The 125,651-nt window shown below is 40.0% G+C and overlaps 4 protein-coding genes, 3 non-coding genes and 1 pseudogene across 9 annotated transcripts; 4 read left to right on the top strand and 4 right to left on the bottom strand.

Moving 5' to 3' along the window:
* The first annotated feature begins 11,834 nt into the window (after positions 1 to 11,834).
* On the top strand, positions 11,835 to 15,675 carry LOC116327418 (annotated as a pseudogene).
* Positions 15,676 to 20,318: 4,643 nt separating this feature from the next.
* Positions 20,319 to 23,295, bottom strand: LOC116327416 (E3 ubiquitin/ISG15 ligase TRIM25-like). Its single transcript, XM_031749001.2, has one exon. The coding sequence runs from the start codon at positions 23,110 to 23,112 to the stop codon at positions 21,394 to 21,396; it is 1,719 nt and encodes a 572-aa protein (XP_031604861.2). The 5' UTR covers positions 23,113 to 23,295; the 3' UTR covers positions 20,319 to 21,393.
* Positions 23,296 to 45,319: 22,024 nt separating this feature from the next.
* trnal-aag lies at positions 45,320 to 45,401 on the top strand. The gene has a single exon. It is a non-coding gene; the product is annotated as a tRNA-Leu (tRNA).
* Positions 45,402 to 53,462: 8,061 nt separating this feature from the next.
* trnas-uga lies at positions 53,463 to 53,544 on the bottom strand. Its single transcript has one exon. It is a non-coding gene; the product is annotated as a tRNA-Ser (tRNA).
* An 8,845-nt stretch (positions 53,545 to 62,389) lies between these two features.
* trnas-uga lies at positions 62,390 to 62,471 on the top strand. The gene has a single exon. It is a non-coding gene; the product is annotated as a tRNA-Ser (tRNA).
* A 1,319-nt stretch (positions 62,472 to 63,790) lies between these two features.
* On the top strand, positions 63,791 to 82,127 carry LOC116327401 (double-stranded RNA-specific editase B2). The gene is made up of 10 exons (XM_039601857.1): positions 63,791 to 63,846; positions 64,811 to 64,897; positions 66,587 to 67,536; positions 72,088 to 72,205; positions 74,082 to 74,250; positions 74,874 to 75,031; positions 75,626 to 75,779; positions 75,879 to 76,060; positions 77,022 to 77,203; positions 79,881 to 82,127. Exons 1-10 carry the CDS (start codon positions 63,840 to 63,842, stop codon positions 80,070 to 80,072), a joined length of 2,199 nt encoding a protein of 732 aa, XP_039457791.1. The 5' UTR covers positions 63,791 to 63,839; the 3' UTR covers positions 80,073 to 82,127.
* On the bottom strand, positions 81,142 to 110,066 carry LOC116327408 (WD repeat-containing protein 37). Of its 3 annotated transcripts, none has more exons than XM_031748992.2 (14): positions 109,890 to 110,066; positions 106,838 to 107,005; positions 100,947 to 101,043; positions 100,555 to 100,650; positions 100,351 to 100,415; positions 90,991 to 91,126; positions 90,630 to 90,701; positions 90,363 to 90,407; positions 89,969 to 90,045; positions 89,618 to 89,858; positions 88,432 to 88,573; positions 87,397 to 87,531; positions 86,990 to 87,104; positions 81,142 to 85,979 (listed from the first exon to the last, which is right to left on the bottom strand). In XM_031748992.2, the coding sequence occupies exons 2-14, from the start codon at positions 106,973 to 106,975 to the stop codon at positions 85,848 to 85,850; spliced, it is 1,491 nt and encodes a 496-aa protein (XP_031604852.1). In that variant the 5' UTR covers positions 106,976 to 107,005; positions 109,890 to 110,066; the 3' UTR covers positions 81,142 to 85,847. The 3 variants fall into 3 exon arrangements, with proteins under 3 accessions (XP_031604852.1, XP_031604853.1, XP_039457792.1); XM_031748993.2 differs by having other exon boundaries at positions 89,618 to 89,855; XM_039601858.1 differs by lacking the exons at positions 100,351 to 100,415; positions 100,555 to 100,650; positions 100,947 to 101,043; positions 106,838 to 107,005; positions 109,890 to 110,066 and adding an exon at positions 94,537 to 94,767.
* Positions 110,067 to 111,039: 973 nt separating this feature from the next.
* On the bottom strand, positions 111,040 to 123,105 carry gtpbp4 (GTP binding protein 4). The gene is made up of 17 exons (XM_031748997.2): positions 122,958 to 123,105; positions 121,887 to 122,057; positions 121,687 to 121,790; positions 120,337 to 120,473; positions 120,097 to 120,197; positions 119,697 to 119,789; positions 118,618 to 118,809; positions 117,518 to 117,583; positions 117,316 to 117,405; positions 117,121 to 117,231; positions 116,934 to 117,011; positions 116,534 to 116,585; positions 116,342 to 116,442; positions 115,385 to 115,582; positions 113,814 to 113,879; positions 112,943 to 113,086; positions 111,040 to 111,588 (listed from the first exon to the last, which is right to left on the bottom strand). The coding sequence occupies exons 1-17, from the start codon at positions 123,003 to 123,005 to the stop codon at positions 111,436 to 111,438; spliced, it is 1,905 nt and encodes a 634-aa protein (XP_031604857.1). The 5' UTR covers positions 123,006 to 123,105; the 3' UTR covers positions 111,040 to 111,435.
* Positions 123,106 to 125,651: the final 2,546 nt, after the last annotated feature.

The following is a 125,651-nucleotide window of genomic DNA, read 5'->3' as shown; positions in this document are numbered from 1 at the left end:
TATCTGTTGTCACTGCTTCAATATTTCTTGCACAATTTTGTTTAAAAGTTTGTACATTTATTTATAAGTTTATATATTTGTGTAATTAAAAATCTTAACAGTGTTCATAAAGAGAACAATGCTGAAGAGTTGTTCCGACTTAGTACTTAAAGGCGGTTATTAGTAAAATTAGAGATCAGAGAACAAATTCTCTGATCAAATGCTGATTATCAACTTTATACATCTGAGGAAGAAGTACCTATCATAAACCCTATACTTATATAAAAGTAGTAATACTACAGTATATGTACATACTGTAAACCTTTATGGACTAATGTTCTGCATTAAAATATATTTCAAACTCTATATAACTGTTGAATCTTTAAAGTGTTCACCACAGCTGGAGCTAAGTCACTCCTTCATTTGTTGATTTATATTTTATATCAATCTAACTTGCTAAATATGATTAGAGTTTTAAATTGAGTTCATTATGAAGTATTTCATCATTCATGAGCTGTTACTTCTACTGTGCACCAGTGGATGTAATCATCCATCATGACAGAAAAATAATTCCATACTCAACAATGCTATCTGCAAACATCAGTCTATTCAATTCAATTTCATTGCCAAATCACAAAAAACATCACCTCAAGCGGCTTTATATTATAAGGTAAAGACTCTACAATAATAAAAAGGAAAACAATCATATGGCGACAGTGGGAAGGAAAAACTCCCTTTTAACAGGAAGAAACCTCCAGGCTCATGTGCCGCGACTGCTTGGGAGTGAGGAAAGGAAGACAGGACATGCTGTGGAAAAGAGTCAGAGATTATGAATAACTAATGATTAAATGCAGAGAGGTGTGTAAACACATGGTGAGTGAAGAAGAAACAAACACATGGGAAGCCTCCAGCACCATGTAGAGTATAGGGATATTTTGCTGCTATTATTTGCTGCTATTTTTTATAATCATCATTACCATTCCATTAATAACAGTTTTGATATTGCATTCAGATGTTCGAACATATTGGTATCATATTAGCCTTTATTACAGGTCCAGTGAGAACCACTTTAAACTGTTGAGTTGAATCTATAATCCTAAATGCTTTTGAATTCTTTTTATAATCTTAAATGTTTATAGGCAGATTACATTGCATTATATGAAAGGCTCACCTCTGAATATAATCTGGGCCTAAAAGTCTTGACAGGAAACTGCAGGTTTGCAGAGTGTGCTTTTGCAGGAAGTGAAACCGAAAGCAGAGTTTGAGTGCAAGCAGTTGTTTGGATGATGTTATTTGAACAACCAGGTTATTCTTTATTATCTTTATTCATTTATATCTTTTGATTAAGCTTTTAGTAGAAGTTCTTGATTAAAATATTTATTCAACATATTACATATATAGTTCCAGTTAGGTTATTACATGTAAGGATGAGCCTCTGTTCTGGTGAAAGGTCAGAAGTGCAACGGGTGAGATGAGAGAGCATTTAAGGACGAGACACACATACAGTTAGTGGGTTCATTTATAGGTGAAAGTTTAATCATGTTTTGCTTGCAACTGCAAAATTGTGCCTGCGTACGTGACAGTTTGTTCCAGAGATAAGCGACAGCGAAGGTGAGTTGTGGGGAAGCACCTGCCATGGAGATGGAGACGATGTTCTTTTTAAACTATGTTAAAAGTCATTGTGGTTTTGAAACTGATGCATGTACTGACGTAGAGAGGGCGTCATTAAAAATACCTCAATGATATAAAAGCATTGCTGTGTCATTGTTAGACGGAGATCTGATGCTGTTTGCATACATCTCCTCACGCTGCGTGTGTTCATTAAAAATCATCGTTTGACTCCACCTGGCAGGATCAGTGTGTTATTTGGATTTCCTCCAGTATTCCTCCTTAACTTTGAATCATAACATTTGGGGGCTCGTCCGGTGGTTAAGGAGGGAGAGTGTGTTTGGAGGTGTAGACGGAGTCAGACGGGCAGTCATGGTCCAGCAACGAAACTGAGTGGACAGGCGCCTTTAACAAAGAGGTAGGCACATGCCTATTGATCTTATTCGAAGTGTGCTGAATTGGATGATAAAATTAAATGTCTACTCAGTAAAAATTGCCGGTAAATGTCTGTTTTGATTTTGGTGAAGGTCTCATGAGGTTTGTCAGTTGAAATAATGATAATGGAAGTTTGTAAATGGGTTCGAGTCCCAAGTACTGAGTGAAGAGAATAAGGAAAAGGAAAACAGTGAAATTGGGATTGAGTCCCAAGCAGGAAAGTTAGGGAATTTGGTCATTTTGTGGGTTAAAGTCCCCATTGTCCATCAGGGTACATCTGCCTCAGTCATACACTTGTTTTGGGTGTTGATTGTTGTTTCAAAGTATTATAAATTTTTGTAGAATGGCAGTTGGACACTGCTAAGAAGCGCATTGTCCAGAGGTAACGCTTGCCAATGGGGAGGACGCGCTTCATTGTCCTCTAGGAGGGATAGTCAGTTGGTCACTGTGGAGCTTGGGACACTCCAAAATAACTAGTGGTTGGACCACTTTGCCGTTTGGAACGGTATCTGCGCTTTTTTGGGTAACAGAGGTGTATCCTCAGGCCTTGGAAGCATTTAAATTAAGTTAGGGATCTTAGAAATTAGACAGAAACAGTTCGAGGCTGATACTGGTGAATTGAACGCAAAAAACCTGGGGTTTGCCCGTTTGAGGCGGTTATAGTAAATTTGTCAAAATTATGTAGGTGTTAAAAGGCCTAAGATCTGTGCAGTTGTAATTATAAAGACGTCTGTGTAATATAAAATAAGAGATCTTTGTGTGAAAGGAGTTTCTGGGTCAACAGTGCACTGCCTGCTGACTTCTATTTTTAGACGGTGTGTGTGTGTGAATGCAAATGTTGAGCAGTGACACGCATGGAGATTGTTGCTTTCGGTTTAGAGTGTTATTGAGCTTTATAACTATTGTTTGCAAATATTGCTAAATGCCTGTGACTGAGATGCTGGTTTTGCTCACTACAATTGTATAAATAGAGTTTGAATTCATTACTGTGGATGTATAGTAATTGACTGAGTTTTGATATATATATATTGAGTGCATTGTACAGTACCTAAGACCAACATATTATGTTAAGTAGTAACCTATCTTGAGCCATAAATGCTGGTGTGTTTTATTTTTTTTTTCTCATTTTATGGGTGTGCTGTGAGAATCAGTAGAGGTTTCAATTGTTTTTCTTGGACTTGCTCTTTCTGATTATGAGAAGCATGTCTAAAATACTTTTAGGAAAGCGTATTTTGAGTTATATTCCTCGACTCCTGTCACAGTTTAAGTGTGTGAATGCTGTGAGTAGAAATGCAAAGAATTTAGTATATTTAAAAGGTAGTGCGTGTGAGACGTTTATGAAATTATTGTGTGAATGATGCTACATTTTAGATCAAGAGTTAGTAGAATTACAGAGGGTTTGTAGACTGTAAATACAAAACTGAAAGAGTTTGAGTAGCCTGTAGAAACAGGAAAGAGAGAAACAGAAAATATGGCTCTGAGCTGCTGTGTGAGTGACAGGAAGTGTGTGTGTGAGAGGAACTTTGCATGCCCATAAAAGGAACTGAGTGTGTCAAGGGAGCACCCAGAGAAGAGAGAGAGACGAGTTAAACTCTAGGTGGATGAAGCGAATGAATGTTTTAAGAAAAGTAATGAAAATGATATTAATTGTATGCTTTAGTGTGTCAATACAGGTGGATTTATCTCAACCTGAAACCTTGAGTACAGCGGCAAAAGCATAGATTAATTGGGAAAATAAGCCAGTCTTTGGCTAAAATTTTATAGCTTGACCTCCCACTTTGTCCTCGACCCTGAGAAGAAGCTCAAAGGACAGTTAATCTCATGATGAAGACCGACAGAACATCGTGGACTTGAAGACTTAACAGCAGGCAAAAGGCAGTGGAACTGAACCATTAACACTGACGACGACTGACGACACCAACAGCAGCATGTAAGAAAAGCAAGTGATGCAACATGTACTGTGAATTACAGGCTGGGCAGTTGAACAGTGGGATAAAGAAGTGTGGAAAAACACTGGACACTGAGTTTCATATTTGCCATGCTTGAAGTAATCTTGAAAGAGAAGACTGAAAAGATGAATGGAGAAGAAAAACAGAGAAGAAACAGACTGGGTTTGCTGGAGATTTGAAGGCCACACAGGACACTGTGAAGAGAGGGACCAGTGGGAGGTGAGCCAGGACAAGTTCGAGTGCGAGAATACAGGATATGATTGGATTGAAATTGAAGCCTGGACTCATGATGGTTTAGAGATGTCCACCACATCACAACAAAGAGGTAAACAAAAAGAAAAGGTAAAAATAATGAAAGAAAATAACTGCCATTACCTTAATGAATAGAAAACACACATACACAAATTGTTACATGTGAAATTATTTTTGGAAAGAATCAGAAGTGAGATAGTCTGAATTCAGAACTCAGTGAAAAGATGCATGAATTAAACCTGATTATAACATACATATGCAATGAAGAAGCATGCTTACACCGAACATTAATATGAACACATAATAAATGCAAGGAAGAACACGCTTACACTATCAATGTGAATACATGAGATAAATTGGTGTTTCTGGCCGGAAAAAGAGAAGTGGGTCGTTTAAGCACTCAGGATAATAATGAAAATGTCTCAGTTTTGTTGTCTGTAGGGGCAAGCAGACCTGGACCAATTTTCCACATGCAGCGGTCGGAAGAAAGTTATAAGTTAATATCATTAGAAACGCTCAGGCAAGTTTCTGGTTGAATTGTTTACAGCCATGTGGTCCTGAATGTCACAAGCAAGCTCTGACTCCTGGCTGAAGACAAGGAATGCTGTTATTTAAGGTGGGAAATCAAAATTTGGGTTAGCAAATTTGGGAAAGACAAAACTGACTGTTTAAGTGGAGAATTGTGAAGGAGTTTGAAACACTGCAGAAAGAAACATATACAAAATCACACACACAAACAGAAAATGTACTAACCTTACAAAGACAAGCTCATGAAGATTAATGCATAGACATTTATTTAACCTGGCTAAGAAAACAAACATACGCAATGAAGATCAGCTTGCTACTTGTATGAGTGTTAAAATGGTGTGAATGTTGAATAAAATACACTTGAGTTTGAAGTTGAGGAATAACTCAAAAGAAGCTATATGACAAGGGAGTGAGTTATGGAAAAGAAAAGTGATTAAAGTAGTTTTAAAAGAGTGACTTAGGAGTGCTCTCGTACTGAGTGATCAAAACCAGTAATTATTATAGAAAGAAAATGAAAATAATTCAATAATGTGTTAAGGTTTAAACAGGCATTTCTTTTGTCACAGCAACTTGTTGAGATATGACTCAGTATGCAAATTAGCTGAAAGGAGTGGTGACAAAGATGCTTCCTGTGTCTGTGTGGTTGAGGCCTTAAGGAAAGGAAGCAACGTAGACTGTTTAGAGGTGCAGATTTGGACAAGAAAGTTATAATTTAGTGATGACAAATTGTTATAACGGGTTTATATGTTATGCTGAATCTAAGTATGGTAAAGTGCTTAAAGGTCGACATTGTTGTGTGCAAAGCGGTGCAGCTTTTGACAAGGTGTTCGGTGTATTGAACGGGTGAAATTTAAGATTGGTTAAGGTTGTTGTAGTGATGGGTTGATTCTGTCAGTTAGCTTTGGGTTGTTTTTTATTTAATAGAGGGAGTTTTAATAAACATGGACATGTCTAAGGGGGCCCATTAGTTTTGTAACAGTGCACTTCGAAAAAACCTGTCAGGTGATTTTGTTTTGTGTTTTGATGAGCTAATAATCAGCTCTCTTTTTCTCATTTTTGTTCTGAAGCAGGCCTGGAAGAGAGTGAACTAACAGCGCTGACAAAATTTTTGGGAAAACAAACATAAGGTGGGCTTTCCAGATTATAATTGGCTGAGGAGACCTGATTGGTTGTGAGTCTCTGTTTAAAAGGATTGTAGCGATTCAATCCAGTCAAAAGCATAAAGAACTATTTTCTAAAAAACAAAATAAAACAAGTGAATGAGCTCATTTTGCTGAGAGGGGAGTATCTGTTTATTCGCGTGGGAGCCTCCACTATCAGCAATACCTGGTGTGAATGCATGTGAGTGAATGTGTGTGACTGGACCAAGGTGGGGATGAATAAATGTGGACAAACAATTTGCCATGCCAGCAAGAGAAAGGGGATGTTTGCTTTGAGAGAATCTGTTTTATTGACTGGGGTTAGATTATGGTATTACATTATATTGTTGGGTGAAGGCCAAATGCTAAAGGGGAAACATTTTTTGATATAACTCATGTTACCATTAACTGAAGAAACACATGATTGATGACTGTTCTGTTTTAAGCTTTCTTTGTTATAACACAGATTGGATCATAAAGGGGGAGATTCAAGTATGAAATGTAAAGTACAGGTTTTGTTTTCAGGAAGTTCCAAGGATGCAGGTTCTGGATGGAGCGAGGAGTTCGGGAAGATGTGACATGATGATAAAATTGATTTCATTCCTTAAACACAGGTTTGCAGGGCCGGAGCAGCTATACCTGAGAGGAGGATGGCTGAGCTGTTTTGAGAAATGATATGACTAACCTTTTTCTTTTGGGTTTCTAAGCTTGGGTGAAGCATTTTGAGTTATTTTTTGACACATGCGATGTGTCAAAAAAGAGAGGGATTTAAGGTTTAATTTGAAATGGGTTTTAGGATGATTTTATAACTATCGGGTTTTTTTGATAATTTAGATATGGTAAAACTGAGGCAGGAATTGTCATTATCATGTTTAAGTTAAAGGATTAAAATGAACTGAATCCTGTTTAGAAGATAAAAGGCCAGTGTTCATAAGAAGCTGTACACCAAACTTAAAGGGAATTGCGGGACACTTTGAATAAAGGGGTAGAAAATGTTTGATTTCTTTTTGATTTTTAGAATAAGTTGTTATAATGTAGGCTTTAAGAAACAGATATTAAATAGATTTATTTCTAGGGTAGAGGAGAGCTTGTTATGAGAATGTTAAAAGTGTCGCTGACCCAAATGAAGATTACACACATAGAAATGATTTCATACACATTGCATTTTGTGCCTATTAATGAAATGTTGCTCAAGTCAATAATTGAAGGTCAGAAGCTTTGTTTGGCGTTATGTCCAGGCAATTTATTGTGCAAGATGACTGAGAGCTATAGAAGGCCGCACACGCTTACAGACATATAGAGTCCATAAACACACATGACAGTATTGATTCCAGGCCAAAGGCCTCAAACTCACTTAGCTTCTAACTGAAGTTGAGCCTGTCTAGTAACAAGTGACAGAAAAGAGGAACTGAATAGGAGTTTCGCTTGTAATGAAACTGTGTGACATGTAAAATACAGAAATAACACATGCAGCTCCGCATGAGTCTTATCATATAAAATGCAGTTACAGAATAACGAACGCTTGTCGAAGTGACGAAGGTTTCTTGATTTAAAGCAGGAGCAAAGGGAGGAAAGCATATATATTTTGGTTAAGTCTGATAAAGTATAATTAGAATGTACCATTACATTAAGAGGAGCAAAATGAAAAATGCTAAACCAAAAACAGGTTATAACACAGGAAATGTGAGTTCTAAAATGAAGTTAGTGTTAACACACAGGAGTTGTTTCTAGGCAGCGTTTAGCTATGATAAAATTTGTTCATGAGTGATTGATCATATGCTTAAACTTAGTTGAATAAAATGGTTGTTTTCTGTTTGATCCTTTAGTAGAATAGGCGCTTATAATGATTTGCTTGTGATCTATTGTGAAAGGTGACTTTTAGGTCAGAGTGGAGGCACTTGCAGCAGCGACAGCATAGGATGTTGATGATAGTGATGCGCGAATCATGAACGAATCGTTCAATACTCGAGAATCACTTTACTGACTCGTGAATCATGATTCACAAGCCCAACTGACTCACTGACTCATCCCTGTTGCTGTTAGCAGCAACATATCTAGCTTATAATTAAAATTGTGGAGAAAACACAACATCCAGTATCTTAACAAAACATTTCTGCTCTGAACTGGAAGAAAAACCCTGAGTAGAAGCTCACATCAAGACAATAGCTCCTCGGTTCACAGTAGCATCGCTCTGCTAACATGCTAACAGCACATTTGAGCTACTCACCCCCTCCTTTCCTGTGCTGAATCGTAGGGTAAGCAAATCACTCAGGACTCGCTCACCCCCTCCCTCCTGTGCTGAATCATAGAGCCAGCGAATCACTCAGGACTCACTAACCCCCTCCCTCCTGTGCTGAATCGTAGAGTGAACGAATCACTCACTGACTCACTAACCCCCTCCCTCCTGTGCTGAATCATAGAGCCAGCGAATCACTCATGACTCGCTAACCCCCTCCCTCCTGTGCTGAATCATAGAGCGAACGAATCACTCACTCACTCACTCACCCCCTCCCTCCTGGCTCACAGCTTCTTCTTCTTCTTGGTTGGCAACCAATGTTAAGGCGCATTACGCCCCCCTGCTCACAGCTCAGTGGACATTTAGATGAGAAAATATATATTTGACACATTTAAGGAAAATACTAATAAAATAAAAATAAGCAAAATAAATGTTCCCTTTAGAAATTTTTTTGCTCTATAAAATAGTTGTTTTCTTTTAGAATCACTCATCTTAGCAGTAGGATATACATGAAAAGAGAAAAGAAATTAAGTTTGAGTGAAAATGTACATTTTTTGCACTCTCTGGTCAACTGACTCAGTGAATCAAATGACTCAAAAAACCCGATTCACTTTGGTGAGTGACTCATTAAAACTCGATTCAGTAAAAAGAATCAAATTTACCATCACTAGTTGATGATCAGATAAGGGAGAACAGAGCGGGTGACAGGAAACATGTGCAGGGGTGTGAAAGCAGCGCTTTAAGACTGTTAAAATGATGTGTACTGAGATGAGTAACGTTGAAATATATATATATATATATATATAAATAAAAGTCAGAAAGTCAAAAACATAATTAGGTTCATGCTTGTGAGTAGAGAGTTCTAAAAATGATAGCTTGACCCAAGTTTGAATAAAGAGAAAATTGATGAACATAAGTCAGGGAAAAGCGTAGTAGGGAGAAAGTGCTTTTATCCTTTACAGGAGAAGATTTCCACAAGAGAGGGACACCAGAAGCGGAGTGACACAACACACTGTATGGCGACCTCTGGTTTGCCAGAGGTCGAGAGAGGGAATGTAGAGTATAGGGATATTTTGCTGCTATTATTTGCTGCTATTTTTTATAATCATCATTACCATTCCATTAATAACAGTTTTGATATTGCATTCAGATGTTCGAACATATTGGTATCATATTAGCCTTTATTACAGGTCCAGTGAGAACCACTTTAAACTGTTGAGTTGAATCTATAATCCTAAATGCTTTTGAATGCTTTTTATAATCTTAAATGTTTATAGGCAGATTACATTGCATTATATGAAAGGCTCACCTCTGAATATAATCTGGGCCTAAAAGTCTTGACAGGAAACTGCAGGTTTGCAGAGTGTGCTTTTGCAGGAAGTGAAACCGAAAGCAGAGTTTGAGTGCAAGCAGTTGTTTGGATGATGTTATTTGAACAACCAGGTTATTCTTTATTATCTTTATTCATTTATATCTTTTGATTAAGCTTTTAGTAGAAGTTCTTGATTAAAACATTTATTCAACATATTACATATATAGTTCCAGTTAGGTTATTACATGTAAGGATGAGCCTCTGTTCTGCTGAAAGGTCAGAAGTGCAACGGGTGAGATGAGAGAGCATTTAAGGACGAGACACACATACAGTTAGTGGGTTCATTTATAGGTGAAAGTTTAATCATGTTTTGCTTGCAACTGCAAAATTGTGCCTGCGTACGTGACAGTTTGTTCCAGAGATAAGCGACAGCGAAGGCGAGTTGTGGGGAATGGTAAATGGTAAATGGCCTGTATTTGTATAGCGCTTTTCTAGTCCCTAAGGACCCCAAAGCGCTTTACACAACCTGTCATCCACCCATTCACACACACATTCACATGTGGGGAAGCACCTGCTGTGGAGATGGAGACGATGTTCTTTTTAAACTATGTTAAAAGTCATTGTGGTTTTGAAACTGATGCATGTACTGACGTAGAGAGGGCATCATTAAAAATACCTCAATGATATAAAAGCATTTCTGTGTCATTGTTAGACGGAGATCTGATGCTGTTTGCATACATCTCCCCACGCTGCGTGTGTTCATTAAAAATCATCGTTTGACTCCACCTGGCAGGATCAGTGTGTTATTTGGATTTCCTCCAGTATTCCTCCTTAACTTTGAATCATAACAACCACCAGTGGTAAAAGGAAAAGAATGGGGACCGCTATTCTTGTTAACAACTGCTGGTGTAATCCTGCTCACATCAACACTGAAGAGCATCTTTTTAGCCCAGATTTGGAACTATATGTTTTTGGTACTCTGACCATAGTATTTATCATATTATTTACCCTGTGAGTTCTCACACAGTGGCTGTATATATTCCTCCCTCTGCGTCTAACATCATCACTGTGTTATAGTCCAGGTATAGACACAACACCCAAGTGCCCAAGACTGGAGGGTTTTCCCAGCATACACAGCCTGTCTAAGGTCATACCAAAGGATCTTAATCAAAGTACAGACTTTGAGTAGATCACTCCAAAGCTTTGATTCTGTTTTTTTTAATCATTGAGACTTGCTAATGGGCTTTCAAGTATGTTTCAGATCATTGTCCTATTGCATAGCCAGGGTGCTCTTGAGTTTCAGGGTACAAACTAATGGCCGGACATTATTCTTCTGGATATTCTGGAGGAGAGCAGACTCCATGGTTCTAGCCTTTTAAAAAAAATTAGTTAATCACAGTTAATTTGTGATTTAACAGAGACATTACTTATTCATTTACTCTGTTTTTTTTAGCTGCTCCCAATAAAGTGGTCGTCACAAAAGATCATCTGCCTCCATCTCCCCCTATCCCTAGCATCCTCCTCTGTCACACCAACCCTCTGCATGTCCTTCTTAACTACATTCTTGAACGTCCTCAGTGAGCTTTCTCTTTTCTTCCTGTCTGTCACCTCCGTCTACAATATCCTTTGTCTAATATAGCCACTATCTTTCCTCTGCCCATGTCCTTACACATCTTAACCTCTGTTCTAATGTACTCATTTCTAAACTTGTCCATCCTGGTTTCACCCGGTGAAAATCTTAACACCTTCTGCTGCCTCTTGTCTTTTTGTCAGTGCCACCATCTCCACACAATACATTGTATCAGGTCTCTCTACCATTTTGTAAGCTTTTCCTTTCAATCTTGCTGCTGTCACTACTCATGCCTGACTCTCATCTCCACCCACTCCCTGCACTCACTTCTTCACTTCTCTTGTGTATTGTATAGCTGACCCTAGATATTTGACCTCATCCACCTTCACTACATCTACTCCTGGCATATTCATCTTCCCACTTATCTCCCTCTCATTCACACACATGCATTCTGTCTTCCTTCTGCTGACTTTCATTCCCCTTCTCTCCCCTGCATACCTCCACCTGTCCTGGTACTCTTCCATCTGTTCCTGATTCTCACTTCCAATCCTGCTGTTTGATTTGGCCTTATGATTCATTACATACTGTCTCTCTCACACAGGTACTCGCATGCCTGGTGCTCAGATACCCCTCCCGCTTCAGCCAGTTTGCCTTCCTCTGCTACAACCAAGCTCCCTCCATATTTGGTTCCACCTACTGGAGCTACTTTTACATTTAAAACAGTAAGAGCTGTGCTCCACTGTGCTGTAATTTGGTGGTGAAGACTGTATTTCTTTACATACTGGGAGTACCACATCTTGCTGGTTGTTGATTCAAATGCTGATCCAGCAAAAGTCTACCAGAAAAGGTGAGGTGGCTACAATAAATAATGATAACTGTGAAAATTGTTTTGAGGGAAATATTGCTAAAAGATTGGAATGAATAGTAGGGCACTAGACCATGACACTTTACTTTCTCCTGTTTTGTCTTACAATTTTGTTGTGTTTTGATTAAGAAGCTATATTGTTAGATTAGCCTGTTTAGCAAGTTACAGAGTTTGCTAGCAAGTTCGGTTACCTGGTTGCAGATTTGGCCGATTATTTTGCAGGGTTGTATACTACTATTATTTCACAAATGTTGTTTGTAATAATTCATGTACGGAAGAGGATTAGGGCCACTGGAAAGAAAAAAAAAAAGAATTCTGACTTTAATCTCAGAATTCTGAGAAAAAAGTCAGAATTTTGAGAAAAAAGTCAGAATTCTGACTTTTTTCTTTCCAGTGGCCCTAATCCTCTTCCGTACGTACTAATCCTCTTCCGTATTCATGTTTTTAAAAAGTATGTACAATATATTTTGTGAACAGTACCCCCCACCACAAATAAAAGAAAACCCTCTCTGAAACTTTGACATCTCATTTTAGCATTAGCATCTTATTTTAGCATTAGCATTAGCAAATTTAGCATAAATCCTTTTTCTGATATGCACATCTTCTGTAGCAACTAAGAACCAAGTTAGTGGGTTTAAATATTACTATTTTAATTTTAATTCTTTTGTTTAATGAAAAACAGTTTTGTTTTCTTGCAAGGCAAGGCACAGTTATAGGAGCTAAAAACATAAACATGGATATGTGAAAATATTTTTTAAAATCACTACAAACCTGTCAGCTTTCCTTTAACTGGCTTTTTAAATGAATCTGATCCTGTGCTCTAAGGCTGTTTAAATTACTCCACCAAGATAAATACCACAATCCTAGTTTCTGCTTTGGGTAATGTGAGGGCTGAGTGATGTGAAATAAAAATCATTCATAAGTCGAAGCAAACATGTGAGACACTAGAAGCTGTTTTATTTTGTTTTTTTTAAAACTGACTGATCTAAATGTTCCAAGTGGTTTCTCAGCTTAGAGGCATTTTAGTTTTTAAGAAACTAAAAAATACATTTTAGAGTTGTTGATTTGTTTTTTGTTTAACTTTTAAAAGCATGCATCCCATGCTCCCTACCTGGACTCAAACCAGGCATTATCTTAAATGTAACTAACAACCCCTTGCCCTGGCATGTAGATAGAAGAACAGGAAATGCTTCCACACTGTGTCCTAGAGACAATAAGTCAACAACAAACAGGAATTCATAAGATCAAAGAAGCAAGAGGCAGGTTTGTCAGGGCAATACATGAACTGAAATGAGGATGGAATAAAAAAGAAGGAAACAGTGATAAGAAAAACACGTCTGAGCTAACTTACATGAATAAATAATGAATACGTAGCTGTCCCAAAGAAAAACAACTGCAGTGTAGTTAAACTAAATTAAACCCTCAGCATTTCTTATCTCTGTACCTTGCATTTAAGACGCAAAGCACACAGGGTATTTCAGGGTCACTTTATGAGCCATCCACTCAAAGATGTCAAAACATTCACTATGACGCAACATGAGGCGCACAGTTTGATGTGGGCACGAACCTCTAGCTTAAAGAATTAGTTTGCCTATTGGAAAAAGTCAAGACAGGTACACTATGGTTATATAAATATATATAAAGAGAATTTAGATGCTACTTCAAAATAACTGCCCAAAGAAGTGCCTAGAAGCATTTGCTGACTGGCAAGACTTGTGTCCGTCTTAGGAACATCACAAGCTGAACAAAACCAAGGCTTATGAACAGTAGTTACTAGACTACAGGTTACTTTTTATTTTATTTTTAACTAGCTGTATAAACTTACAGTGAAGATCATAGCATATGTTTCTCTATGAAAATTGACCCCACTGTTAAGGAGGAGACAATCTGAATGAAACTTTGCATGAACAGATAAAGGCTGATGGGAAGGTATCGTTAAATCTTTCAGACGTGAGAAGACAGTGTGCCACCACTCCCTAAACCGTGTTTGATAGAAGTAGAAGTAATGATGTTCCTTCTTAGTTCAGGTCATAGAAAAGAGGGAAAAGAATTTAAAAGGGAGCAAAAGTGACAAACTGGAGCACAGGCCAGCTTGGGAGTGGGGGCATCCATACTCCGCCATGGTAGAAGCAGCCATTCCTAGGAGTAAACATTTAGTTTCTTCTTTTGTCTCTGACTTCATTTGTTACACTTAGCAGGTCGAATAGAGATGACATAACCACCTCAGTGTTCAATGTATCAATGTAGATATTTGCCTTTTAAGTTGCATGCATGACCCAAAGCTTTCTGTTCTCTCCACAGGGAGTAAGAGGACGTGTATGTTGCCTCTTGCTGTAGTTTCTCCACCACTACCATGAGCTGGAGTTTTCTGACTCACCTGCTGGAAGAAATCCACAACCATTCTACATTTGTGAGCAAGATCTGGCTCACTGTCTTCATTGTTTTACGCATTGTGCTAACAGCTGTAGGAGGAGAGTCAGTCTACAGTGATGAACAAAGCAATTTTGTCTGCAACACACTCCAGCCAGGCTGTGAGAACGTATGCTACGACGCCTTCGCTCCACTCTCACACATCCGCTTCTGGGTCTTTCAAATTATCCTCATGGCCACCCCTTCACTCATGTACCTGGGCTACGCTGTCAACAAAATTACTCGGGCAGAGGAGAAGGCAGAAAGTGGGGGAGTGAATGGATTTTCCCAAAAGAAACCCAAGGAGCACGATCTTGCATGCAGAAAGCAGCACAGGGACATTGAAGAGGCTGAGGATGACCACGAGGAAGATCCAATGATGTATGAAGTGGCAGAGGTGGAGAGTAACGATGGTGAAGCAGAGAAGGGAGGCAGCTGTAATAGAAAAGTAAAAGCCAAAGTGCGCCATGATGGGCGTCATCGTATCAAAGAGGATGGATTGATGTACTTTTATGTCTTCCAACTCCTGCTGCGCTCCTTGCTGGAGGTTGCTTTCCTCTATGGTCAGTACGTCCTCTATGGCTTTTCTGTTCCTGCCACCTACACCTACGACGCCTGCCCTGTCCTGATACCGTGGACTCCTTTGTGTCACGGCCAACTGAGAAGACAATCTTTCTCCTCATCATGTACACAGTTTCTCTGCTCTGTCTAGCACTCAATATATGGGAGATACTTCACCTGGGCATAGGTACCATGTATGAGATAATACACTCCCGTAAGACGCAGCTCCCCAATGAAGACCTGTATGGGCTGGCAAGAGGACAAGGAGCACTTAACGAGGCAAGATTGAGTGAGAAAGACTACAGCTCTTACCCATTTTCTTGGAATGCACCAGCACCTCCACCTTGGTACAAAATCGCCATCAAACCTCTTCTAGTAGGTACAGGGAACCACAACCAACCACCACCCATCACTGCTCTCACTTATGCCAAGCTGGCATGTCGGCAGAACCAAGAGGAGCATCAACAGTACAGTATTAATGATGAAAACCAGTGCAGAGCTAGGAAGGGAGATGCACCCAGGGCTGTTCATAAGGACAGTGGTAGACCACAGAAAATCCTGGAGGGTGAAAATCAGACCTACATCCAGCTGCAGAGCCACACTAACAACTGCAGCAAGCCCCACCGTGAACGTGAACACCGGCAGACCAACAGACACGCCTCCAGCAGGGCAGACACAGACGGAGGCAGCAGTGGCACCAGCAGTAGCAGCAAATATGTAGTCATAAAGGGTTCAGAGTGGGTTTGAAACACAGACAGCAAAATTATTTAGCTCAGTTCAGTTCAGAAATAGTATCAGAAATAGTATCCTGAATATCTTTTGTTCTAAGATTTTGGAGCCATGTTTTTATTTACCTTGATTAAGCAGAGACTTTAATGCTCCAATTGAAAGTTCCTTACTTAAACCGTCTTAAAGCAGTTTCATTCAAACTGAGCAACCCTTTATGTTACACAATTAAAGTTTTTATTTTCATTGCCATCCACGGCTAAAGATTTGAATAATTTTGTTCATGCTTAATTCTGCTTAATTCATTTGTTGTTACTGTGTTTATTTTTGTTAAAAAATATTTTTAGGAACAAAAAGGCAAGGCAAGGCAAGTTAATTTATATAGCACAATTCAACAACAAGGTGATTCAAAGTGCTTTACAGAGACATTAAAAACAAAAACAAATAAAAAGCATGATTTAAATTAGATTAAAACAAGCAAACAAACAAACAAAACAGTATATAAAATCAAATATCAAAACAGTAGATAAAATCAGAACAGTAGATAAAATCAGTAATTAAAAAGTAGGTTTTGAAATTTAAACTTAAGTGTGGATTTGGTGCTTTATTCAAATGCAGCTGAGAATAGGTGAGTCTTCAACCTGGATTTAAATAAACTGAGTGTTTCAGCTGATCTGAGGCTTTCTGGGAGTTTGTTCCAGATATAAGGAGCATAAAAGCTGAATGCAGCTTCTCCGTGTCTGGTTCTGACTCTGGGGACTGATAACAGACTGGATCCAGATGACCTGAGGGATCTGGAAGGTTCATACTGGGTCAGGAGTTCATCTTTTGAATAAAGATTTGTTATTTGTTTCATTATCTTTGCCTTGTTTTCAAATATTTTATTGCCAGACTAGAATGAAAACTATATCATTAATTTAGTGCTGAATATTTGAGCATGTGGGTAATTTACAGTGGTAGTCAGCTTATGCTTACATTGCCCTCTGCTGGGCACAAAGAGAGAATAATATAATAGTTCTAAAAGTGAGGCATAAATATCCTTTTTTGGTTGATTACAGTAAGATTCATTTATGCATTTGCCACATAAATTTATCATAACAGAATGCCTCTTGCTCTCAGTAAACCTAAGAGCATTTGAAGGCAGACATCTGTTTTTGACTTTATCAGCGGCTGATATCCAATCACCGGCACACAGCTTTAAAACCTTCGCTCATGAATGAGACTAAAGGCAGGAAGGTGTCATTTAAAACTAAAAATGTTAATAGCACCTCCACATTTACATCATAGTTTATGATATAGCACGTGTATTTCAGTAATAGCCTATTTATTTCAGTGTAGTGGTGTACAGTCACACAGATAATTATCTAATTAGCTATCATTTATCCAAGTTAACTTCAGTTAACCATTCAGACAGTTCTTTTGCAATGAAAAACATAAACACTCGATTATGTCGCCGGTAAGTTTCCGCTGTGCCAGCTGTTTAAATTACATTCCCTTATGCAGTAACCATGGTAACCACGGACTGAGCGGCTGGACCACCGCAGATCAGACAACAATTTTACATATATGATTTTAAAACAGGACACACTAAGTGCTGACCTCATATCAAACGTCTACGTAGACCGAGTCTGTGTTTGACGTTTCTATCTAATCTTCACTCTCAAACATTTAAACAGCAGCGAGTCTGAAGCTGAGGGAATACAAACTCAAATTGTACAGGTTTGTGCGTTTCTTCTGTATTAATTTGGTGATTTATTAAATGTTATTATTGTATAAATAATCTGCTGCTGAGTCTCTTATGCTGACGAAAATGCAGATAACACAGCTCACGAACACCTGTTCAACCAATCACATTCATTCCACTTTGATCTGCGACAAACTGAAGCGTTCATCTCTGTTACAACAGTGTTGCGTTAGACTGCTATATTTGTGTGTTCTTCAAGCTGGTCTAGTCATTATTGAACAAAAACACAAAGATCAGATGTTAATCGGATTTATTTGCTCTCTCTCCTCCTTAAACATGTTTTTATTGTTACAATTACAGTTGCATACACTCTAAAAACTAAAACTGACATTTACTTAAAATTTTTGAGGCAACACTTTTACACTTAAAAATATTGAGTAGATTGGAAACCAGTCAAATCTGTTCAATATACTTGATCAATTGAATAACTAAAGCTTAAAGAAATTAAGTTGAAATGAATAATTGTAGTTGTTACACAAACATGAAAAAATTGAGTAAATAACACTGACATGCTTGGTCAATGTAACTGAAATATAGATGGTCAGTTAATCCAAAATTTTGTTCCATTTACTCTAATATTGTAAACTGAACATAATCAAAATTGTACTTAATATTAAATAGCCTGTATTTGTATAGCGCTTTACTTAGTCCCTATGGACCCCAAAGCGCTTTACACTACATTCAGTCATCCTGAATGTGTGTGTGAATCATTCAGTCAGTCACACACACAGGTGATGGCAAGCTACATTGCAGCCACAGCCACCCTGGGGCGCACTGACAGACGCAAGGCTGCTGGACACTGGTGCCACCGGGCCCTCTGACCACCACCAGTAGGCAGTAGGCAACCAGTAGGCGACCGAGACTGTTGGTGCCAGGGCTCGAACCGGCAACCTTCCAATTACAAGACGAACTCCCAACTCTTGAGCCACAATCGCCCCCTAACACTCAAATATGAATGTTATTGTATTTCACTGGTAGTCTAAGTCTGAAAAAACCAAACAAACTAAAATATAGTTGTGTGTTTCATGATACATGTATGAAAAATGACCACATGTTAAACATTTTTCCAAATGAAAATTTAATTTTCATAAACATGGCAATAACTCGAAATAAACAAGCACTACAAAGAGTAGAGCCTTTTCCCTTTTAGCTCAAAGCCTTACATACTTGAAGGATAAATGGCAAACCAGGAGAGCAAACACAAAAGCTCAGAGTATTTAAAAAACAAAATGAACAAAACAATGAAAAAGGCTCATTGTACTCAATTACTCTACGTTATTGTGTTTTACTTACACTTTTCAGTTCTAGTTAATGACAATAAATGATATTGATTTGAATAATTAATGGTTTTAGTTAGGGATGGGTATCGAAAACCGGTTCTTGTTGAGAACTGGTTCCCACTTTTTCAATTCCTTGGAATCGTTTGCCATTTTTGCAAACGATTCCCTTATCGATTCCAGTCGCCCCGAATGACATCACCACGTTGCGGAGCGTCGGAGCGTACCTGGCAGGAAACACGGCGCCTAAGCGGCTCAAACGCTCAAAAGTTTGGTTATACTTTACCAGAACGGATGACAACAGGGCAACTTGCAATACTTGCAAAGTAGATATTTCATTTAAGGGAGGAAACACTATGAATATGCAAAAGCATTTGCTCACAAAACACGCGATGAACTTAAATGAATGTCTTTAATTCCGCTCCGGACTCGTGAATCTCAACCCAGCAGCAGCGGTAACGTTTGCACGTCATCTCCCGTTAATGCGGCAGGTAAATAATCATCTAACAGTGCATATTATGTTAGCGCGATCTGCCTTATTACAAAACCTGCCATTACTGTGCATTTAGGTGACCATGATGAGAGAGACAGACAGTCTGGCTGGCGCTCGCTGGCAGTTGTCGCTGCAGTCTACCGGTAGCGTCTCTTTTCAGGCCCGAATGTCACCGAGCAGTGACTAAGTTTGTGGTAAAAACCTTGCAGCCATTTGCCACAGCAGATGGTAAGTGAATGTGTTTAATTGTAGGCAGGGACATTACTGGATATTCTTGTGTAATTGCTACAGAATAATTTATGTTATACTTTGTTATTGCCACAGAAGAATATTTATTTTATTATTTTACATTTACAATTTTCCCTGGGGACCCTGTGACACCCCATTGAAGAGCCGTAGGCTGGATCTCTTAAGATCTCACTGTTGGGTTTGTAAGGCCATTACTCCCAAATTTCTATCTTGTTCAAAGAGAAGATATAAAACAAAATTCTAAGCTAATCGACCTTAGTGTTCTCCTTTTTAAAAATAAGAATCGATAAGAGAATCGATAAAGAATCGAATCGTTAAACAGAATCGAAAATGGAATCGGAATCGTTAAAATCTTATCAATACCCATCCCTAGTTTTAGTACAAGATACTGATGAGTATAGATACCTATTTCTCAAATGTTTTGATTCAATTTTAAACAAAAATATTAAGTACATGCAAAGAAGGTATTCTGTGAACCACATACTGAATTTTTTGTCTGAGATAAATGTAAATATCCATCCATCCATCCATCCATTCACTTCCGCTTATCCTTTCCAGGGTCGCGGGGGGGCGCTGCAGCCTATCCCAGCTGTCATAGGGCTGTGAAACTCAAATAATTACTAAAAGGATATTCATAGATTTTATCAGGCTCATCTAACTTATATTTATAGTGATATTTACTAAGCCTCTGAATTACTTTTTAGAGTGAGCTGGACTGGCCAAATGCCCGGTATGCCCGATGGTCATTTTTGTTTTTATGAGCCGATGTTTTGTTTTGTTTTGTTTTGTTTATTTGTTTCTTTTGAATTTGAATTGAATTTTGAATTTGAAATTTAATTAATTAATTAATTACAGTAAAATACATTTATTGGCAGTTAAAAAATAAATGAAATCTACTTTTAATGATAAGTATTTATTTATTTATTTATTTAAAACATCATACAGCATAATAAGTATAATGTGATTTCTAACTTCTCTGAGGACTAAATGAAGAGCTGCAATGCTTTGCCTAAAGTATGCAGATACAACCACAAATATACTTACCAGGCACCCAAATTCAAACACAACCAAATAAATGAGATGCAGATGCTGAGCATGGAGGCAGGAATTTATAACCATTTATCCATACAAGACCTTAGAAAAGTCCAACACTGATGTTGTGCAACAACACATCCACAATCATTGTTTCAGTTCATCACAAAGATGAAAGATTAAGTTACAGTTATCATGCAGATTGTCTTTATGGACCCAGCTTTGTTGGCAGAAACCCTATCAAGTAAACACTGGAGAGTGTCTTCCCCAAGATTTTGTCAAAGACAAGGTTATGAAAGTTCAGTAAAATGAAGAAACATTTGAAAACAAAAAATATAACAACTTACAAAAAATACAAAAAAGTAAAATCTTTAATTTTTTATTAAATTTCTCAAAGCATCAACCAAAATGAGGAATTTGTACATGTGTTTATTGAGCCTGTGATGTCTACATCTCACAAACAGTCAAGTGTAGTTTGAAAATTAAACATTCTCAAACAATAGAAACTCAACTGAAACAAATAGCCATAAAACTTAAGTCTGGAAACTAAGTGAATCAAAATCAAGCTAAAATAAAACAAAATAATAACAATTAATTTAAAACAAACTGTAAAAACAGACACAATTTAAAAATTTACAAAGCAAGAAGTAAATAGAACATATCATATTAATGTGAAGCAATAAACATAACATAAAAACATCAGAAGTGAAAAGTAGAAAAACTCAATACCTAGAGTACTTTATAATCTGGGTGTTGTTAATCCTTTTACTTCATTATTTCTACTCTATATTTTTTTTTTCTGTAGCAGACATTGTGACTTGTTTAATATTTTAAAGGGTACCTGTTATTCTTCTTTCCATCTCCATATTTTAATTCTTAGAACAACTCCTTCGTTAGCAGAAGGATTAAAAAGCAGGTGGGTGGTGCTTCTGTACAGGCAGGGCCAATCCCTATTTCTTTATCTAAATTGGCCTTAGTTCAACCAGGGGCACAGCAGGGTGCACTCATGAAAAGCATAATATATCGCTTTTACCCCTCAGTGCTGAGAAACCTGGGGACTTTCTGTTTCTGTTCAGTAACTCTTCCCTGTTTAAGCATACAGAACTCTACGGTGTTTCCTGTGGGACTATTAAGCTGAAGTCCAGCATAGAGCGGCTGAGTGAAAGTGGTCTGGACTCTGTGGAGGAGAGTCATGGTTTCAGAGACGCTGTAGAAGGACAAAATACCTGCTCTGTGATCCAGGTACACTCCTACTCTGGAGGAACGAGGACCTGAGACAGGAGTGGTGATATTATTATGTTTGAAATCATAACGATGTTTGTAAAAACCCAAAGCCCACGACTTGTCATTTTCTCCAAATCTTTTTTCAGTGTTATTATCTTTGTATGCCACCACCACTAAAGCACCTCCTGAACCTTTCTCCACCTCCCAGTAACAACGTCCCGTCAGACTCTCTCTACTCAGAATCTGACCTCTTGCAGTACATCTGTCAGGATGATTAGGATAACATTGTATTACCGTCATGAATGTTGCTTTTCTGTTTTTTTCTGATAGTAACACGTATCTGTTTGCTGTGTTTGGATCCAGTGTGATTTCATATGAATATTTCAAGAATTCATCTCTGGTCTTTGGCTCAGATTCTGGTAGTGAACCATCCACATTAGTGATTTTCAGTAAGATGTTTGTCCATTTCTCTCTTAGAATTGATTGCAGTATATCTCTGGTCTCTGATAGTGCCCTTTGCACTCTGTCAAAATGCTGCAGACAAAAGGAGTGGATTGTAATAAAGCATATAGACTCACTGAGTGCTGACAGTGAGGGGTAGTTGTGTAGAAACTGGATGTGATCCTCTGTGTGTGAGAGCTGCTTCAGCTCAGCATCTTTCCTCTTCAGCTCAGTGATTTCCTGCTCCAGCTTCTCCTCAAGCTCTTTGACTCGACTCACTTCAGTTTCCTGCTGGGATCTGATCTGCTGCTTCACATCAGAGCTTCTTTTCTGGATGAGATGGATCAGCTCAGTGAAGATCTTCTCACTGTGCTCCACTGTTTGATCAGCAGACTGATTGATGGCCTCCACCTCCTGTTGAAGCAGCTTCACATCTTTCTCTCTGTCCTGGATTCTCTGCTGGATGTTTTGTCGACTCACCTCCAGCTCTCTCTGCCTCTCAGTCCTTTCTGCTGCAGCTGAGACTGTGTCGTGGCCTTTATGTTCATCCACAGAGCAGAGATAACAGATACTCTGCTGATCAGTACGGCAGAACATCTTCATCACCTCATCATGACGAGAGCAGATGTTCTCCTGGAGCTTCTTGGAGGGCTCCACCAGCTTGTGTTTGTCAAATGCAGGACATTCATAATGAAGCTTAACATGTTTCTCACAGTAAGAGACCAAACACACCAGACAGGAGTTCACTGCTTTCATTTTTCTTCCAGTGCAGACATCACAGGCCACATCTTCAGGTCCAGCATAGCAGTGATCAGCAGGAGCAGCTTGGAGTCCAGTCTTCTTCAGCTCCTCCACGAAATCTGCTACTATGATGTTTTTCACCAGGACAGGCCTCGCTGTGAAAGTCTGTCTGCACTGAGGGCAGCTGTAGATTTTCTTCTTTTCCTCTCCATCCCAAAAGCCATTAATACAGTTCATGCAGTAGCTGTGTCCACAGGGAATAGTCCCCGGATCCTTAAATAGATCCAAACAGATCGAACAAGAGAATGTGTCCTGATCCAGATCAACTCTTTTTATCGCCATTTCTCTTCTCAGTCCCAGGGTACTCAAGATTGCTTCAGTTTCCTTCAGCAGAGTTTGTACTGTAAGCTAAAAGCTCGCCATGCTTGTTTATTAAAGAGCCTGCAGTAAATGAAGCTTATCAACTCTGACACTCAGCTGCTTGCCAGTTACACCAATCTAAAACCTGGCAGGTCTGTGAAGGGGCGGGACACTTAAAATGTCTGGACAGACTGAAATGTGCCAGTTTGCATGTTTTGTTTTGTTTTTTTAATCAAAGTCCTCTCAGCAGCACTTCTACCGACCTCAACCAATCAGATATTTGGTTTCATTAGATTTGCATTCCTTGAGTTCTTTTTCAGTACGAACATTCTTCATCATTTCTCTGCAGAGTGCATCAGTTCTGTTGTCTGAGTAAGTGGAGTCAAGGCAGCAGATTCAGACACACATACAATCTACTGTATAGATTTATCACAGTAAATATGTCAACAAAGGATCCAAAGTGATCTCCTGCTCTTGCATCCAGGTGGCCAAAAAAAAAAAAGAAAATTGTCACAAACTGTGAAGAAAGTATTGGTTAGTCCAGAGGACCCCTCATCAGTAAACTGGTATTGGCTGGGATGTTTCATGTAAAAAACCATCTGTTCATCATTTGCGACCATTACAGACATGTATGTGTCAGGGGTCGTGTGCGGAGGCGAGGAAGAGATGACCCACACGCAGGACTCTTGGTGCAGAATGAGGAGGTTTTTTGGAAACGGAGACAAGAGATGACAGGATGGCTGGCTGAACTTAATGGACTGGTAAACTAACTGGCTGACTGAACCGAACACGTGACAAGAACAACATCAACATCAATGACACGACAAGGGCTGAAGGGAACAGAGGGCTTAAATACATGACTAACAATGACAACGATTGGAGACAGGTGAGAGCACAGCTGAACTTAGTCTAACTAATGATGCATGGAAGGAACTGGAACATGATACACTAGTAACACTAACACAAAACAGGAAGTGGAACATACAGAGGATAAACAGTGAACATGAACTGAAAATACTGGGTCAATGATCCAGGAATCCTGACAGTATGTACATTGCTGTACACAATACTAGTAGCTAAAGTTGTTTTTTTATTATCAGGAACAAAACAGGTTCCATTATCTTTGTAGTTGTTGTAGAGCAGCAAAGTCAATAAAAAGAGGAGGTTGGGGCGGATGGACGAGCCAACGATGCACCTTTACAATCAAACTTTAACCTCTTATGATTTCAGAAACAATAAACGAGATGCTTTTTCCCTTCCATGAGAAGTTAAAATAATGATAGTGATGGCATTTTAAGTCAAAATTTCCACTGAGGGGGTACTTTTGAATTCTTTTCCTTTTTTTCTTCCAGCAGAGTAACTTTGTACAGAAAAAAGACAAAAAAGCCACAAATGAATACTCAGATGAGAGAGCTTCATTCAGCTGTTTAATAAACAAACAAACCGTCAAGTCTAATTGTCAGATATTGTTAGAGCCTGTGGAATTACAGGGATTATTTTACATAACCATCATCTTTGTCATTGCATTAATTATCATTTCATCCAAGTGTTTATTGAAGCTGCTGGCATTATGTTATAATTGATATTATAGGGGTTATCATAATCAAATATTAACATGTTTATTACAGGTGCAGTTATAACTACTTTAAAATGATTGAGTTAATATATATATATCATAACTCATATGCTGAGTATATTGTTACAGTAAAATAGTACCTGAGCAAAGGCCTGAATGTATTCAGCTTCTTGTGGCATTTGAGTTTGCTTAGTTACAGGTGACGGAAGGATGTCCAGTCCATGGTGACCTCAAAGGCCTTAGGTCATCACCATATTCGGAAGAGTATGCCACAAGGAGGAACCTCTATGTTGCATTTAATTCTTAAAATACATGAATGTTCTGTACATGCAAATTATGTGCTTGTAAACGCAAGAAGGGGCGTTACAATACCCTGATGTTATAAAAGCAATCTAGAGTGTATTTTGGGTAGAGATGTACAACTGTTTTGCAGTTTACACCTCTCCACGCGGCGTGAATTCATTAAAATCAATGGTTTGAACCACCTCTTCTGGACTATCATTGTTTTACTCTCATCCTCAATTTCGAACCCGTAACATTTGGTGCATTGGCCGAGGTTGAGGGAGAAAAGTTGGAGAGTGAGACTGAGAGGGTCCAAGGTGCTCAAACAGGCAGACACGAGTCAGTGGTCGAAGTGAGTGGACATAAGCCGGCTTATTCAAAGGTAAGGCACTACCTGTTGAATTATTTCCAAACAGTGCTGAATTGGTTCTGACAAAATTAAAAGTCTACTCACTGAAAATTACTGGTAAAGGTCTGTTTTGATTTTGGTGAAAATCTCATGAGAATTGAAGTTGAAGTAATGATAATGTAAGGTTAAGTGACAGTACTGATTAAAGGAAATGCAGTTGGACTGCTAAGGAAAGAGAATTTAAAGTAGTTGGACTACTGAATTTAGGATTATAGGTAATTTGGAAACTGTGTATGGTGATACAGTCATAATTGAATATAAAGCTGGGCTTGGACATCAATAAAGTCGGTTTGGTGGTTTCATAGGATGTCTTTAAAAACATAATTAAATTTCTGTAGAACGGAACTGTGGGAAGTTCTAAGAAAGTGCATTGTTCGGAGGTGACGCTCCAAATTTCCTGGGGACGCTCAGGATTTTCCGTTGGACGGGATAGTCCGATTGGCAATCGTGGACAACTGGGGACGGTCCAAAATAGCTACTGATTGGATCAGTTGACCGTTTGGAACGGTGTTTGCACTTTTTTTGGGTAGTAAAGGTTGGACCTTGGGCGTTGGACGCTTTTAAATTTACTTAGGAACTTTAGCAATTAGACCAGACACAGGTTGGACCTGATACTGGGTCATTGATTATCAAAAACTTGGAGTTTGTCCCTTGGAGGGTTAATTCAAATTTTGTCTAAATTATGTAGGTTGTGCAATTTAAGGCCTTGTAAATATTATTTAATTTATCAGACGCTCTGTGTTATAATTTCTATGTTTGTATATAGGCTCTGTCTGCCACGGGCACTGCAGCAGGCTGGTTATTTTGAGAGTGTGTCTGTGTCTATGTAAATGAGATGCCTGTGACTTATTTAGAGTGACATTTCCTGCTTACTAATGAGTGGCTAATGACTGACTGCAGAGCCTGGGTTAAGGACGACTTCAATCTGTGTTTTAAGGGAAGAAATGCAGTTTATGTTTATTATATTTGTGTGACTGTTGTTGATTATGATAAGTATTTCATGATAACTGTAGAATATGAGTATGGGGTTTGCTTGACACGTGTCTGTACTAGGTAAAACTGTGTAAGACTGATAGGAAGTTTATAGAGACTGCTAAACATGGCTGATGCCTGTATTTAATACGCTGGTTTTGTTTATTACAAGACTGTAAGTAAAGTTTTTATTTCTTGCCATGACTGTATGAATTTTTGCTGGGTTTTGAGATAGGATACATAAACTGTTGATACTTAAGACCGTTACCTGGGTTCTAAGAACTGAAATTGAATTTGAGATAATTTAATTAAAAAAGATGTCTGTAAGCGATGTGTGTTTTGGGGTGTCGAAGTAAGATGTTTTAGGATTTTTAGATGGGTTCTGTTTCAGTTTGAGATAATATATACAGTTACATTTTCTGTGTGTGTGTTGTTGAGTGACAACATGCGCAGTTTAAATTGGGCGCTCTTCCTTCCTCTTTTTAGTTTCAAAACACAAAGGCTGTTAGATTAAAAATTACTGTGAGTAACGGTTTGACTTTTGACTAGGGAAATATGATGCTTACTTTTGGGTCTATGAAGATATCATAACATTTTGGTGGAGATGCCAGGGTAAAAATAGTGAGCTCAGACAAGGGAGTCTGAGAAAAAACACCGTGAGATGAGTAAGGTGTTTAACTGACTCAGGATTTCAGAGAATCGAGTCAGCGGCGATCTTGAGTTTTAATGGTAAGTTGATTGTAAGAGAAAAATCATTGTTTACCATGTTGAAGTAATTCTGATGATATTACTAGAGGTGTTGTGACACAAGTGAAGAACAAGTTGTAAATGGGGACTCACAATTATGTTGATATGGATAAAGGACAGAAACAGTTTCTGAATTTTGAGGAGAATTTTGAAGCACTGAGGTTGAATTTTCTCTGTGCTTGGTGCCCTGTGTGGACCTATGTTAGAGTTATAAGTCCAAAGGTTATGACCTGGAGGTCATTCATGGTGTTTAAAGAAGAACAGGAATTAGAAAAGATATTTAATGTCATATTTTGTGTAAATTGAGGGGACTCACCACATATGTGTTCACCTTTTTAATTTAAAGTGACACAGACATTGACACACACATAAAATTGTTAGGGTGAGTTACTTCCTCTTTTAATTTTAAACTGGAACACATGTGTGCATTGGACTAGAATTTCATTTGGGCTAGTTAAAGATAAAGATGACCTGTGTCAGTCCCAGAGGTGGGAAATTTCTTTTGTTAAAGCAAAAGCGCAAAGTTATGCAGTAGAAATCAGAAAACACTGGAATGCCATAAAATAAAATAGAACAGAATGATGTATACAATAGAATAAAATAAGAATACCAAGATTATAAAACTCTTTCTCTTTAAGAGGACAGACGCAGTTACTGAGGGTTGTCTACTTCCCTTCCTGATTGTAAACAAGCATGTTTGATAGAGATCTGCGCGCTTGATAAAACTCCCTCTAAAACTCCCTGTAAGACTGTTAGGAAAGCGTGTATGGGGTGATTATAAGTGTATGAATGTTGTACTGGATTTTAATGATTCTGTGTGAGTTGTACAAAGTAATATAAGTAATAATAAGTCTGGGTAGGTACAATAGGAGAATGAGTGAAAAAGTGGAAGTCTGAGAGAAAAGGCAGTGTGTGTGAGACGATTATGAAAGGATTGTGTGAATGAAGTAAAAAAAACAAAACAAAAAACTGACAAATGCAAAAATTAGTATACTGAAAAGTGTGTGAGAAGAGGGTGTATTGTTTTTAGACCAAGACTTAGTAAAACTAAAGAGGGTTTGTAGACTGTAAATATGAAAAAACAAGTGTTTGATTAATCTGTAGAAACAGGAAAGAGAAATAGGAAATACTGTGCTGCTGTGTGAGTGATTGATGATGTCAGGGGAGCACCCAGAGAAATAGGCAGATGAGTTAAATTCTAAGAAGATGAAGCGAATGCATGTTTTAAGTAAAGTAATAAAATTATATTAATTACAGGTTTTAGAAAAGGGACAGACTGAGAGAAATAAATACATGAACTGACAATTACATTAATGAATTGAAAATGCACGTACACTAACTGTTACATGTGAAATTATTGTTGGAAAGTTTAATACACACATGAAATAAAGAAAGCAGTTTACACTCCTTTAATTTCCAGAACCAGTGTGTCCCCTAGACCTGATAACACCCTTGCCCAGTTGGCCCCGTATAAGGCAGCATGGAAGGCTGGACAGCCCATGACGGGTAAGATCCCACCTCGAAACCCTGGGACAACCTAAGGCAAGGCGCAGTCACGATTGCTTGAACCTAAGTCCCGGAGTGACCTTGGAGTCACTGGAGGAGACGGGACTTCAAGGGTACAGCCGCTGGGCACAGGCGAAGGGGAAATGCCACTAACAATGACCAGTGATGAGCCAGAGAGAAAAAACACACCTTGTCAAAAGGAGTTTGAAACACTGCAAAAGAAACATTTACAAGATCACAAGGATCACAAAGAAACATTGATAAAATTACACATACAAACAGAAAATGCACTAACCTTATAGAGATAAGCTCATGAAGATTAATGCGATTAAAACCTGGCTAAGAATACAAACATATGTAATTAAATAAGGTTGCTAATTTCAGGAGTGTTAAAATGGTGTGGATGTTGAATAAAATACACTTGGATAAAGTAACGTTGAGGAAAAACTCAAAAGAAGTTAGATGACAAGGAAATCAGTTATACTGAAAAAGCGATTAAAGTAGTTTAAAAGAGTGACTTAGCAGTGCTTTTGCACTGAGTGATCAAAACAAGTGATTAGTATAGAAAGAAAATGAAAATAATTGAATAATGGCATGGGCTTTAAAAAGTATTTCTCTTGCCAAGTTAAATTGTTGAGATATGGCTGAGTATGCAAAAAGTTCGAAAGCTCGTGTGAATGTGGACAGAGGAGCTTGCTGTGTGTGTGATTGAGGCCTTAAAGGAGGGGTAGATTGTTCAGAGGTGCAAATTTGATTAAGAGGTTTATAAATTAGTGTTGACACATTGTTATAAGGTGTTAGGCTGAATCTGAGTATGGTAATGTGCTTAATGGGGGTTATGGTTGTGTACGAAACGGTGTAGCTTTTGGCGAGGTTTGTAGTGTGTTGAATGGGTGAAATTTAAGATTGTTGAAGATTTTGAGGTTGTTGTTTTGTTTTTAAAGGGGGAGTTTTAATAAAGATGGACATGTTTAAGGTGGCCGATTGGTTTTGTAACAGTGCACTTAGAAAGAAAAAACCTGTCAGGTGATTTTGTTTTGTACTTTGATGAGCTAATACTCAGCTCTCTTTTTCTCTCATTTTGTTCTAAGCAGGCCTGCAAAAGAGTGGATAACAGCGCTGAAAATTCTCGGTGACCTTCTCCAGATTACAATAGGCAGAGGAGAAGGCTAAGTCTCTGTCTAAAAGGATTGCCATGAGCCAATCCAGTCTAAAAGCAGAAAGAACTATTTTCTTAAAAACAAAGTAAAACAAATAAATGAGTTGATGTTGCTGAGAGTGAAGACTGAATATTTGCGAGATAGTCTCCACTGTCAGCAATACCTGATGTTAATGCATGTGAGTGAATGTGTGTAAATGGATGGTGACTGGACGGACCAGGCAGACCATAGGTTGGACCGACTGGACACTGACAAAAGACTGGACTAAGGTTGGACACATGACTGATAATTGTTCTGTTTTAACTTTTCTGTTATAACACAGGTTGGATCATAAGTGGAAAACTGAGTATAAAAGGTGATGTTCTGGTTAACACACAGGTTTTGTTTCCAGGTCAAGGATGCAGGCTGTGGATGGAGCCAAGAAAGGATTTGACATGATGATTAATTTGATTTCATTCCTTAAACACAGGTTTGAAGGGCCGGAGCATTTATACATAATATGATAGGACTAAACTTTTCTTTTAATTCCCTAACCTGAGTGAAGGATTTTGAGTTTGTAACACATGAGATGTGTCACAAAAAGGGGGTGTAGCTTCAGGGCAGCTCACAGCCTGGCGTAAACGCAAGGTGCTGTCACACAGCTTAAGTTATTTGGTTGACTTATTTGATGACAAAATAATAACAAATAAAGAACAATACAGAATCCAAATCTGAACCAAAGAACAAAATAGTGAAATGTGGATTATTGGGTTTTTCTCTGTATATATGAAGTATTTGTAATGTGTATCTGCTATGAAGGCTTGTAGAGGCCAGTTTATACTCACAAACGAGTGCTCAGCCAGACTGAAAAACAGGAAGCTTTAGTGCACAAGGCATATTAATAAATATAGACACAAAAAGAGGAACTCCCCATATAAACAACGTTCAAAAATGTGTGAAGTGTAAAGTACCGAAATAACACTATATAAGTCACAGTTGATGATTCTAATGTTAGAGAGCTCTTGCAATTGGCGTCTGAGCTGTGCAGAGGTCTCTCTTAAGACAGGTACTTATGTAGGTTAGCATGAGGTTGAGTTAATTTTATACACAATGCATAACTGTGCTTGTTTAGAGTTGATGTTCCGTCCAAACAGGTTTTAAGCTTCACTGGTGAGAGTGTCCAGGTGATACATGTTGAGGGAAGATGAGAACATAGCAGGTTAATTGCATGCACGCTTACAAACACACATGATTTAAATATAGGCCAGGCCAAAGGCCTGGACTTGATGCAGCTTTCAACTTTACAGCTCTTAACTTGCAGGAATGGCGGGGAGTGTAATGAATGAATGCAAAACATGCTTACAGACACAAACATGACAGGGGTTTATTTTACAGGGTAAAGGTGGACCACAGGTTGCTTTGTTTCTGCTTAGCAACTACTGAGGTAAATGGTGTTAAAGATAAATATGCAATAAGTGAACAGGAAATGTGTGAAGGTGAGCCGGGTGAAACAAAATGTTGTAGATAATGGAAACTTGTCTAACGGGCATTAACAGTAACCTTTGCATGTTATGTATATGCTTGAGGCCAAAAGAGGCGTAAATCCAGATAGAAAACTTTGAAGTGTGCTTTTTAGCGGAGATTTAGGCTGACATGGGGATGGTGTGCATTTTACTTGGGTTGTGTTTAATAAGACTAAAAGCGTTGCTCACACACATAAAGAGTATTGAGATTGAATAAAGTTAATATAATGGATAGAGCCCAGAACAGGATAATACATAAGTAAAATCAAATGTAATGTTTGATTTCACTTTTATTGGGAAACAATCAGGTTAGAAATGTGAGTAACCTATGTTTAAACTGTGAAAACACTCTCCACATACATTAAAACTGTGCAACTCTGAGTGGGCCATGCAATCAAGCAACTGTTACATATCTGTATTAAACTAGCCAACATAGACTCACCACCACATGATGTTGCCCTGCAGCGGGGCAGAAAATCATTTGCAAACCAGGGATCTTATGTTGATTATCATATTCTTACTTATGTACACACACACACACAGAAGGAAAAATTTCAAAACAAAACAAAAACAACTTCACAGTAACCTGTCAAGCACAGGAGCAAAATAAAAATCTTTTGGGCTCTGTTAAAATTTCTTTAGTAAAAGTGTAAAAGGCCAAACCTAAGAGGTTGGGCAACCCGGAAAGTCCCTCCAGTATCAGGAGTTAATAGTCAGGAAACATTCTTCACTTTAACGCCTTTTTTTTTTTTTCTGAAAAACCACTGACTCATAGATGCAGATAGACATACAAGTGCACATACATCCAGATGTGCATTTAGACATTAAAAGTGTAGAGACATGTACACACAGATTGGCAAATCGGTACAGAGTCTAACTGAAGAGCTTAACAAAGCAGACGTGGCAGTAGGGTTTGTGATTTTGCCTGATATGATATTGTGAACTAACTTTGAATAATGACAGGAACCTGAGATGAACACAGTAGGTTAGTAAGGTGTAGCAGAGAGAGGCTGTTTGTTTTCTATCCCTTACAGGAGAAGATTTCCACTAGAGAGGGACCCAGAAGAGGAGCGGAGATTACCTAAGCATGAAGTGTTTTCAAGTGGGGGCTGGTGTTTAGTACTAGACCACCTAGAGGACAGGAGGTTATTGTCTGATTTGCTGAGTCAGGGGGCGGCAAGAGAGGGTCAGAGCGAAGGTAGTGGACGTGGGAATGGTGTAGTGACGTCTTTGGAAGACGTCAAAAGGGGGAATTGTGGAATTACAGGGATTATTTTACATAACCATCATCTTTGTCATTGCATTAATTATCATTTCATCCAAGTGTTTATTGAAGCTGCTGGCATTATGTTATAATTGATATTATAGGGGTTATCATAATCAAATATTAACATGTTTATTACAGGTGCAGTTATAACTACTTTAAAATGATTGAGTTAATATATATATATCATAACTCATATGCTGAGTATATTGTTACAGTAAAATAGTAGCTGAGCAAAGGCCTGAATGTATTCAGCTTCTTGTGGCATTTGAGTTTGCTTAGTTACAGGTGACGGAAGGATGTCCAGTCCATGGTGACCTCAAAGGCCTTAGGTCATCACCATATTCGGAAGAGTATGCCACAAGGAGGAACCTCTATGTTGCATTTAATTCTTAAAATACATGAATGTTCTGTACATGCAAATTATGTGCTTGTAAACGCAAGAAGGGGCGTTACAATACCCTGATGTTATAAAAGCAATCTAGAGTGTATTTTGGGTAGAGATGTACAACTGTTTTGCAGTTTGCACCTCTCCACGCGGCGTGAATTCATTAAAATCAATGGTTTGAACCACCTCTTCTGGACTATCATTGTTTTACTCTCATCCTCAATTTCGAACCCGTAACAAGCCCAAAATAGGTCTTCGTAGGGTGTGTCTGGTGTAAAGTTGGATATTTTAACATGAGAATCTTTGAGGATTGACTCTGTTTGGCTCGAGCTGCCATTGGAGGAACGTTATCTTTTACCATGTCGGATCATTTTTCACAGACAGCTGCTTAAAAGCAGGATGAACGTCAAGACTTGTGCGCAGTGGAGTAAATCGGTAAATCATTTAAGCTGCTTTCCAGAAGAAGAAGTTTTATTTATTTATTTGTGGGTACAAAGTCACAGTGAACTGTACGTGCTGTTTCCTTTGTCGGTGTGATTGGATGAAATGTGTCACTTAAAGAAGAGTGACTTTCAGTTTTGTTTTTTGCAATTAAGATCCTTCTGATCAGATCCGTTTTACGCACCAGCTGCTCACTGCAAGATATCTTATCAAAAAGTCTGTGAGGAGCGATAGGGGAGAAATTAATTTCAGTGAGAGCTGCAGTGCTGAACATTCAAACTGTTGAGTCTAAGTACAACTTGAACGGTTTTATTTTGTCAATGATTAAACATCCAAATTTTTTTAAATTGACATTCAATTTACAAACAGGTTTGAAAAAGTAATTTTTTAAATGTGTTTTTTAAATAATCGGCCATGTCTTCACTCACTGTCCGTATTTTTTCACTCTTCTTTCTTTGAGTGTGTTGACATTTTAAAAGTATCTATGTGTAGCAAATATTTGACACTTTACTGTCTGGTGAGGCTCACACTGGATTTCTGAAATTCAAAGTTCCTCCACAGATGTAGGAGTTAAAAATGTATATACCATGGCACACATCCATAATACAAGACAAAATCATAAAAAGGAAATTTTGCATTTCTATAGGACAGCATTATGCTGGAAAGAGAGAGAGAAACAGTAACAAAACAAACGTGTGGCCTGAAACAGCCAGGAAGACAGGGAGACCATGACACTGTTACTGTTACCACGATGGTTATGTTTTTGTTTACATGCATGTAATTTTGTCTGTAAACACGACAGCTCAAAACCTTTGAATGAATTCCGATGACGTTGTAGGGACGCAGCGTGCGGTCATGTTAACAATCCACTAGTGTTTGTCTCACAGGTCGACTCAAAGATTTATTGGCCAGATTTTGACAAAAAGCTTTATAACTTAGAAACTATGACTCTTACAAATGTGCTGTGTATTGCTAAGCAAAAATTACTGTATAAAGATCACATCTGACCTCTGACCTCTCCTCAAATATTGTCAGCCTTTCATAAAATGTTTGTTATATTTAAAACTATGCTTAAAATTCTACCGCTGTTGTTATTGGGAACATTTAGGAAATTATACTAAACATCACATTATAGTTTGCATCCAAACATCGCATTTGACCTCTGACCTCGCCGCATTTCACATCTGCCTTTTTGTCAAGTTGACTCCAAATGGTGTTATATCTTTAAAGAAAGTATTATCAGGAGAACTAAAATGAGCTGCTTAGTTAGAAATATACTGCAGCATAGTATTATTTAATAAGCTCAAGTTATTCATGTCCAGTGTTTTATGAATCAGTACCTATTGTCCATAACTTGCTCCTACATAATGTTTGTGTAGTCAAAGTGAACGTCTGTCATGCTACCCTTGTCTGGTTTTAGCTGCACTACAAACATCTTAAATTACAATTAGAAAGAACAAAGAAAATAAAATGAATATTAAAAAATATATGATACTATTCTCTTTAAAGTAAATACAGGTCAGAGGGGGACCTGCCTTGGTGGATGTTTGCACTCTCAGATTGCTTCTTGTTATTTATTCAGTATACTATACTAGTAGTACTTTCAACCACTCCCTTATTTTCAAAGGAGGTTCAATGGCAGATGGATCTACGTGTTTGATTTCGCACAGATTTTATGCAGGATGCCCTTCCTGACACAGCCCTCTCATTTATCCAAGGCTGAGACCAGCATTAGGAGCCCACTATAGCTTGTGGGGCGATCGTGGCTCAAGAGTTGGCAGTTCGTCTTGTAATCGGAAGGTTGCCGGTTCGAGCCCCAGCTCTGACAGACTCGGTCGTTGTGTCCTTGGGCAAGACACTTCACCCGTTGCCTACTGGTGGTGGTCAGAGGGCCCGGTGGCGCCAGTGTCCGGCAGCCTCGCCTCTGTCAGTGCGCCCCAGGGCAGCTGTGGCTACAATGTAGCTTGCCATCACCAGTGTGTGACAGTAGTGTAAAGCGCTGTGGGGTCCATAGGGACTAAGTAAAAGCGCTATACAAATACAGGCCATTTACCATTTGTGACGCCCCTGAGAGGATTTCTGTCTCCTCCTGGAATCAAACCAGGGATCAGTTAAATGTATTAACCACTACACCATGGAGCCTCTGTCTATAGTCTGTTTTCAACACAAAGCTTATATATTCATCGGCATCAGTTTCTCTTCATATCAGCAGATATCGGTAGAAAAAAATCTGTTCTCATTTTTCTCTTATACAAGTAGATTCCAGTAAAATGTATACTCAAAAACAGGTCCTCTAAGACTGTTACAAGTCACAGGCTTTCATGTTATGAGATCATACGATGAAAGTGACACCTGAGACACATCTGGAACACCTGGAACATATTTATTTAAATTATCATTCAGATGTATCCACATACATGTTTCTGTTAATCAACATTTATGACATCTGAGCTGAGTCTATAAATCTCACGCAGTTTCCTCTTGCTGCCACTTGGTGCCGCCTGTGCTCTTTGTTTCCCTAAAGCAGCTAACTCATCATCAGGCATGATGGTTTTTGAAAATGGAGTATCACACAGGTGATACTTGGGTGTCAGATATGATGCACTTGGCTTTACAAGGTTTATTATGTCATATGAGACTGAGAGCTGTATGTTTTGTTAGTCTGTAATGATGTTAATGTTGTGAATTTTATACTTATGTATTTTCCCATATTTTTACTGCAACTCTTTTTATTAACAGACCAGACACTGCAGGTGACAATGAGGTATTAAAAATCCTCTCTTTAAGAAGTTTTAGTGACCCAGCTGTGGCTTTCTATCAGTAAATATATGTGCACCACCAGGAAAAATAAATAAGCTCACTTTAAAGCGTTCACCTTTATCCGTGGCTTTTCATATGAGTAGAGTCAGTTTCAGCTGTATAAACAGCAGCATGACGACTCCAGTCAATTAACCCGTTTATCATTGCAAACATATACACTGAACCCGGGAACTTAGGCGTGTTTGGAATCACATTAGAATCTGCTAAAGCCATCTGGATCCTGGATTTGATCTCAGGCTCTTCTGTTAACAGTCTTCATATCCTCCCCCAAGCTTGCAAAGGTTCCTCTGGTAATTATGCTTGCTGTTGTTTTTTTCTCACAATATGAAAAAACAAAGTTACTCTCTGAAAAAAAATTCCTTCAGTTTGGCTCTCAAAGGGCAAAAAGACCATCAGGTTTCAGAAATAAGCCAACAAAAGCTACTTTTTCCAATAAAAATAAAAATAAACTCAGTTTGTTTTCTCAGAAGCACTCGTTTATTGTGACTGAGTTACAATGACTGAAACTATGTGTGGCAAGTTACCTTTATTTATTATTTGTTTAATTTTAGGAGCAGATAATAACGTGTGCATGATGTTAGAGTGAGCTCAGCTCATGTAGCTTAAAGGGTGCAAAACATTCAATATGCCAGAGTACTAAAGTTTAAAGATTTGTTAAAACGGTATTTCCAAAACCAGCAAAAATTATAGAGAAACTATTTTGTGCAGCAGCCAGTTTCAGCTTTTGTTTGACTCGTATGAAGTGAACTTCAAACCTTGATCTTGGTCCTTTTATAAGATAGTTTTTTATGTTCCCTTGAACGAATTTCAGTAATAACTGCATGAGAAGAGTTTGTTCATGTTTAAGTTTGTGTCAGTGTTGATTGTGTCTGTAAGTAACTAATGAACATGTGCTGATCATCTGCAGTGTTCTGCTGAGTCCTGGGATTCCTCCTGATGGATCAATTCATTACACCTGCACTCCCCAACAGCAGCAGCTTCTCCTGGCAGGATCAGCACCACAGCAATTACAAGTACTGCACAGGAACAGCTCAAGACCAGGCCTTCAGTCTGACCACCAGAATAAACCTGATCCAGGGAGGCCCCCAGACCAGGACGAGCAGCTCCCAAAGGATCCACTGCCAACGTCCTCAGACCAAAAGATGGTTTGAATGTTGGGGATGACTGCTGTAAAGTTGAAGCATGAATGAAGAGGACCAAACACGTCCTCCTTCATACACGCAGACTAGATAAAATAATCAGCTGCAAACCTAAAAATAGACGTCAGTTAAGTCAACAACCACATACCTGATTAACATACAGTTATACGATGCTGCTGTAGCGCTGAAGCTGTACAGTAGGCCGTTAGGGAGATGTGATATGATCTCCCAGTCTGTCAGCGAGGAAACCACCAGTTAATATTTAATCAGCAATTTAGTTTGCCTTTCAAATATTCATGAAATCTAATCAACTTAATCACGGTGTGATCGTTATTTCACAGCGTAATGAAACTCCCCGCCAGTTCACTCAACTGTGTCCAGGGTGGCTGACTTCACGCCGTCGCTCTCTAAAACAATAAAACTGACACACACACACACACACACACACACACACACACACACACACACACACACACACACACACACACACACACACACACACACCTAAAGATGCAGGCACACATGCATCACATAAAAAACAATGTAGCTGACTAGGAAAGGAGAAGAGAAACCAATAAATAAACAGATTAGTGTGAAAGGAAGCAAAAAAGGAAAGAAGAAAGGATAGAAGTAAGAAAGGAGAAATGCTATAAGAAGGAAGGATATAAAAACAATGAAAGAAGGAAGAAAAGTCAAGATGAAGGCATGGTACTTTATAGGGAAGGATACGGGAAGGCGGTATGAAAGGAAAGGAAGGTAGAAAAAAGACTGTAGAGAAGAAAGGAAAGAGAAATACACGAAAAAAGGAAGGAAAGAAGGGACTGAGGAAGGATGGAAGGTCGCATGAAAGGAAAAAAACATATAGAAGAAACAAAGAAAGGATACCAAGAAGGAATTGATGGCATATTGAGGAAATATTAAGAGAAGGAAGAAAAAATAATGAAAACAAAGAAAGAAGGGAATAAGGAAGGAAAAAGTAAAGAAAGGAGGAAGGGAAAGAAGGAAGAAGAAAAAAGGAAGGATGAAGGAAGGACAAAGGTGGAAGGATAGATAAGAAACAAAGGAACAAATACAGGACGGAAGGAAGGAAAGAAGGAAGCTGCGTTGTTTTTCAGCTTTGCTGTTATTCTGCCCCCTGGTGGCTAAAAAGCCACATAAAGCATCTTTAAAGATTATTGGACAGTTTTTGCACAACAAAAGGAAATGAGATGATCAATATGAAAGATATACTCAACTTCACACTAAACAGACTCATAAATTATTGACGCCATCAGCCATAACTCTGACTTTAGGAGCTGTTTGCCATTTTTAGAAATACATTTATTCCCTTTCTTGCCAGGAGTTAGTCAATACGACTCTTGGGGGGCCGAGCTAGCTGTCCTCCCGCAGAGCTTCCAGTCTTTATGCAAAACTAAATGTGCAGCTGGGAGTTTTGCATACTGATGTGAGCGGGGTATATCAGTCTGCTATTTTATTATCCGAGTATTTTCTTTTTTATGTTACAGCTTCTTCAGATGTTTGGCTTGGGCTTTAAGTGGTTTCCAGAAGTTCTCCCCTGAAGGCGAGATGGCAGAGGCATCAGATGGATTGGAGTACCCTTGGAGCATTAATTTTTAGAAAACTTCTCAAGAGTTTATTTTATTCATCTCAAACTGATTAACTTTCCTGCAGTTTTGAGATGAAGCTGTACTTTATGAAACAGATCGAGGCACCCTGAGAGCACGTACCAGTAGATTTGATCCCATGTTGGTGAGGGAGAGCAGGAAACAACATTATGAAGTGTATACACACATGCGCCTCAGAGAAGATCCTGCAGCTTTCTGCTGTGTGCAACAAAATATTATAATATGGCAAGAAATGATAACATGTACAGCTTCTCCTCCTGCCGTTTCCCGACATCCAATCTGATAAGATGAGATAAAGTGGATGTGAGACTTTAGCATCACGCAGACACAACAGAGAGGCTATTACTGAGTCTGATGAAAAACAGATAGATTGTACTGTATTTCAGCCTGTGGCTAAGATCCCACAGGCCGGGCAGAATGAGGTGCTCTCCAAAATGAGCTCGACATCCCCGCAAATAGGACACAGCAGCTTCCCCGTGTTCTCCTCGGGCCAAGCATTACACTGTACATTAGATCCATCTCAGCGTTCCTCTGTGGAGAGCTGCGGCAGCATGTACGGGATAAACGGAGGTGTATTGTTGTGTCATCTGGAAACATCCCGTGTTATAGAATTAGCATATTTATGCTTCACAGTCCTCAGTTTCTTTGTCTGGCTTTAACCTGGATTTAATTCTCCACAGTTTAAACGTGCTGTTTAATTCAGTTTAAAGCTTCTTAACGTGGGATTCTTCAGTGACTGTGGTCATTGTTGGATTCTTGTTGCTTTGCATTAATTACTGTTTTATTGATGCACATGCAAACACACACACACACACACACAGTGTAGATGACTAGAAAAGGAGAGGGAATTGGGTTGAAGAAAGGAAGGAAGGAATAATTTAAGGAAGGAAGGAAGGAAGCAAGGACAGAAGGAAGGAAACATGATAGAAAGAAAAGAATAGAAAGGCAAGAATAGAAGAAAGGACAGAAGTAAGTATGGTAAGAAAGGAACCAACAAAGGAAGGAATGGTACAGAGAGAGGAAGAAGGAAGGAAAATAGAAAAAAAACATGAAAAGAATGAAGGATGGATAGACATCAGGAAAAGGAAGAAAGGAAGGAATAAAGGAACCTGAAGGGTATAGAGACGGATTAAAGGAAAAGAAAAGGAAGAAGCAAGACAAAAAGAAGGGAAGGAAAGAAGAAATTTTATAGAGAAGGAAAAGGAGGAAAGTTAAGAAGACTGTAGAGAATAAATGAAGGAAAGGGAAGGGAAGAAACAAGACAAAAAGGAAGAAAGGAAGAACAATAGAAGGTAGAGAAGCAAGAAAACACAGGAAGGCAGAAAGGAAGGATTGAATATGTATTTGATTAAATTTGTAGGAAGCACTCCTGCTGCTCATCACTGTGTGAAGGATAGACTGTATCTAAACGATGGACTTAGCTTCAGGCAATGTAACAAATTACTTTCTATAACTAAAGTTTTTAAGCATTTTTAAACTCTAATGAGTAACGTGTAGTTACTGCTGACTTACTCCCTCGGTCTCTCCTTTTTCCTTGTTCTAGAGTCCATGTTGTTTCCTCCAATTAGATGTTGAATTATTATTATTATTATTATTATTCTCTCTTTTTTCTTTTCTTTTAGACAAACCTGCTGCATCCTGCGCTTGAGGCCTTGTTACAGTTTTCATCTTGTTTTCCACCCACCTGCCTTTTCCCTGTCTGAATACCAGGTCTCTTTAGATGAAGCGTGACAACCACTTTGCGTAACGTCAGCCTCATGGGATCATTAGTGTGACAATAAACTTTGTTATTTTGTTTTTTTGAGGGGGGTTTTCTCTTTATTTTCAGCTCCTGTGTCAGAATACAGAATTTATAGTCTGCATAAAGACTGGAAGCACTGACAGCTAGGCTGGTCCCCAAAGAGCCTTATAGATTATCTCTTGCTAAGAAAGAGAAAATAGCAATGAAAAACACGATTGATGACGCTCAAGAAGATCTCACAACCATAAATTTGAATAAATCTCACATATTGATCGCCCGATTATCTTTTGATGTGCAAATCTGGCTGATTTAACCTCTTTGAAACTGTCATGGGTGACACAGAGCATCATTAGCATCCTTTAAAGCAGAAACTTTAAAGAAATGTTATTACAGCTTTCCAGTGCATATGGGATTCATGTCACCCAAACACAAATGATCCCAGAATGAAGTTACAACTGCAGCTTCACCCTTTCCATGTCTGTCAGATGCTGCGGGCGTCACAGAGTAAAAAGCATTTAAAATTCATGTTCTGGGGCAAAGTCGGTAAAGTTTCCTTTGAAAAAATTCAGATTTGACTGTTAACTTTATATCAGCAATGTTTTTATGTGACCACTTAAAATAAGTTCATATTCAATAATACTTCAAAGTAAATGCCTAAATATGTTCCTGGAGGCATTTCATGGCAGTTTCTGATCTGCTGACAGTTTAAAGGTGGACTGTGATTGACGCTGTGACATCATCCATTTATTTTGAACTGTGTGTTTTGAAGCCTCGGCTTTGGCGTTTTGGCTGCCAACATGTTGCTTCAAGCCAGAAGTTATCATATTTGGATGAGAAGGTAGAGTACAAATTTATCCTTTAACAATGCCTATTTTGGTTCGTAAGCTGTATTTTTATATGTGCTTTAAAGTCCTGAGTTTCCTTTCTGGTTAAGAGATCTTAACATTTTCCTGTAGTTCCCAGGATCCAGCTTCTTTAAGCAGGATCCTGGGAACTACAGGAAGATTTTAAGCAGGCACGATCAGTTTGAAAATACAGCACTCATATAGTACATATATTTATTTGATGGTTAGTCATGTTCCACCAACTTCTCTACGTACAAATTAGAGAAACCCTTCAAATAACTAAGGGAGTCTTAAAGCTACCTTCGGTCCATTCCTCCTCTCCTGCTGAGCCACACTGACAGAAGAAACTGTACACAGTCGTATAAAAACACAGCAGTGGAGCTTCGGGAGTCAGCAAGGTGAACGCTACAGAAAATATGAATCCCAGAAGCTCGACACGTGGCGATAAACAAAGAGGAAGAACACCTCGTTAAAATCTGAAAAGAGTCGGTGACTGGAAACCTTCAAAGAAAGAAATGGAAACTCAGACACGGTCGGCGAGGAGGGCTGAAATGATGAAGTGTGATAGCAGCAAGAGTTAAGTGACGGTGAGGAGCAAAGCAGAGGGGATGAGTAGATGCAGATGTAGCACAGTCAGATTATCAGTTTGAGGAAGGTGATTGGCAGGGATTATAGAGCCATTGTTAATTGAATGTAAGGTTGAAAGGACAGGAAATGAGAGGGGATTATGCAAAAGAGACATTATGATGCAAAAGAGTTTCAATTAGAGCAGAAAGCTTCAAATGTCTTTTTAGATTCATCATTATGAATAGAAATGTATTTTTGAGCATGTGTTAGTATTACGGGGGGGTTGCTGTCATTCCCAGTCACTTCCACTTTGTTATAATGCTGATAACAGCTGATTGTGGAATATTTAGAAGTGAGGAAATTTCATGGCTGGACTTCCTGCACAGGTGGCGTCCTATCACGGTACCACGCTGTAATCCTCTGAGCTCCCGAGAGTGACCCGTTCTTTCACAAATGTTAGTAGGAGCAGTCTGCATGCCCAGGTATTTGATTTTATACACCTGTGGCAATGGAAGTGACTTGAACACCTGAATTGAATGATTTGGATGGGGGTGTGAATACCTTTGGAAGCTTAATGTATTTAATATATCACAGATTTTCACACAGGACGCCCTTCCTGCTTAGTGTCACCTCCCGTCCTGAACCAGGGATTGTTTCACATGTTTGAATGTGAACGTTTGAACACTTGATCATTTTTCATTTTGGTTTAAAGTGCTCCTCTGAACCTGCTCATAAAAACTACTGACGGTGCTTTGAATTCAGCGTTGGCAGGTCTCCTCTGTCATCTTTTAGACAGCACTGCATTGTAAATACACCTTGTCTCTTTGCCTTTTTTTCCCTTTAATTAGGACACAGTTTATGCATACATGAAAATCTTTCATCCTCTGCCTCTTTCTCACTTCCATAGGGTCGGTTTTGAAGCCTGCAGACCTCAAGCAGGAGACACAAAGAAGATAAAAGTGTAGCACGACGAGAAGTTCAGTTTGTCTCCTGCTGTTTCTGAAACAACACAGCGGGAGCAGCTCGCTAACCTACATTTCAAGCTTTAATGTTTAATATGTGCGTGTGTGTATTAAGTGTTATATTGTTGCATGTATGCATAACTGTCACATGTACAGCACAGTCCATATTTATGTGTGGCCACTGCACAGTTCTGTGCATCGGTCAGTCTGTTGTAGGCATTTCATTCAAGTATTTTATAGTATGTGCTTTAATCTTATTATTAATTCATCATTTTTATTAATTCTATGATATCTGGACATTTTTGAGTAAATGTGGAAAATTATATTACAAATCTGAGACTGATAGTTTATTTACAGCCAGAGATTTAACATGTTTTAGTGCTGTAACCATGGGACTAGCTCAGAAACTTCTGGGGTTTTATGATTTCATTTCCACCTACACTAATGTAGAACTGGTTTCATGCATTCCCCCCTAAAAACCCCAATTTGTGTCTAAAAGCTGACACAGTATCAGACCTGGGTCCAGAGCTGGACCTCTGACATCAGCGACCGTGGGAGGAGCTACTCCAGAGAAATTCACCAGCAATCTGCAGATTTTCATCAGTCTTAAATTACTTAAACAAACTGTTTTCACACTCCAGAAAAATTCAGGGGAGTCACGTCTGCATATTTTCAAAATTGTCCTTTTCTCATATGAAGCACACAGCAGGAGGGAGTCTGCTTCAGCATTCGTGGAGGAGCCGTCTGGATAGAGCGTGTGGGACGCGTAAACTCAAAAGCAGCACATTGTTTGGACTGGATGCTTCTCGCACATTGGCTAAGTCTGACATCACGCAGGTTATTGATGGGCTGATGTCCAGTTTGACCACATTCTCATGTGCACCTCAGTCAGAGGATGTGTGGAACGGTTCAGTGCTGCAGAGCAGCTCACGTGATGTTCAGTCCTCAAACGGCTGGTTTCTCTGCTCTCTTTCCACAGTCCAAAGACATGCATGGTAGGTTAGTTGGTGAAAATGATAACTTTGAATCCTCTGACCACATGCTTCAAAGGTTCTCCATCTTTCTCAGAAACACTGATATTCCTCTGTTTTCTCCCCTAACATCAATATTCTGATGCTTATGTTTGGTTGTAGTGTTCAGACACTAGTTCAGCGCCCCTGTATGATTTACAAAATGTGCCACTGACCACCAGCTGATGCCACCAAACTCAGTGATGCTGAATCACAGCCCTTTCTCTCCTCATGATGTCACAACCTCAGCAGTCGCCCGCCTCCAAAAGCCGGCAGCGGGAGAGAGAAGTCAGTCACTGTGCAGGGCTTCCTGCTGCAGAGCTGCACTCTGATTCATTTGTTTCAGGCCAGCAGAAGAGAAGAAGCAGCAGAAGGACAAACTAGTGGGAAAATAACAATAACAGAGGAAAAAACATCCCTTAAATGGCACCGGGGACCTGCAGCAGAAACATGGAGCAGTCAGACTGTGACCTAAAAGGAAAGTCTAAGAGGAAGAGGAGGAGGAGGTGCAAAGGCAAAGGTGAGTCGAGCAGCTGTGATTGTTGAACTTTATGTGGGAAACAGATGATGATGGTGACACAGTTATTTGTGGCTGTATTCTGTGAGCTTCGGTCTTTTTTACTCCACTGATGAAATTCTTACACAGGCTTTGTTTTGCTCTGCCGCTACTGCATCACATTACATCACTTACAGCGAGTGCATTTAGGAAGAGATATTTTACAATTTACTACAGTCCACCTGCTGTATTTGTGAGTTCAAGAAGAGCATTTACAGGAAAAATAAAGCTTATTGCTTTAGTCTCTGGGTTTTGTGATGATTTCAAGTGTTTGGTTTTCTGCTAACTTGAGCTTTGATTTGGTTTTGCTTTTGTCCTTCGCTGTTTCTCTGTCTTTATGTGGGGATTTTCCTGCTGTCTCTGAGTTTTGAATCCTTGTTTGGGTCTTTCTTTGTTTGTTGGATCCTGTTTGTGGGTCCTGGCTTGGTTTTGTTATTTGGGGGGTTAGACTGAATTTTAGCTGCAAGCATAGTTTCAGAAATAGTCAGCTGTTACCACTGAGAGACCTTTTGGGCTGTTATCAGACTTTTTTACTAATGCTAAATCCCATGTAGAGGTGTAAATAAAAACTAATTAAAAGCTGCTGGACACCTGGATATTAAGAGCATGCTATAGGGATAGAGATTTCTCGTTGAGGTTTAACCAACCAATAAATGTTGTTTTATAGCAAAATCAGTGGTTGTGTGGCCGAGTGGTCTATGGTGCTGGATTAAGGCTCCAATCTCTTTGGGGCCGTGGGTTCGAATCCCACCACTGCCAGGCCTTTAGTGGCTCCACATGTTCTCCTATGCTTTACATGTTTGCCTTCCAAGCTGTGAACTGAATTTTCAAAATGGTTAAACTGGTTATCTACTCTGCATATTCACATGAAAGGAGTGGGCTTGGCACCATCTAACTGATCTAAAAAAAAGAGTTTCTTCTGTCTACAGTAACTGCTCCCTATGATGGAAATTGCTTCAGTTTGTCAGCAGATCAAAGTGAAATTAATTTCATTGTACAGGTTTTTGTTCTGTCTTCTAGTAGCTGTAGTTCAGGTAAAAGAGACTTAAATGCAGATTAGAATCACATATAAACCTGTTGGCAACTGACAGTGGTACAGTTTGCCCTTCATTCACTGATTTTAGTAAATTATGGCTTAACAATCTATATGATACATAAAGCATGCTGTAAGGAAAACACTCAGTGATTTTAAACATAAACGCTGAGCGTAACCTGCTCCCCAAGGTTTAAGTTTGTATTCTATCAGCTGCTGTTTGAGAGTAAAGATTAAATATAAAAGTGATTTCATACCTGTTGATCTTTAATCTGTAAGAAGTGACCTTCCTAGTACAGAAAGCCCAGGATTGATCCTGAGGTTATCCGGATAAGATCCTGCTTCATAGTACAGACTTCTGCTGTGGCGACGCCTTAAGGTACACAGACCTTACAGGCTCTACATCAAGCGGGTCACTGGCAACCTGTTTGGAGGATTGGATATTTGGTATATCCAAAAAGAAATGCTTTGACCCTGTGCACTGCTAAATTTAATATAGCATATTGCACAAGCACTGCTATATTATATTTGTATTACATACAACAAAACCTTATCCCAGCTCCGACCCTAAGCAGGTCATGGTGACCTGGTGGATGTGAATCAGTCTTATTTTGGGATTGGAAACCGAAGCACTGATGCAGACACTGGGATTGTTTCTCCCTCTGGAGCAGTTAACAAGTCAGGGATCATCTCATCTTATTAACTGCAGTCAAACTCAAACTTCAGCTCTAAATGATGCAAAAAATTCTTTATTCATCCCTTATGGTCCAGTCGGTTTCTGAGTGATTAAGTCAGGTTGTGCAAACTTCATAGCACTGGAAATCGTTCATTTTTAAGCCCATAAATAAAAACTTTACATGTTTTTATCACCATGATAATCTGATCAAAGTGCCAATGCTAACACAGATATATAGCAACAAATGCAAATAGCCTGAGCTAAAGTGTATGTATAACTGGTTATTTGACAAACTGAATTAAAACAGATGTGCTGGGTTAGATTTTGTTAAGATCCGTTTGTCTGAATGGCAGAACAGCACGATGTCTGCATGCAGGTTTCAGCTTTCTGTCAGACTGATGATAAAAAGTCTTCCTGAGGTTTAGGAGCTGGTGTAAAAAGCCAAATTGGTACAGTTGCTATTTAACCACGTGACATCAGTCAGGACACTCACATATCTGCCCTGGTGATTATTGTTTTCAGCTTTAATGTGATATTATGTCGTCTTCAGTTGGTGAAAGTCTGCAGAGTGTCTCAGGTGTATGCTCCCTCTCTGTCTCCGTGGTTCAGACTCTCTAGAGAATCTTTTCTGCTTGATTTGTTTGTTTGCTGTTTTTGTTCGTTCATTTCTGGGCTCCTATCAGCGTTTATAACTGTAACACAGGATAAGCCAAACCCAAGTGCTGATCAAGCAACAAAAATGTGAACAATGCAATCATGGCAACGCAGCGCATCTCAGGCATGTTAATCAATTAAAGAAACCAGAGACGAAAATGAAGATGTTAAAAGAAGAAGTCCTTACAGGAATACAGCTGCTGGCACAGCCGACAGCGACACCATCACCTCCGTTCATCTCCATTTTTTTTAGATTTTACATGCAATTACTAAGAAGACAGCAGTGTTGGGTAAACAGTGGTTATTTGAACTCCCTTTAACGTGACCACTTCTGTATTTTTAACACTGATTGCAAAAAAAATAAGCACTTGTGAGAAAGGACAGAGGCGATTATGACTCAAAAGTGTCAATGAAGTTTTCAATTTGCTCCTATTTCCACTTTCTGTGTCCAAGAAGTCCCAGCGTGCAGCCAAAAATGTTCACTTTCTGTTTACTCGTGTGAGTATAAATGTCTCATCAGGATATGAGCTCCGATAATCATAATTACAGTGGTCTGACCAACAGGTCAGCCTTTTAGGATTACACTGGCATTGTTCTGCACATGATAATCCTCGGTAAATGCTGCAGATTACTCCATGATGGCCACGGTATTAAATCCAGCAGTTATTCAAAGTGCGCAAAGCCTTTTCCACTTTCATTAATGACCCGTTGGCCTTTTTTGTGCATCAAAGCGTGTCCTCTACGAAAAATAAATGCCTCCAGAAAATCATTAGTCCCCACAAATCCCACTATTTTCGGACCACAATGCACTCAGCTAATGCTTCCACAGTATCCAACAATGAGCTGTACTTTAATGCCAGCTGTCATTTTAGAAACAGAAGGTGGCATCTTTTTCTCAAATGGCAAACGTCTCCGCTTACAATGGAGCTCTGTGAGCGCGCAGCAGGAGGGAGACTCGTGTCGTGCGACTGCTGTGCGCTCAGTAATTCAGCAGTGTTTGAGTTTCTCTGTTCTTCTGAGACTGTGTGAGCTTCTAGACAGCTGGATGTATAAGCAAACTGTCACTCAAACAAGTAAATGGGGAGGGGAAAAAGAGGAAGTAATCACATGGGATTACCAAGTCTTTTCTGTTTACAGTGTTACAAAAACATCAAATTTAATTTAAAAGGAAGTTGAATGTTTTTCTGAGATTTCCCGTTTTCCTTTAACTCTCTTATAAAGCCTTTATGTGCATTAAAAGGTGAGAGAGTTCAGAAAACACTGCTGCTGAACTCTGCAGGAACATTTCCACATCACTGGCAGCAGCGGCTAGTTTGGCAGAGCCTATTCTTCGCTCACAGTTTGGTTCAAACATGAACAGCCATTACGCATCCACCCATATGTGAGGGTTCACGTCGGTCCGGATGACGTATTTTTCACCATCGGTTGGGTGAACACGAGGCTCCTCGCACACATTTGTCTACCTTCCAAATCATGGTGAGAGCACAGACACAGCAAGGCTAAGCAGGATATTCCAGACGCCCTTCTCCTCAGCAGCGCTGAACAGTCCCTCATGGTGGATCACAAGGCACTCCCAGGCCTGATCTCCCCAGCAAGTTCTGGGCTTGCTCCAAAGTCTCCTCCCTATTGTTGTGTGCTCAAGGAAGTTCAACTGGCTCCTTCCAACACAATGTAGGAGTGGTTCTTCTCTTAGCTCCCACTGGGCGTCCAAGGTCCTCGGCCTATCAGCCTGCCTCAAAGGCAGAGAAACACATTTCAGCCACTTGAATTCACAGCTTCGCTCTTTCGATCATTTTTGAAGACTAGATGAATGTTGGAGCTCTCTCTTCACCACTTCAGCCGAGCCTGCATTACTGCTGATGCACCAATCAACGGGTCCACCTCTCACTCCACCCTCCCATCAGTCATGAATAAGACACTTGACTATCTCGCTTGGGGTTATTTCTCTCGCCCAACTCATAATGATGATGCTGGATATGTTGTTCCTTTTAAATGATCCCTGCTACAGTTAAAATGTGAGATAAAACAGTTACACGTGACAAGTTCGTATGATTTTGAGTGTCCCTCAGGTTCCACCCTAAACCAAGATAGCAGTGGCCAAAACGTTTAATTCGGGGCTTCAGGACAACACAAACTAAAGGGTAGTAAGCCGGCGAGGCCTCAGTTCCTGCTATTTAAGTTCACATCTATTTTGTATGTTTAAAATAATTTTTTTTAAATGAGCGTTTTAGCCTAATGAGAGATTTTTATGGTGTGGAGTGAAGGTGGTGGAGAAGATGACCCAATAAGACAAGAAGTGAAAGCCAGGGAGAGATACACAAGGAGAAACAATTCCAAAATAAAACAGGAAAATATGATAAAAAACATGGAGAAGATGGAGGGAGGGAAAGGCTGGAGACGCACAGAAACATTAAAAATCAAAACAGGAATAAAAACTCAACATATTCCAAAAAAATCCAGGACCATGACATTTATAAACCGGTGGGTTTCATATCGATGACGTCTGTTTTTAATACACAGATCAATAGTCATACATGACACTGAGTACTGCACCGTATTGTAACCCCCTAAATAAAGTTCTGAATCTGCAAATGAGCACAGCCCCGTGGAGCTGCACTCGCAGCTTATTCACCTTTTTCTGTCCCCATAATTAAGGCACTCAGCTGTCACCTATATTCCTCCACAGGGAGGAGGTTATTTTGAGATATTTTACAGCAGTTTCAGGAGATCAAGCGAGGCAAAGTAAAAGTCAGAGAAGAGAAATAATGGGAAGCACAATTACGTCAAAAGATGCGCAAAAAGCTCAGAAACAGAGAGGCAACAAAACCAGCAGGGTAGTTTTCACCTGGACCGGAGTTCACCTTGAAATAAAAACACGAGTGAGTTGATTAAAGAGGAAAAAATCAAGAAAATGTCAAGAACTTTCTAGATGCAAAGCCGCTGCATTTCAGCTCGTTTATTACAGCATGCTGTGAGGACCCTCTGAGCACAGACTGCAATGAAATTACTTTGTTAATCTGGATTTTTATCTTTTTTTTGTCTGGGTACAGATGAACTTTTTGGGAGCATTTCAGTAAAAATAAACTGCCATTTGGCTGTAAAAAAAATCCCCTTCTGTTGCCTTTTCAGTCAAATTAACAAACTGTCATTTGTTGGCTGTAAAGTCTCGTTGGAGAAATGATTTGATTGTCCTGCTTTCAGCGAGGATTATGATTCTCCGACATGCGACAAACAGCTGCTGTCTGTGACGGCTCTGTGTCATGACGTGGCGTGTGTTTGGCTATATTTGTATATTGGATGCATTTTGGATAAGTGAGCTCCATCGTGCAGTCAAACTTAGTGGGGCATGTCAGTGCGCAATTTCACTGATGGATTCTTCAATCGCCACACTTCTCTGGGGCTTGGGCTTTGTGAAACCATTAGCAATATGGTTTGTGCGCCCATTCAACTTAATTGCAGGGATGCTCAGCGGGTAAAGTGTGGCCATAACTCTGCAAACGTTAGGGGTCCCATCTTCTCTGCAGCTTGGAAGGACAGTGCCGCAGCTGAGTTTTGATCCCCAATGGGGCTGAAGCAGTGACAGAAAAAGTCACTGATATTTTTATTGCAAAATCCTGAATTTTTATTTTTAATTTGCACTTTTAATAGTAAATTATAAAATAAAAATAGCAAATGTGATTAATTTCAGGCTGACACTGCTGTGAAAAAGTATTTGCCCCCTTCTGGATTTCTTAGGTGGTTTTTTTGTCACACCTGCGTGGTTCAAATCATCAGACAAATGTTCTTATTTGACAACAATAACCTGAGTAAATACAAAATGCAATGAAATGAGATGCAGCGAGAATTCCAGGGATTTGAGTTAAGGTTAAGAGCAGACAGGTGAGTTCTGGCAGGTAAGTGAAGATGAATCCTTTCCTTATAGGAGCAAACCAGCCCGAGACAGCAGGTCAGTACTAAACACAAGAGGAGGTCTTCAGCCAACCGAACACGAGACTGAAAAGCAGAAAAAAGGCAACGTTAGGAAGCACACAAGCATGACTGAGCCTGATTACCACAACAATCTGGCAGAGAATGGCTGCTCGAGCGGGTGCTTAAGTACTGGCCGGTCATGAGCAAATCAGAAACAGGTGTGAAAACTGAGAGACCCTGACAGTCGGTGGAGTCCAAGAACAGAGCCTTGGACTCTAGACTGAGGCAAAGTGGAAGTCACAAAATGTGAAATTCTGTTTGGAAAACATGGATGCCACTGCTTCTGGAATTAAGAGGAGAGGGACCATTTGGCTTGTTATCAGCTGGTATTGGAGGTCATTAGTACTTATGGGACGAGCAGCTTGCACATCTGGAAACGCACCATCACTGTTGGTATATGCAGGTTTTACATCAGAATATGCTCCCATCCAAACAACACGTGTTTTAGTCGAAGGCTTTGCATCAACAAGACGAAGCTAAACCAGCTGAAAACATTTGGTGCATCGTGAAACAAACAGATACAACAAAGAAGTCCCAGGACCACTGAGCAGCTGGGTTCAATATCATTCTGTTGTCATTTACATTTTACACAGAGTCCCAACTTTGTTAGAATTTGATTTGTATAGAAACACAAGTGTAGGCTGAGACAACATGCCAGTTTGATAGAATTTAAGATCATATTTTAAGGGAAAAAGGACATTGGTAACATTGTTGCTACAAATGGTTTGTGTATGTATTAAAGACGTGCTTATAGAATAAAACTTTAGGCTCTCCTGTTATCTGTGCACAGTGATCAGAGACATCTACAAGGAATGGTGATGATATTTTCCATAGATCTGATTGTTCAGTAGGCGGTGATTTCTTACCTGATCTTTAATCTAGAGCACAACAACACTGCTCCAGAGATTATATCTGTAGCATAAGTAACCATGGCGATGTAAGCATGACATAGCAAGAAGTAAACCGTCTCCATAACAGCGAACACCCAGGGTTAACCCCGAAGTCACCTGGATAATCCCGCTTTGTAGTACAGATCTGTGGCTGAGTTAAGGCAGCCAGACTTACCCTGTGCATTGACCCCAGAGAGGACTCAAACACAGGACCAGGCAGTCAGAGGAAAAGCACTAAATCCTAATTTTTAATCCAGGCTAATGTCAAAAAGTCAAAAGGGCCAAAAATCAGACACAAACATCACAAGGAATGCAACTGGGACTAACAGGATGCAAAAAATACACAGCGAGAAAATAAAAACACGAGGAAAACTAATTGTAGTACAGTGAAAAACTCAAAGACTGTAATGAAAATGCAACAGTCTGATGGGGAAAAATGGGGAGCATCAGCTGATTGACAGCAGGTGAGGATGTCTAACTACAGTGCAAAACAAGCAGGGATTACAAAATAAGGCAGGACCCAAACTGGCCCCAGTTAAGACCAAATGTGGCCCAAAGGAAAAGACGCCCTGCACACTTTAGCCAGATGGTTTATGAAAAAAGTCTAATCTACAGAAAAAAATGATATATTTCTTTCTTACACTGACAGCAACATTAGATTTAACCCACTCATTTCTCATACTACACTTGGGCTTCGATAAACTAACAAAACAATTAAGCGATTCTCCACCGACAAACACGGCTCACAGTGAGAGATAAGCACCGCCTAATCATTCAAACTGATGAAGTGACAGCGAGTCAGCAGGCGAGGGCATTAAAAGCTGAAGCGAGGCCCATTGTAAGCAGGCAACAGGCTGCCATAGATTACTGCTGCCACTGTTATTGTCTCTCGTTTTAGTTTCATTGCACATCACCGTATGTTTCAGGCAATAATTTCATCACTCATTTCCAAATAATGATCATCAGCTTGTTGATTTGAAAGCAGACGTTTGTTCCCTGAGTGCGATGAGATGAGACGACGTACTGAACTAAATTTAGGCCGGAGAGAAGCTTTGCAGCCTGTTCTCGCTGTGTGGGGAAGAAAATGGTATCTGACATGGATCTGTGGTGAAATCGCAAACACTTAGCTGCAATATTTTAATTAGACAAAATGGAAAAATGGGTTTGAAAGCCAGCACAATACATTTGGAAAAATGCACTCAGCTTGCTGCTATTTATTAAACATTAGATAAAGATTTTAAGCTGTCTTTGTGCTTTCTGCTCTTCTTGACTTCCTAAATATCATCAGTGAAAATACGCAGAAAGTGTCCAAAAGCATTTTATCCGGATTTTGTAGATGTGTTTATCTTTTTTTTTTTATGAAGATTTCACGCGCGTTTGCTCTTGTAACTACAATCACAAGTTATTTTCAGGTGTACTGACCAGGATTTCTTAAATTAGAGTGAGAAGGATGAGACGAAGAGCCAGTCAGAAAATTTACACACATCACAGCACATTTCTGTTGCACTGTTGTGCCTGTATCGCTCTGTTCTGTCTGGTGTTGCACTCTCTTTGTTAAGAGGGGGTTAATGTGGACATGGTGACAAAGAGAAGTGCTTCGCTGTGAGCAGGATTTGAACCTGCGCGGGAAGATCCCATTGGATTTCAAGTCCAACGCCTTAACCACTCGGCCATCACAGCTGCTTGCTTTGGTTTCTTTGCATGTATTGTGACACCACCAACACTAAATCATTTTCACCGATTTCTGCAGTGAATCTCTGCATTGTCTCCACCTGAATCTCGCCTTCTTCACAGCACAGCTTAGGTTTGCAGAGCTGCATGTGAACAAACCACCTAACCCTTTGCACAGACAATGTACAGCTCCTCATACATGAGGTCTAGCACAGTGGTGGAGGGGTGATGATTTGGACTTGCAGTTTTTGAGTCAAGCATGGACTCAGTCACATGAGAGGCCATCTGTCTGACAGTCAAAACGTGGCCAAAATTGAGTCATGCAACAGGACAATGATCCCAAGCACAGCAGCAAATCTGCAACAGAATGGCTGAAAAAAGAAACAAGGTGCTGCAATGACCGAGTCAAAGTCCAGACCAGTGGTGCAAGCTTAAGCAAGTAGTGCACCAACAGCCATACTTGTCAAAAAAATCTTTAGCTTTAAGTTCAGGCATCTACAAGCACAGCCTGAAAAGATCATGATGATATCTTTGGTCGTGGTTATATCTACTAACGACCCAATCAAAACGCAGCGTGCAGTGACATGCTGATTAAGACGCAGCTCATTTGGATAATGATGATGATGTGTAATATCATCAAACGTCTAGTTTCCAAGTCTGTATCCATCACACGTAACATCCTACACAGGTTTTTAGATCCACGTCGCACACTGAAGTGAAACCACAGTGTGCTCGAGCCTTCAGAGGCAGACGGCTCTTTAACCCTGTGACCACAGTGACTCACCTGCTGGTGGACAACAGCGCCATGCTACGTTTGTCATTCACTTTGGTGCATTAATCGCTGTTTTTCTGTAACTTTGTAGGAGTATGTGTGGGACGTGTGTTTGCGTGCATCTGTGTGAACAGTGCGTGTTGTGTGCAAATGTTTAGCTCATTGGAACATGCTGTCAGCAGTTTGCTCTCTCAGCCCGCCCACACGTGAACAGAGAGCTGATCAAAGCTCGAGGCCCTGCATTATCACAGCAAATTTCCTCACAGGTAGAAGATAAAAAGGATATTTTTCTACTTTGAAAATCTAATTTTTTTCTCAGCCTTTGTGAGCTGCAACTAATTCGGCTCTATAGTGTTTCTTCTTGTAATGAGCAATGAATTAGGTCATGTTTGAGCTCAGCTCGACTGTGCACACCTTCTCTTATCTCCTATAAACAAACTCCAAAATGAACATTAGTGGGATTTTAAGGAGGAGCATTTTGAAATCCAATTCATCGTTCACAGAGACAAACAGTCTCTTTCCATCTTCAGAAACATAGAAAGAGAAATCAAAACTAATCTTAGGCAACACTGGAAACTATAGAAGCACTCTTTTTCTATTGGATAATAAGAAAATTGCAAAATGTTCAGCATTTTAAAGGACAGTGACAGCTATTACAACTTTAGCCACAGCACCAAAACTCAAGACTGCGCTGCTTCGGTTAAAACATCTCATATTAAATTAAATGAAACTTCAGCCGGTACACTGGACCACTCCACGGAGTCACAAATTAATCAAGCATAACACTGAACCACTAAAACGAACTTTTCTGTTCAGGAATGCAAGTAAATAACTTTAATTTGTCATCAAAAATAACAAAGTGCTTTTCTATTTATTCTTTGTTTTGTGAAATAGTACATTTGATAATTCATGAATAACAACAATAATTACATTTTACTATTAACAATTACAGAAACATAAAATATATATTGGTGATTACAGTAATATAATTAATAAATACGGTATAATAATTAACAAACTTTTGAAATAGCTTGCACATTTGATTGGTTACAAAGTGACATGGTTGTCCCCATGTAGGTCCATTGATTTGGACCTACATTCCCTCACTGAGCTTCCAGTCCAGCACCGTAACCACTCGGCCATCACTGCTCAGTACCTGCGCTTGAATGTTGCATGTAAAGGCAACTTGTGAGGTCATCTAAAAAACAATGACCCGATGTGACAAATGGCACATGCAGTTGTAATGGGTCATCACTTTATTGTCTGGTAGCAAAACACAGATGAAAGATAATATAGACTAGTTCTGCAGTTTACAGTCAGAGTAATAAATGAGGGTAGGACATATAAATAGCATAAAGTGTGGGTGTAGCTTCTACCTTTTTTCTCTGGGACTTGTCTGATTCGTTTATGGTCATAGTTTCAGGCCATACTGACTGAAAATGAAGTCAGGTTAGTAAAGTTTTATCATTCTGTAAGTCAGAAAGGAGGATTATCTGGGATAATCTCCTGGGTAAAGCACCAAGATGGCAATGGTGAAAATGGTTGAGTCCAGGATTTTCTCTATTTTTATTCAGTGGTAGCATATTTGATGGATGTAGGCTGTAGAGCCTGGACCAAAATCTTCAATGCACGACTGCTTTTTCTTTCCTTGCTGAATCAGGAGGACATCTGGACACATCATGCAAACAAACTTCTACTGATGCAACTAAACTGGATTTTGTTAGAAGCTCACCATTTCATGCTGCTTTCAACTTAAAGGTCACCCATGTATTGAAGATGTTTCCACTACTGAAAAAACAACATCTTAAGTCAAAATTTTAAGTTATTTTCTCAAACCTTTCAGTTATTAACATGTTTTTTTCTGGAACACCTCATAACTGCACAGTGCTCACCGGCAATCATGGCTTTAGAAAGTGTTACCTGTTATAAATATTAAAGAAATTATTTTAACTTTAGCCACCGGGAACAGGATTCAAACCCGTACAGCTAAACCCAACAAAAGTTCAAGCCGGAAACCTTAACAGCAGAACATCCACAGCCCTGAAGTCCTGGCCAAGAATGGCATACTTACTGTTTCATAAAAGAAAGCCCAGCCCTTTTTCCTCTTTTATATTTGTCCTGAGGCTCATTAAAGACGACACATATAAAGTAAAAAAGTAAGAAAGGAGCAGGAGCTTTAATAAAATAAGAAAAAAAATCTACTCTTACAAATTTCCTTCCTAATACCAAGTCAGTCGATAGAAAAATTAATCCAAAAAGTTTTCATATTTCTTTGCCCTTGAGAAAAGACAGTCCACATTACAAGTAAATGAAACCACTTGCCATTAATTATGCTTAGCAAATGAGATTATCCACAGCTGTCAGCCCGCACACACACACCGGACAGCGAGCGGGTGCTTCTTGCTTCCCCCCTGCCATGCCTAATTTCATTATTCTATTAAATAAGGTTCATTAACACCGGCTGAATGGAGAAACTTCCCTTCTTAAGCTTTGATAAACACAAGCAGTGTGCAATACGAAGCCATGCAAGCTTCCTGCTCGCTCTCTCTTTTTTTTTTCCTCTGCTGTTCTCCAACTTCCAGAACATTGTGGCCTTTTGGGTGCAGGTAGCAATCATCTGATATCTAATATCAGCATTTTCTTTTGCAGTTTCTGCACCCACTGATGCATTTACCGCAAAGAATGCAAGGGCAGAAAAACCTGTGGTGGCTGAGGGGCTAAAGTGAGGTACAGAAATCCAACTGGATTATTACACCGATGATGTGTGGCCCCGATATTTGATAGGTCGACCTCAACACATCTGCATGCCGGTATACAAAGATACACCTGCTTTCTACACCAGGTTTGAGACAGACAACATCACCCAGCTTGAGGAGTCCAGATCCTCACTCAAACCTGGCAGCTCTGCACTCACCTTCAGGACTGAGGACGTGGTGAGAGCCCTCAGGAGGACCAGGGAGAGGAGCTCACCCGGCCCTGACAACATCAGCAGTCGAGTTCTGAGGCACTGTGCAGGGCAACTAGGAAGTGTGTTCCGGACTCTATTTCAACACTCAATTGACAGTCACACCATCCCCCAGCTGTGGAAACACTCCACAGTCATCCCCATCCCCAAAAGAAACAACCCAAAGTCTCTGAATGATCTTCGTCCTGTGGCCCTCACCTCCCTGGTGATGAAGGCCATGGAGAAGATCATAAAACAACACATTGTAAGAGCAAATGACCCCCTGATGGACCCACTCCAGTTTGCTTACCGTGCATGCAGAGGTGTTGATGATGCAAAAATCTTCATCTTGGACTCCATCCACAAACATCTGGAGCTCCCTGACTCCTCCGCCAGACTTCTGTTTGCTGATTTCTCATCAGCGTTCAACACTCTGCAGCCTCATATCCTGGCCACTAAACTTTACACCCGATTTCACCTGGATGATCAGCTAATCCTGTGGATATTGGACTTTTTGACCAACAGGACTCAGAAAGTTTGGGTCAACAACTCTCTTTCCGGTCTCCGTTCCACCTCCACTGGCTCCCCCCAGGGCTGTGTGCTCTCCCCCCTGCTCTTCATCCTCTACACCGATGACTGCAGATCCACACAGCCCAACTGTCACCTGGTTAAATATGCTGACGACACAGTTCTCCTGTCACTGCTGTCAGGCCAGTCACAACACCACGGGCCCACTCTTCAGGAGTTTGTAGAGTGGTGTGACAGCTCCAAACTTGAACTGAACGTGAGCAAAACCAAAGAGATGGTGGTGACCTTCTCCAGTAGGCAGAGGGATCTGGCTGCTTCAGTCACCACCACCATCCACGGGAAGCCAGTGGAGGTAGTTGAGGAGTACAAATACCTGGGAACCATCTTTGACAACTTGTATTCTCTGCCAACACAGAGGAGATTCTCAGGAGGTGCCACCAACGGCTATACCTCCTTAGGAAACTCAACTCCTTTGGAGTCAGCACACCCATCATGATGACTTTTTACTATGCCTTCCTGGAAAGCATCATGACCTTCTCCATCACCTGCTGGTTCCACTCCCTCAGCCTGCAGCACACTGCATCAGTGTGCCTGCCTGTCAGAACTCTGGCACAGGTTTTCAGCCAACAGGCCCTCAGACAGGCAGCCAAAATCATCAACGACCCCTCTCACATTCTTCACCCCGCATTTCAGTGGCTCCCCTCTGGGCGACGCCTCCGCTGCATTTCCTGCAGGACTGAGAGGAGGAGAGCCACCTTTGTCCCCATAACCACCCTGCTTTTTAACTCCAGCCGATAAGAACATTTCCCACACCATAAACATAAACTACTCTACACTCTTTTTATACTGCCGACACTTTACTCACTTTTAGTCACTCACAGTTAGTCATTCACCTTTCAGTCACTTTAATTTTAAAACTGTATATACTGTATATTCTGTGTATTTATTATTTCACTCCTATTGCTTGTTCTTATTCTCCTTATCTTCAACGTATGCTGCTCGGTTGTTTATTAATTGCCCCTTGGGGGATAAATAAAGTCTTCTGATTCTGATTCTGATTCTGATATACACTTTTTTGTGCACTTTTGTACAATCTATAGCGACTGACTCTCCTTTGGATCCAGCCTCAGGCAGCCATGAGAAGAACTGTGGGGGTTGTCTTGTTGTTGCTGCTCAAGTGCATTATCACTTTTTTATCACTTTGGTATGATTGCTCATTTGTCTTCATGTAAAAGAATCACAGTTTGTACTGCAAACACTTTAAAAACCCAATCAAAACACTTTTTGGCCACATAGAGCCACTTTGATCATCGACTGAGGATATTTTTGACATAATTAAGGTGAAGGACAAACACTTGTGTGCACCCCTATCCAGCACCAACCCCCTTCAGTTATTCACTAAATTGCTCTTTGCTACATGCACATGCTCTCTAAGATCTGCTCACCTGTTTTGCAAAACCAAAGCTGCACAACACCATCGTGTAGATCTGCTCATGTAAAACTTTAGAGGTAGATTAAGCAGACAGTTTGTCACATTGCAACTTGGATAACCTCTACTTAAATCAAGTGGAAAGTCTACTACTTTCATTCACAAATGGGTGTGAGTTAATGAAGGGCTTTTTGGACTAGCGAGGGTGTGTTTTTGCGTCTATATCAGAGGATGTCAAGTGAAAGATGATGGAAAACATGAAAATGGCAGCAAGTATGGGAAGACGCGAGAGCTCAGTGGATACGACGCAAAGAAAAACAGTTATTAACTTCTTTTTTTGTCTGAAAATAAATGGTCCCATTAGCTGTGATGATGCAGGTCATTAAAACACCTCCAGCCTCCACCTGCCTTCAGAAGCACAGGACTCACATCATTACGTTCACATCCCATCTCACAGCTCTCATTCATATCATCCCACCACTTAATGGCATCACACGCCTAATATAACTGAAAGGTGGAAGGTTAATGCACAATAGTTTAGTGTGCACTCTTCATTATTCTAATGACTTTTAGTTTGCTTTGCAGTGCCGTCCAGAATCAGCAGTCACCTGGGGTAAAAACGAGGAAAATAGGCAATAAAATTACCCACAAAGAAGTCAGAAACTTTGCATATTTAATCTGACTCTAGCTTCTTTAATATTACTTTGTTCTCAAAAGAAATATCTCAGTTTAATGGTGAAATCGACACCACTTTTATTTGCATGGAGCACAACTAATTTCATGTGATTCTCTGTCATTTGCAGCCATGTTCAGCTTATAATATTGGATTTTAAAAAAATAATTTTTCATTTCAGGAAGCCTTAAAAGTGAAAAATGGCATGTAATAAAACTGCAGACTAGTTTAATGTTGATCCATAATAGTTATAGTTTTAACAGGAATTCATTAATAGCTTATGAACAGTATAATTGCTGCTGCTGCTCATATTTCAGTGTTTATGTGTGTGTATTCTAACAAGAAATGCTATAAAATAAAAACTCTCAAATGGTGCTTGGGCATCAGATAAATGGGAATAAATGGGGTCACTGGTTTGGGGACCAGCAGGGATCAGCAGGTGATCTATTATGGTGGGGGGTGTTTTTTCCTGAAGCCAAACTCCAAAAACAAAACAAGTGGAAGTTGTAGTGGAGATGGAGCAGAGAGGAAAGGGCTGCATATAAAAAGGAAGGTCTGAGAGCTTTACAGAGGATTTAAATTGTGCATTTTAAAATCCATGTTGGAATGCTACTACTGAGATATCATCATTCCCACTCTGCCAGTAACCTGCCTCAGTACCACATGGAAGCTCCTGTCAGGCATCCCCACTCTCCAAAATTGGGCACCAAGCCTCAAAAACAACATTGTACAGCCGAGTAGCCGGTGTGTTGCGTTGTGTACCCAAAAGCAGAACGCGCAGGAGGCAAACAAAAAATGAGCCGTTATTGTGGCCGACGAAAAACGTGAAAATAAGTGATAACATGAAGTGAACGAGAACTAACAAAACCTAAACTCAGAGCAACTAAAACATGAAACATGAAAATTGTGATGACATGAACCATAGAGCTGTGAGGAGGTAAACAGCAGACTCAACAATGAACAAAGGGAGACAGCATACTTAAACACACAGATGGGTAATGAGGGAAGTGGAAACACAGCTGACACAAATGAACATGATGCCACGGGGGAAGCAAAAATAAACACGCTGAACATGGAACACGAGACTGTCAAAATAAAACAGGAAACATAATGAGACGTAGACTGTGACTGACTAGAGGCAAGGATCAAGACAGCACAGAGGGAAGTTAGCCAACTATTGGAGCTGCAGAAACACGTGATGAAGGAAAGGATGCCTAAGAAGTACAGCAACATGCCAAAACCGGAGGCCTTGGAAACTGCTAAGCAAAGACTAACATCCAGAAGCACCAGCTGTTCTACACTAAACCATCCAATGTGTACTCTCATCGGCAGAGACTGGCTCTGTATCTATTATTGTACGATCTACTGTGCAATATAAAGCAACCTTCAGGCGACTGTTGTTGTGATTTGGTGCTATACAAATAAAATTGAATTGAATTGAATTGAAAATAAGAACAGTTCCACCAAGGCTGGAGACAATACTGGGAGAGCACAATGGGAGTAGAACGCTACGCATAACAACAATGCTCAGTGATTAGTGGATCTAAGAGCAGACCACAGCAACCTCCCTGAACAGGCTCCAAGGGTCTCAAGCATGACGCGTTGGACAGCACCAGGCCCCGACATTATTCATTCCTAGTGGCTAAAGAAGCTAACTATGTCATCCCCCCCGCGACACTGATTAGGATAAGCAGAAGAGGATGGATGGATATAAATGAGGGGAAAACACAATAAGTTTAAGAATGAAATTTCACCCTAAACAAGATCTACATGCTGATGGGGTATAGCTATATCATTTTAGAAAGGATTAATAACTGCAGTTACTGAAGACTGCCCCAAATGGCATGTGTGTGAGGGATATTGTAGATATATGTTACCATGAGCGATAATAGCCACTAAAAGCGGAAATATCATTATATCCACCAGCAGTCCAGATTATAAGATTGACAAAGAAAAAAAAAAGTTAACGGGGAAAAGTGCTCATTTACTATCCATCCATCCGTTTTCTTCCACTTATCCAAATTAGGGTCACAGGAGCCTATCCCAGCTGTCATGGGGCAACAGGTGAGGTACACACTGGACAGGTCAGCAGTCTGTCACAGGACTAACACAGAGAGAGAGAGAGAGACAAGCATTCACACTGATTTTCACACCTAATTTAGAATCAACATTTCACCTAACAAGCATGTCTGGACTGTGGGAGGAACCCAGAGCACCTGGAGAGAAGACCCACACAGACACAGGGAGATCATGTGAATCTTCTTCATGTGAGGCAACAGTGGTCACGACTGCACCACTTTTGCCACATATATGTATGTAATGATATATAAGTAGCAATTTTTTCACCATCTCCCAGATAGCACAGGATATGAATTCTTGTGATCTTTCACGTGGCAAATGTAGCACAGGACCATCATCCTTCTCAAACTAAACATTTGACAGACCACATTTGTGCCAGTTTTCCTTAAGTGTATATGGTAAGTCTGCGCATTGTGCCTATAACGTGCAGCTGTGATGGCCGAGTGGTTAAGGCGTTGGACTTGAAATCCAATAGGGTCTCCCTGCGCAGGTTCAAACCCTGCTCACAGCGGCTCAATAATACCGTGTGGTACTCAAAAATAACAAGGATTTTTGCAAAATAACAGAGAGACTGGGTGTGCTGTGATTTAGACCCTCAGTCTTAAAACAGCTAATTGTCTGCACAGTCTAATGGCCTTCACTCTGAAGGTGATAAAGTCTGCTTATGAGGAAGGAGGTGGCAGCTGAGGCTACAGTTTGAAATCCACACAGCAGAAATTTTTGTGCTGTCATTTTTATTTAAGCTGTTTAAGTTTCAGATCACATAAAATTATCAGGTTTGGGTTAGAAAGCTTAATTTCTTGATGCATGCCAAGAAATTAAGCTGTTTAAGTTAAGCCTTCTTCAGTCTCAGCTGACTGCAGGTTTCTCAACCTTATAAACGGTACATTTGCATAATGACTGAAACCAGCCCACTGAATGAACAATGGGCTGTGAGGTCCGTTGTTCGTGAGGTGACCGAAGAAGTACTTGGATGTGTGTTGAAACATTTCTGAAAACACTATGTCCAGATTAACAGAATCAAATTTTGGGGAAAAGCTTAATTCCTGTGGTTGGTTTCTTGATAATATTGTCCCATACTATCAGCAGTGACAAGGACAGAAGCAAAAATAAGAACAGCCAAAAATCCTTCAGGAGGAAAAAGGAGAGAGCAATGTTCGGTGGCCACCACCGGCAGAAACATCCATATTTTGGGGGGTTTCTTGTTGCTGCTCGAGTGCACCTGTTGTTACTTTGATTTGCACAAAAGCAGGTAAAACCGATGGTCAGAGTGGTTTCTGCTTCCTGTACACATGGATATGCCTGAAGTTTATCTGACTCTGTGTTATACTGTGATGGTCAAGTGTTCCCTTCATTGTTTGTGAGCAGTGTAGTGCAGGAGACATCTTCTTTTCTTTACAATTTTTCTCTGGTTTGTTTTTTTTTAATTTAATTGTAACCAACCATATATCTTTAAGGTGCAAGAGTTTAGAATAGTGTGGCTGCTTCTAAATGACTTCAGTGCTACACTAGCAGCATTAAAGTCGCCTCTGCGTGATAAGGATTAGAAAAGTCTGAGTCTTACTCAAGTAAATTACAGTTTTCTCATCTTTCAGCACTTTAAAACATTTTTTACGGTGGCCCTGAGAGGCCAAACGGACTGTAACTTAAGAAAACACCAGCAATTAGAAAAACGCTGCAAAAGCACACAAAACACAACGAAATAGGAAAAAACGAAAACAGAAATAGGAATAAACAGATTTCCAAAAGCACAAGAGAAGTGTTTCTGGGGAGACAATAACCCGACGGACCAGTTGCAGGAACCAAAATATGCTAAGAATTGCGCTGGGAGACACTTAAAAGAAGTGGAGGATCTATCGGTTTTGTGAGGAAAGAAAAGATGAGAGGTAAGTGTGTTAGCCTAACTATTAGCCTAAAAATCCGTCATCAGTATTATATGAATCATGATAAAACACGTCTACCAAGTTTGGGTTCCTACAACTGGTCCGTCGGGTTATTGTCTCCCCAGAAACACTTCCCTTGTGTTTTTTCCTATTTCTGTTTTCTTTTTTCCCCATTTCTGTTGTGTTTTGTGTGCTTTTGCAGCATTTTTCTTATTGCTGGTGTTTTCTTAAGTTGCAGTCCGTTTGGCCTCTCAGGGCCACCGTAATTTTTATCACCTTTTTCTTACTAGTTTCTTTATTTTCAAATCATCTTAAAAAAAAGTAAGTGATTTCCTGGAAATGTTACCTTCAATCTACCCTTATAAGTAAGAGAGGATGTGGGTAAATATGCTTGCCCGTAATCTTATTCATTTTTACAATGTTAATATAATTAATTTGGAAAACTGTCGTAGGATAGAGGCTGGGTAAAACCTGGACACACCTGGGCAGCCTGTCAGTCCATCACACTTTGAGCCACTCACCAATTAATGCCTTTGGAAAAGATTTTGTGCTCAGTTTAAAATCTCTGTGACTGGGTTAATAATACAAAGCTGTTCATTTAGTTTAAAGCCCATGATGCTTCTTGTGTGAAAGCCTCTGTCCTTATCACAGACACCTTTCAATTACCCCGGCTGGCTCTGAGCCACCTTTCTGTTTGTTTTCATTCAGTGGGAACTCTAATGGCGTTCATGGCTTCCTGCAGCAGATTTTCGCTATCACCGTATATGTGTTTACCTCACTCCATTTAATTTCTTCTGCAGTTCAGGGCGAATATAAAACTAAGCATCACAATCATTCAGAATCACAACACTGACTCGCTTCACAAACACAAAATGTCAGAGGAGAAACACACTGTATATTTCCATTTAGATGAAAATTTATATAAGATGAAAATGACCTGATGAGTCTTTTTCATTGTGTTTTTCAGGATGCAGCAGCACGCCGTCAACCTTCATAAGCCCCATAAAACACTGGGATACTGAAGCATCATCAGCTGAGGATGCAGACAGTTCAAGTAAATGCCGTCCCTCCTCTCACTGCACACAACATGCTCTACATCCATTATTTCAATGTGCTACATGTCTAACATTTGAACTGCAGACAGTTTATGTGGCTATTTTACAAACACAGATGTTGTATCAGCCTACATTACACTCTCAGCCGTGTTAGCAGCATGCTGGCTTCATGGACTGCAGCATAAGCCTGTCAGTCAGTTATACAAATGCATTGTTCCAAATTTCTCTTTATTAAATGGTCTGATATTAAAATGTTTGCAGACTTTGTTGGATGGACGAATCATTCTGTTGCCCCGACTTTTCCTTTAGCACAAATGTTAATCCAAAGTAGACCAGTGCAGCCATTACCTACAGGCACTCATTGTTCCCATAGCAGGAATCCCAGTGACTCTTTTCCTGCCAAAAAAATGATTTTGTGCCTCAGCAGCCATTACTGTGAGTGCTACAGATCTACTACAGTCAGTATGAATTGTAATAATTTAAAGGGACCTACTGTGCCCATTGCCACATCCCCGTTTCCTTCGTCTCTAATAAAGTAGCTTTGAATTAACAGTACAAATTAATAATTATTTGTACTTTCTCGCTGGGCCTCTGTCTAAGCCAGTTTTCTTTTAATTGGCTGCCCCTAACAACCACAAGATTTGAACAGCAGGTAGAGAGTTCTGCATTCACAACCAGAGCTGTGTTTCCAGAGATGCCTGTAGAAATATATGCTCTTATGTTGGCATCATGAAGAACCATGAGTAACATAATATCTGAATCTCAGTGTGTAGTCTGAAGCCTGAGCTCACAGGGACGCCTGTATGTATGCCGGTTTTATTATTTAAAAACTGTGGCCATGTTTAATGTGAGCATTCAGAAATATAACAATATAAACATGACAGAAGACGTAATGTTCAAAACCCGAATGATTGCACGACAATCATTCGCTGACTCAAACTCTTTGTGTACCTGAATGATTTAAGTACACTCATTGCTTAAGCACATGGAGACACAATGGATGTGTGCACTTCAGATTTAGTCTCTGTTTAGCCTTTATTGGAAATGTTAGCATGCTAACAAACTCAACTAAAATGGCAACTAGGTAGTTAAAAAATCTTATGCCTGGTAAAAATTAGCGTATTTGGCATTAACTGTCCTTTCCATGGACAGATGAAGCCAAACTACAGACTTCCAGATTTGGCATTAACCAGAAAAAGCATATCAGCACAAACAACACAGTGGTGAAGGAGGGATGATTTGGGCTTGTTTTGCAGCCACAGGATCTCACAGGTTAACCATGAACTCCTCATGAAGTCTTCAGCAGTCAAATGTGAAGCCATTTTTCTAACAGCTAAAGCAATGGCCAAGTCAAAGTCCTCAACCTGACAGAAAGGTTGTCACAGGACCTTAAAAGAGCTGTGCATTAATGAATGTCCAAAAACCTCAATGAACTGAAGCAACGCTTTAAAGAAGAGTTGACCAAAACTCCTCAACATTGATGTGAGAGGCTGATAAAGTCTCGGAAAACAAGTTATTCCCTCAAAAGTTGGTTCTATGAGCTTTTGAATCATAGGGTTTGCTTAGTTTTGTTTTAGAGTCCAGTTAAAATGTTTTAATCATATGGCTGTGTAAGAATGCTGATGATTTTCATGTACAATAAAGCAGGACAGGATTTCTCACTGTGAACACTCTGATCTCGTAAACAGGTACCAGCAGTTTGGAGGTGAAGGAGAATCAGGATGATAAATGCCAGGTGGAGCGTGACCTCCTTAGAAAGTATCACCCATCAACTTTTTGCACAACTTTCCCCAGAAATGGACAAAGAGCTTTGAAGAGGAAGCAGCCGCTGGTGGACGGAAAAGAGCAGCTGCTCTACCAAAGTCACTCCACCTGTAAAAGAGCAGCTTGGGGTGTGACTCAGAAGAACGCACTGGTGCACCTGAATGAGCTACGACCAGGCCTGCAGTATGATATCACATCAAAGACTGGCCCGCTGCACGCGCCGGTATTTTCTGTAGCCGTGGAGGTAAACGGCTTCCACTTCGAGGGCCGAGGACCAACTAAAAAACAGGCCAAGATGAGGGCTGCAGAGCAGGCTCTCCAGTCATTCATTCAGTTCCCAAACACCTCCCAGGCTCATGCATCCATGGAGAACTTCACCAGCACACCTGTGGACTTCACAGCAGATAAAGTGGATATTCCCAACGGATTTTTCAAAGAGTTTGAGCCATCGGTGCTTCGGAACTGTGATCTACTCCACTCCAACGCAGCAAAAAAGGAGGTCTTCTCCAGCATTTACAACCACAGAAGACTTGTTCGTCTGACGCTGGACTTGGTGTCCTCTACAAATCCAAAAAGACGAGCAGTCACCACCTCACTGTTAGAGGACTTCAGCCCAGTAGCACTGCTCAATGAGCTGCGCCCGGGGCTCAGGTACATGTGCCTGACTGAGAGAGTTCCTGTCAGGGCGATGAAGAGTTTCGTTATGATGGTCAGGTTGGAGGGGCGGGTGTTTGAAGGGTGTGCTCCCAGTAAAAGACTGGCCAAGGCCAAAGCAGCAGCAGCTGCCCTACAGTCTCTTTACAACATAAGTCTGGGACCAGAGAGGACCTTCATGGGCCTGCAGGACAGCAGGGCCAAAAATCAGCTACCTCAGGTGAGTATTTTACCTCCACTCTCCTTTTATAAGTATAGTAATAAAAAAAATGAGTTGTATATGGAAAGCAGTGAGGGAATAGTTTCACTCAGGTCATCTGTAATGAGTAAATAAACAAATTTTAATGAGTTGATTTTCTAAAACATGTCCTGCTTACATGGATGAATAACTGTATTGAGCTTCGAGTCACCTACATGAGCAGACTGAAAAAGGATCGGTGAGCTCGTGGATCAGAGCCCCAGCTAAAAGTCAGTCAGTCATCAATCATAGCAACATAAATGAATCTTAAACAGTAAGAAAAATGCAAAGAGATGCAAAATGACCAGGTAAAAGCTAAAAAAAGACTCCAATAGGCAAACATGAGCACTGTGGCTATCACAATGTTCATGAATTTACATCTTTCTGTCCCATGCATGACTGCTCATAACCTGTTATGTAGTCTTCTCATTGGAGTTTTTATACAATATTACATTTCCCATACATACAAACAGCACCTCATATGTGCCCATGATGATATCTGACATCATTCAGTGTTAAAGGCAATAGATGTTCAGGTGTTGTCGCAAATAGATTGGTCGCATTTCTTTTCCCAACATGTGGCATTGGCTAAGGACCCCCTAGCCCTTACCTCTATATCACCTGTCATTCCGAATAATAAAATAATGCAAAATGTTGAAAATACAAAGACATCACACTCTCTAAATCTGCCTGAAATCGCTTTTTTTCACCTTTCCAGTGATCTTTGTTAAGTAGACACAAATGCAGATAACAACTGAAGCAGACTGGCATGAAAATAATAACTGAATAATAACTGAAATTATTATTTTTAAAGAAAACAGGATTTTGAAGGTAAAGAGATAAACTTACAAAAACTGGGAGCAAATCAAGATGCGACATCTAAAGCTGAAAAATGAAGCCAATGCAGATGTGCCAAAAACTGCAGCTCCTCTAATGAATCCAAAAGGAGAGTCAATCCAATCAGATAATGAGGGCAGAAAAAGGGGGAGTGTAAACACAACACATATACAATAAACAGCAATTTCTCTGTTCCACGTTTATGTACGCAGATTTCTCCAAACCTGATCATAATAACATAAAACCAGTATTGATCTGGTTTTGTTTACAGTTGTGCAACACTTGTTTGTGTCTTTGTTTCATAGCAGTACCAAGATGTGACATGTTTCAGTGTTTTACTTTCCCCATTACAACAAGCGAGAGAAAACACGGTAAAACTTAACAAAGCAAACGGAGTCTTTAAAGAGACACAGGAGATAACGAGGGAAGTGGAAACACCAGGGTAACAAGGCACAGCTGAAAGTAATTAAGACAATAACAAAGGAAGTCAACTCAATGGGAAAGCACAAGAGGCAAATGACTAACCAAATAATCATAAGGATGAAGACAGCAAGAGAGGACTGGGGTGGGAAGAAAAACCTAAACAAATGGAACCAAGAACCAATAAACCAGCAAGCCACAAAACCCAAATCCTTACAACATACAGTCGTGTTAAAATTACTAAACAAAACTTCTAAACTAAAGTCCTGAATGAGAAAAACCACAGACCGTGACAGAAACACACAGAGGACACGAAAAAGGAAAACATCACAGCAAAGATGGGGGTAGAAGATGGTCAGAGACAACGAAGCTGTTCCCCAGATGTTTGTTTTGTGTCCAGCATTTTTATAGTGAGGTGACTAAACGTTCACAAACTGCAACGTTGTTCTCCTCTTACATCCTGTGGGTCCTCACTTTGAAACGCCATGTCAGCTTCAACTCGTGACACTGAATTTCTCCCTCATCTCTTTAGCATTTGCCATTGTTCGAAGCAGTCTGGATAAATGGGTGTGAGGTGCACCGTATGCTACCAAATGGAGTGTGCTGCACATCAGCATGGCCATCATGTCCTGAGGCCTGAGAGCTGGATGGTGTCCTGCACGCTCATCTGCAGCATCTAAACAGCTTCATTATGTCTCAGAGCCGCGGAGAATTGTCCCCGACGTCTTTTACTGTCGTGCTGCCGTGCTTTATGAATACAAGGCGACTCGTCTCCTCGGATCGACTCCGGGGAGATGAAGGGAGTGACTGGGCATAAACCCTTTTACACAGTTGTTGAAATATGCAAATGATAATGGAGAAAGACAGACATGTACGTACTTTATTGAAGCCTGAGGGAGGTTTGATGAGAGGATCTACTGCCGGGTGGGTGCAATGGCGACATTTTGGGTGAAAAAGGGGATTCTGATACTTTGAGTTTGAACAAAAAGCACTTTTACATTGCTGTACGCTGATACACCAATGAGTGAACAATTTGCCAAATCCTCCCTCCTCCTCCTCCTCTTTGTGTGGAATTTTTATTTCCCATCATTTAGCATCAGCCCTCCCTCCTTCGCTTCAATATGAGCTGTCTGTCAGACGGCGTGACGCATTAATGAACATTATTACAGCACATTAGGGATGAAGGAGGAGCGGCAGCGGAGCAAGGAGATAGAGGTGGAGCAGGAAGGCGGTGTGAAGAGCATAATAATCCAACAGATAATTGTTTAACACACTCATTACACACGACCTTGTGCCACTGTCATCCAGAAAATGTTGAGCTTGAGAGTTTCACTCAAAATAAGCTCGCTCGGACCACAGAATAGTTTGAACCTTTAAAAGGTGGTCGTTGAGAACATGCCAGGGTAGCATTTCTGGGATGTTTATATGGTTAGAAATATAAAAAAGAAATTAGTGTGACAGCTTGTTTTTAAAGGGGGCCTGTTCATCTCATTTCCAGCTCCCTATTTCTGTCTGTAGTCTCTAATAGCATAGCTTAGCATGATCCACTGGCTTTGATTCAGCAGCTCAGTTCATTCTCTCATCGTTGCTCTGACTGATCTAAGGAGCTTAAGACGGTCGTTGGCCCACTATTGATCATGTGCCTCATCACTTGACCCAAGGTGTTAAAAAATGGTTGTGGGTCATTATTAACAAAGCTTTCACTTGACTGCCGTTTTGTTTCAGTTTATTGTTGCTTGATTGTCCATTAAAAGCTTTGATTTAAAGGTTTATTCTCTGAGCTCTGAACGTCATCGTGAGCTTCAGCCCGATTTGATCTAAAATATATTGATTTTTTTTGCTTGTTTTGGAAAAACAGAGAAATTTACACAAGTTGGAGGTTTTTTTTATGTGTCTTGTTATTTACTATTCTTACTGTGGGATCAATAAAGTATTGTAATTCTGATAAATTCCAGAATAAAGTACACAAATTGGATCTTTAAATGTAAATCTTGCAACAGAAAAAAATATTACATACTGTTTTCATAGTGATATTTCTGAGTAATTTACCTTTGGTAACATCATTCCTGTCAGTTTCTATGACAGGAATCTTCCTACAACAGACTAGAATAAATATTTTAAAGTCCAGACAGTCAGTGGAAGTGTAGTTTACCTCCAATCACATCTGAATTTACCATATATGAATTATTAGCAGTTACTACAAGGCTCAATTCAGACAGTCAAATATTTAATCTGCTGTCCCCAAACTGAGGAAACAGACTGATGTGCTGGGCAGTCTCTTATCCTGCAAATATTCAGCAGACAGTAAACAGAAGGACATTGGGGGGCTGATGTTTAGTTTAAACCTCCTCACTGTTGTTTTGATGCTGTTCCTTTACAGTACTGTAACCTCCAGGTGTGACAGGCCTGAAACATCAAACAAAAAGAGATATTTTGGGATTGTGACACCTCTTCCTTTGAAAACTGGGGGAGTAAATTGATAGAAAACTCTCGACCATCGCTGACAAACTGTCGGATTTACAGGCGAGCTCATGCACTCATAGTGTTGGAGAATACGGCATTAAAACAAGTTTACCCAGCCAACCCAGGGAGCATTAAAAACTGTTAACATCTGTGGGTATTTGATGAATAGAACAAGTTTTATCAACAAAAATATTTATGAATCACAAATCATTTATTCATTATATATAAAGTAAACAAAAAATATGGTTTTAACAGTCCCATAGTTATTTGATCATCACTTAATCAGTTAAAGGTACTTTTTGTATTTACAAGCCAAACTGAACTAAAACTTTCACCACTAGAGGGCAGAGTTTTCCCTGGAGTGTTTTACTGTAGTTGTTCATTGACATCTCCTAATGAATTACAGCATGTAAAGTTATCCATTGCTGTGTGCGCTCTCTGGTTGGTGTATCCCTGCTTGTCATGCTGGAATGAGGACAGTTTCACTGTGTTTGCACAGATGTGGGGAACAGCTGCCTGAACATACACATTTATTTGCTTTGTGCTACACAGTTAGTCATAGCGAGTTGTCACAATCTGGCCAATAGCCAGTGATAAAGAGGAAAGACAAGGTAGAAGACCACTTTCTGTCACCAAAAGATTAAGGAAAAATGGGTTTTAGTGCATCAGTGGTAACAGTGTATTACATGGTTACATTCCTAAAGCTTAAAACAAAGACTAACAGGCAACAGTATCCTCTGAATAATGAAGCATCTCGTGATCTTCAACAAAAACACACTTTTAATTTGTATCCTCAGTTTTCTTCTTCTGTAGTTCTTCGCAGAGTCAATCTTCCACTTGGTGAGAGAGAAATACACAGCGCTCGCAGACAGCTGTTCCTCTACCTCGCACGCCCGACACAAGGTGCTGGCAGGGATCGTGATGACCAGAGGTGAGTGTTGGCGCTATGATGGTCAAAACGTATGACCTAATTCGACGAAGAAGAAGTGTCAGAGGTCCAAAGTAACGTGATCACATATCATTCCCTACATCTGTTATCAGTACAAACAATGGCGATTATTACATCCAGTTAAATCTATTGACCTTCAAGGAGAGGTCAGAGGTCAAATACACAGCACACTTGTAAGAATCTTAGTTTCTAAATGTTAAGGCATTTTGTCCATTTTCATCTAATAAATCTATAAATTGATGTAGTAGAATTTGGTGGATAAAAGGCAAATTTTAATGGATTATAAACATAACCCTGCTCTACTCTACAAAATAGAATAGAATAGAATAGAATAGAATATCGGGTTTCCAGGCAGAATTACACACAACAACGCTTCCTCCAAACACATAACCTCCTTAGCGACCCAAAGTATGAAGTATAAAGTGGTGAAATGACCAGTTTTCTAACTGGAGCACAATGGACTCTTTGTGTAACTGTGCACCTGCAGGAACGACGTGTTTCGTTTCAGTTCATCTGAAATAACTTTGATGGTCATACAGAGATCACCGAGCTGCACCTTTGCCCATATTCCTTACTCAGATTTCTGTCATGGAGAACAACAAACACCTGTTTGGTTTAAATACAGGAGCGACCTTCAGGAGAAACGTCCTTCCCTCCTGCAAAAATATGAAACTTTTTGTAAACACCAACCTGTTTTTAAAGAAATTAATTGACCTTTGGTATTTAGTCCAAGCATCGAGGATCATGTAATCTCTGAGCCTTTACATCACATTTTATCATTCATCACACTAGCGTGCTTTCTTTGTCAAGTATCTTTTAAAAGAAAAGAGGCATGCGCCCATAGGACATCCTGTGTAGGCTTTGTTTTTCATTATCTGAAGGAGTCATACATCATCTACATTTGTGCTTTATACACTCCCACTTAAGTCACAAAAAAGCGCTTTGGGCTTTGCTCTTTTCTCTAATTTGTGCCTCGTCGTCTCCTCCGTCCTCCAGCCTGAAATTAATCTCTCTAAATTTAAAGAACAAATTACCAGTCCAGAGTTATTCCTAAATTTTTCTTTATAACTGCTTCACATCTCCTTCTTAATTATTAAAGATTATTAATTATTATAATATCTGATTTTATTTTACCTGTCTTCCACTTTTTAATTTTCTCCATCCCTTGCTTTCAAGCCCCCTCTGATGTAATTTCACCTTTATCCTTGTAAACATTTTATTTCTGTTTATTAGATGTTTATTAGTTTATAATTATGTGATGGACTCCATACAAAGTGGTGTAGACTTAAGTGAGAGGGGTGTGTGTAGCTGTAATCTGACACCCAGTGAGTTTAAAATATTGCTCTTTATTTCACAAAAATCCTGCATCATAGTGACACAGTTATCAGTCAGTCCTGGTTCTGTTCTCCGGCTCGCCTCATGTTATCGTTCGCTCGGCTTTTTGTCATCTGAAATTTGACGCAGACGCAGCAGCGTCCGATCTTCTAACAGGATGTTTTGCCACTTGTCTGGGCTCATTATTTAAAGCAATCAAAGAGTCGCCCCGGCTCAGAGGCGAGACAGCCCCGTGAATGTTTGATGAGGTCGGATAGAAGCACAACAGCCCCTCTGTGAGACGACGGAGTGATTGTTCAGTCATACACTTTTCATTAGCCCGTCTCAGCCTGTTAACGCTCCGGTTATGACCCGACACAGAGGCGGAGGGGAGGAAAAGAGGAAATGCCTCGTTTTCCTGTTCCCTGAGTGAAATAAGATGTCCCGTTTCAGCGGCAGCATGCCAGAAGTCTCGTTCCATTAGAGCCAATCACAATCATCCTGCCTGTCACTTCCCACATGCTTCATTTCTCTCTCCCTCCAGGACTCGATCTTCGATCAGCCCGGGTTGTGTCTCTGGCCACAGGGACGAAGTGCTTGGACTTGGGTGGTGTGAGCGACTGTGGCTGTACGCTCACCGACTGCCACGCTGAAGTCGTGAGTCGACGGGCGCTGGTTCGATTCCTGTACAGTCAGCTGGAGCTGCTCCTCTGGTATGATTAGCAGGGTCTGATTTTCTTTGTAGCCTTAAAGTGGTTGGTCAAATATCAGCGTTGGAGGGTTGGCTGTAAATATGAGTTAAATATGGCATTATCAATAAATCTCATCGTTCCCAGATCTGAAGTGGAAATTACACCTAAACGATTCTGAAAACTTTGGATGGATTTTCTTATTAAGTATTTTCATTCATTTTCCAATAAAATGTTCATGTTTTTGATAGATGAGGCTTAACATTGTGTCTAGTTTTAGGATTTAGTCTTTTTGGACAGTTTTCTAAGACTTGGATTAGGCCTAGTCATTTTTTTCAGTGGATATTTTTTAAAATGTATTTTGTTCAATTTTGGGTGATATTTGCTATTAAACCTAGTTTAGCCTCTTTTTGTGTTACATTTGTGTTCATTTGCATTAGAATTGTTAAAAAGGATATTATTTTGTGTAAGTTTCTCGCTGTATTTTGCCATTAAAAATGTACATTTTTAAGTTTTTTCATTATTTATGTGTGCTACTGTGTGATTTCACAAAAAAAGATGAAATTGTTTTCGTCCTTTTCGCTCCTTGTTGTAAAATAGTGTTTTTGTTTTGTTGTTTTTCCTGTCTGATCATTTCCTCTCTGAAGCAAGCCGGCGAACAGTGAGGAACAATCGATCTTTATACCAAATAAAAGCTGCGGTGATGGCTTCCGGCTGCGGGAGGGCGTCCACTTCCACATGTACGTCAGCTCGTCGCCGTGTGGAGACGCACGACTCAACTGCCCCTACGAGACCACAGCTGCATGTAAGAGGAACACATTTAGATTTTTATTATCGTGATGATCCTACAGGAGCCCATTTGAGGTCCATTAAATCAATTTAAAAAGTGGTCAAACATATGAGAATCATCGTGATGGTGATTCTGATCCAAAGCATCCAGATCCAGGCTTCAGGAGACAGGAATGATGAACAAAAACTAAAAGAAAACTGAAAACACTGGAGAAGTCTCAAGCCTAAAACCTCAAGGCTGAAAAAGTGTGTCTCTGATTCAGTTCGACTGTGTGTTGTTTTCCCAGCTCTCTCCACTCTACTGTCCCCGTCTCCCCTTGTACTTTCTCAGTTCTTCCTGCCCTGGTGTTTCCCTGCCCCCATGGTTTAGCACTAGTGTGTTTTCCAGGTTTTTGTTTTCCTATTTTGTGCTTAATGTTCCACCTTTGTGCAACCAGCCCACAATAAACGCCCTCCTTTAATCCTCCCTGCCTTTGTGTCTCGCATGTGGGACAAGCTCATGACACAGGAAGTAAAAACTGCGTGATTTGAAACTAAAGATTTGAACCTTTGTAAACGTTTTTCTGTAGCAGAGATGATGCTTCTGTAAAATACTTTCTTCTTGTGTCAGATCCCAGCAGGAGATTTCGCTGCCACCTCAGGGTGAAGGTAAAGGGAGGTGAGGGGACGCTGCCCATCACGGCACGGAGAGCCAATCAGAAATGGGATGGCTTATCGCTGAGTAAACCTCTCGTTACCATGTCATGCACAGACAAATTGGCAAAGTGAGTTATATTAAAGGCTTAGTGTAGTTTATTCATTATTTTCTTTACTGCTGTGCTTTTACTTGTGTCACCAATACAGTGATGTGGTTACCTCTGCAGGTGGAGCGTTGTGGGCCTCCAAGGGGCTCTCCTGTCTCACCTGGTGGAGCCGGTTTACCTCCAGAGCCTAACGGTGGGCACGCTCAGCCACACGGGTCACCTGGGCAGAGCTATGGCACGCCGCCTCGCGCCCATCAAACACCTCCCCTTCCCCTACAGACGACAGCAGCTGCTGCTCGGCTGTAAGTTTAGATGATGATGATGATGAATGAGCCAGAAACCACAGCTCAGTTCCTCTGACACTTAGGGGAGGTCCTGAAGTTGTGCAGAAGTGGGTTCTTACTGGCACTAAATATGCTACAAAAAGTACAAAAGCAAAAGCCAAGTAGTTACCGCAAGCAATAAGAGGCACTAAAATCTGAAATGTCATCACATCCATCACCAATGAAAGCTCTGAGGTTGTCAGATTAAGAAAAACTCAGGTTAGCAGGGTCTTGTAATGCTCATTCACTCTATTCACGATTCTACGAGGGTAGCTTGGCATGATTCACAGGTCAAAATAATCCTTATTTGTCTATCTGGGCTTCAGTCCAGTCTGATGTTTTACCTCCTTCTACCTTAAAGGGAACCACAGGCTGAGGTTCATGTCTGAGATGATCATATTAGGGATTTCACCTCTCGCTGACATCATACACTCAAATAAAATATTTGAAATATTTAATCTTTAAGGAAAATGTGCTTGGTTCAAACTGAATGTGTACCATCCATCCATCCATTTACTTCCACTTACCCAAAATTTGAACGTATGGAGTAAATTTCATTTGACCAGATGCCATTAAATGTAACATTTTACATTGTACTTATGTAACAAACAAGTCTTAGCCTGATGTTTTAGAGATGTCTGAAGCCTGTTGTCAGAAATGTAAGAATGCTCCAGCCTGTCTACTCAACAATCAAGAGGAACACAGCCTGAAATGATCCTGAAATAAACTCTGTGCACCTCAGTCAGAGGGAACAGATTAAAATTAAATATGCAAATCAAAATATCTGGGATTCCAACGACAAAGAAAATCCAGTTGAGCAGAAGCTTTGTTTGTTTGGAAGCGAGATTATTTGGTCCAGGTTGGACAGTGGGGGCATCAAATTTACAAAAAATCAGTGTTTCCAGGAGGGAACTTATCTGTTTCCATGTTCGCCACGCAGGTTTGAGCAGCAGGGACGCCCGGCCAGCAGGGAAGCCTCCCAACATCAGCGTGAACTGGAGCTGCGGTGATGGAGGCTGGGAGGAAATCAGCACCTCCACAGGAAGGAGGAAGGACTCAGGGACGCCATCGCGGCTCTGCAGGCGCTCGCTGTTTGCCCGCTGGCTGAGGCTGCAGCAGCAGGTGAGACACTCAGAGCTGAACCAGTGAAATGTTGCACAGCTTCAAACAACTGTAACATGAAGAATTCCGGTTTGATCACATGGATCTATAAACCTGCATTACTTCTAATGGCCAGCAGGGGGTGGCCCCACTGGTTCTTATTCTATAGAGCTCTGTGGGAAAATTACCCACTTCACACTTGACTTGTGCATTCAGTAAACACGTTCATGATGGGTTTGTGGTATTAAATGGTAGCTCCAGGTCTTATTTAATGTAATATGATGCTCATTTTGTAAATTGTGCTCATTATTACCATCGGATGGATGATAAACCTCAGTATGCTTTAGGGGGTGCTGCTTTATTCTGTTAAACTTAAAACTAAAGACTGGGACCATAAACTCTGAGGTATTTCTTCTATACAGCCCCCTGCTGGACATTCAAAAGAAGGCAGGTTAAAAAGCTTTTTTATATAAGTGAAATAGGGGAGCTACAGTGTGCTGCAAATGCCCTTCTTTAAAAACTGGCTGAAAATGATTATTGAAGCAGCACTGACTTATTCACATCATCACATGACATGAAATGATTATAAATACTAAAAGCATGCTGGTAAATTAAAGCACAAGTCACAGAAGCATGAATTTCTTAAGCTGAAATCATCTGAGCTCTGCCTCAGACCAAAGCCATCTACATTATAATGATGTCTTTGAAAGAGAGGTCTAATTTCCTCTGTGAAATTAAAATATGTATGCAGAATGCGCTGTGTTGAACCAAATGGCTTCGGTTTAAAGTTTGATGACAGCAGCCAGAGTCGTGATTATTTAAAGAAGCGTCTGAAATCGCTGCAAGAAAAGACAAAGCCACCGAGAGAAAACACAAGCTTTTAGACTCAGTTTAAAGATTTAAAATGAGGAGAAATAACCTCAGAGTTTGTTATGGATGTGTGATGGTGTGGACGTGCTGGGAGACCAGACAAAAAACAAACATAACTCTTAACGTAACACCGTCACTATAATGCTTTATTATCACTGGTTTGAAGGGAAACTTGATCACTCGCACTCCAGCTGCATCAACACAGATCTCGAGCGAAGGCTCTAAATTAATCAGCTCATAGATGTATTAGAACATTAAAAGTGTCTCCAAGTGCAACTATCGCCGCCCTGCATCAAAAATGGCTGCAGTGCAATTTACAAAAACTGCAGGGTGGCTCCGAAGCACACGGCCAGATGCTGAGGTTGTTTCAGCCTCCAGCAATGTTGAAAACCAGGAAAGATCGCTCATAGCACTGTGACAGTATCACACAATATCAAATCTTTTACTGTTCTGCAGCTATTTGTCCCCACTGAAGGAATACAAACAATGTGCTTATTTAAGCCTAATGAAATCTCTTGTAGCAGATCAGCCCAACTTCACTAATCTGATGTCGTTTTCTGGTGTTGTTTATGTCTGAAGTCATAGCAAGGATGTAGTTTTTAAGAAACTACCTATTACTTTAGTACTTGGGATCAAGCATCCACCCCTGGCACTAGAGGGTGGAGTGTCAGGGGTGATTTGTGACAGAAAGATAGCAGTGGAAGGGAAGGTTTACAACGTGGAGGTGGTGGCGCTGACAAAAAGACAAGGGGCTGAGGTGGAGGTACTCAGATTTTCATCAGGAGTGACAGCATCAGGAGTGAGTACAATTCAGGCGAGGCGGTTTGGAGAGACAGTGCAGAGGAGGATGGTGGGTATATTTGACAGAGGATGTTAAAGATGGAGCTGCCAGGCAGGAGGACAGGAGGAAGACCAGAGAGGAGCTTCATGGATGTAGGACATTCAGAGGGATGGTGTGTGCTAGACTCAGATGATCTGCTGTGGAGATCCCTAAAGGGAGCAGCCAAAAGGAGGAGAAATACTTCAGTCAGATTGTGGTATGTCATCTTTAGATAGAGATAGACTTGGTGACTTAAGACTAAAGACTCACTGACTCAATCTTATTGGTGTTGAGTGAATATGGAGGGTTTTTAACTCTCAGCCACTCCTCAGCGTCTGTTTGCTTTCAGGACTTGAAGACTGGAGATGGAATCAGTTCTGTTAGCAAAGACTAGATGGGTTGTAGATCTTGGACTGGTCTACAACCCATCTAGTCTTGACTGGGTCCATTCCTTGGCATGCTCCAGGCAAACCAACCCGCGTGAGACATCTCTTCATGGCTCTCCAGACTCCATACTTACCCGTTAGTACCAGGTGTGAGCAGGACCCAAGTTTCACACTGGACCATAATTGGCTGTCAGACTGTAGGAACTTTCCTCCTTCAGCAGACGGATTTGAAAACAGTCTTTTACTCATTTACATTTTCAGTTTGAACACTTTTCTGACGTCCTGACTTGTCACACTCTGCTGGGTATGACGAACAACATTAATGCCCATCCAGACACGTCACTCCCAGGTCCCAGCTGCTGAATCTCCACCTCTCCTGGAGCCATCGTTAATGTCGTTAGTGCCACCTTAGAGTTTCCTGCGTCATCTCAAACTTACACCTGTCCATTTCCATTAGACAGGTGTCATTTTGAAGAGGCAGAGAAATATTTTTTACCTGAAAATATCATTTAAGAAGTGCATCACACTGACTGGACTGTCAAACTGGAAAAATAAATAAAACCAGAGAGTGATATTGTAATAAAAGGATGATTAACTGTTTATTTGTGCTTTTCTTTCTCAGCTAAAGGGCCCTGTAATCGGGGCAGAACCCACAACAGGGACATATTGTGCTTCCAAGATGTCTGCTCAGTGCTACCAGAGGGCGGTGCAGCAGTTCAGCAGCGCTCTGCAGGGAGGTGGTCTGGGGATGTGGCTGAGGAAACCGCCAAAACTGGGTCACTTCACTGTCAGTGTGTCAAAAACTGAGTGTTAAATGGTGATTATGGAGGCTGCAGGTTTTCCTTTTGGCACTGCATCACGAAGAAGTTTCATTTTATTTAAAATAAACTCCGAAAGTGAAAGTGGCCTGAACAGAGACAGCTGGGACAAAGTTAAACAATTACAGATTAATACAATGTAACAACACTGTTAAATAACAGACTAACAGTCTAATTGCGCGATTTCCTTCTCCTGTTTTGGTCCTGATGCGTTATAATTAATGCAAACAGAGGGTCAAGAGGGCTTCAGCAGGTCTCTAATGTGAATAGCAACTGTACTAATAGCACCTCTCAAATCTTTTGTACAAGTAAAGATAGGCCAGCATATCCTCACCTTCCAGAAGTGTCCTAATAAGGTCTACAGCTCGTGTCGGTCCTTGTGAAAAATTCAAACCATAAATATATTGTAACAAACTTTCTTATCCCAACCTTAACCAACCAGCTGAGCCAGCAACACTGAAATTTTAGCCGTGAATCGGAAGCGAGTCCCAACATTGAGTTTGAAAGGTTTCTCTCCTCACAAGTTTTTTGTCTTTTGTGTTTTTGTTTATTCTGTTTAGAAATGTTGTGTTTGATGTCTCATTATTATTATGTCTAATTATCTTAATGTAGGCTGAAAAGTGAGTGCTGTAGGCTCAGGAGTGTGATGGCACACTGCCCCCTCGAGGTAGATGGTGTGCTTTACAAACTGTAGTCTAGGTTTGATGAGCAAGAAGTTAATCTAATCTAACTTTAATTTACTTTAATTACAGATATTCCAGAGACTTATTTTAATGTGTTTTTGTGTTAATTTATAGGAAAAACTAAATTTTGTTGAATGTGACATAAAAGAGAACTTCTTATGAAAGCCATCGGTGTTGGATTCTTTAAAGTTTCCATTATTAGACATCCAGATTGTCTTCTATATTAGTCAACTATTTTTATCACTGGAAATAAAATTATTTGTGTTAGTTTGTGTTATTTTTATCTATAAATGCACAACAAATTTAAAATAAAAGCCCCCGTCCTAAAAAGCCCCAAGACATTGACACAATATACACACACAAATCAGACAGACAGCAAATGTTCAAACAGCACAAATGGTTTATTTTTGTTTCACAAGCGATTGCTTGTTCCTTGTTACACAGCTATAATCCACAAAACTCAGTAACATATTTTCCTTCTCTTTTTTTTGGGGGGAGAACTGTGAGCTGTTGTGTTTTTGTTTTACATCGACCACACGAAACACTGTTTAAACACCAGGAGTCTGACGAGGGTTCAGGATGGCAGCTTAATGACGGCCGATGCTCAGTGATCGGGTTTTTCTGATGGCGTGAAAAATGAAACTTAACGTTCGGTTAAAACTGGTGAGTCGTGAAGGTGATAACAAAGTGGCTCAGTGTTGGTGGAAAGAGCAGTCGAGTGCAGCGAAAAAGTCAACAAGGACAAAAACACACACACACACACACACACACACACACACACACACACACACACACAAAAATGTTCTGTTATTTAAACCAGGGATGACGACCGGAGGAACAGATTAGAGCCCCAACTTTAAAGATAATGCAGATAATGACCACCACTGCATATACATGCGAGATAAGAATACAAAGCGTCGGTACTTCATTTAATCAGGATATCCTAAAGTTAAATCCATTTTCAGTCTTTTGTGTGGCGTCACTTACTCCTTAACATCAGAGCACAGAGCCCTGCACAACAGCCTGAGACCTCTGCTCGTCATTTTCTCAATCAGTTTTCATTTTTTCCTGATAAAAGTTTGAGATTTCCTATCAACCTCCTACTCCCAGCACATTATTTAGATTTCGATGATCTCTGAAGTTCTTTGTGTTCTCGTAAGTTTAGCAAAAGTTCTGACAATAACAACATATGCGGTTTAATACAAAATAAATATGAGTAATGCTGATACTGGAAAGAATCCTGTCTGTGCAAACAATTTTAAAGATACCACAAAAAATGTACTGCCCATTAAAAAAACAAAAACAAAAAAACCCTCTGCCTGCGTCTTCCCTGGCATAAATAACAAAATGAACTCTTTTTTTTTCCAATCACATCACAAAGAAGAAAAAAATCACTATCAAGCAACAAAACTGAGTTACACCAAAGAAGTGGTAACAACATGTCATCATGTTATAAAAAAGAAGAAACATGTTGCAGCTACGTACAGCCAACCTTTCTTAATATATCACAGTCGGTGACACAAATGTTAAAGTAAGAGGAGTTCAACATTTTGCACGCGCACATGCGCGCACACACACACACACACACACACACACACACAGGAAGATTCAAAAACAGACTCCTGTCTCACGATGTCCAACCTTACAGCAGAAACATGTTTGCAGCCTGATATTTAAAACTGTTCCAGCCTCTGTGGGAGGCTTTCCTGGAGTTTAACTAACACTGAATTTCAGACCTCTGCGCTTTTTTCACTTTATTCAGACTAATGATCCTTTCACACCTTCTTACATCAAAGTTTTTCAACAAACAGTTCTGCTGGAAAGTAAATATTCAGGATTGCAAAAGGCGGCAGTAAAGCTCGACCATGTTTACTCACAAACAAACAAATAAAAAGGTATTTTGTTCCCACTGAAGAGATAAAATGTTAATCATATCAGTGTGCTTTCTTCAAACCAGTGAACGCTCCACAAATATAAACTTAAGTTTTACATGAATTGTGCTTGTTTACTGTGTCACTGCTGTAACTCACGAGTGGAACACACACACACACACACACACACACACACACACACACACACAGTCTCCCATTCCCTCAAATGCAGCTCTGGCTGAGTCTTTTAGTGGCAGTGGGAAAGCGAAGCTAGTAACAGTAAACGCATCGCAACAGTGCTCACTTATTTTGAAGTACCATTAAAAAAAAAAAAAGTGACACACAAGAGAATCCCCACGATATCGTTTCAACACTATTCACTAAAGGGCACTGCGATAAACTACAAAAAGATTTTACAATCATGTCAGGCATTGGTACAACAGCTGGACTGAGCAGACAAGGGAACATTTCAACAGATCGATCTTTACGTTTGACGACACTTCTTTGATGCTCATTTAAAGTGGATGGTTTTTTCCTTTATCAGATGTCTGCACTGCAGAAAGTGCATGCCTGTTGGATTCCTGGATCTGGGATAAACACACAGGAAAAAAAAAACCCATGAAATCTTCATTTCTATCTGAGCAAATCCTGATTTTGCTGTTTAACACCGACTGGCTTCAAACAAAAGTGAGTCTCTAATTCAAATTCTAGCGAGGGAAGGTTCGTCCTAAACATTGCAGCACAAACAGAGCCGCACAAACTGGAGTGAGACAAACCCCTGTGCTGCCAGCATGAGATATTATCCTTTTTCAAAACCGCCACCCTGACCATTAAAGTCCTTCAGGTTATGTGCCACCATGTCAACTGACCAACAGCCAAAAGTTACCAGAAAAACATTTATTTCCAACAACAGCAGCAAAAAGAAAAACTGTAACAGATATTTTTTTAAAAGTGCATCACTTGTTTATGTTTGCTTTGACATAGCTGTGACATCATCACGCCAAAAAAAACTTTCCACCACAGGACCAATTGGGCAGTTTTAGGGTGATGGTTTGCTGGTCTGTCAATGTGGGACTTGTTTCTGGGTCAAATACCAGCTACTTAAATTTAGAGAATTCTTGAATGGGTTAAACTATAAAAAGACAAGAAGAAGAAGAACCAGCAACCTACTGGAAGCCAGATGGAGAACAAGGAAACAGAGAAAAAAGATGAATAATGCAGGATGCCAAAGAGTCATTGCCATGCTGAAACATGTTAGCCTTGGCAAAAACCAAACAGTGATGTGAAACAAACAAACAAACAAAACAACAGTAGTACAAATGTCCTAAACATCCATAGGACCAAAACATCAAAAGTGGCTCTGAAACACAAACAAGGCCAGTGGATGCTTTACTGCGTCATAGATCAGCGTAGTCTGGTAACACACCTGCACATGACTCACTGCTAGACTCAATGCTAAGTTTTGCAGTAGACGACAGCAACGAGCAGTCAGGGATTATGCACTGAGGATTAATAATAAACCCAACATGGTTTAACTTAGGAGTCTACATTATTTAGCATGCAACGTTAGCTAGTAGCAAGTAGCTAACATTAATATCCATAAACAATAAGTAGCAACTTTAGAGCTAAAAACTGAAGATGTGCTCGAAACTGCAGTTCCACTACTGTCCACTTGAGGCTGGCTCCAGAAGTGAGTGAATTCACAAAGAGCGCCATGTTAAAATGCCCAGCTTTACCGCATTAAAGAGCCTGTTTATAGCGTGGCACAAAAATACTTTTAGCTTCTGAAGATAGTTTCCTCCCCCATAAGAACGCTACACAGATTTTTTTCCTATATTCATCCATTTGCTTACTGTTAGCTTCAAAATTGGAGGTGTGGCCACTTAATCTGACAGGTATTGCAACACAGGTCACTGTACTGGACATCGGACATTGGTGCCTTTTGAATAGCAACACGGTGGCTCCGAGCAACCGTCGCTAATACCGAGGCTTCAGACTACATCTAAAACCAATGAGTGACATCACAGTGGCTACATGCATCTTTTATATACAGTCTGTAGTTCAAACAGATAACTGCAGTTGGTTTTGTGGAGTAGTGTAATGTTTTGCTGCAGTACCAGTTACTCTTGTAAAATTGTTAGCTACTTGCTAAAGTTTCATGATAGCTCACCAACAAGTGGCCACTGGATGAACGTCGGCAGGCTCACACCGAGTCCTCGCAGGAGTCATTTTACAGCCTGTATGTCGCTCACTGGTCCTCAGACACACTCTCATAACTATTGGTTTTCAGTTATTATGCGTGTTACAGACAGAGCCAGGAGCCAAACAAAATGTTCGGAAACTTATTTCAGTTGCCAAGAAAAAAGAAAAAGTCAAATATAATACTGAATACTGAAAACGAACGCTTTGTCAAGTTAGATCCCAGTGCAGAAGATGAGACTCAAGCTTTCCAGCAGTGAGGGCTTCCACTGCCACGTTGCATCATAACCTAGGAAATGTACGTGACGCAGAAAGTAAACAACAAGTTTTCACAAATAAGTTTTCACTGATGTAACTCTTGCAGTGTATTAAACAGGAAAAACTAATGATATAAAACAAGTGGAGTTTTCCTTTAAAGCAGCAGACCGCCGTCTTTGTCCAGCATGAATCTGCTGTTAGTGGCACAGATTAGATTTCCAGTATTGCATTTTAAATCAGCATCAAGCAGAAACGTCAAGACGTCACAGATCTGATTTAGCATTAACAGAATGCGTTGTTGTTCGCGGCAAAGAAGAAGCTCGTGAATTACGTCTCTGCTTTTTTCATTAGAGATACACAGGATTTTTTTTTTTCTCTTTTCCAGATGTTAAATCACTTCCACGCAAAGACCACAAATGTGTTTTGTATATTTTGGCAGCGGTGATTTAGTGAGCGTGACAGATGGAGTAGACAGCAAGTGCAAGGCTTTTTTCTGCTCTACTCCAAACAAAGGAGGAGAACAGAGCTCGAAGGACATCGAGTACAAATACTGACCCCCCCGTGGGCTCAAAAGACGGCTGCTGGAAACGACAGGAATTTCATCCTGTACATTACAACATGAAACAACTTTTCATCGACACAAAGGTACGAGACAAAACTTTTCTCAAGCCGCCTTTTAACCCCACTCAAAGGTTTCAGTGTTTGATACTCCAAACAGACTTTTGGTGGCATTTCCCTGTAAGGTGACAGTAGGAGGAGGTCATTTCTCCTGCAGCAGAGCGGGGATGTTTATGTTCCAGCCGATGGCTTGCCGATCGAAGCCGCAGGTGAACAGGTTGCAGGTGGTGTTGTCTTCACACCAGGCGGAGCAGCACACCATGCGCCGGTGACCCTAAATCATAAAACAGAAGACGCGGCAGCTGTGAGGGTGAAATTTTTACTTTGACATGGATCCTGAGCATCCTTGTTCTTAAGCAGTAAACACAAATATTTCCTTTTTTCTTGATAATGTTAAGATGACAAAATGCAGGTTTAGTCCAAGTTAGAAGTAATTTTGTTCTGAACTTATAAACAATCACTTTTTTCCCCTCAAGAGTCACCTGCTGTGCATTAGGAAAAAAGCAGGTTTAAGACAGTTCTGCATTGGTTTAACTTTTAAGACCCAAAAGCTACATTTTCAATTCAGTTCAATTTTATTTATATAGCACCAAATCATAATTAATTAACAGGAAGAAACCTCCAGCAGAACCAGCATCAGGGAGGAAAAGCCATCTGCCATGACTGGCTGGAGGTGAGGGGAGGAAGAAGAATATATATAATATCTAATAAACAATATATGAACTCTATACCCAGAAGCTTTCCTTACACTACATCACATACTGACAAAGGGAAATCTTCAACCCATCTGGGTTTGTATGTTTTTATCTTCTGTGTTAAGCATATTGAGTTTAAGTATAATAATATGTGCTAAATAAATAATAATAACAATAATAATAATAATAATAATAATTAAAAAAATAATAATAATAATAGTAAATTGCCACGGCCATAAATCTAAATAAATCAGTACATTCAACTCTGGGTTAAATGCTAGAATGTCTCACAGCTGCAATGATTAAGAATAAAGTGAAAAATATAAAAATCTCAAAGTTTACTTCAGTTTAAGTGACATAATAAATTGCAGAAAATTAAAGGCTCACATTAGAATAAACCCCACTATGAAAATTTACCTCTAAAACATTATATATCCAACAGACTGGATACATTTTTATCTATTCAAACCACCTCCTGTTACATTTCAAGAGGCTGCACTGGAACGTTTTCATTTTTATTTCTATGGCTTAAATTTTTAGTGGAGGTTTAGTCTTTGTTTTTTGTTTAAATGGTAAATCTTGGACTCACCTGTCTGTTGCTTCGTGGGAGTCGAGCCAGTCGCACCCCGGACATGTCGAACAGCCGGACCTGCCGATTGTCGTGAGGAAGAGCAATGATTTTCTGGTTCACCGACACGCTGATCCTGAACGGAGTAAACAGGGAACACACGAGGTCAAACTTCATCTGCAGTATATGGTCCCTCTGATTTAATCAGAGCCAAATCAGATTCAGGAGTTTCCCACAATTTAAACATTCATATTTGAAAGAGCAGGGACGCGTATGTTTGTGACATTTAAAACTGAGCCTTTTAAGCTCAGTTTTGCTCCCTTAAAAATACTTTTGTAGATTTTTAGTAGACCTGTGTAGTCATTTTAATGTATTCCTTCCTATGATCGTTACCTTTTAATGACATAAATATAAACAGGTTTACACACCTGTTGACTGCAGAGTCTGTGCGGATGGTTGCTATGGGTGACCTCATGTTCTTCAGGTCCCACACTTTGACGGTTCGATCGTCGCTCCCAGACACCACGTTATCTCCCATTGTGAACACTGCTGACGTCACCGTGCTGCCACAGGACGAGAAAACAAGTCCAGTTTAGACTTCAGAAAACTTTCATTTCATCAGCTTCTTGTTTTGTTTCCTTTTAAAGCCGCTGTAGCCGTTTCCTGCAAACGCAGTTAGAGCCAAATTCTAGAAAGTAGGAACTGAAAACGTAATGTTTTATAGATGATTTCTTTCAGATATCTATCATCAGTAAAGATAACAAGTGAAGGGGCAGTGGTGGTATAAAGCCCTGTCCAAATATTAAATGATTTGCTTGTCGTGACTTCACTCTGTAGTTGATAGATGGTCGCTGTGAAGAAAATAAACTCTGATTACATAGTTACTTCTTTGATCTATCTTCCACCTAATCTTATGTCCATCTGTGCTTTCCTTCACTCCCTTGGTAGTAGCTTCAACAAGCTGCTTCAAAGTTGAAAGGCAAACAGTAACTCCAGCCCCGCCCACTTTTCATTAGCATAATGTCACGTGTAACAGGTCGCTGAATTTTCCTCCACGCTCTCTGGTGACCATGTCAGTGTTAGTCTCTTGCTGTGTGCAAAGCTCATTTCACAGGTTTGTCACCAGCAAAGAAGAGCTTGAGCACAAATATGCCAGCAGCTGAAACCAAGCAGCACCATTTAATATACCAGGAATGAGAACTGACCATTAGCCCCCATAAAGTCCCTCATTAAAATATCCAGCTTTATAGCCAAACTCTCTATTCCTAATACAGCACACACTTTCACATGTATGAAAGTTTGCATTATTTGAGACATAGCTATATACATCTATGCACCAATGCAAAATAACTGGGCTTCCACTCCACTATGGTTAATTGTACTACAGCACTCTAAAGTGCTCTTTATGAACCACCTGACATGAAGGCAACAGATATAGGCGGATGCATGAGTGTTGGACTTACTCAGTGTGTCCCTGGAACACGTTGACAGAGTGGATGGACGGGTCTCTGAAGTCCCACAGCCTGAAGGTGGTGTCCCTGGATGAGGTGACTACCAGACGCTGGGTGGGGTGTGTGCAGCAGTGGGTCAGCTCCTGGTCATGCCCTGAAGAGACAGCAGCACACAGTGAGGAGCATACACACTTCCTCGTATCCCTTCCTGTTAATCTTTCTTTTTAAAAACTGCCATTCTTACAATGAGAAATGTTTTCCAACCCAGCTACACTGCACCATCTCCCCTTTACGAACTTCATTTATTCCAATTTCACAGAGAGACCTTCATTCGGCTGAACACCGCCCAGTTCAAAACTGACTGCAGCACCTTTAATGACGCACAATCCCTCCCAATTTCCTGGTTTTTGTTCATCAGACAGACAGATACAAACTCCACTGTCTGACATGTGACATCAGTAGGCAAGTGTAAACACATCCATCACAGAGGCAATCAAAAACTTTTGGAAACATTGAATGTTATAGTTTAATGAGTAAGTAAAAATAATGATTTATTTTAGACATATGGTAAAATACTTTCTTGTCTGAAACTACATAAACGTGGAGCCTGATACTACATTTCTACATGACTTAGAAACACCACAGGCCTCCTCTCAGGAGCAAAGGAAGTCTGTGGCGATTTAAACCGATTACATTCTCACTGCATTCCTCTTCTGCTTTGACGTAATTGGGAGAAGATTTATGATTCCCCGCTTTCCAAAAATGGCAGATTCCAAGTTGTACAGGTCATCTGTGTTTTAAATACAAACTGAAAGAATTAAGGGCAACACAATTACATCACTGAGATAATAAACATCTACTTTAGGGAGATGATTAAATACATGCCAATGAAATAAGATCAGCACCATAAAAGGAAGCAGAATTTCATAACTGTAGTGTAGAACAGATTATCTGAAATGTTTAAACAGTTCATTTTAAACCAGAAAGGAAAACCACAGCTTTGCTCTCACTAACCAAATCTGGCAATATAACCAGAAACACTTCACACAAGTTGGGTAAATAAACAAAACTGAACTCAACTAATAAAATGTCATCAAGTCAACTTCAGAGAGATTGAAAGGCATATTTCTCCCAGTCTGGGCTCCACATTTTTATAATAAACACAATACTTCATGTTTCAATACTTTCGTCTTCCTACCAGTGAGTGAGTGGACCAGCTCTGACGTCTCCACATCGTACAGATTGGCGGCTCGGTCCCAGGAAGCTGTCACAACCTGTTTGCCCCCGACCAGCCAATCAGCAGCAATCACCACACCCTGATGGCTGCGGAGAGTCGTGGTCGCCACACGGATAGAAGGGCAGTCGTTCGGCCCCTCTGCCTCGCCGTCGGCCTCATCTTTGTCTGAGAAGTCCACGTCGTCTTCACAGGGTGTCTGCTGCTGATGTAGGAGGGAGAGGAGGAGGCGTTCACTACAGAAACACTAACAAGTTTTAAACTATTAAAAAAAAAAAAAAAAAAAAAAAAAAAAAAAAGCGACTTTGTGCTTACGCTGATATCAGCAACAGGCTGTGGAGTCGGCAGCTGCACCATGTATCTCCAGATGTGAGCTGTCTGATCTCCAGATGCTGTGGAGGAAGCAGAGAAAGGGGTAAAACAGCTGCTGAGAGTCAAGGAAAAACAAATAAAAAGAAATAACGCTCCATTTGTGTCCATGTTTTACTTTATGGTTAAAACCAGCAGTAAAAAGACAACTACACTTATTCGTTGACACTTTCAGTCCTTCTGCAGAAGCCTTCTCATGTTTGGGTTATCGTTTCTCGGATGTATCGAAACAATATTTCACTTCAGTTTTATTTTTCCAGCTGCTGCAATAAATACATGTAACACAGATTTGGCTGCTTCTGCTTTAACTCTTAGTTATGTTGATGCTGTCGATGGTTACCTGTTAGAGCCATCTGTTCAGTGGGGTGGAACTTGATGGAGTTCACTGTGGAGACACAGATATGCACTCTGTCACATGACAAACACCACTGAGGCATAGTATACCAAGTAATGTTTTTCTGACCGTCAGTTTTATGATGGCTGTTTAATCACTAAATGTGCAATTAAAATTTTAGCAGGTCACAATGCTGCAGGATCTACTTCTTCAACAGAAGAGATTATTATGTGCTGGTTCAGGAAATCCAGGGTTTGACATTTCTAACTCTACCTGATCCTTGATGACCCATATATTTGAGGAGGCACTTTCCCGTCTCAATGCTCCACAGCATAGCAGAGTGGTCTGTTGGAAAGCACACAGGACAGTCTGAGTTTTTATTTATTAACAATTGTCCATCACGCTTTAGTTTAGGTCTCAGCTTGGAAAGAAAAAAAAGAGCTTAAACATGTTTAAATATGTTGACGTTGCAAACAACAGAAGGAAAGACAAAGACACATCAACCTCTGAGTTTGAAGACAGAAGATGAAGGTAGAGACAAAACCACCACCACAGAAAAAAAAAAAAAAAAAAAAAAAAAAAAAAAAAAAGACTGTATGACATAAATAAAGTACAAGAGCATCAAAGAAAATACCTGCAGACGCCGTCCCGAGCACCACAGGCTGGGTCCTGGTGACGCTGAGGTCCCAGATGCCGTCCCTGTGACCCACATACTCTTTGACCAGCTGGCACACCGCTCTGGACGTGGTCGCTTTGAAACTGGACACAATCTGATGGTAACATCAAGCCAATGTTAACACTGACCAGGAAATCTCAGACAATCCCAGACGTGTCCCTAACAGGATTCCTACACACCTCACCTTCTCAAGAAAACCCCAAAACATTCCAAGATGGATAATGTCACTAGAAGTGACTGAGGGGTCTTACATAAAGAAATTTCTTACGTATGTTTAAGTCTTTTCCGAATTGGTCAACTCTTTCAACACACACAGTGTGGGGCCCCAGACAAATGTAAAACTAACAATGGAAATAATAAAAACTAAACTGAAACCAAACATTTTTAAACAATCAACTGAACTGAAATGTGTAAACTCGCTCTGGAAACCAACTGAAACTAAACTAAAAAGTAAATAACTAATAATTCTGTTATTACAAGCCACCAAATCCCTGACCCCACTGTCTCTCCTGACACTTGACATCTTTCTCTGCACCTCTCTTTGGCTTTTTTTTTTTTTTTTTATTCTTTAAAGGGGAATAAAGTTTTAAGATGTTACTGATTCTAAAGTTCAATTTGATCCCCAATTTTATTGTTAAGCCATCAGTTTCTCGAGCTGTGTAGGAACCCTGGTCTGATGGAGGGAGGGAGGAGGCAGGTCAGCAGGACTGAGGATCACTGAGGAGCTGCTCAGCAGGGTCCTTATAGTATGCCAGTGCTAAGAAGCTTTGGTGAACAGCAGTGTTATTCACATGATCGGTCCTGGGTTCAAGAGCTTTTAGCAAAATATCTTTGTTCCCGTTTCTTTTAAAGCTCCTGAAGTATCAGACTGGCAATCGTACACTCAGACGAGCTTTAAAACAAACTACCAGATGAACCCAGATCAAAGCATTCGCATTATTCATTCTGTATCAGTACTGCGGATCACTAAAACTAAAAGAGGGAGGAAAAAAGAAAACAAAGCGGCCAAAGTTATGGTTAGACACAAAACTGTGGAGTAGTTTTTGTCATCTGTATCAAGATTTTGTTGAGAGGTTTACATTAAAGATGGGGATGATACAAACAGGACTTCTGGTTCGTTTTGGGCACAGACCACTAAATAAGTTCCAACTGAAACAAAGCAGGAGACCATCAAGACAGGAATCAGTCATCTGAATCACAAATCAAGAGAAACATTAAACAAACTATGAAGGATTAAAGACAACAAATGATAGTCAAACTGATGACAGGGTGTGAACCAGTGGTTGTGATTGTTAGCAAGCAGAGCAGTACGTTCTCGTGTACAAAAATAAATAAATAAATAATATGAAGCAAGTAATTTCTTATGTGTCTTCTGCTATAACACTGGGAATGATATTAATCCATAACTTGTGCACCTGTAACATCAACGCACCATGTTACATTTAAAAAAAGCAGCAACAGGGACGTTTGGGGAGGTTTAAGGGAATGCGAAGCGCTGCAGAAGAATTATGGAGCAGTGACTCTCTACAGTTTGTAGTGTCAGTGTGCAGTCTGCCACAGCCACTTTGAGATTTTGCTTTTCTTAGTAAAATAATCAGCTAAAAGTGTGGATTTTTTAATTTAATATATCAATATATCAATCCACGGTATGAATAACAGCCGGTCTTCTGTTCAGTGTCACCTGCTCGGCTGCTGATTTCAGGCTGCTCTGCATAAGTATCATTCTGGCCACCAAAGTCCTCAAACTCACAAAGAGAGCAAACATCAGCTTTCTGATGCAGGATCATCAGTAGTGATGAGAGCTGGGCGTGCAACTACAGCTGAGCTGAGCAGTTTTCAACAGAAGAGTCCCTGTTTTCTATGCCTAAAGGCAGGAGATTAGGTGAGAAGCACCGCCTACTCAGCACTTACTAGAATGAACATGACGTTTACAGATCACCATTTTGACACACTGGAAGAGATCCAACACGCCACTACTCCCACTTGGGGATCTTAAATTAAATAAATAAATAAATAAATAAATAAAGCAGCTTTGGTAAGGCTTTTGAGTTTTAGAGTCCCATGCCCTAAAAACTCTGATCACACATCATGTTTTTACCAGGAAAATGGAAAATGGGTCGTTCCCTCTGGGTTGTTGCTTTAATCGAGGAAGTTCAAGTAACTCGGGATTCCTACGTCCAACTTTTAAACTCTAATATGAAGATGGGAGTTTTCAGAAAACTAAAGTCAGTTGTGCCAAATCTTGTGTCAGACTAGAGCTGGGCGATATGACCCAAAATTCATATCTCGATATTTTTTAGCTGGATGGCGATATAAGATATACATCTCAATATTTTTTTAAAGCCATAAAGTAAGAACAAAAAGAGAGTTCTTAGTCAAAGCTGTGTCCCAGATGTCACACAGGCACTTTTATTAACATACAGCATAGATGTACATGAAAAAAAACCTACTCAAAAATAAATTATGAGCATTTATTAAATAATGCTGCTCTATAAATAAAACTATGTTGTTTTGTGCATAACAAAGAGCTCACAATTGTGCAGTCAAAATGTAAATTAAAAGACGCTGAGCATAATAACATAGACAGATTTCACAGCTGCTCTGTTCCCAACTTCTACTGCGTGACTGACAGCCTGGAGTTTGAAATCCGCTTCGTAACCATGTCTCTGAACAGGTGCCATTTATGGTCCTTATACACACACAATACGGTAATATTACGTTGAAGCACAGTACGTATCACTCCGCGAGGCTCCTCGGTAGCCGTAATGCTCCGACAATCCATCAACCGGTGCAGCTCCGTAGCTTACCGAAGTCGTACTAAAACATTTTTTGACAGATTGCTGAGCGCTGTGTATCACATAAAATCGGTTCGCGGTCATCAAGCACAACCAGAATTCATACAAAAGGCGCGCAGTCAACTTTTGAGAAGATGAAAGGATTTCAGGCCGTGCATGGCGTTAGCGTGGCTAGCTCGTTAACACGTTGACACCGTCCAGCCCCACGCACGGGGCGATGCGCAGTAACTCATTAACGGACATTTGCCGTGTCCATCTTGTCGCTGCCTGCAGGTGAAGCGATGGGGAGGAGGGGGAGTTGTGTTCAGTGAAGGAGAGGCGAGGTCGAGTAACGTTGCATAGAGACAAAAGTGGACGAAAGAGAGGCAAACTTGCGGCTCCGCAACTATAATTATAACGTAACATAGACTATATCGATATAAAGGGTATTGTCACATCTTATATCTCGTATAAAAAAATATATATATCTTTTAAAAAAAACTCGATATATCGCCCAGCTCTACTGTAGGCAACACTAACTGTCAAAGAACCTGACAGATGCTTACGGCCCATCAGTTGACCAATGTAGTATTTGCCAAAGCTTCACAATGACATGTTTTTGTTTTTTTGGTTTGTTTGTATAAAGGTCAGCCCGACACACTGTTATGTTGATCAGTCTGGACGAGTGTTTGTTGAAGCACCACACATATGTCTTTCATGGTTTGCCAACCTGTTCACCAACTCTCCAGTTGGTCTTCTGCACACGCTTCTGCTCACTCTGGTCTCCGGCTTGACTATATAAAAAGGAAAACCTTGTTAGCCAAATCATCACCACCTGTCCCTCCAGCCTCCCTGGCACCGCCCCCTTGAGCTCACTGCATCACTCCTCCCCTGCGGCTGAGCCAGGGACCACTCCTCCACCACAGTTGGTTTTCTAAATAATATTTATTGGGTGTTTATAATTCATGTAACCATCATCAATTACAATAACCATAAGTCTGCATTTTGTTATTATTCAATTAGCCAACTGCCCAGACCAGACACAGTGACATTCCACCAAAATCCCTTTGATCCCTTTGATCTATCATCTTCTTTATGACATCAGCACACTAAAAACCCTTAAATAGGAGAAAGGTTCCCCTTCTTGTCAGTCTTTCAAAGATAGTGGAAAAATTCACTAGGCAGGAAAACACTTAAAATACTCGAAACTTGTTTCTCACACAGTTGACAGTATTTTTAAAAAATCTTTAAGTTAGTACAGAGATTTAGCATCAACTTCAATTTGAAATATGAGTCTGTCAAATCCCGTTGAATGCAACCTGAGAGCCAAGAACGAAAAACTTAAACAGCAAATCGAAGAGCTCAAAAATGAGAATAAAACTCTCAAACAACAAAACTCTACCATACGTGACCTTAAAGTCGAGAACGCCGACCTTAAGCAGCAAAAAAGAGAGCTCATAAATGAGAACAAAATTCTCCAAAAAAACATTGAAGTTCTTTTCAAACAAAGTGGGTTCTCTAAAAACAAGAGGAAAAGAGACCTGCAACTAGAGAACGAAACATTTCACTTCAGAATTCAAGACCTTGAATTTTGGAACGGAATTCTACGGGATTTAAAAAGCTCCAATACCAAAGAAATTCAGCAACAGAAAGAGGTGATTCAGGAAATGCAGGATGAAATCAGAGAGTTGCAAAGTGACAAGGCAGGCTTGGTTATAAAAGTGGGAGACATGGAAAAGGACAACCAGTCTTTAAAAAAGGAAAATGATGTGATGATAAAACGCATGTGTGAGCTGAAAAGGGACTTTGAAAAGGAAAAAGATGACATGCAACAGCAAATACAGGCTGTTAAAAATGAACTCCATCAGGCAAACACAGCCTTTAAAGAGTTACAAGAGAGTGAAGAAAGAAAAAGGATCATGAATGAGGAAAACAAAACAACGAACAGTGCACAGCTCAGACAGACCCTGGAACTCCAATGCTTTGCACATGAAATTGACATATTAAGGCAACATAACGAACTTCTTGAACAGGACCCCCAGGAGCTTTCCAAAAGGAGTGGTGATTGTCAAAAAGAACTGAAACCACATGATGAGGGTGTGAAAGAAGAATCACGGATGTTCAAAGCCACTGAGAAAGACTCTGAACATTATTTGAACGTGATCAACAGAGAAAAGGAGTTGTTGTGCCATGAATGTGAGGCACTGAAAAGAGAGCTTGAACAGGTCAAGAAAAATCTGTGTGATGTCCAGGAAGCCATGAAAGCAAAAGACATGGCGTTGCAAACCCAAGCTCAGACTCCCAAAGTTTCACAGGAAGAACATAACAGTCTGATAAACAACTACGATGTCCAAGTTAACGCACTCTTACAACAAAATAAGGCCTTAGAAAATAAGGTTAGTGGCCTTACCAAAAAGGTGTGGAATGGACGGGAAGCGATGAGACAAATGACAAAAAACTTTCAAGAACAAAGTCAGCTGCTCGAAAATCTCAGAGGAGAATTCGAGGAGTTTTAGCACAACTACGACTTTGGCACTCCCTATTAAACCTGGTTAACGCAGGATAAATAGGGAGGGGGGAGGGGGGTGGGTATAACTTAGACAATGGACATTTGACTTAATTGGCCCAAAATGAGTGACTGTGCCCGGACACTCAGTAGCAAAAAAATTACAGAGATTCAAGAGAGAAAACAGTTTCTGCATAGACTCCTATAGTACTGTAAGTCTTGTCATCACCTGGTGTCCTGCATAGAGTGCAGGTTTAAGGTATTTACCTATCTTTCAGACTTAGAAGCTATGCGGCGTCAGGGGTTATAACAGCTGTGCCGCCCAACCGGTCGAGGCAGATGGCCGCCCCTCACTGAGCCGGGTTCTGCCGAAAGTTTCTTCCTGTTAAAAGGGAGTTTTTCTTTCCCACCGTCACCAAATCTAAGGAGCTTGGAAAGAAAAGCGCCTGGACTTCTTTAAGTTAAACTTAAAGAAGTCCAGGTGCTTTTCTTTCCAAGCTCCTTAGACTACTATGGCCTTGATGACTGAGAACCTTCACAGACACTGTCATCAAGGGTTTGCTCACAGGGGATCATCTGATTGTTGGGGTTTTCTCTCTTACATTGTATGGTCTTTACCTTACAATATAAACAGCCGTGAAGCGGCTATTTTTGCGATCCGGTGCTTTAGAAATACATCTTAGCTGAACTGAACTCCATAACATCTGGACTGAAATGCCTACACACAACGGTAGGCATTTCAATCAAGAGCTCTGTCCAAAAAGTTCAATGACAAGCATCAGCACCAGGATTGTTTTTTAGCTCACCAACAGTTCATGTTCCATACCCAGTTTTTATTGTCCATCATTCATATCACTGAACGAATGCATTCATCTGTTTGCCTGATTGCAACTTTGTAAGACTGGGTTGGGAGATGTTCTTGTGGTGAGCTTTTATTCACATAATTGGTTTCTTTAATATTGAAAAAAAATAAATTTCTATAACTGGAAATGTCGTTCTCATGTGTGATTATCATATTGTTACATGGTTTGAAGAATAGAGAATATATATAATTTACTCATAGTAATTTTAATATCTAATGTGATTGTGTTTCCTCATCTCTACTTATGTGCTGATGTGTTCACTGAGGCCATTGTATGGTCCATTTTGGCTGCATTTCCATGTTTTAAGCATGAAATTTGCTCATTTAAAGGGTGTCTCGTGTATCTCTTATGCAGAAATATGTATTGCCTAGCTGGACAAATGTAGCACAGGTCTACTATTATTGGCCTAATGTATTTTAACAATCATTTCAGCATCCAGATAATCTCTTTCATACTCCCTTAGATGAATTCAGCCTGGGTGTGATGAAATAGGCATTTGAAACAATAACTACCAGTATCTTTGAATGTGTGTGATTTCACTAACCCTACATATTTTTTGCAAGACAACTGGGTGCTTTTATGTAAAGAATGATCTGAGAACACTGAGGCTAATGAAGTAACAAGAGAAACATACTACGTTTTAGTCTTTTAGTTTGCATGATCAATTTTGATTATTGTTCATTTTCATTGCCATGTCAACATGTTTTAGAGCAACGTTTTCTCATTTTGAACTCTTTTAGGTGTAAGTCATCGTCAGTGATTACCCTAAGCCCAAAGCGACACCAAACATGGACAACCAAAATGTATCATTTTGTTTGCAAAGTCGAACTAAAACATTTTTTGACAGATTGCTGAGCGCTGTGTATCACATAAAATCGGTTCGCGGTCATCAAGCACAACCAGAATTCATACAAAAGGCGCGCAGTCAACTTTTGAGAAGATGAAAGGATTTCAGGCCGTGCATGGCGCTAGCGTGGCTAGCTCGTTAGCGTGGTTAGCTCGTTAACACGTTGACACCGTCCAGCCCCACGCACGGGGCGATGCGCAGTAACTCATTAACGGACATTTGCCGTGTCCATCTTGTCGCTGCCTGCAGGTGAAGCGATGGGGAGGAGGGGGAGTTGTGTTCAGTGAAGGAGAGGTGAGGTCGAGTAACGTTGCATAGAGACAGAAGTGGACGACAGAGAGGCAAACTTGCGGCTCCGCAACTATAATTATAACGTAACATAGACTATATCGATATAAAGGATATTGTCACATCTTATATCTCATATAAAAATATATCGATATCTTTTAAAAAACTCGATATATCGCCCAGCTCTATGTCAGACCTAAGATATGTTTGGGTTTTCTGTCATTTTAAGTCACCCAAATATTTAAAGTCATCATTAATACTGACAGTTAAAAAGTAATACAAGTAAAACCTAACATTTTCTACTAAAAAAGCAAAATCTGTTATAGGCCAGGATTTTTGAGCAGGCCACACACATGACTCTGCCAGAACTCAGCAATGATCTACAGCAGCCAGCAAATGCTCCTCAAAAAGCATTTTGAAGCTGCTCCGTGTTAAAGATGCCTCCAGAGTGTACCATTATGTGAATGCCGACGGTAGCGACATAAAACAAAATAAAAAGGTGCAACTGAAAAGGCCCGTTAGGGAGATGATAAAGAGCTGGTTTATCTCACGCAGGTAATGAGAGAAAAGCTCAAAAGCCTACATTTGGATGACCAAGTCTCTTGGGGAGGGAGGTTCGCCCCCCTGGCTGGGCTGTTCATGCATATTGGCACACAAGGGGAAGAAATCAACAAGTTACCCATGAGTCTCCACCCCACAACTCCCAGCTGGTTACGCTGAAGTTGCGGGATCCACCTACTCTGGCATGGCAAGAATTTGAACGCGGCTACGAGCAAAAAGGTGAAAAAAGAAAGCAAAGCAATTCTTTTCTTTAACATTCAAAAGTCATGTGAGCTCACACGGACGAAGCAGAAACAGGCGTCAAATAAACCTCAAATTTTTGTCTTTTACTGACCGCAAAACCAGTGAAACTGAACATTTTTACTGCGTTGTTTTCTTTATATAATTGAGATGGACAAAATAATATTAAAAATAGACTAAGGGTGCTCTTCATGATGCCAACGTGTGCTTCGTCTCTCTTCCCACGGCTCAGAAATGATGCATCTATACTGAAGTTTTGGTTTTTTTGTTTGTTTTTTTAATTGAGGTGACGTATACGAGCTGCACCGCTACACGGCACAGTTTATTCTCACTGTGCTTCCTTTGTTGTGTTGTGAGTAAGATTCAACAGATAATAAAACATTTACATGGTAAATATATGATATGAATAACGTGCCATCACACATAATGTGTGATAAACCTGAAATAAAGAAAATAATTTTATGGCAAAATGTTGAATCATCTCACAAAGTAGTTGTTTATTTTACCAATGACACGCTTACGCAGCCACACCGTTTATTACCCTTCCTATTGGAGCTCAGTCTGGGGGGAGTTCTTTGTTCTCCTTATCTGTCCACATGTTGTGCGTTTTCCACTGCTATACCTCTCTGACCTGTCTACCCCATGTGATGTTTGTGTAATGTATGTATGGTCAGAAGGGTAAGATGGCGCTGGCAAAGGTCGGCAGCCTTAACCCAATTCCCTTCGGGGTCAACCTTCAGGATCAATAAAGTTTCATTGAATTGAATTAAATTGAAATAAACAGCTGAGAACTCATAAGAAGAAGACACTTGTACATAAATTATAAGGTTTAAAAGAAATATTCAATATAGATTAAAACAAACGGTATTACCACTGCTACTAATAATAATAATAATAATAATAATAATAATAATGATAATAATGATCAGCTATTTTTGTCATTTCAAGTATTTAATAAGTAACTACCTTGTATTTGAGTTCTGGGGTCATTTATATCAGTTATTTTCAGCTGATTTAAGGAAGAGCCACAGTTGGAGGAAATGAGGAAATACGTTAGTATGATGAAAAGCACCCAAAGGCTCACAAAAACTGAACTTCAGATCTTTTGTGAAGGAAGGATTTACAGAAACTCTCTGTTTAATAGGCAATAATTACAGATACTTTCCAAAACCTTACAAACTGGTAACTTATAATATCAGATACATAAAACAATTTAATTTACAACCATTTTTGATTTACCTTGCTCGTTGAGGCCTTGTAGGTTGTCTTCAGCTTTTGAGAGAGCTGGCTGGTGCTGTGGCTCGCTGTGAATTTCATAAAAAAAGAAGAAAAAAAAAAATCAGAGAAGTCAAAGGTCAGAGGATAAAAACAAACAAAAAAAGATGAGTAATATATTTATGCTACCTATAACATAACTGTATATGAATCTAAGGTGTCACTCACCTTTTGTTTTAAGTGCTCCTTTTGCTAAATCTGCCCCTTCAAATGTTTGTCCCTCTGCAGCCAAGCGATCATTCAGTGTTTCAATTTCTCTGCGTACTGAAAGTCAAACATGTCAACAATCTGAATGTGTCGTCTTATTCACCACAGCAGGGTTAGCAAGTTACTCTCCATTGTTGAGTAGCAGCTTTCTGCTTACTGGCCACAGAGACTGATAAATTAATTTTATTTTGTAGGAATTCATAATTTTTTTCATGCATCTCAATAAAAAAAGTTAAATGCACTGAATAAAATTAAGAAATTCAAACTGCTTTTGTTTTTGTGTTGGGTCTCTTGCTACACAGTGAATTATTACAACAGCTAGAGCAATCACTTCTGCTTTCATGGGAACTTACATTCGAGGTTTTCTATGTAGAGGTTTTCAAACTCCCTCTCGATCTGACTGAACAGGTCCAGCAGATTGCTCCTCAGAGACAAAGGCAGCTTGGAGTCCTGCAGAGGGAGAAAAAAGGAGAGCATTAAACAACGTGGAAATATGAGGGATTATCCAAAGAAGCTGATCTGGTCACTTGGCCACCTTACTGATGTGCCTCTGTCCTCTTATTTTGAAGGATTAACTAAATTATATCTAACTTAATTTCACTGACTAGGGCAAACAAACAGCTTCCTCTGGATGTTTTCAGTGGGAGGAAGATTTCATTACCCTGAACAGAATCGACTTTGTGCCATTTTCTAACCTGGATTATTGAGCATGCATCAGGACTGATCGTGAAACCTGGCAAAAAATGCTTCAGACATTTGAATTACAAAGATGTTTTCCCTAGGAAGGTAAACTTCTACCATCATGTTTCCTGTTGTAGAGTTCTCCCATAGATTTCAATTCATTCTCTGAACACGAAAACAACATTACAGTGGGAGAAAGCCTGCAGAACATGCAGGCTATATATCTGGTACCAACAGCACAAATTTACTGCAACAAAGCACAGGAACAGCCTCTTATCACACCATAAACCTGGAGGAAGGAAATAATCGTGAACTCAGGCTCAGGCAGGAAAGAAGGAAAGAATCAGTAAAATCATCCATAAAAGGGAAAAACAGTCAGATGGTTACAGAGCACTGGGGAGGTCTTGGTGCCTTACAGGTCTGAATGTGTTTTTACAGGGCAAACAAACAGGCTTTGACAAATTTATACCATTCTGCAAGACTACTGCTGCTATAAAAGTAAACTCTAGACAGAATTTGTCTTTATCCCAGTTTACAATATACTTTAAACTTCCTTAAATAATCTATACTGTGTTGTATTGGACAGATATACAAATAAAAATAAATACACAATATTTGACTTTTTTTTTTTTTAAAGAATGTAATGGGTTAAACTGATATTTACACGAATTTAAAAAAATGGAACATTAATGACTGCAGTTTAGGTAAAGAGTCATTTGATAACTGCAGCTTTAAAGTTTCTTTATATCAGAAGAAAAGAACAAAGGATTTAAGAAAAAACAAAAAACACAGAAGACAGAGACAAAGGGGGAAAAAATAAGTGTGTACAAATTCAGACTATATTTTTTAGGGGTCATTCCCAAAAGCAACATAATATGATGGGAAAGTCTGCACATTAACTGGCTCTGATTAAAAGATAAAAGATAAATAAATCCATCCTCCCTCTTCACCCCTTATCCAGTTCAGAGTCACAGAGGTCAGGTCAGGTCACCAAGCAAGACCAACACACAGAGGCAGACAGCTGTTCATGCTTTAGAAGCTCTAATTAACTAAACTAGACAATAACTAAATAAAAACAAATACCCAAGGACAAAAACTTTGATGAAATATATCAACACTTTTTTCAACTAATTAAAACTGGATGAAAATATTCTGGAGAGACGAGACCCAATCAGAACTAATTAAATCATGTAGAAAGCTGGGTCAAGTTTGGAAGTGATCCAATCAGAAAAGATCTCCTTGTGCAGTAAAGTTAGATGTGCACATCTGATCTGTCCCAGGGAAACAGTACAGCTAGCATTCAGCTTCCTGTTTCTCATGAAAACGTGACAAAATTTAAACGCTTGGGAGGAACAGAGGAGGTGGCACGTCTCCCACTTGATGGCAAGGAAAATAAGAAGCTTTGTAAACCATGTGTCACCAGTCTCACCAGTAAAAACACAACAAACATTTACACTTTGGATTTCAATCAACTGAACCAACTTTAGATTTAATCTATGATAATCTTACATTTAGTTGACTAAAACTAAAACAATTTAGATGCCCAAATTATTACTTAAATCACAGTTTCCTATTAAAATTAACACTGCGGCCAACTGGGCGGTTGAAGCCTACAACCTTCTTCCTGTGATGGCTGAGGTCATTCTTTAAATATTTGAACACAGGCACCATTTTAGGCAATAAGAGTTTCCTCGGGTTTGTCCCATTACAAAATAAGTTTGTAATTATGAGCCTGAGGGTGTGCTCATGTCAGGCATTCCACACTGTGCCTGAGCACGCTTGCAAAAACAGTATAGTTGGACACATGTAGCATGACTGGTGATGAACTCTACCCTAACGACAGCTAGCTCTCTGAACATCGCTTTGTTAATTAACATATTTACAGAGAGGGCAAAAAGTCATCACCTCCAAAATGCTCTAGTAACCACAAAATGTATAAAATGAACCTGCTTATAGTCTGTAAGAGCACTTTAGAAGAGAAGAGTATGAGAGAGGAGAGGAATACTCAAGTCCAGATGGTTAATGTGAGCGAAGGCCAGCAGGGGGGTGGGGAGAAAATCCTCCTAGTGCGAGTACATCCTCAGACAACTGTTAACAAAGTCATTTAAAATAAAAAAAAATAAAAAACACTGAGAAAATGTCCAGTGCTTTAAAAATCAAGCATTATAAGTCAGATTTGAATCCACCTGAGAAGGCTTTTTCACAGCGAGTAAACAGTTTTGTGTCACTTTCAGTCTGTAGTTGAGTCAGCAGCTTCGACACAAGCACAAAGTGGAAGAAATCTCCAAGCTTTGGCCAGTCACGATGAAACGGGTCAGTGTGTGGAGCTCTCTTCGTTGTGTACTCTGCACAAAGCATGCCTTCTTTCTTTGACTGCCTTTGTGCTCGCAGCTACTTACATAGAAATCAGTTGTGGGTCAGCATTCAAAGGCTAAAGGGTTTGTGCTACATTTGAGATAACGACATGAAAAAAAGAGGGCTGACTACGACACAACGCTGCATGATGATACATGTACTGCTGCGTGAAGCCACAAGCCTACAGACTAGAGCACACTGAGATATGAGACCTTAAAGCCAAAAATGACTGAAAATCTTTGCCTAAAATGAATAAAATGAGGGCAAAATATAAAAGATCTTATGTTTTTAATTAGTCGTATGCTCAAAATACAAATTCCTTTACATTAATCCTTATTACCAGTGTGGAGAACATTTTACGCACATCTGAGAAGTCAGAATATGTTTACATATGAGCCTTTATCACACAGGATTCAACATAACCAACGGGTCCAATGCTGGGTAAATACACTGGCCAGGTGCTGGGGAGTGACGGTGTTTCCAACAGTCAAGTTCAGCCAGGAACCGACTGAAATGAACCATAACTAATGACTATTATTTTTCACATGAAGAAAAAAAAAAATCAATGTTTTTACCATGTCCCATTACAATTACAGTAAACAGAAGTTCAAATAAAAGCTTTAAATTTGGTGAATTTCCTGTAACCATTATTGCAAGCTGACAGCAGTCACCGCGTCTCTTTCAAGCAGTGACACTCACAAATGCAGCGAGAGTCTAAAGAGGCACAATATAGATTTGAAATATAACCAAAATCCACTGATACATTAGGCTATTTTCTTACAGACTGAGTATCAGTATATAAAGAAAGTGGTGTAAGATTCAGGCACCTGCTGATTCTTCACATCAGTAGAAACATATGCAAGATTGAAGTCACATCCTTCATGTGCATCATTATTTACACAGAGCAGCACTATTGTGACTTGCATAAGAACAACTTTTCCACCTCAAGTTCACAGAGCTGACAACATCCCATCTTCTCTCAAAGACATACTAAACAGGTCACAAACACTGATTTATTTGTAACTGCAAAATGTAGATATTATTTAACTAAACACAAAAGAAAACGTCCTGTAATCCAGAAAAGTCACATTTTAAAGGAGACTATAAGTGCAGCAACGACCACACGTCACCTCCACTCATTACTAATCAAAGCTAAACTACACCAAACGTACACAACTAACGCTAAAGCTCTACAAACTATGAGGGAAGTTACACTATTATCTGAAACACAAAGGGCGAAACACCTGAAACTTACCTCCATTCTCATGAAGGATTCCAGATTATCAGAGGACTGAGACCAAAAGGGACCAGAGTGAGAAAACAAAAAGTCATGAGGAAGGGATTACACCACGTCTGGTTAGAAACGGGCGCTTTCAGCAGGTTTAAATCTGCAACAGCTCTACGCTCTTTTCATTGCATGATCACAAGTTCAGCTTCCACATTCACAGAGTTTTAGATTGGCAATTTAAACCATTCACTTTTTTCATTAGAACCTCAAAAGTACACACAAGTCGGTCTTACAGAAGAACCTCCAAATAACAAAACAAACAATTAATAATAGAACTGTGAATAAGTGTTTACTAAGAAATTTGCACCATTTCTTCTTCATAAGGTTATGATCCTTTCTCGCAGCAGGAAAAGCAGAGGTGCTGCTGACAACATTATCAATGTTACCGCTACGCTCAGGTGTCTCAGTAAACTAGAGCTGCTGAATGGTCATAAAGTGAAAAAGACCTCCACCTGTGCTTTTCCTACTGTGACATGTGAAAAGGACCAACATACAAATGCAAAAATAAAACAATAAATTACCTTAACTCAAGAAACAAACGCACATTGATTTTGATTCTAGTTTCCTTTCTGCTCCCTTTAAGGCCACTTTCTTCTGATTGGCTGTCTCTTACAAATAGAAGGTTTGAACAGCAGGTGCTCAGAGATGGAGCTGTGCGCCTCAGACGACCATATTCATCATGTGCCACATCACTGACATCATACAGACCCAAGAGTAAAAAAGAAAACTGCCTGAAGCAGACAGTTTGGCCAACAGGGAATACGATGTTTTACAACCATCAGCTGCAACTTTATATCCACCAGTAAGGTAATGATGTATTAACCAAGCATTAGGCAATAATAAACCTGGTTATAACCTGGTTAAACAATGGTTATTAAAAAGTTTTACTGAATTTCTTCATATGAAACACAAAGACACTAAAGCTAATTAGGAAAAAAAGACCTGCCAACCTAAATGAAACACAGATCTGAATATCTATTAAGTCTACATGGCAGAGCGTGTTCAACACAGTCAGTAAAGACAGAAACCCAAAACCACATGTATGGACTGAGCCGACAATGCCCTCACGTATTAAGGCTCACATGAGGACAACATTAATCCACGTGAAGCAGCAAACCCTGCTTTACAGATGCAGCTCAGCACTTTGTCAGACTCGAACAAACAATCCTGATGCTTTTATTTTATCGGAAGTTGCTGGACAGCATGTTAAAACTCACAAAATGCTAAAATGCATCCCTGGCAAATAAATGACATGCACTGATCCTTTAAGAAACTGCAATACAAAAATCACTGAAGCACCTTTTTAATTGGTTAGATTACAGGTACACCAGGCAGGTGAGAGAAGCCAGTGAACTGTGTTTCAGTTCAACAGGCTTTAACTCCCTCCTCCACGTGTGCACTTCTAATTCAGAGGCTCCTAATCCTTTCCCTCTCCCTTTTTTTCTTGATTTACTCTCGATTCAGATAATTACCTCCAGGTAAGCTGTGTTTACCCTGCATCCCACGAGTATTTCAGCTCCTTATTGGCAGGCCACGGAGAAAGCAAGCAGGGTTTTTAACACCTCAGAAACAGGAACAAACACCACTGAGCTGAACGATCCACCCAAGCGAAGTTCAAATGGCTCAGCCTGTTCTAAATCCATCTGTTTATCCACTAAATGAAAACAATCTTACAGCACTCATCCAGTAATTGTGGCAAGCCGGCAACAATATAAACCATCATGTGTCCTCTAAACGGTTGTATTAAAACCTAATTGGCTTAGGCTTACAACCAAAGTGCTTACGGGTGCTCACAGAAACAGCAGGACAGCAGCAGGCTAATGCTGAAAGACAGCAGAGGAGTGCAGTTTCCAGAGGAGCAGCTGGAAATAGAAGGGCAGTTGTCATCCGTTCTCAGGGTACAATTTAAGGAATCATCACCTGTCCCTCCAGCATGTCTCTCTGCAGGCCGGAGCGGTCCTGCTCGGTGCTGTTGGTCCTGCGGATGGACAGGCTGTGGGACTTCCTCTTCTGCTTGGCCTGGCGGGCAGCAGCGCTACTCCCGCTCTCCACTGGCATCCCTCCGTCCAAACTTGATGCAACCACAGACTGAAAGTATAAAATCACAAAAGAGAGGCTGACCAAAGGGTGAGGAGAACAGATCCCGTCTCCTTCACTCAGTGCAAAGCATCAAGACGAAATCCTAACCACTGCCAAGTGCAGCACTTGGCAGTGGTTTTATTTGGCAGCTTCCATGTGTGAATGTGTGAAATGACAAAGTGAATGAGTGTGAAACAGAGTGTTGCTCAGCGAGCACACTCAATAAATCCCACTGGGATCGAAACTGAGAAGCTAACAACCACACCACAACCTTTTCTTCCAGCTCTAGAAACTGAAAACTGTCTGTGTTCAATATTTTGTTAGATGAAGCTGAAATGTTCCAGTGAGAGATGAGCAATATTTGAGGGAAAAAAAATTATTATGCTTTCACAAAAGCCAAAGGCTCGTTCAATAATTAGACATATAGATTTGCTACATTTACTAATAGAAATGTTCTCACTTCATGCAAGAAATGGCTGCGCATGCAATATAGTGAAAAAAATCCCCTCTGAAATATTAATTTCAGTTTTTTTAACTTCATTCTGGAAACAAATAATTCATTTATAAAATGGATGAAGCAACAGGCCGAGAGGTTTTTGGAGAAACAAAATAATTGTTTCCAGATTACAAAGAAATGTTACTGTAATAAAATCATGTCTCAGGTAAAATTAAACCTTCAATTTCTTATTACATGCATTAATCTTCATGACAAAATATGGAGAAAAATATAATGGATTGGACCTTTTGGCAGGCCTGCTCTGGTCCGGATTGTTTAAAACAATCTGCATTGTGCCACACCCACTTTTCTCTACCTAAGGGAACCGGTTTACCTGTAGGTGTACCAGGAAGAAAGCAGTTAAGGTTTTATTTAAAAAAAAAAAAAGAAAAAAAAAAAGTCTATAATATTAAATCTAAAAAAGCATCAGAATTTCCAACAGAGGAAACTGAAATAACAGCATCAGAGAAGGAAGGCACACAGAGTGGCAACAGTTTAAATGTTTTAAACAGGGTTACTTATCGCTCTGAGATGCAATAAAATGAAATATGGGAGTAAAAAAAAAACAGAAAAGAAAAGGTCTCATGTCAAATTTAATGTAATAAAAAGAAGAATGGACAAAAGAGGAAAAGAAAGTGAAAGATGAGGAGTAACTGATCTGTCAGGTCAGGCCTCAGTTACAGGCCTCTGAGGTACATAAAGTCAAAATGTCAAACATTTTAATTTGCATTACAACAGAACTTTATAACAGAACTTCAATGAAGTTAATTTTATACCAACTCCAAGCATAATAATCTGTGGCTACAATAAAGTACTTAACGAAAGAAAACAGAATCACTGATGAACTGCAAAGTCAGTCCTTAAGCCAACACTGGATTAATTATGATAATGTCATTTGAGCAATTTTAACCCAATAATAATTTTTTTAATATCACCATTAATGCCAATACCAGTTTATCATGCCACAAGTTGCCAGAAAATCAGTGTGTTTTTAGACCATGTTATCCTTAAGCATTTTTTTAAACACATATTTCACCCAAGAAGGAACATAACTTTAAAGTTATGAAGTTGACATCCACCCACTCATGTCTCCTTATTAGGGTGGGCCAGATCAGTCATTTTAAGGGCTTTAACTAAAATGAAGGCAACATTTTTCATGACTTCATTAAATGTACTAAAGATACAGGAGAGAGGAAAAAAATCAGGTGGGTACCACTCACTGATTTTTTCACAGACTCGTTCTTGTCGTTTCATAAATCAGTGAGAGAGAACAGCAGAATATTTTCCTCTTTGAAGTGTTCAGGTTGGCGTTTAACTTGTTTATCATGAATCATAACTACAAAAAAAAAAAATCCCACACCATGAGAGAAGCGGATGATCAACATCCTGCCCACTCCTACTTGTTATGCAGCTGAATGATTTCTAAGATGTTAAAAGAAAGCCTGCTGATAATCACTTCATCACTTAAGAGTTATGCATTTTAAAATAATCTAAATATTAGGAATGACACGTTACTTACCCCATCTGACTTACACAAAAAGCCTATGTGTGTGTTTCGCTCCAGGAACATTTCCGAGTTTTGAGTAATGTTTACACTTCACTGCTTACTGCCAGAACCAGATTATCAGAGGTCTGCTGAGGTGATATGAACGGCAGATTGTGGTGGATGACTTTAACCTTTTTACCTGGAAAAGAGAGGTCTGTCCCCTGTGTGAAACCAACAGTCATCGTCGACCTCTTATTTTTATTATTTTGAGTTTTAAGTTTCGTTGGATTTATGAACAAAAACTACTCAGTTATATTTAACCAACAAAACAGTGTGATTAGGTTCAGGAAAAGACAGTAATTTAGGTTCAACTACACAGAGAAACACGAAAGGAAGATTCATTTTTGGATGTTCAAATCAGTCTTCACACATCTGAGCCTGGTGTGTGTTACATTTGTCCTTGAGTTGACACAAAGGTGTCTGGATACTAAAACACGCAAATAAGAGGTGTTTTTAAATCGCCAGTCAGGCTGAAACTATCACAGACATCAGAGAGTCGTCCATCCGTTACTGCCCGTTTCTGAGGAATAAAACCAGCCTTGTTTAGCTGTCTGGTGCCTAGTTCCTCCTGCTGACTGTCACTGGTGTGAGCGCAATGAAAACAGCGCTGAGGTCACATTATCTTGCACTACATTTGGATAAAATATTTTCATAAAACACTAGCATTAAAGGTTTAAAAAAGAACGAAAAAACCTGGAAAAAAGTGGACCTTAACATTAGCAGTTCTAGACAATTAAAATCGGCGATGCCCAGCTTAGCCAAGCTAACGTTTCCCCGATTAGCTGGTGCTGCCAGGCATGCTAACGGGCTAACGGTGAAAATAACCTGCCCAAACATGGAGTCCAACTCACCAGAAAGTCTACAAATACTCGTTTTTATTTCGGGAGTGGATGGGAACTGATGTCGTCGCTAACATTTTCTTCAAGGTCTGAGAATGCTGCGCAGGTTTTGTCCAAAATCCGCGTTGACAGCAGACGGGTACCGTTACGCGAGAAAAGATAACGAAGCCAATTCCGGTCCGAGGTTTTTTCGCAATAAAAGCCCACGCCGGTCACAGCAAACTATCTAGACTTTGTTAGTTTCTTGTTTTCTTGATTGTCGCCACATAAAAACAAACTACAGTCTAAATTTATGGAGCTTTTACAAATAAATTACATGTTTTTGTAAATTCGGCTTCATAAAAATTAAATTAGGGCATGAAGCCATTTCACACATGTAATAAAAGCACTAAAAGCGCTTTTAATCATTCTGGTGTAAATGCTTTCTAATAATGGACATAATGAACGGGGCCTAGGAAGGTCCAAGCTCTAAAACCAGGTCTTAAATATATCCCAGAAAACATACATCCGTGAAATGACAAAAAACAAACAAACAAAAACGTGACAGTAATCGACCCCAAATAGACATAATGGTGGTAAAAAGAGATGGCAAATGATCACAGCATAGCACAAAGACAAAATGAGCTAAAATTGTCTAAAAAAAATAAAATAAAATAAAAATGTAACACAAAACAGTGTCAAAAAACAATTGTAGGAAAAGATGCAAAAAGGTCGTACAAAAGGATCAAAGAGAGAAAAACAACCGAAATGAGACAGCTACTACCAAAATGTGAACCATCACAACAAAAAGAGTTGAAAATTAACCATGAAATTCAACTAAAAAAAAAAAAGAAAAAAGAAGATTGGTAGGACTGTCCGTGTTTGTTATGAAAAAAATGAAACCAGGAACTAAAAAGGTTTGAAAAACGTGTTGGTGTGCGTATTTCACACAAGCAAGGAAAGTTATTAAAATGTGAAAGTAAGTTTGGACGTGACGTTGTTTTAGTGCAACAAAACTGCATGTTCGCTGCTGCAAAATTGGCACAACTGTTGCACAACTGAGACAATTATCACCAGTATTTTCAAATCAGGAATATAAACACACAATAAGGTTCATTCCTGTACCTGCACCTTGTCTCTTTAAGATAAAATCACTGCATAGAGAAAAATATGACACCTGAGATATTTTAGTTCCGATGTGTTTATTTGGCTCCCGTGTTAATATTTCTCAAGAAGAGACTATAAAGGAAGCATCATCATCACTTTATCCAAAGTAGAGCCACATACGAGCTGTAAGGCAAAAAGTTTTACTTTACTGATACTGCCAAGAAGAAACCTTCGGACACTGAATACAAATCAGCTTCACACATGAACTACTGCAGTAACACAGTAAGACATTAACCACAACAAAGTCTCTGCCATTCAATACAGTTATGTTTTCCTTACAGCTGAGCTTCACTTCCATGAGCAAATGCTTGAGCTGAAAATTGGTATTAATATAATCACTAATCATGTAAATGGTTCCCCAGCAATGGTGCCAGCAGAGTGTCCAGGTGTCAACAGTCCAGGAAAAGCAGTTTTATCTGCGATCTGTGGTGCCCGACTTCCTCTTCCCAGCCAGGAGGTGTTTGGGTTTGAGGTCAAACACGTGTCTGTCTGACTCTCCCTTCTTGCCCTGGCGGTTCATGTCTTTCTGGGATTTCTTCATCATCTTCTTCGTCTTCTTCACCATCTGACAAACAAACGAACAAAGCCAGCGGTCAGTTTACAGAACGAGGGATTCACTTCATGCATCTGTTACATTTTGAACCCCAGACCAGTTACTGCATTGATGCTTTTTAAGAGCTAAAAAATAAGAAATAAGGACAATGCTGAAATTGTATTTTTAACCTTTATAAATAAGCTGCAACTACTAGTAACATATAAAACTTGATAAATGCAGTAATTCCTGCACACGACAGTATGCAGTTTAAGTGAGTCAGACAAAACAAGGAATTCAAAGATAACTCTGATCAGATAGGCTACGTTCACACTGCAGGCGAAAGCGCATCAAATCCGATTTTTTCGCCCCTATGCGACCCGTATCCGATCTTGGTATGACAGTGTGAACGGCACAAATCCGATATTTTCAAATCCGATCTGGGTCACTTTCGTATGTGGTACTGAATCCGATACATATCCGATGTTTTAGAAAGCGACTGCTGTGTGAACGGTCATGTCGCATTAAATCCGTCTTTTACGTCACTGACACAAGACAGACGCCAATTATCAGCGCCGGAGAAGCGCCCGATAGGACATCGCGAACGATTTCCTACCATCCGGTGAAACTGTTGGGAAGACAACGTTGGAGAAATGTGAACATTTTATTTTTACTGTATTTTCTGCAGATTCTGACAGAAATCTGCAACTATCCTTTGAAGCACCGCTCCTCAAAAAACAGCAAAAAGGATCATTATTAGGTCATCTACATTATTATGTAAATAACAAAATAACTTAAAGCAAAAATCTGGAAACATAAAGTCCGAAGTCTTTATATTAAGGACTATCAGTCAAACAATACTGTTTGCTCTGGGTCTAAACAGAGCGAGTTCTGTGTGACATCTTCTTTTGCGCATGCGGGCCGCTTTGAGCGTTCACACTGGAGAGCGTTTGATGTCGCATTTTATGTGTAGTGTGAACAAGCAGACAAAAAAAATCGGATTTGATCAAAAAATCGGAATTGAGCATTAAGACCTGCAGTGTGAACGTAGCCTTATTTAGGGCTTCCACTGGTTTACTGACAGCACTGCAGTCAGCTCAGCCTAAAGTGACCCTCTGCACAAACACCACAAGGAAGATTAAACATCAGCGAGTAACATTTAGGATCACGTTTTTCTGTGCAGAAGGTAACTGGATTAAAGGTAAGGTGGAAAAGCCTCTTCAGTTATTTCAGTATTGGCCAATTTGTGATTAATTAAGTGTGAAACAACTAATGTTTACAGATCTCTGATGTGAGGTAGCTCATCTCTTCATAAACCTAAAAGACTAAGCGAGTTGATCACAGAGCAGATTTTAGTTAAAAGCTGAGCAAAGCCACGGCCTCCTACCTTTGCATCTCGTAAACCAGACTGGTCTCGGGGTGGACGGGAGGCACTCTGGCTGCGGGTTCGGGAGGTCGGAGGGGCCGAAGCTTCACGCTTACGTTTCTTAGCGACGCTGCGGGAGCGTCTGGCCTGCTGCGCGTAGTGGCTCTGAAAGGACACGACAGGAAACACTTAGACACACACGTCTCCAAAGATTCACTCATCAAGAACCAGTACAAACAACAAGAGCACGAGACAACATCAACACCGCCAACCCCGAAGAAACACATAACCAGGCAAACATGAATGAGTTTACAAACACTTCAATAATAAAAATAAAACAAGTGAATCACAAAACAACCAAACTAATTAAAGAAAATCTAAATAAAAGGACATATATTTAACTAAATAAAGTTAGTTCATTAAACAAATTAAATGAAAACACCCCAAAGAAGATCATACTGAAACAAACGTTTCGCTGTAATTATTCAAAAAATCCTTTATATTAAAAGTCCAACAGTCCACACACCAAACCCAGCAAGATTTTATTCTTTATTATTAGCAATAAACAAAATAATATAAAAACTTTGCCTCATTCCATGCCCAAGAAGTTTGACAACCTTTTACTATTAAACCACAATCTTGAGAAGTCATAAAATCCCAGTAAACTGAAAATCTGAGACTCTCCACAGAAAGACGATGCTCTGACATAATCAGCTTCTAAAAATCTTTCTTTCATTTGCTTTGAGAGTCTTCATGTTTGTAACTTTAAAAAAAGAGGCAACACCTCAATGTTATTTGTTACCGTGGGCACCATTGTAATTATAACGTAATATCATTATCATTAATTCAGTTACATACATCCTGTAGGCACTGATTTAAAATCAGAACTTACATCGTCCTTGTCGTCCATGTCCAGACCGAGGTTACCCATCTCCTTCTCGAGCCGCTTCCTCTCAACCTGAACATATCAGAATAAACACATTCATGAGCTCAGACGTCAGCGTGAGTGAAACGTGGGCTCAAAAGACAAAAGACAGACAGTCAAAGAACTAAATTAGGGCTGTTCGATATAACGATATATATCGGATGACGATAGAAAAACGTCTATCGTTTCATTTTACGCTATCGTTTGTTTCGTGGTGTCGCAAAATAAACTGTTTACGGCAATATTTTTTCATCATTTTGATGGTCACTGTAGTGGCTATATTAATTTCTTAAAGTTCTCTCTTTCTCTTATATTTAATATAACCACACTACGGACGGACAAGCGCTTGTTTTTTATGCGTTGTCGTTAGCAACAACGACGGTAAAACCACGGCATGTCCGCTTGTTTATTTTCCACATAAACCTTTCACAATAAAGCTCAAGATCCTGTTGAGACTTTTCAAAATAAAACGAGTCACGTGAAAGATGCAGAGTATTTACGGATGAGAAGCAAAAAAGAGCCGCCAGGTACTAAAAAATAAACCTTAGACTCAAACGTTAGAACAGACTTTTCTCCGCAGCACGATACTCACAAAGAAAATGGCGGCCGCTACAACTTACGTCTAAAAATGTATAGTTCCATGCATCAGTTAAAACACTCGACTCCAGGTACACGACGCCCAGCTGGAAACACTTCACCCAAGTCGAGATGCCCGAGATTCACAGAATTTACAGGAAATGTTACATTTTTGTAATTTATATCGTTATATCGACGATAGATGTCTTAATATCGGGATATGAGATTTTGGTCATATCGCACAGCCCTAAACTAAATGGAGTCACCGGCTTGAAGCTTGACGGAGTAACTCTGGGTAAAAATCTCCACTAGGTGGAGCCTTCAAAATTTGTCCTGCGTCCTGAAAGCGGTCCTTTTCTTTTTTTCTTAAATCTGGCTAAATCACCATGGTAACTGATGATGAGCACATAACCTGGTTTCCATGAATGCCACGTTTCCACTGATTCTTTTTTCCACTGATGTTTTGAGTGCAGTGTCAATTACTGAGGGAATATGTTTTGTACATGCCAGTTTTTAAGCCGCACCTCACTAAAACCAATGAATTAAACCCAGCTATAAGGATCCAGCAGTTCACCCTGTGTGTCACGTTGTCTCTACATATATTCAGCCGACGATATGACGTCTTTATACTTGCTGGAAGTGCAGCTAATTTTCCATGTTTGAAAAACAGGAATAGCAACCAGCAGAGGTGAGGTGATGAGCAGGAACGCATTCATAATTCTTTCACCTATTTGTCAGCACTTGATACAGTTTAAGCTCTCTGATGTTTGTTGACACCAAAGACTGAAATTAAATACCAACAAATATTAAAGAATAGGGGAAAAATCTGCTATGTTGGCATATATTTTTATCATGTTTGGAACAATCAATATAAAGTATTTGAAGGCAGCTGTACTTAAATTCGACCCACATCTCAACTCCAGCAAAGTGACAGTGATTAGCTTAAACTGAGCACTGCTCACCTTGGTGGCAGTCCTGGGCATGCGAGGTCCATGCACATCCTTTTCTTTCGACTCCAGGACCTTGAGCTGCTTCTTTTCGCGGATCTGTTCGGCGAGAATGCGGATCTCTTGCATCTCCTCGTCCTCACTCTCTTCGTCAGAATCGTACTCCCCGGCTCGCTCCTTCAGCTCCTCCTCCTTCTCCAGCTCCTCCAGTTTCTGTGAGGGCCGAGAGAAAAACAAACACGCATTTAGAGGACAGAGTTTAGAGGGCAGAAACACATTTGACAAATGCCTTTTTCCTCTTTTTCTCCATTAAGCCTTTCTGAGAGCATCCTGGAGATAAATGAACTACATTCATGCTGAAGGCCTCAGTGGTTCAGCTGTTATCATTAAAAGCGCAGAATAGGTTAGATTTCTTTAGCTGTTCACATTATTTTCTACATTTTGGAATATCAGTGTGGTCATAAACAACGGCACGAGTAGCCCAGGTATACAGAAGTAAATACAGAGGTATGCATTACAGTTATAGAGATTAGTGTCCTCTGCTCAGCTTTACTCGTGTAGCAGATAACAAAAGCACAGAGGAACCGTAGATGACAGTAAAACGCACTTACACTACACAGAAATGAACCCAGTCACTGTTAATCATAAAGGATCTTGTGGTTTTCATTGTTTAACAGTTTTTGCCCTTTGTTTCTTGGCATAGCGGAAGGACCAGTTAAGGGAAGTAGGTTTCCCCAGATTAATCTGGAGGCTGTTAGATTTTTAATGTGAACTTCTCCTTTGTGGAAGAACACACGAACAGCTGTAAACAGCAGGTAACCACAGCCGTTCATTTTATACTACGCTCTAGCCTGCTCAGAGGACGCGTTCACAGTCGGTGTCCTCGTTTGCACACAGATGTCTGCAGAATCTCAGCAACGTGAACCCTTGCAGGCCTTCGTGCACATGCAGACGTGAAAAGCAGACGCTCACCTTCATGATGCCGGGATCAATGAAATCTGCGATGTTGTGGCCCTCCCACACTTCAGGAATCTTATCACGCTTCTCATCCTCATTCATTAGATCCCAGTATTCTTAAAAAGACAAAAAAAAAAGAACAGCAGTGAAAAAATGGTCTGAAATGTCACAGCAGCAGCTCTGTTATTGAAGGGAAGCGCTTCTTACTCTGAAGGTCCAGAATGTAGTCATCACCCAGCTCCAGCTCCAGATCTCTCTCCTGTAAGAAGAAGAGTAAACATTTATTTTACAAACAGCCGCACAGAGAATTAAACTCAGCAGAGGGAGAAAAACTCAAATTATTACTCACTTTTTGCTATTTAGAGTCAAACTCATGAATTCAAAGCAGGGCTTACATTATCAGATAATCAAAATACAAATACAAAATACACGAGTAGTGAAATTAGTTGAGTAAGAAAGATTATTGCCTCCAGGTTCTGTAAAGTAAGATAAATATACAATGAAATTAAAGTAAAGAGCTTAAGTAATTATACTTAGTTACTTTACACGTCTGATCAAATGCTTGCTGTCTCTTTTGCTATAAGCCTGAAGTTCCCACCACACCTACCAGCTTGCGTTTGGGTGCGTCCACCTCCATCGCTTTCCTGCGCACCATGGCTCCCTCCGGGATGAACGGAGGCCTCTCCTGAAAACATGAACAGATTTCAACTTTAACAAATGTAAGAAAAAAAGCAAAAGTAACGAGTTAAACAGCTTTAAACTGTTTAAGAGTGCCATTCAAGAGTTTGACTGACCTTCTCATCCCTCTTGGCGGGCATGGCCAGGTGCAGCCGGTTGAGAACATCGTGGACCTTCTTGCCCTTCATCTTGGTGTTGACGCGATGAGCGAGGAGCTGGTCGCACGCCTGAAAGAAAGATGGCAGCCACGGTGAGATCAAATGCTCGACACGCTCCGGGACCAGAGCGAGCCCGAGTCGGCCATTTCTCACCTCGGTTTTAACCTGCATGACGCCCTCCTCTGTCAGGGTGCTGGTCTCGATGACGGGGATTCCCTCTGCAGACAGGTCTGCAAAGATTTTCTGACAACAAAGAGGAAATTCAACGTGTTAAACATGAAGGATGTCTCTACTGTCTGATAAACACATCCTGCACATTCCAGTCTTTGAGATGTGTAACCTGTAAACCACCCACCTGGTTCTCCTCAGACAGCTCGCTGATCTTCTTCACGTCACATTTGTTTGCCACAATGATGAGAGGCTGCGGGGTAAAGAAACAATCACCAACAGTGTGAGTGCTAAAAATCTTTTAAAGTCAATTAAACCTGAAAACAAAAGTCCCACCTGACCCCCTCAAGATCAGATGTTCTTTTTTATACAGTAACTTTAGCATATTTGAGCCTCGAGAAATTTTAACTTGATACTAGGAAATGTTCCAGCGCTAGATGTCCTCAAAGTAAATAAGGGTAGGTCAAATTTGGCGCTTTTAAAATATGTGGGATTTTTTCCAGCATAAGTACAAGAGCTGTCCTACATTCAAAAACATGTTTAAACAACCAAAATCTTTGTAAATTCACCCAAAGTGTCTCTTAGCAAAGTCTCACTTCACTGATTTTTCAACTTGGGACAGTTTTCTTCTGGCATACGACGGCACAGGCCTTTTACACACTTCACTAAACACAATCAGGAGACTGACGCTTGTGTTTACTGCTGGCTCATACTCAGACCCTCCACTGATCCTGAAACTCTCTGTATTCAAGAAGGAAAACTTATCTACACCAATAATATTTCTCCATTTCACCACCATCATCGTAGGTGCTAATATGAACTGAGCGACCCATCCAGGCTGTACCCCTGTGAGGAGCTTTCACATGCCATCCCAAACATGTGATGCCACACTCTAAAGTTTACCCAAAATGCAATTTATCTAAGTTTTTATCTGATGATTATCAGAAATCAGATTTTTTTCATTTTAAAATAGTGTGTAAAATTGATTTGGTTGCAGTTTTTAAAACAGCTTAAATCTCTTTTTTTCAGCCCTGAAAGTGTTTGTGGTTATCCCCTGTGTTTATAAAGTCACCAACAATGATCAGCTGAATTAAGAGATACAAATATTCGACCCATCCCTGCTTACTAACTCACAAAATATTCATAGTATGGAGGACATTTTTTTGCGTGACTGCTTAGACTAAGGTTCTTGTAGATAACGAATCAGCTGATTTTGAGGGGGTCCAGTGCTTGAATCTTCAGGGACTGACTCATCTGCAGAACAGATACGATATGCTGCCGTCTGACCTTGTTGGCGAACAGGGGTCGGATGCTGTTGAAGAGCTCCAGCTGTTCCTGCAGGGTGTGACCGCACTGCTCAGAAACGTCCATGACGTAAAGAACCGCCGCCCTGAGGTGAGCCAGAGCCGTGATGGCTTGCATCTCGATGGTGTTCCTCTCCTCCAGAGGGTGGTCAAGGATACCGGGGGTATCCACCACCTACACACAAACACACAGTTAGCATGTGAATAACAACAGGAGGTCGTAGCTTACTAAAATGGACAGTTTTAGGGGAAAACACAACTCCCACTCCTCCTTTAGAGTGAGGGGAAAGCCTACGCTAGATTTATCAGGATGCATTTGAAGATGTTTCGTTTGAGTTTAAGTGAACTCTGTTAGGGAAACTGCTTTTAAACCTGAGACAAAACATTGTGGCCATTTTTGTTTTCCCTCAAAATCCAGGCAAAAAAAAAATAAGAAACTCCTGAAGTCCTGAATGCCCTTCCTGCAGGAGTCAAGTTGATTTTCACAAGATTTCCAAAACTATAACCTAAAACAGAGAAAACTAAATGCTGATTTCTACCATGTTTGTTTCTCCTGAGATGGCGTGGTCTCGTGAAGTTGTCCAGACTCTCAGCCAACTTTAAGCACATACATTGTATCATTTACTACAAGCAAACGATCGCAATAATGATCGTAAGAGAAACATCAACAGCAGCTTCCATATTAATTAAACATAAACAGGAGAAACTTCAGCAGCTCTGCAGGTACAGAGTTAACATCACCAATCCCATGTTTAGTTAGAATATCAGTACAAAAGCTGCTCTATTCTGCCTCCACTTTGCTTATGAGGGGCAGCCTATCAGATGACAGCTGGCTTAAAGGAAGGGAAATCAGGATAAACTGGCTTGTTTCGGTGAGTGGATGAACTCAACCATGCAAAGCCACTCAAAGTGAATCCAAGAAAACAATACGTACTTCGCAACGAGTGCAAAGCTTTCCTTTTAAACCTCATTTTCACATGCTTTACGTCCACTGTCCTGGAGTTCATTTTTACCAATGAGACGATAACTGCAGTAAAACTCAGGCGAGCAGGATCATCTCACCTGCCAGCGGAGGTATCTGTAGTCCATGTGACCCACAAACAGAGACTTGGTGGTGAAAGCGTACGGCTGGACGTCAACATCGGCTCTGGTCACCTGACAGGGAAGAAACCAGTTACACTGTTAGCTACACTGAAAGCAGGCAGATGGAGGTGACTTAGTGACTGCAATCACTGTTCAGTACAAACAGAAAAAGAAACACTAGGTTATAATAATTTAGGATTAGGATTCAACTTTATTGTCATTACACATGTATAAATTCAGGGTAATGAAATACAGTCTGAGTCTAATCAGAAGTGCAAGCGCAGTAAGTGCAATAATTTAAGAGTTTAATCAGAATCTTGCTCGTAAAGTTGGTTCAGAGTGGAAATCAATAATCGTGATAAACGTGTCTGGGATTTACCTTGTTGATGAAACTGGACTTGCCCACGTTGGGGTAACCGCACAGAAGCAGGGTCCTCGTGTTTGGGTCGATGCTTGGCAAACGGGACAGATGCTGACGCACTGAAAGATGAGTAAGGGTTACGTATGAAGACAGGAGAAACAGACTGAACTACTCAAACCTCTCAGCTAAAAGGAAAAGTACGACTTTGGACAGATTCAGCTTCTCAATCACAGCCTAAACTCTCCTCCTCCTCCTCACCTTGCTCCAGGTACTCCAGGCTGGATTTCTGCCGTTTCAGGATGGTGCACATACGCCCGAGAGCCGCTCGCTTCAGCTGCTTACACCGATACAGAGAGTCTCCATACTTCATCAGGCGCACATAGTCTTTGGCAACACTGAAAGAACAAAAGATGCCTCTTCACTCCTTTGTTATAGGAGAGTAAGTCTAGACCAGCGTTGGGGTCGTTACTCAGAAAAGTAATGTAGTACAAGTCACTTTTTTTGAAGTAATGCATAAAATTACTTGATTATCCTCAGGAGAAACTGATTCATTACACTACTTGTTGCATTACTTTGAAACACTGTCACACAGTTTTACTTAACAATATAAACCTTATGAGGACACACAGGAGACGTGTGTGATCATGTTACAGTTTTAATTTTAACACTAAGCTCACAGCAAAGTTGAAAACCAGCCCAAAGAGAAGCACGTAACAGCGATCAACACATTCGACAGTAGAAATATGTACAGGTAGAACGTTAAGTCCTGCTGCTGCACTGCAGGTCTGATTACGCTCAGCTTCAGGTTCTTCGCATTTTGTTTGCATGCTGTCTTGCAGATGCTTGCAAGGACCTGACATCCTGTTAGCAGCGGCAGACAGTTGCTTATGTTTGCACTCTGCCATCATCCTCTTGTTCTTTGTGCAATAAAAAATAAATTATGTTCACAAGTCAGAGCTCTAGACCGGAAGAAAAATACTGACAACTGCCGGTGCTTACATGTGATTGAAGTAACACACTGATGTAACTAGGGCTGCACAATTAATCTAATGTAGAGGCACTGGCAATAGAACGCAAAGCAAAAGCATAACAAGCGCCCCATAAATCAGTGCCTGTGCCTGCAGGAGCCAATCACAGCTGTTCTGTAGCTTGAAGTTTCTGAAGGTGTAATATAAATGCATGAAAAACAATGCAGTGGTTGCTAATCTGAATGGTCTAATGCAAACTCGGACATTCAAAAAAGTAGCCCTATTGAGCGCATCAGCATACCCACCAAGCTCACATAAATGCACTGAAACCAGACTCTCATTCTCAAGGTAAGCCTCCAATAAATAAACCGAGTAACAAAGTCTTTAAGAAAATGGTCAGCATACTGGACACATGATATCTTATCGCCTCGCACAAATATTTTTCCAAGGTTCCAAAACATGCACTGTATGCAAACACCACAGAAGATGTCAAAGCTTTACATCCATCAACTCATCTAGCAAACAGAGTGAGAGGCTTTTGATTCAGATTTGTACATCAGGAGGAACGAAGCAGAGCATGGATCTGAAAGCAGTGTTCACAGCACAACAATAACCAGCAATAGATTTTAGATAAACTTACTTGTCAATCAGATTCTTGGCAATGTTTAACTGTCCTAAGGCCAACTTGTAATGATCTTTGTCATACAAGACGTTCATTAGATCAGCATAGAAAGGGTGGATGTCCTGAGGAGACGGAAAACATCACGTAACATTAAGCATCATACGAGTTTGACCAGATATTTAAATGAAAGGAGTCTCTTTCAAAGTTTCTTCTCTTACGTCGAGCTTGGGGAAGTCGGTGAGGATCTGCGTGAGGCGGTCATGGTAGTTCTGTTGGGTGAACTTCACCTTTCGCATGTAAAAGTGTCGGATACGGTGAATCTGGTAATGTTTGTGTACCACCGTGGGTGTCTTCCTTTGGGTTTTGGATAAAGTGACATCGATGAAATCCTGCACAGATTTAAACAGGGTAAAGGTCAGCCACAGATCACCACAAACAAACAAATCAATACAACATCATCAGAAAAACTGTGTTTATTTTTGGGCTCTAGTGTCTTTAATTATTTGGCTATTTGAGGTTATATTTATCGATACTTGACTCGTTACATTACGTACAAGAAAATTCAATTTTCCTGTAATTCAGCCCATAAAACCTCATATAATCGGTTTTCCTAGAATCCAGCCAGACATCCCTGAGAAACCAATCAGTTTAATGTTTACTCGCTACCGGCCAAGTCAAGCAGCTTATAACACAATTTTATATGACGCTTACCACCAATTATAGTGTTTTTTAAAGTTCGGCATACAAGTTATATAGAAAAAACTGTTTGAGGAAAGAAGGCAGAGTCTTTCATGACGTTGTTCTCATAGTAGGCCGCCACAACGTGGTGTTTAAAAGGACTGACACCACTGCAGCCACACGAGAGTCATTAGGCCTGTTTTCATCGAGGTTATGAGAGCATCTTATACCTGCCGAAGTGAGTAACAGTGTCTCTGCTCACAGGAAACAGAAACGTATGAAACAAACAGCCTTAGACTTATACAGAGGTGAGAAAACACACATACGTGCACTTCCAGATTTGTGAATGTAGTTCTGAAAGCGAAAATTAGAGCTACCACCGGCTAAGACAGACTATTACTGGCTGTTTATTTACATATAATGACATGTCAGACTCAGTGTAGCAGTTTTCTGTCTTAAGTTTGCTTTTCTGAAACATGCTGCGCTCTCGTCAGCCCAGTACGGCACGTGTTTTCTTTTCCACCATCTTTTATCTCCTGCCATTTCCCACGGCGAGTCGGACCGAACCTCAGCCCCTTTAAAACGCGATGTTAGCTAAAGGTAAAACTTACCTTGGCGGTGGGAACCACCATAATCTTCTTGAAATTATAAAGTGCCATTTTGTCGGGACACGTTGTGGTCCGCTGACGGCACGGGGAAAGAAAGCCCGGAGTTCCGCTACAGCCGGAAAAGACTCGGAAAACAGTTTGTGTGTGTTTTTTGGACACCGCCCCCTGGCGTCCGGACACAGACACAACAAAAACAGACACAACCACAAGAAATCCAAATCATCAAAAGCAAAAATACTGATTTTATTGAATTATTTACATTTATTCAAGAGACACAAAAACTTAACAACTTTTTTCAATAACATTTTATCTTATCTATCTGTGTGAGTATGAGATACATAAAAACAACTTAAATATACACATGCACATGTAGGAGTGTATTTATTTATATGTGAGTGTGTGCATTTATTTACATGCATACTTCACAATGTACTTTGCACAGTGACAATAAAGACATTTATTCATTCATTTAGTGTTGCTATTTACATAAGCAGAGTTTTCTTTAGAATATTAAAAACTTTTTTTTAGATTTTCCAAATATATTAAACAGAAAGTCTGAAATAGTTGTATTTTTTATTATTTGAATTCATGGTAAGTTTTTGGGATTGTAATTTTTATTATTTCAGATTATCTTTTATGCGATTGACATATTGTGTTATGGCAATCTACTTTTTAAAAATATTTTTGTTATGTATTTGTGGCTTTAATTTATTTATTTATTTTTTCATTTTCATTATTATTACAATTTCTTTGTTTCTTTGGATTTATTCATTATTTATTCATTAAATTGGATAAACTTTGGCTATTATTAATATTTCAAGTTGCCAGAAAGTGTCTAATGTTTATTTTAATTTAAGGTTGTGTTATTTGTATTATTCTATAATAAACAGAAAACTTTTTATAGCGTTGTAACTTGAAGTTGGTTACATTTTAATAAAACAATATTTAATAATAAATGATTATTATTTATCATTCACATATGTGTGTGTGTGTGTGTGTGTGTGTGTGCGCGGCACTTGCTGCTTTGACAGCACTGACTCTAGTATGAAAAACATTCTTGTTGTGATCCGCGCGGAGAGACAAGCAGCCAATCAGGGGACAACAATACCCCGTGACCCCGCCCACTCGCCCTGATCACGAGTGGATCCGCGTGCACCCACGGGCAGTGTGGACCAATCAGGACGACCTGCTGCGAGCGCGAGCGAGGAAGAGTAAGAGGAGGGGGGAGGAGGGGCGGGGGCTGGAGCCCTGTGTGACAGCTCTAGGTTCAAAGAGAGAAAAACACGCGAAGAGGTATCACTCCGCTGACGGAGAGCGGCTCGTGTTTACATCCGCCTCGATCCTCTGGCTCTGCTCCTCCGGCCTCAGTGAGAACCGTATCAGACTTTAGCGCAGGCTCGGTATCAGCTAACTCAGTACCAGAACAGAAAAAAACAAAACACGACAACATTTTTGGAAGTTAGCCCTTTTAAGAATTTTCCCTCAGTGTCAGCTTTCCTCCTGCACTGATGATGAAATAGCCCTGTGCGAAAGTCTTTCTTTATATTTTGCTTAAAAATGCAAAATAGGTGCAGCATTTTACTGAAACACGGCAGCTCACATGGAAATATGGAATATAAGGTAAAAACAAAGTTTGTACAATTCTAAAGAGCTTGAAGGTCAATATTTGGTACGACCACCTTTATTTAACACAGCCTGAACTCTGTTAGTCTTCAGAAATAGTTCTCCAGGTTTCTTGAAGGACATTCAAAGCTCTTCTTTGGATGTTGGCTGTCTTTTTTTCTGTTCTCTGTCAGGATGATCCAACAATGCTTCTGTAATACTGAGATTCAGGCTCTGGGGAGGCCAATCCATGACTGATGATGTTCCATTGTTTTCTATCCAGGTATGATTTTACTGCACTGGCAGTCTGTTTGGGATCACTGCCGCGCTGAAAAATGAAGCTCTTTCCAGTCAGATACTTTCAAGATGATGCAGCATGGGGGGTCAAAATCTGATGGCACTACTTCATCAGCATTGACAAGATTCCCAACAACACTGATTCTACACCATGACAGAGCCTCCACCATGTTTTACAGACAGATACTCGCTGTTGTGTTTCTTTCCTTACCTGTTGACTGATTTTTAGTCCAGTTGTTGTGTAATCTGGCAGACCTCAGCCTTTTCTCCCAGTTTCCTTTGCTTAATAATTACTTCTTGACAGCCACCCTTCCACTGAGACTATTTCTGATGAGGCTTCAGTAAACAGTAGATGAATTATCTGAAGGTCCAGGATTCACCTCTCAGGTCCTGTGTCAGGTCTTTTCTGGATTTCATGACAGTTTTTAGGCCCGTCACTTGTCCAGGTTACTCAGATTTGTTAAGGACACACTGCACATCATGCTTAGGTATGCTGTGGTTGCAGCTAATAGCTCTTTGGGAATCCGCTTGTTGTTGCAAAGAGTAACTTATATTCCTGTCAAACCATTATGGGAGTGGGAATAAATGTGTTTTTGTGACAGGCTATTAGTAACAAAGAGCCTGAAGATAGAATCTGAAATTGCTTCTTCACTTGGTTGTCTGTTATGTGTGCCATGTCTGATGTGGTGGTTATCAGTACTGGGGACCACAGCTGATTGTCCTGTCTCCATTCCTGTTTACTTCTCACTGTTGTCCTGGAAATCTGAGGTGTGCAACATTCCACCACAAGTGCTCTGA

The sequence above is a fragment of the Oreochromis aureus genome, linkage group 18 (genome assembly GCF_013358895.1).
Source record: "Oreochromis aureus strain Israel breed Guangdong linkage group 18, ZZ_aureus, whole genome shotgun sequence".
NCBI classification, from domain to species: Eukaryota; Metazoa; Chordata; class Actinopteri; order Cichliformes; family Cichlidae; genus Oreochromis; species Oreochromis aureus.
The sequence above is the reverse complement of the archived record's forward strand: the minus strand, read 5'-3'. Positions and strand labels throughout refer to the sequence as shown.

Excerpts from the sequence above, each read along its gene's own strand:
- LOC116327416 (XM_031749001.2), bottom strand. The coding sequence starts at position 23,112 with ATGGCGATAAAAAGAGTTGATCTGGATCAGGACACATTCTCTTGTTCG.
- LOC116327401 (XM_039601857.1), top strand. Across the intron at positions 75,032-75,625 it reads CTACGAGACCACAGCTGCAT|ATCCCAGCAGGAGATTTCGC; the intron begins GTAAGAGGAACA and ends TTCTTGTGTCAG. Across the intron at positions 77,204-79,880 it reads GGCTGAGGCTGCAGCAGCAG|CTAAAGGGCCCTGTAATCGG; the intron begins GTGAGACACTCA and ends TTTCTTTCTCAG.
- LOC116327408 (XM_031748992.2), bottom strand. The coding sequence starts at position 106,975 with ATGCCAGTGGAGAGCGGGAGTAGCGCTGCTGCCCGCCAGGCCAAGCAG. Across the intron at positions 100,416-100,554 it reads AGGAGCACTTAAAACAAAAG|CGAGCCACAGCACCAGCCAG; the intron begins GTGAGTGACACC and ends TGAAATTCACAG. Across the intron at positions 90,408-90,629 it reads TATGGGTCATCAAGGATCAG|TGAACTCCATCAAGTTCCAC; the intron begins GTAGAGTTAGAA and ends GTGTCTCCACAG.
- gtpbp4 (XM_031748997.2), bottom strand. The coding sequence starts at position 123,005 with ATGGCACTTTATAATTTCAAGAAGATTATGGTGGTTCCCACCGCCAAG. Across the intron at positions 117,406-117,517 it reads AGCTGTCTGAGGAGAACCAG|AAAATCTTTGCAGACCTGTC; the intron begins GTGGGTGGTTTA and ends CTTTGTTGTCAG. Across the intron at positions 117,012-117,120 it reads CCGCCAAGAGGGATGAGAAG|GAGAGGCCTCCGTTCATCCC; the intron begins GTCAGTCAAACT and ends TCATGTTTTCAG.